Below are 109,105 nucleotides of genomic sequence, written 5' to 3' on the forward strand. Positions count from 1 at the left end.
GAGACCGAGTGAACCTTGCTTTCTAAAGGGCGATAACTTAAAATATCAATTCCTCCGAAGGGTGAGTTTAAATGCATTTCCCCGAAAACTGAACAAAAAGGTCTTTGATGTAATCTGCAGAGGGCTGATGATGCTGATGATGCTGCAGCAGGGATGTCACCACCACCGACCCTGTCTGAGGTGATGAACAGCTTTGCAGATGTGTGTTAAAAGAATTATGGCTTTTGTTATATTTTTTGTTTGTGTGTTATGATCAGAAGTAACTTGAGGCGCAGTCCTTTGGCATTTACAAAGAGCTGCTGTCGGCTGGTTGATGTGACAAATTGTGCTTTCTATTTAATTAGGCTATTGGCGAGTCTATCCCATGGAAATGTGTGTGCTGTGCCAGAGAAAGGGGCTGTATCATCCCGGAGAGTTCTATAATTCTGCAGACATGTATTGTGTTATTTATTTGTTTTTCTCTGCATGTTCTGCCAGGGAAACTATTAGTTAGCAGAAACAGAGATTTAAAAGCCTGTTGTTGTGATGCAGTGAATGCTAATGATGTGGAAGTGTGTGACAGGACGCATAAGCAATCAATTGGAACTGCTTCATTAAAAGTTCAGATTATTTATGCTAATGGTTTTGAACTGTTTCTGAGAAGTTGTTGTCTGTAGCTGATCACAATATTGCATTTTTTGGTTCACATTCAATTATTAGATTTTAACAATAGGAATGACTTAAATTCAGCCTGTGTAACGCCAAAGTCACTATGTGTGTCTTAGTTTAAGATACATTTCTCATTCAGCATTTTAGACAAATTTGTGTCTTTCAATGTCGAGGATGAGAAGTGAATCCAGCATCTGTGATGAATATTTTGATTCCGTCTAGAATGAAGACCACATGCAGTATGTTATGTCACTTTTTAGCCACTAGATGACAACAGAGTGCAAGCTAAAACAGCTGATCAAACTTGCATTAGTCTTTTTGTCAATGAGCAGATCTGCACCATGGTTTAATAATGAAATCATTACTGCTGTAGATTTCCCTTCTGTAGACAAAATAAATAGACCAAGGTGGCATTTGTAGAATTATTTTTCACTGGGAGTTACATTAGGTGCACACACACACACACACACACACACACACACACACACACACACACACACACACACACACACACACACACACACACACCATGTCTTACTTGGAGCAACTGAAGACCTATCCTGTTGTTTTGCTCTGTTGAGGCTGCATACACTGTAGCCGCTCGCTCTGCATGGGTTCCCCGCATTACAGCAATTTGTCATGAAGTCATTTATCATAAATGCACCTTGGCAATACAGCAATGCATGTTTGTTTTGACCCTGAGACTGACAGTTTGTGAATACAAGATATACATCTAAGACCATGATTTAAAAAAAATCTGCTTTGCTTTTTGTTTTTGGGTGTATAATGGCTTCTCATTTAGTCTTTTATTATTTCCCAATTTGAACAACCCTTCTTTTTTCCCTCCTTAAAAACAAATCTCACGCACAAATCAATAATTCACATGCATACAAACTCATGTTTAACTTACTGTCACTGTTTGCCTTTATATTACGGAATAAAACCGAAGCCATAAACAAAGCCAGTTGTGATTTTAGACCACTATTGGTCTTCAGAATAGCATCTAATATGGACTTACATCTATTATCACGTTTTTTTATTTTCTTTCATTAACAACTTCCATGTCGGTGTAATTTATGGTGTCAAACCGGTTGACTAAATCCACTAAGTCCTTTTTTAAATATTTCTTCGCTGTCCTATTACTCTGAATGAAATAGCCACCTGCTTTTCTGCTTTGTGACAATGCAATTGTCAACTAACCCAATTGTTTATTTAGCTTAAGAAGTACTGTACTTTTCTCGATCCATCAGTCACCAAATCTGGAGATAGTTTTCTTTTGAGGTCAATGGGTTCAATGGGTCATTTCATCCCCTTATTATGCACATTTACACAACTATTTTTATTTATTTATTAATTTACAGTAATGTGAAAAATTTAGAACAATAATTATTTCTCATCATTTAAAAAAAGAAATATTTGTACATGCAGAACATTTAAGTTGTCAAAAAGACTTTTAAATGTATTTGTTTTTCATCAGACCCACATACTATTGCTTCAGTCGGGATGACATGAACTTACTGAAGTTACCTCTCCCTCTAATAATGTGTTTATACATCAAAACTTGTGATTCTGTAGTTTGTTGTTGTAGACCATCTGGTGGTCCTCTCGGGTCGGTTCAAGCTGTGATTTCATTTCATACAACTTTTTCCTGGGATGAGAGGTCATGCTGCAAGAAAACAAATTGATACTCAGTTCAGCCTCAGCGGCTTCAGCTCTTGGTAGAGCCAAGGACGGCATTTGCCTCTGAGATGCCGTGAATTCTGACGTTACCTAATGAGAAGTGAACGGACACATTTTTGTCTGATTTTCTGAGCTCTTCCAAAGCGACGGAGCCTTCAAGGGCACATAAGTGGCTTGCACATTTGTTTTTCTTTAGTTTTTTTTGTGTGTGCACTTTACAGTCCAGTAAACCCTTTCAACTGAAAATCCTGATGTTTGGCTAAATCAATACGTTTAATTAGTCCTGATTAATAAAAGAAGTTGGCTCTGGAATGCAGACTCACTTCACAAGGACACGTTCTATTGGCAAACATGGAAGGAATGTGATTTTACACAGTAAAAGCCATTCACAATGTAGATTATACATAATGAAAGACTATATGAAAACAGTGTGTAAGTGAAGTTTATGTGTCTGTTGGATTTAGAGGACACACTAATTCATTCTTTAAATATTCAATGAATGCAAATTAACACTCGATCAGATGCTGGTTTGGACCCATGCACGCTCAATAATCACTTAATCACATTTGAATTAAAAGATTTGGAAACACTCATCAGCACATATGCTGAGAAATAGTTTCACAGGCCAGATATGTTATTGGCAGTATGAGTATATTGAGATATGCTGTATATTTGATGTGCTGTAAGAAAATGAGTGGGTCCAGTTCACAAGGGCAAATCATAATTGTCAGCTCAGCACTCCAAACTTGACACTGATTTTGAGAACTACTATTGAACACCTCAGTGTACTGTTGTATTTTAAGGCAGTGTTTCTCAAGAGTTTGTTGTTTTGAGCACTGTTCTCTGTCAAAGCCCCTCAAAAGTAACAGCTCCAATGACCTTTATTCTGCAAATTAAGCTGTTTTTTGCTTCGTGCTGACTGATGGATCTTATTTCCGCAAAAGCGCATTGAGCATTGAGCAAATACCCTGGAGCCATAGCAACTACATTAACAAAAGTTAATGAAATATATGGAGGCAGAACCTGGACTTTGCTTTATGTCTGAAAGCTATGGCATTTACATTTTGCACGTCTGTGGACAGGGAATAAAAACAATACAACACAGCCTACACCCACATCTCTTTATGTGTCCATGTGAACATATTTATGCTGCAGCCTACTGTATTATTTTTAATAATACAGCAGACATAGGCTTGTTTAAGTCCTCTTTGTCATCACATTTTACTTTTCATTGTCTGGACTGTAAAGAAAAATGTCATGGTCGTACATGATTTGCATCCAGTAAAGTTAAACAAGTGCAAAGTAATGCTAAATTTTTAAAACAGCAGAGCTAGCTGGCATTGAAAAATAAGAATAAATCTGCAATTTAGATTCAGCTTCAATTCTATGTTAGCTGTCCCAAAGGTCTGACCATGTCTGCATCTGATTACGCTTGCATGCATTTAATTAATAATTCGACAATGCACGGCATTGATGTCGGTCAGCCAACGCTCTGCAGGGGAATAGATTGCCTGAGCCTGATATCCAGCCACAGCCTCTTAGCGAGGAGCAGAAACGATGAGCTCAGGCAGATTTCAGATACAGGAGCTCCCGTGTGGAGCTGCGTTAATCCCCCCTCCCTCAGGTGCAGCTGCTCCTGGGGAGGAATGCCACGGACTACAGCTCACCATCGATGCTTGGCCGCGCTCTGATTAATGCACTCATCAGTTCTTTTCTTGTTTGTTTTAATGACAAGCATGTCCCTTGTGGGTTTCTGGTGACTTTCTGCAGATACTGCTGATGCATCTGCTCACACCTGCCACTTTTTCTCTCTCTTGTCTTGTGAAAGGGCCGTTACCATAAAACCTGAGTCTTTTGACATGACTAAGCTGTCAGGGGGAGTGCAGGGAACCACACGACACATTTTCCACCGGAGATACAGGAAATACATGAGCTGAGGAAATGAGCAGTGATAAGATCTCAGCGTGGTGGGATGTGTTGTGCTTTGTTGATAACGCTGTTATTCATCATTATGCTTTAGACAGCAAAAATCTACTTCGTCTTCTCAGGCACATGCATAGTTTACTCACGGCTTTGCATTTGCAGTTGAGTTGTACGGATTTTATGACAGATTACTGTAAAGTTAAAAAATGATTTCACCATATATTTAGACTGTAGATAAACCAAAGATATTCATTGGGGCATCTTAAATTTTGGCTTACCTTTTTATTTTAAGAACTGAAGTTGTTGAGCTGACAAATGGAAATACAGTCCTCTCAGAAACATGCTTGAATTGAATAAAATGTTAATTTGAAAAAAGTACTGAGAGGCGCTAAGAGGGTTCTAAAATGGTGAGAAAATCAGTTAATGTGGTTCATTTAATAAAAGTTCCCAAAAATGTTATGTAGAAGATGATTAATAACTCGGATCAAAGATTGAGGCCATTTTTAATACTTGTTAGATTAAAAAAATACATATTCCTTTTTATGCAGCATCCTGTGTGATGTGAACTTTTCATGGCCCTGAAATGTGTTGAAACTTTTCAGATTGTTTCCTTATTAATTGTCATGTGCTAACAAAAAGAAAGTGTGTGAGGTTTGAAAGGTAAAATGATTTTAAAACTGTTATGAAGAAGAAAATGTAATTAACAGGAAACGCAACCTGAACCTGAACTCTTGAGGCCAAGAGTCTGTCTATGTAACAAGATTGTTACGTCGACGTTTCACTAAGTACCCAAGTGATTCCTGTATGTCTGAGTAGGCTAACTGACATGCTAATTATTATTCATAATTCATATTATACAGTAATTCTGCAGCATGAGCGATGATGGATGATCATCATGCTGATAAATGCAGACAGGGAAGAGTTGTGGTCACGTCACATTTGACTGGCTATTTTTGATTGATGATTGATGATATAAGTGGACGAATGATTCAGTGTGCTCAACTATCCATTAGTAGTGTGATGTCTATTAGAGTGTGATACCGTGCCTCTGGCACCTTTCAGTGAGAGACCTCATCATAGTATTTTCTCTCCGCCTCTGTGTGAGTGTGTGTACTTCTTGCCATATTGATATAATCCCAGTGCAGCTGACTTGTGTGGAATCTGATTCAGAGACAGAGATGGTTACTTGCATACACTCAGCTCTATCGCTACATTGCATGGGTATCATGTTGCATCTCCTACCAGCCTGTCCGATCAGTTCTTGCCAGCGAACTCTGGCCCATCTCCAGTGTCTAGTGATGGATCTCTGTGCTATCAGTGAGGCACTTTGAGCCCTATAACATAAAGCCCCTGCGCTTATTCAGCAGCCGGGTACCTTGCTTGTGATCAATGGCCAGCAGGCAGGACTGTGAATGGGGCACAGATTGAACCACATCTGGGATTCGGATGCTGAATAACTGCCCACTCAACAGGGGCTACTCATGAATAATACACCAGGCTGCCGAGTGTCCCATCTCCTTTGGCCCCTCACAGGCGATGCTTTCCGTCCAGAGAGCAGGAGGTCAGGGCACAAATACTTGGCACCCCGAGCGCCAGCACCAGGCAGCCCTGCCTGCCCCAACTATAGGAGAATGGAGAGAATAATGGTGGCAAAAGTAACAAGTTACTTGTGAGGGTGTGAAGGAGACGATCAACATTTACAACAAGGTCCATTGTAGTTAGGTTTGTATAGATTTTTTCGAGTATTATTTTATATACAGCACAAGGCTGTATAGGTTGAGTTTGCAGAGTAAACTGCAATCAAAGACACTGAGAGCATCAGATTGCATAATTTGAATTTATTTTGTTTCATATGTCCACTTGCATGGTGATATTTCCACTATTGTGTCATGTATGACACAATTATATTCTTGTATTTTACACTATGGAGAAATGGACATACAGGTATAGTTTTATCTCCATAAAGCAGATGATTTATATAGAACATGTTTCAGTGCATTGTTTCTTCAGCCCAGTGGTTATATTCTGTACTCTAACGATTGTACAAGTAAATTCCTAATGCCTTTGACTTTGGAGTGTGTTTTTTCTCCATCCATTACATTTTGGCTTCATTTGAGTCTGCCGTGTCAGTGATGAATACAGGCATCTTCCTTGTGTATTCATCAGGCAGGCTGAACAGAGCCATAAGCGATCCTCTCTTTTGTTCATTTTTTAAAAATTCATTCAGTCAAAGTACTGTAGGCGTGTTTTGCTCAAGGGGATTCAAGGATATTTAAAAGGTCACAGTGGCAAAAAATTGGGCATACATCTTTAATGCAAATCCGGTTGATGGAGCTCTCGCTTCACCAAATAGAGATCACCTGGTTTGCTCGATGGCCGGGCTTAACGTGCTACAGAAGCATTTTTTCCGTTTTTTAATAATCATGATGGTAAATCATTCCTCTTTTTCAGTCATTAACCGTCATCCAGAAGGTTAATGTGCTACACGAGGGAGTAAACCATTGATCTAGAGAGAAATGTGGGAGCTTTTAGTCGAACATGAAGAGTTATATTTCTAATTGGTTATTTTTATAAAAAAAGTTCCACTTAAATATACACAGATTCGTCTTATGAGAGATCGCACAGCGTCTTGAATTTCTCTCAATTAGCAGTGGAGTTTATTGGCCTGCACTTGATTGATGCTTAACATACCAAAACTTCAGTTCATCAGTGGTGGAAAGTAATGAAGTACATCAACTCAATTATAGTAATAGTTGTAGTTAACTACTTTTTATTTCAGTTCCACTAGATTTCCGTTGAAATTCTTCTACTTTTGACCTTTTATGATAGCTGGTTTTCAGATAAATGTGATAAGTTTATAATGCACAACACAATCTTAAAGATAAAATTTTTATTCCGATCCCTTTTATTGGTGACCCCTTAAAAATACATTTTCAACTCTCTTCATGTTTCAGATGTCTGAGTTGTTGGCAGTTGACTTAATTTCAATACCTTTTCAAATCGTCCAGTATATGACATCTATCAGTCTAATAATGTCATATATAATAATATATCGGTCTCAGAGGATATTTTACTGTAAAACCCTTTACCTAAGTAAAAGTAAGTAAGATTTTAGGTGCAGGACGTTTACTTGTAATAGATTATTTTTAGATTAATCTATTTATACTACTTTATATATCTGCATTCTTTCTCCACCACTGCAGCGCATACAGTGATCAGTACACGATCATGTGTTATTTGTTTTCCTTACTGTGAGACTAATGTGAAGTGCAGTACTCTTAAAAAAAACCAACACAACCCTCCTGTGCGATTTCCGAGGTTTGTCTGCACAGAAAGCCAGGTGCATCCAGGCGCGGTGGCTTTTCTCTTTCTCGCTCCCCCTGTCTGCTTCACACACCGCTTACCCTGCGACATTTGGGACGAGTTTCTCACTGCTTGGCTTCTCACATCTTGGACACTGACACAAAATAAATGAAGACACCAAGAATACTCAAGGTTCAGAGTTGGAAGGGTTGGTGGCTGAGGTGTGAAACTATTGGTGTGTAAAATTGCCCTGGCAGCTGTGCTGTTGTTTCAGCATTTCATGGCGAGCTGCTCAGCCAGCGTCCCTATACTTTTTTTCCATTTGTTTTGCTGTCCACACCATTCCTCTGCTGAGTTTGGCCCTCTCTCTGTAGAGGATGTAACTTCATAGAATACACTTATAACCGTTTGGCTGCTTCGTGTGCATCATTTTGTGGTTGTGCTTCTCTGACCGAAGCTCCGAAGTAATAGTTCAGTTTTGTTCGCCTGGTGGGAGAGAGCAGACGGTTCAACAGGCTAATATTCACACTTTAATTTGTCCTAAGATGTCCAACTGTTCTCCAGCAGGTCTCATTATTCGCAGTCACTCACAGGGAGGCTAATTGTCTGTGCGAGGAAGGAGAGCCTTACTGGTGCGAGAAGGAGGAGTCGGACTGGTGCTTCCTCCTGGTGGCAGCAGGAAGCCTGAGCCAGGAGGTGGAGAGAGGACAGACGTTGCGCAGAGGGCATTGCAAGACATTTGGCTGTCACCGTGATGCCTGGGGTTTGTTATTAGAAGCATGGGGTGAAACATAGTGACTATTCAAAGCAGCATGCAGAGCAATCTGACATCAGGCACACTGTTCTTTTGATTCATCAAGTTTTGTTGTTTCACTAATTAGTTTTCTTACAGAACATGTAGGCCTATAGCTGGTAATTGATGACATGTTTAAGACTGTAGAGATTATGTGCCTGATTTGTGGAAAAGGACCCAAATTCAAATAATTACACTTACAATAGTGTTTGTCAGTAAAAAAAACTATAAGAAAAATGGGGGCAAAGTTGCTATACGCTCTATTCTATTATCTATATTTGATGATCATGTTTACTCACATTAGTTTAAAATTTTCTGCTCTTTCTTTGAACCGCTTCTGAACAGATGGCTCGACTGGCTCCGCGGCTCCCCTCCCTAGTGTGTCTGAATCTAAATTCATAAAGCTAACGTTAGACTAGATTAGTTCCTCTGATGTCCATGAGGCAATTTCTTATTATTGCCTGTGGTTGAGAGCGGGCAGACTGCTGCCTGGGAGCACACAGGACAGAGTTTGTCTGCTCTGACGGGCTGCAGAAAAGTCTTTGTGCCCAGAGTTAAGAAATAAAAGTATGAGGAGAGCCTCCCTCCAATGGGCCATGCCTGGTGTCGGCCTGCCCTGCGGTAAGGCAAGGTTATTCAGATGAAAGATGGTGTTGAGATTAGTGAGCCCTGCCCGAGCGCGTGGACGTCCAGCATGCCGCACTGCGTGATTTATGAGAGTCGTGATATCAGCGGTCGCCACATGAATAAACCATGTGGCCAGAATTAAGCTCCTGTTAAACGACGCACAGCGTTTTCCCAGGTGCCTCAACCTCTAAGTAGAAATCACAGTCATAAAAGTTGTGTTGTTGCTGTTATATTATAGTGGTTTCATGAGACTTGGCTTGTTGGAGGCTCAGCGCAGCAGCTGAAGAGCTGCCAGTTTGTAAACCTTCCCTGAGGATTCTCCTAATCGCTGATGAATCCCACGACTTTACCAGTGCTCTACCAGCTGATAGGTTGATGGTTATATGTTCATTAATGGTGAGAGAGGGACTTAAAAAACCCAACTTCAATCTAACCAAGTTGAGATGGTTTGACACAGGAGAACGCAACTCCACTAAATAATGTATTTCGATCCCATAATTTATTCAATACCATAATAGCTTGTTGAATTCAAATGTTTGCATTTATAAACTGTCCTCCATTTTAAAATATAATAGAGCTGCAACTAGTGACTTTCATTATTCTGCTGTTAATTGTGATTGTGTGAAAGTACAAACAATCAAAGTTAGAATTTGTAGCAGAGACCTGCAATACTCAAGATCAAGTCTTCAAATGAAATAACTACTCTTGTATAATGTTCTATTCTTTAATACAATATATAATCAGATTCACAATGCATAGTGAAGTACTGTGCTGGCTAAGGACATCAGTACTCCTGGGAAACTGAACACTGAATACGTATGAATGTCGTCCATGCTATTAATATGAATATGGCGCATTTGTCTTTGGTCCATCTTCACCCTCTGCTTAAATCATATGCAAAACCCCAGAGCTAAAGCATGTCCCTAACTGTAACTAAGCAGTATTATAGTCACACAGTGTCCAGTCTGAGATTGAGAGATTGTGAAGTTAATCCTTAGCTGGATCATGTCAAGCTGGCATTCCTAATCATTCAGGTGTAATAAAAAGTGAAGTGCCCAGGAGTGCATTTTTACTGAGATCAGGTATAAGACATTGCTGCCTTGGCTGCACTTCATGCTGTCAGCACTGAAATTCCCATAAATGCAGCAACAAACACCCTCTTGAGCTTTACGACTTCAATACGCTTTATGCCAATGAATGCGTTGTCTCTTTAAAGTGATGTGTGTAGAGAGGAATAAAACACGAAAACAAGAAAAATCACTAACTAGATTCCTCATTCCTATAAAGCACAGCTCAGAATAACTTTTAATGGACATTTTTGTCTGTGGTGGAAGAAGTGTTTTGATCCTTTTCCTTGCAAAATACCACAATGTACTCTGTTTCAAGTGAAAATCATTAATTCAAAAGTGTACTCAAGTAAAAGTACATAAGGATCATCAGCAAGACGTAATTAAAGTATTTAAAGTTAACATACTCCTTATGTAGAATGTTCCCATTCTAACATTGTATATTTTATTGTCTTTATTCTATTGAGTCTATTGAGTATAAGTATTAGTGCATGAATCAATACTTTAATATTGTAGAGGTTTTATTCATGAGATGCAATTTGTTTTTTTCCATCTTAATCTGCCAAAAAAATGAATAATTATAAGTGTGAAATAAATGCACTAGAGTGAACATATTTTATAACTTTCCTCTTAAATGCAGCTGAGTGTAAGTGTATGTGGCCTTGTATTTACGGAAGTAAGACTAAGGAGCTGGTTATTGTGAGTCACTACAATGCCTGTCATCATTTTACACATGTTTTAATTAATGATCAGGTTGTTGAAACAGTAGACAAGTTTTAAATATTTAGGAACCTTTTTTGATTGCTCTTAAAGTTTTACAAGAACACTTTAAAGACTGTTTTCAGAAGTCTTGTTGAAAGCGTTTTAAATTTGAATATGTGTACATGAGTTCGGCACCTGGGGACTAAGAACAAAAATCTGACAATTACAGATATGGCTAGTATAATTAATGGGAAAGGGCAACGCAACTGGGATGTATATATGAGACGCAGGTGAAACAAAAAGCCAGACAAGCTGTATCTGATTCTGTTCATCCCCTTTTTAAAGAATTCATGAAATGGCCCTCTGAAAGATGTTTTAAATCTGCTGCAAAAAAACAAGAACAACTTTTTAAACCAAATGCCATAACTTTGAAAAACAACATTCACATCGAGACCATGTCCGTTATTGTATTGTCTGTACTGTGCATGTTGTGCTATTTATTGTATGAATTGTGATTAACCATGATGTGTTTTCACCATTCTGTAAAGTCAAGGTCAAATTTTCACATTTGTCGACAATACAGATTATTTCTATTGTTATTATTATTAATAGTATTAGTTTTAGAATTATTATAATACATTTGGGAAAAATATAAATATAAATATAAAGTTAAGTACCAGTAACTCTAACTTATACTTAAGTTCAGAGCTTGTGTTAATGTACATCATTGCTTTTCCACCACCCAGCACAAAATACAATCCAAGGAGCTTTTCACTTCCTTTTTTTTTGCGGTCGATAGCAGCCGGTTTTAGTTTTGTGGGGATTTGTTGCTCCACTTGTCAGAAACCAGCATGTCCCCCGACATATCATTGTCCTCCTGGTCTCCAACATATCAGAAGCTGAGGTGTGTGGCTGAAGCCAGGGGAAGCAGTGTCTATGATGTGCCACACCACGGCCTCTCTAATGAGGCTTGACTGGTAATGACTCACAGCTCCCAGCAGCAGACAGCGATGGCCAGCAGTGGGGCTTATCTCATTGGCACTCTGTGCTGCGCGGTTACACCTGTAACCTTTAGATCACTCCAAATTAGGTTGCTCTGGGAATCCTTCAGAAGTGATTACAAAACAGAGTGGACTGGAGAAGTCTCATAAAAATTGTATATGAGCCCTCCGCTTGAATCGAGATGAGAGATAATAGGCTGATTGTGCAAAGACATGTCACACACACAGCTGATCAGGCATTCTCTATGTTGCTCCAGACAAGATTGCAATACCAAGCAATGTTTCCGTTGACTGATTTCCATTATGTAGATGTAAATTAACACAAGCAAGATGAAACTGAGCATTGTGATAAATGAGCACACGACTATAAGACGGGGCTGAGAAGCAGCTGGGATCTATAGATGGGAGGTGAGCTTCTGTCTTGTGTGAGTCAGTCATGCCTGCTGAGCATCATTCATGGAAGAGTGCAGGTGCTGGTCAGCCAGGGGACGGGATGTTAATTGCATTGCACTTTAATAAGTCACACGCTGAAGACACATGGCTTTAATCATGCAGATGTCTCTGCTGAGAAACAGTGCTGGGGATGTAGACTGTGACTCCGGCTCATCAATGTCAGTGTTTCAGCAGGCAGGTGTCTAATGTTAACCATGGGTGTCCGTGTCAGGATTCAGAAGTCCTTTCTCTCACATTACACTACATCCTACATACACCTTAACACTATACCCTTCCTCTTGTGCTTTGCACTTGTGTCTCCATCAGTAGCCTAAAAGATGTTGCTATTTCAGCAGTTTGTCAGCGGGTTTGAGACGGTTTCATAGTCTCAGTAATCAAAGTGGTGAGGAACAGGAGAGAAATTCATACTGGGGAAATGAGGTCTCTGGAGAACGTTTAGTTTGGTGTGAAGTGAACATGTTTGAAGTCAAAACAGAAACAAACTGTTTTTCGTGGATGTCGGCAGATACAGGGAGTAGAAAAACAGGAGAGCCCCAAGTGATAAGTGTCATATTGATCAGACTTGTCTGTCTTATGCAGTTATGCTTTGTTCACACTCTGCAGAATCCACAATGAACAGCAGCTCACTTCGACCCAGTGTGCCATTATTGAAAGTGTGTTACATTTCGTCCTTTCTTACACATTCAAATATTAAAAATCCATGTTAAAGGACTTGGCAGGGATCTGTTTGGGTATGACTTAAAATCAGGAAGTCCTTGTCCTTGACATTCAGCTTTTTAAAGTCCCCAACCTACTGATATATGCTGTGCTGCACACAAATAACTGTGACCAAATCCAACAGGGTAAGATTTAGAATAGCATCACAGTGTAATAACAATAACAATAGGGACAGTGTGGACAGAAGATTTTATTTCACATCAGAATTTGCAATTGCAATCTTTTGCTTTATGACATTGGACAACAAACATGTGCTGCCTGCATGGTGCTCACAGATTATGGGCTGGATTGAGAAATAAATGCAGCGTGCTACATCATTCCTGTTCACTACAAACAAAAAATACTTCATGTTACAGGCAAAGCCAAGGATATTTGGGGCCCTTGGCTTTGCAGAAATGTAGGAATTCTCTGAGATTAAAATCACAGATTTATGAGAAAAAAATAAATAAAATGTCAAGGTACCACTTTGCTTCACTTTGAAAGTTAAGGTCAACTTAACTTTGTGACTTAAATGTCAGAGAATTACTGATTTTTTTTTCTTGCAAATTTACAACTCAAATCCATAGACTGTAAGTGGACTAAGTGGATAAGAAGTGGAAGTAGTCATCGTAATGTCACTAATTGGTATGCGGACTGCAGTTTTAAAGCCTTGAGTTTGGCTATTTGGCCATCGCCGTCTTGGATTGGCTTTTTGCAACCAATGAATGGAAGCAACCAAATTTGGAATGTGGAGGAGTGACGTAGAGACGCTGTCAATCACAGTTAGCCTTCCCTAAAGAATACTCTGCTTTATGGTCTATTTTACTCTAAATGGGACCATTATTTACTAAATGAACATCGTGGTATATTGAATAAGACTTGAAACTAGCGATTAAGACCTTAAACTCATGTTATAATGTTTACTGAGGTAATAAATCAAGTGAGAAGTAGTGTTTCAGTCTTCCTTAAAATCGTACTTCTTTTTGCAAGTAGTCGCCCCCTGCTGGCCATTAGAGATAATGCAGGTTTTAAGGCACTTCCGAATCGACTTCTCTCGTCAGAACCGGAGGTTGCCGCATGCCTAAATCTTGTATATTCCTTTTTTTTTTTCTCAGAATATTGACCCCTCAACAACCTCTTCTCTTCCATAGAGTTAGATAACTGAAAAAAATGTAAATTGTATTATAAAAAAGTCATATTTTACCACATTTGAGCAGAAGCAAAATACCTAAAGTTTACTTTGGTTTCTGTTGAGTGAAGGTGAAAGGCTTTTTATTAAATCTGCTAAACTTGACCCAGTTATCCAAATGTTCGTGTTATTTGATATACATTTTTATGCTTGATATAGTAAAGGTTTAGTGTATTTGTTTGTCGCTTTATGATGGTGCCCTAAGTACTGATTCAGTCTGCTGTCTCAATGTGCACCATGCTGGCTCTTAGCAACAGCTTCAATGTGAAAGAAGATGAATTATTCATTTGGCCAAGAACAAAAACGGCCGTATTATATTGTGCTTATGTTTACAATCTAATTCAGAATACACAGCATATGAAGGGTAGAATAATCTCAAACCTGCCCTCTGACCTTTTGGAGGAATCATTAAGAGCCGTGTAGTGAGAGAGATGATAAACACATCAATGTTCTGTTCATGCCTGTATTATGATTGCATAACCCTTGTGTAGGATCCGTTAATAACCACACATAACGTCATCTTGTCACATTGTGGACAAGCCACTTGTGGTGTTGAAGTGTGAGCGTAGTTCATTGTGTTAGGCCCTCTTGAGTTAATGTAGGCTTTTATTCTCGTGGGCAACGTAGTGTGTCTGTGGCTACCAGGTAGGAGGGACACTGGAAAATGGAATGAAAACTGTGTGGTCGGAGGTGGAGGCTGCGCACAGTAAATTGGCCTTTCAAGAGCAGCTTTTGTGAACTATATCCCTGTTGAGATTCTTGATCCCATAAGAAATTCATGAGTTTGTGTGCACGCATGCGTGTGAGAGCAAGCAAGGATGGAAGCATGTGTCTTGTGTGTGTCATCATAAGCTCATTATTTTCCTTTTCTCCCACAGATCTGCAACCTGTCATCACCTCTCCCAGCGAGCGTCTGTCTGGGCACAGCGGCACTTCTATCACTTTGTGCTTCCAGAGCCCCATCAGCATCCACAGAAAACACCCGGGGACCACAGGCTGTAGGATTAGGTGATCTTAAGGCCACGTGCCTCCGGCTGCTTGTCCTGGCCACCTTGCCACATATTCAGGATAATCCTAATTTTCTCACCTCTCGGCCTCACGCAGACGGCTTGTGGCTGAGAGCTTTTGAGGTTTGCAAAATGTGACAGGTTGTGAGTTATTTCTACTTTTCCAGAGCCATTCAGAGAAAAGGAATAAAAGCTTTCTAGTCAATCAAGCAGGGCCCCTGTAGTATTTAACAGGATTGTTTCAGAGAAGGGTCTGAATATAAAATTAGCTGAACCCCCTTAAACATGTGTGCATGTTGATTAAGCATCCTGTTACGGAAATGAACATGATTTTAACCTCTGCCTGTTCAGATGAACTGTTACTTAGAGGAAGTGGAGGTCTGATTGATTTTCCTTCACATGTGAGTGAACTACATGCGGCTATCAATGCAGAAGGTTTGCTGAACATGTGAATGCCTGTTTTATTGGATACAGTCATTCAGAAATATTGAACAGGTCCCCTATAACACAACAAAGCACATGAAGGGCACACACAGCCTAATGTGAACACACCATCTTGTGTGATCACCATACATTGAGTAGTCAGGAGTCAGTTACCTTGTATTTATTCCTCCTGTTAGTTGATCATGATACAATGATGTGTGGGTTTTCTATTCCTAAGAGGCAAAGTCAAGTTCAGAGTCCCGAGACACATCGGCATATATAAGATACATTATTGTTACTGCTGTTGGCATCCAGGCATTGACCTAAAGTATGAGATGTGTTGTGTGTCAGTCATACATGTGTCACACATCCTTTATCTCTGGTAGCGATGAACTAAGGTAAGACCTGCTCGTGTAGTGAATCAATCACTGTCATGGATGCCCGGTGATCATATACACTCTCCCTCTGCCTATTGGTCTTATGAAATAACCTGCTGGTCTAAACAAATCAGCATCTCCGTCACTGTCAAACAGATGTTTCATCATTGCAGCCGCTCACAGAACAGAGCACCTGTAGTTTTTGAAGGTCTTACTGGATGAGGAAAGCACAGGAGCAAATGTTAAGCATAAGCATAGGCATGAATTGTAACAATCCAATCCAATCCAATTACTTTGAAGAATAAGTTTGGCATGTTTGGAAATACACTTATTAGCTTGGCTATGTAAAGATGTAAGAAAATCCACTTGCCATTACCTTTAACTGTGTGTTCACACAGAAAGCGAAACAAATATTTGCCTCGCATCATTTGCACAAATACATTTTTCCCTCCAATGTAACGATTCTACAGATGTTAGTGATAAGCCAGCTAGCAACGTGAGCGTAATCCGTCTGCATGTTTATCCACGCTTCAGCCTCTCACCGCTCTCGAACCTCATCAGGAACTATGTTCCCTCTTTCTCATCTTTTACTTCTCATATCTGTACGTTTATGAAGCCACAGGACAAGTTCAGCTGACATGGTCGCCAGCCTTTATGCTGACCTAAGCTAACCAGCTGCTGGCTTTAGCTTCATATTTACCGCACAGACACGAGAGTGGTTTCTATCTAAACGTATTTCAAATGTTTTTTATATATTTCTTTAAACAAGCATAGGCATGTGTTTTGATGATCTTAACTCAAAAACTACTTCAAATTGATGACTGGAGATGTACAACTTCCAAGTACAAAAAAGTTTCTTATTTGAATTCTAGAACTAGTCCAAGTTAAAGTACAACCATCTATCTTTCTTCCCTGTCCCCTTCTCAGAGTGAAGAATGGGATCGTCTGTTGCCCTGCCGGCCCTGCTGCTTGTTCTGGGCCTAACCACTAATGTATGGGGCCTGAACCCGGACGACCCTAATGTCTGCAGCCACTGGGAGAGGTGAGCATTATCCGCATGTGTTTACCACAGTACGTTGAATTTTAGATTTGAAAGAGAATCTGCTGTAGTTAAGCAGTGCATGCTTCCAGTACGTGACGTTGTGGATCTTGGAACTTTTTCAAGGTACCTGCTACAAGCGCTCTTAACTAAAGTTCCAGATCTATTTCCAAATCTTTACAGCAGTTTATCGATCTCACACAGCTCATGTCGCCAAGCTCTGAGAGATGGGAGGAGTTGCAGCTTCAAATGAAATACGCAGGCAAATTGATCAGTGTACTCTCATCCCAATCAATCACGACAGCCATGGAGCCTGAATAATTATTAGTTGTGCTGGGCAGTGTCATTTATGAGAAATAAGCAGGAATAATTTCTGTCCTCGATACAAAGGGGAGGAAAGAAAGCTGTGAAGATATATGATCTGAATTATTGCCAGACCAAGGTGAGTGTACTTAGGGATCGTGGTTCCACCTTGTTGGCATCGAAATGAATTCCCTAAGTGGGCTGTGTTCGTGGCTTTGAGGTCCCGCAATATCTGCCTCCGGCTGCATATATCACTAACATGAATCGCCTAAAAGCCCCTTTCAAGTCCTTTCTTTGCATATCAAAGTTATTGTATTACTTTCATTGGGACTGTGTCCATTGACAGGACCTGTGTGCTGTTATAATATGTTGTAATCTGACTTGAGATGCTCCATGAGGTGAAAGAAGAAATTCTGCCATACATATATATATTTTTCTTTTATTATCCTTTTTTTTTGTGAAATATTGGATACGCTTACTTCTTTGGGCCTCAAACCATTATACAGGAAGTGAAACCATCTGAGAAGTTTAGATGGTAAATGTCTCTGGCTGAACTGCTAACACCTAATAGACATCTGAAACTGCTGATTAAATGTATAACAATCAATTGCATTGTATAAGCCTATCATGTTGGGTTTTTTTTTATGTAAAACCCAAATCGGAAAAATTACAAAGCTAGTTTTTCTAGTCTTTCTACTGGTGTGTTTACATTTCTGTCTTTTAGCTACGCTGTGACTGTTCAGGAATCCTACGCTCACCCATTTGACCAGATCTACTACACCAGATGCACAGACATCCTCAACTGGTTTAAATGCACAAGGCACAGGTACGTTTGGAGGAGCCTCCTTATTTGTCCCCATATTTTTTTAATGAGGGACTCGCCCTCTACTGTCCCTCAAAATCAGAGCCAAGTCATTGAAGGCCACAACAAATGTCCTTGTTAATGTAGCTGACAGTGAAGTGCTCAGAGGCCAGATGCCTCTGACTCTAATCATCTCACAGTAAATGTTTGAATTACTCCATTAAGGTTTATAGTGGGCGTCCAACTAAATAAGTCCCCTCCCAAATACTGACTTTATGTAATTCCAAAGTCTTTTAATTCTTTTTTTCCTCCTTATACTTTTAAAACTTGCCAATAACAAAACAAAACCATGGTACTTTTACCTACTATATGTTTCCTGCCCTTCACAAACAGTCATATTTTACATCACGTAGCTGTCTCTGTGTGTTTTCTCCAGGATCAGCTATAAGACGGCTTACCGGCGGGGAGTGAGGACCATGTATAGGCGCCGCTCGCAGTGTTGCCCCGGTTACTTTGAGAGCGGAGACTTGTGTGTTCGTAAGTATCCTTTTAAAAAAAACAAAACTCCTTTGATGATGACATTTCAGGTTATGTCTGCCAGGCTTTTAGAGAACAGGAGTAAATATTAGGATTGATCGTTACTGTGGGTGGCCTGCAGATAAAGCCACAACTCCCCAGGCCACCATCGGCCCTCCGCCTCCGTCGCCCCCCCACTACAGTGTAATGCTCTTTAACATGAACAACCAAAAACGCGCCACCACTACCTCCTCTGTTAACATGCCACCATCCATGTGAATTTACTCAGTTTAAGGTGATTGAGCATGATTTAATACGAAGGCTCAGTAGACTGCACTCTGCTTTGCCCTTCCAGTAAGAGTAATTTAATTGAAGTTGTATAACAATGAGAAAAATGAACGAGCCAGCAGGGTCCTGGTTACAGACTCAGTAGGTAAAGCACCCTGGAATTCAATATATCAACATAAAAAGAGCAGAAGCCGTGAAAATTGGACTGTAGCAATGTGCTGATAACAACCCTTCCCTGTCGCTTTTATGGCTTCATTAATGGTCAGTGATTTCTATTTTTATTCACGCACATCAAACTGAATTTTTTGCATGCTGGCCAAATAAAGAAAGAACATATAGCTTCTGAGAGTTACGTTTTTGATATTCTCGCCTTAGCTAATGTTTTATTCCCTTTAAGTAAGATTAAAATCACACTTTAATATTTTCCTGTGTTATTTGCAACATGAGGGAGTTACTGACACAGTGACTGCAGCCGTGTGGCTATATGCTCTCTGACCAAAGCTAGGCTTGTCCTTGTCTCGACTTTACTGGCCTCAGGGCAGCAGAGCGCCGGGAAGCCAGCCAGCTCAGAATAAGAGCTGGTGTGATTAACTGGGGGTTTTGAGGAGGGAGGCGCAGATTGATCAATAATGTATTCATTAACCATTTGACTGACAATGGAGCTATTTGTTCATTTACAGTCTTTTCAGGGTGTTAACCAGGTGAATCTACAAACTGAGGGCGCAGCTCTTTCAAATCTGGCCTTTCCACTGTATTAACAAAAGGTTTTTATTTTGATATTATTATGTCAGAGAGTGAAAACAGCTGCCCTCCCTTTTAACACTCTTTCAGGTGAAGTGGGGGGACTGAGTTGATGGGGCCGAGAGGGCAGTTTTGCTTTCTGCTGCCTTTGCAAACTGTTCCACCCCTTTTAATCCTCGCACTCTCACTACAAGGATTAAGAGATTTGTACTCCCCAAGCTTTTTTGCATACAGTGACAAAAGAGGGCATTGGAGAGCAAATCGACCCCAAATTAACTCAAGTCGTCTATTTCAGGACACTTTGTTGTTTACTGGAAATAAAATCCCCCCCTTGGGTATTGTTAGTTTACTGTAGCTATCTTCATGAAGTCTATTTCATTTAAAGGCCAACATACTTCAAGAGTGTTTGCCTCTTAATCCTGCCTGTTTTTGTTTTTTTGTCATATGGCACCACATCAACACTCCAATGAGACACATCTAAATGAATCTGAGGATGTGAAGACCTTGAATGAACCGAAATTAGCACATACGGAGATAACTTCTGATGCTTAATCAGCAACATTATCTTTAAGGATGTTTTTTTTTCTTTAGTTTGATGTTTTGCTTCACTCTGTCTTCAAATTTTTCTAAGTTGAACTTTGATTAGTTTCTCGTTAATTAGTGCTTGAAGTTTTCAACAGGAGGTCTTTATTAATTCTGTGACCTTTGATCTGTCGCAAGTCATTACCTTAGTCTGTAACTAGCCTATGTAGAGGAAGTGAGGAACTAATTTCCCTCCTAATAAGCATGATTATTACAGTTGTGCATGAGGGGGACTCGCTAATGACAACAGCTCGTAATATCTTCAGAGGCTCTGCAGGGTTATGAGTCCCTCTTTCTGCAGTGCATTTAGGTCAGATGACTTCTGCATGACTCTAGCCTGTCCAGTGAAGCATTGTAATTCAGAAAATTATTTAGGCGGCAGAATTAGTCTGGTTCGGGAAGATGATTTTTTTTCTCCAGAAAGGGATTCTGTGCCTTTGATTTCATGTTCATTTTTGGCTTTGTTGCGTTTTTTTAATGCTTCAAAGACGTTTTTTAAAATGAATCATCTCTGTGCTAGATAGAGGCATGAGGAAAAAGCTTTGGAGGGAGTTGTTTGATATGTTCTGTAGGCATATCTCTGAGATTGATTTATCCATCAGCTACATCATAATGTTCCACATTTTGTTCACTTCATTTTCACCACTGGTGTACTACAAAACTCTACAACTACAAAAATCACAAACACACAGACTTTCACTGGTGGCTTTTTTTCCCCTGACTGCAGCAAAACTCTCCAAAAACAGGGATAAAAATGCACATAGAGAATAAAAATATCTGTTTTATCAGACATTTTAAAAGATTGTAGTTTGACTGGGCAAAAAATATTGAATGTATTAACACCGAATGACAATCACCAATTAGCTCCATTGTTCCCCGTTCTGATAACACCTCTGCATAATGAGTTAGATTAGCCTTTTATCTAGATGAAAGACTCAATTTTCCAACAGATTCCTTAGACATGAGTTAAGCAGAGTGAGTCATGAATTTCAATTAAAATGAAAGACCTACCTCCTCCTACTTTATTATGCTATCCCTTCAGAACACCGTTTCAGATCTCAGGAGAAGGGTGCGCTTCATCCTTTCTCCCATATTCAAAACTTAATTTCCATATTTCTTTTTTATATAAAAGATGTGACACATTTGCATTTCCCTGTTCCCGCTGATCAGAATTTGCTGATTGAAAGTAAACGAAATCAACTCATTGTGGTGACATTGAATTCGTCTCTTCCTTCTCTTTGAATACTCTGCATACTGTGGACTCATTGATTACAGGTAGTCGATCTCACACCTCGTCAGCACAAATGCTCAAACTCTTATCCCTTTTTCTTTTCGCTGGCTTACTGTAATTAGACGGTTTTCTACCAGAGTACTGATGCTCAGAAAATCTGCCCTAAATTATCTTTCAATTTCTGGTTTACCATTTCTGCCTTGGGAGCATTTCTGCGATTAACACGGGCTTGTGGGTGTTTGGGATTCACTTCTCTTTGTCCTCTCCCGCTGCATCTCTCCCGCTGGCGGTGGATCCTAATCGAAACCTGATTGAGTGATAATCTATAGTAGCACTGTTCAGGCCTGCAGCCAGCTCTCTACTGACCTCTTTGCCTGCAGGATGAGCGCCATAGTGCTGCACTCGTAACTGCAAAAGCGCCCCAGGGCGTATGTTGTTCTAACAACAATAAACTCAGATGCTTTCCTGTTGCACTTTTCTCACTTTTGATCATAAAACAAAAGTAGCAAGCTTCAATGAAGTGTTGGATGAGGTCTGATCAGTTAAGGCAATGGTCTGACTGTTCTTCTGCCCTTGAATTGTGTATCATCCCTCCACAGGCAGTGTTAGTGAACTGCTGATTCCCATCAGGCGGGGTTTCTCTTTCGTCGTTTTGGCCTGACTGTCTCATTCCTCAGATAAGAGCCTGTCTGTCTTAACCCTGCTGGCCAGATGACCTTGGCTGTCACAGATTTATTCAAGTGCCTATTTTTGTGATACTTTTCCTACTTGGCTTAACACAAAAAACTGGCACTGTGGCAAAAAAAAAACCCTCTCCATGTAGGTCACTTTATTATCCAGCTGAACCAAACCTCCAACTCTTGTGAACACGCTCCGAGGAATACTAATGCGGACCCAATCAATCGGGTGTCGTGTTGCTCAATATGAATGATCAAGAAAACTGCACACTTAGTAAACACTGAGGTGCCCGGGCCTGCTACATTAAAGTATCACTATATGACAAAGCACTGGCTGATCAAATTAGAGGGGATTTACAGCTTGTTCTTTCACGGCTCAGCCTTCTGATAACAGCTCATTGTGGAAAGTAAAGCTATGTGATAAACAGAGATGTTAACCAAGGACTCAATCTCCTAAGAAATCATTGGGCCCAGTGTCAAGTAGTGCAGATGGATGTTGAATATGAGTGCCATGGCTACGATTTAGTCCCCTGATGGTATTAGGGAGATATTGAGTGTTCAATTTTATGGCCCATTTTCTTTCAGCTGTTATCTTGGTGGTTTTCATTATGCTGTTTATTGGTGGTTTAATGATGTTTTACACTCTGCTTATGTGTGTGTGTTAACTCAATTATAAACTACACTGATGAGAAAAACGTCTCTGTGTGTCTCAGCTCTGTGTACAGAGGATTGTGTCCACGGTCGCTGTGTGTCTCCGGATACATGCCAGTGTGAACCTGGATGGGGCGGACTGGACTGCTCTAGTGGTGAGTGCACTTTACACCTAAACCCACAATTAGTTACTTAGACTCATCTATTCCTGAATGGCGTTCACAGCCAATTACTCCACAAGAATTTACTGTGAATTCTTCAACTGTTTTTTGGCCTCAATGTACGTCTATCTCAAAGCTGCTCAGCTTTGTGTCCTCTCTTCTTAGCAAACACAGCCAGTGGAACAGGTAAGTCACAATGAATTCATTTTCATTTGCTGGAAGTGGAAGTGATTTGCTTGATGAATATGGCGGATGGATGGATGGTTGCATCCCCCCTTGTGTCTACCGAGCTCTCTGTTATGGTCTTAATCATGATTAGACCGGTGCCTATGACTTGTTCAGTGGAATGATGGATCAATGCCAAGCTGAAACAAACCATTGTGCTGGCCTTTCTGTTTACTGGGGTTCCCTCCCAGCGCCCAGAGCTGTTCTCCAGGAGGGGTGGGAGGGCGGAGTTCGGGCATATCCATCCTGCAATCAGCTAAATGCAGGAAACGCGTCACTGAGGTCGGACAGGAGGAAATAATCTATTTACTCCTTTGTGATATTTATGTCCACAGTGACATAATGAATGTGCATACAGGAGGATGATATTCCCGGGGTCAGTGACCCAGTCAACATTTCTGACCCCAAATTCTTACCTTCAGCGGTCTGCCCCCAGTAGCATTTAAAGGTTATTGCCCATTGCATATTTAGGAATGAGTAATGGGAGCTAAAATCATATCAGTACTGTTATTGTATAGATCTATGAGTTTTCATTAGCAAGAGAGCCATTCCCTGATTAGCAACTGTGTGTAAATCAGCTGCTCTGGCTGCGGGGACGGCCCGTTGGAGGTGGATTCATGAGCATAGATGACGAGTCTGAGCTGTTTGCTGCTGCTGCTCACTCCTACAGACTGGTGATGGTCCAACCGGGAGGATGTGAGGTTCAGGGCCCCCAGGGACTCTTGTCCCACTCTTGGTTGGTTAGGAGTGCAGCCGTGTGTGCCTTTCAGCCTGCAGGTGCTCGGCTAATCTGCCTTATTAAAACAGACTTGATGATTGAGACAGAGGCATTATTCATAACTTTAGATTTCCATACCAGGCATGATTCCAGGCTTTTTCATTTACGAGCTTTCATCTGTAGAAATGAGGAATGCTTGCCAATTTTTAAATTAAATCTGCCCTCTTTTTCCTTCATGTAAATGGTTCAGCATGGGTTTTTTGTCTTTCACGGTAGATTTTACTTTCACCCAGCTCAGGTAGGTGATTTGAGCTTCAGTAGTCCTCCTGTTAGTGGTTGCAGCCGTCATATTATTGGTCAGGTGGGCTGAAAAGCACACATTCACATTTTCAGTTCAGTTCCAACACAATCAATGCCGTGGTTTATTTGCTGTTTATTTTACCGCTAATATTTTGAGTTGAGGTATTTATGGTCACATATGAGTCAATCCCCTGATTCGATAGCTTGGTGTGAAGGCAAAATGAGCCGGTCACATGATGTGTGATTGTGATGAAAATGAGTGTAGCCCAGGCTTGGAGATGAAGAGCAGCCGTGGGATGCTGAGCGGCCTAAAGCTGAAGTGACAGCCTTTCAGCCAGTGATCTGGAGCTGCATCAAAGGCTTGGACCTCGTTTCTGGAGCAGCACCCACCAGGAAGCAGTTTTGTATATGGGTCAGGTGGTGAAAATAAAGAGTCTGACTGTTTGTGGCCAGAAAAGAGAAGGCGAAAAAGGTGGGAGAGTAAGTTGTGCTGAAATGCAGTAGCAAAAGCTTGAGAGAGCCTTTGCACCTGCTGGTGTCCACCCGCTGTAGCCATAAAACATTTCATCCTCTTCCCTGCCTGAGGCAAAGGTCCCACTGAGACCAGGTCTGCCCTGTGACCTGTCCGGAGTCCTGCGGTGTCTTAGACTCATCTCAAGGACACACTTAGATGTGGACCACAGATAAAACAGCAAAACACAATGTTTGCAGCTGACTGTTGTTTGCAAATGTTGTCTCGTTCTACATCTATCACACGTGGATTTGGAGCATTCTGAGTTGAGGTTGTGTTCTCCCAACAGAGTGATGAATGATTAATTGTTGTTGTTGGTAAGTGTGATTCCTCTAATCCCTGTGTGTTGTGTTTGTGGAACGTGGTCTTGAAGATGTTTCTCTGATCACATGTCATTGGATTGATTTGTTTTTTACTGTTTCATTGAACAGCTCAGGGCATTAAAGCAGTGTGGTGACATCTACCTGTTAATGTTTGCTTCCTCTGTTGTGCTTGTGTGCTGTTGCTTTGCCTTCTTCTGTTTATTATATTGAAATGCACTGTTTGTCTTCTTTGTGCCACTGTGTGTACTTTGTTTTGTCAGTAGGGTTTGTCTTCAAAAACAAAATTGTTCTCAAAAGGATTTTCACCATGTAAATAAAATAAAAAGTCTCAATAAAGCAGGGACAGCAGCCATTTTTGCAACGGCAATTTGGATAGATGAAGCTCTGCTTATGGGACTGAACAGTATGTCTTTAGTCATTTTAGTCTTCTGAAGTATAGTGCTAGGCTTTGCAGACATAGTTATATTATTGGGTGTAGTCTGCAACAAATATAGTAAGTTGCTCTAAAAAGAACGGCGCAATATGAGATGAAATGGGAAATCAAATCTTTGTAGAATATTATGAGTTTATTGATGAAAACCATATCAAGTTATTTTTTTTTTCAGAATCTTATGAGTTTCTTGGGTTTAAATGTATACTTTGCTTTTCTGAAGTTGCAGAGAAATGACTCAGTCTCTTTGCCTCAATTGCTGTGTACTTTTCCAAACTTGTGATTAAATCTTTCTTGATGAGTGTCTCACACAGGGTCACTATATCCTACAGTAATAACAGCTTTCAAATAAAGAGAATGATAAAGATAGACGTTGAATGTGCGAGGTATATTTAGCTATGCCTGCCATCACTTGTAAAATATTAGGTGCAATGAAGCACTATCATTGATTTCATGTGCATCAATCGGATAATGATATGTTCCCAGTGCTGAGGGAGATGAAATATGCATATATATGGAGCTTTTAGTGTTTTCGTCTCTCTCTTCTTTGATTTTGCTTTTCCTTGTTGTTGTGGAAATGTTCACACACTCGTACGGAGATTGTAAAAATCAATGCTACCAAGATAAGTGTCTGATAAGTCCAAGGAGTAGTTTAGCTTTGTAAACCACAAAGCATCTTTTGTGTTTTAAGAAGAAATCTATCACACTTAATAGTCAAATCTAATGTGGTTGGTCAGCCGTGGTCCATGAGGTAACATATTCCTCCCTAATGTATTCAAATGGGAAGTCAGCCACTGCTGCGGGTGCTATACACATGGTTAATTGATGAATGTGGCCTATGAATACTTGTTTATGGGATATTGCACCAGACAGAGGGGGCTACTACTGCTTCTTCTTTTATGTTAATTGTCAACTAAAACAGAAGGATTATTCATTATTAAGGCTTTAAATCGGTGATTGGTTTTATAAGATACTGAGCTTATTGGGCTGGGTCAAGCAAAGATGGCAGATATTTCCTTTAGCTTCATTAACTTATTTATTTGCAGATGACATTTCCCAAACCAGCGGGGACGCGATATGAAAGAGAAACCAGACCAAAACTGTGCAAGTAAACTTCATTTTGGCTTGAAAAACACCCTTGTGAGGACTCCCTCTGGCACCCGTCTACAGAATTTACACGTTATTATCAGAAGTGAATGTGAGCCAGATGGTTCCTCTCGAATCCCACAGCAGCAGGACATTGACATGCATCGCTGTCAAAGACCAAGAGACTGTGAATTACACTCAACGGGACAGAGATGCTCACACAGATTTACTGCGGCTCCACTCATCCCTCCAAACGTCTTTATACTTTACTCTCAAAACTTCTCTCTTCAGTAATCTTACATATAGAAAATGCAATGTGTGTGTGTTTTTATGTGTGTGCCTTTGAATGTGTAGAAAAGCAACAAGTCCCTTCTCTTTGAGATGATGGCTCCATATCAACAAAAAACTGGAAAAGTGAGGTTTGATCTACACACCAACTTAAAAAAAGAAGAAGTCTAGATCAATTGAATTCCTCATTATACAACCATGTAAACGGAGAGATTTGGGGAGAACTATAAATATTCTAACTATCATTCTGAAAGAAGGTCCTTGTTGCATGTAACAGTCGATGCCGCCTGCCTCATTCATTTTCATAGATCAAAGCGCTCAGGCAACTGTATTTCTCTCGGGGACAGAAGACGGACCGATCTATAGTGCCTCGTGGAACACAGATACTACTGTGTGGAACACAGATACTGTGTGTGTGTGTGTGTGTGTGTGTGTGTGTGTGTGTGTGTGTGTGTGTGTGTGTGTGTGTGTGTTTATCCATGAAGCCCTCCTGCCTTGACATAGCTTTGTTTTTGTATTCACTGGGCTCCCGGGTGTTGCAGCCAGTTTATATGAGTTCATTCTCATTGAGATATCTCCTCATATCTGGCTCTTTATCGTACTGATGAACTAGAACTGGTTGTACCAGTGTTTTTTTTATATATATATTATCTATATGTATTTATATGTATATACCTTTACCAAGTTATCACATGTTTTAACTTGGAGGATTAATACTGTTACCTAGTATTAATCCTCCTGCATTAATACTAGGTAACAGGCTTCGTTGGTGGTGGTGTGTTGTTTAAGATACTGGTGAGACATTCAAATACAATCCAGGAAGTACAGGATGAGTAACCGAGTAACAAATCCATGAGCTCAAAGGCTTATCAGATGTCAAAAATCTGCACAGCGGTTTAAAGTCTGTGATTGTTACATAAAAAAGAGTTTCTGGACACTCTGTTTAATAAAGATAACTGGGAGGATTTAAGGTATTTTCTACCAAAACACACAATACCTTTCAAATTGACCAAAGAATTGTGGTTACAGAAGGTTAGCGTAATCAGATATCTTCCACTCATTCTAAACTGCATAAATACTGCTGTACTTACTCTGACCCACACTTATTTTTCCATGTTAGCACATATGAATATCATAAAGTCATACCTACATTTACAATCACAGGTGCCCTGTAGAGCGGGGGTTCTCTACCTTTTGTAACTCAATGCCCACTTGTGATTGAATTTTTCTGAGAAACCCCTTCCCAAATATATTAAGCATTGGAGGAAATGTTAGCTAGCTATTAGTCGCAAAACATGTTTGTCTCTACCGGTTAATGTATTTTGATTGGCATGGTGACATTCAAACGTAACTATTCATTAAAATTAGGCTTTGTTTTAATAACTATGTTGTTTTTATTTATGTGAATTCTTGATCACATTTAGATTTAGAAAATACTAATTTTGTAAATTACCCTAAAAAGCATATTTTCAAATTAAACCTAAGAATTTGGCAGTAAATGGTAGTAAATGGCCAACCAGTCGAGCATGAGTCAGTGGAGTAGTGACTGGGGAGTGCAGCCACAGGATCAATGTTTATACACCCAACTCAGTCGTGAGGAGCATGGCGTCCACAGCTTGTGAGCACGAGAGCCACGTAGCTGCTGTACCTAACTGACGTTGGCTGTTTGACTAGAAAGACTTAATAACAAACCATTTTGTATTACCTGTTTTGTGACCTTTGCTGCAGCCAGCCACCAGGGTGCAATTAAGATGTTTTGGCTTCACCTTTGGGCAGCTGTCATGTCGGCCATCTTTACATACAGTCTATGGTACATCCTGCGTGTGCTTTTTGATTGACAGGTGATGGCAGTAGAAATGTAGAAATGTAGCAAAAAGCCAACAAAGGTGAAGAAGAGTGCAAGCTGGATGCAAACAATGCATGATTTAGAAACATTTTAAACAGATTTGTGAAAGTTTAATAATGAAAGAAATACATTCATGACGTTTATTAGATCTCAAGGATACACACAATGTGTTTCGTGAGTAATACTGAGTGTGAACACCACTTTTGTTTGTTAGACTTTGGCCAGATATATTTTCTAGCAACCGATTTACCAATCACTAAAGTCTTGACTAAATAAGTGATTTTCTTTGACTAGTAGACCTCTGATAGTTAATAAGAACTCAGGAAGGGCTTGACATACAAACCTGCTTGGTTTGATTGGTTGTGTGCAGTTTAGAAACAGACACAGATGGTGGTTTAGTAGATAATATTAAACGGTGTGGATGTTACTGCCGAGGCTCTGACAGAGATGTTTCAAGATGTGGCTCTCATGTCAAGTTACTCACGTGACTTATGTGTGGTGTAAATCACCGTACCGAGACTTAAGCCGACTGACGGTGAGTCCATCGAATGAATTGTGGCACACGCTTTGTAGCTGACAGCCTTCTTTACTGCTGAACACACGCAGATACACACCCACACACAAATGTTGATCATGTGAAAAAATATTAAAATATTCTCAGTGAAAGCGACAACCACAATCTTTTGAAGAGGTTTCGCATTAGTATCATGCATCAACTGGTTTGACGCACACATGCATACATGTCTTTATAACATTTTCTGTTCATCTAAGCCTCATTGGCCCAGTATGCAGATTGACTTTGCCGGGCTCTGAAGAATTTTTGTACCATCCCATTAAGCAGGATTTATTGTTCCCCAAGAGCTCACTGCTCCATTACCTTTGGGAGGATGCCTAAAATCTGTATGTGTGTGTGTGTCTGTGTGTGTGTGAGTGTGCTTTCTATATAACCTGAGCACAAAAAGCCGATGGATATAACGGCACATTGCGGTGATGGTTAGGATGATACGATTATTTTGAACAGAGCAGAAACAGCATCCAGTCCCACTGGTCATTATCACCGGATTGCTTATTAGTCAGTAAGGGAGAAAGAGAAGACACTACCAAGCTCTGAGAGTCTGCATAGATGGCTTGATTTAATAAGGACATTAAAAAGCCTTATCTCCTGTCCTTAAGAGAAGGTCAGCGTGTCTAAAAAAACCCTGAAATGCTATGATAACAGTTTAAAGAGATAAGATATGTCCTGAATACTGATGAAGATAAAAGCCGTTTTAGGCTCATTTCACAGTGTATAAGTCACACTTGATTTTTTTGGTCTATTGCCATGTTTATGAAGTTTGTGAGCAAAGATTCAGCTTTTTTAAAAAAAAAGATTATTGATTCATTGCTTTTGATGAACTTTTCACAGTTCGGTGTGTGGTACACATAATTCCACACACCCGATTTAGACTGGCATGGTGTTCAACTGCAGGTGAAGTCTCTCCAGCAGTACCACATCTTCTATCAGTCCTTAATGTAATTTTATTTAGTTTGTGACCCTTAAAATGGAACAGCGTCTTATAAGTTTTTGAAGTTATGAAGAATTAAACTACTCTTAACTGTAAAATGAAAAGAAAGATTGGATATATATATATCTATTATATACTTGTGGCACCTCCATAATTGGTTGCATACATCTACAATTTGCGATATTTTTAAATGAGTAGATGCCTAAAACTACCTAATAATTAACAAAGAAAGAAAAGGGGCAAAGATGAGAGAAACACCTCAAAGACATGAATAGAAAATTGCATAGAAGAACATATATATTTTCTGATTTAATATCCTGTTAATCATTTCGTGACCCCTCAGATTAAATGTGCAACCTCTTGTGGAGGCGTCCCGACTCGCAGGTTGGGGAACCCCTGATCTTGACTACACTCATGCAAAGTCTCATACAGTATTTTATTTCCAAGATATTTGTTTTAGACACCCTTATCATCTCTCAGGACCTCGGGTTCATTATAATTTTGGTCAGAATAAAAGCTTGAGGTGTAACTCTGTTCCTAGGTATCATCACAGTCCTTTGGGAGCTGTGTTGCAGTGTCCTTGGTTTGCTTTGGGAGTGGGAGCATATTAGCAGTCTTTCTCAGATCCTCTGGTGCACCTGCAATCTCCTGATGTTTAACCCTGGACTTCATTGGAGTGTTGCAGTGATTACAGGCCGTCCTGAGGGACATCGATTGTCCTGCTCCTCCTAGGCAAGCCCCACACAATGCTGACGAATGAACTCGTGGCCCTGCCAAGTCCAATTAACTGTCAGTGCCGCATCGACGAGCTCCTCGGTTTGTTGAGAGTGAAGAAAAACAAACTTTTAATCAAATTTGCCTCCGGGCCCTAGGGTATTTGGGGTTGTACTTTGCATTCCACTGTGTTCTGCCTCGCCTGCAGTCGTGCCACCCTCTCAGAAGGTTATATTGCATGTTGTTTGTGTGAGATAGCAGAATGCCTGCACCTTACTTTAATGACAGCCCTATCTTTGCACTGTCTGTGACTGATGAATCATCCAGCACTAGTTTTTATTATTATACAGTCACAAAGCAGAAAAAGAATAGGAAGCTAGGTCAACTCATATAAAATGTATTTACCTAATCTGGCATTGTTTTATATAAAAGGCAGTGCTTTGGTCTGTGAAGTCACAGTAGAGTAGAATGTATCTTTGGTCTGAGTTTACAGAATTTTGTTACCAGAGCAGGTTTTCTCCCTGATGCCTGACTGTCAGCGTCCAAAATGCCTTTAAGCACTTATGACTAGTTAATCAATATAAACTCAGGTTACGATCGGGCAGATCTTTTTTTTCAAAGCATTAACATCTCCACAAATACCCTCTGCTAATTCTACCAAGGTCGAGATAAACAAATCCACTCTCCTTTTCTCTGATTAGCGTAATGGAGACATTAAAAGCAAAGAAATTCAATTAAATTGGTGGCTTTTTCCACAGAGAAAAGGGGAAAAGGATAAAACGCAAAGAGACTGTATCGCATAGCTAAGTGGAACAAAGAGATGTAGCTTGGGATCCAAACACACGACAAAAGGGCATCTGGATGATAAGGATCAAAGGAAATTCTAGAGGAAATGTAATCATTACCAGACACAAGAATGCATTCATGAGGATACAATCTGTGTTGTGCAGAAAGTGATCCAAAATAAGTTGAAAAGCTGAAAAATAAACCCCAACAAAAAACAAGGCCAGTGCCACTGAAGTTGTCTTTTTGCACAGAGCAGCCGAGCACGTGTCGTCGGCCGAGTCTGAGCAGAAAAGCAGACCTACAGAGTTCATCATGTCCTGTAGTGTGAACTTCATTAAGACCCATCAGTTGAATTAAGATGGATAAAAGACAGAAAATGCTGACTTACTGGTTCAGACACCTGCATTCACAAAGTGATGAGTCCCCCCTGAGAAATTAGATTTGCAAAAAAATTTGACACCATGTGATTCTCGGAGCCTCACACTTTAAACATTAGCTTGTATTACGATTCTGGTACTCACTTCCATTCCAGGCGAAGGCACACTGTAGTATGAAGGACAAAAGCGCCCTCAGCCACAGAACAAAAAGAGGGTTAAGGTCCTTGGATCAATATCACTGGTCCTTGCCTGACTCTGAAATAAGGTTTTGGATAGAAATGACTTCTCCTACATCTTGTGTCTGCCCTTAAACTCGACGACTTCACTTTAATCAAAAGTGACCAGTGATTAAATCTTTTGTTGCCTTGTTTTAAATATTTTAAACGCTCTACTGTCACTCATAGTAAACGTCATGTGGACTGAGATTCAGGATTTATGCCCCATGCTGACAGGTGCTGGAACCTCCTGCTCTTCCCAGATGGCTCGATTCATTTCTTAGCTGCCTCTTTAATGTTGGTATCTTTCTCCCTCCATCTCTCTCGCTCTCTCTCTTTTTGTCACACTCACACACACTTTCTCTCTCTCTCTTGCACACACACACACACACACACACACACACACACACACACACACACACACACACACACACACACACACACACACACACACACACACACACACACACACACACACACCGCCCTAAGTTGCTGTTGTATACTTTTCACTTCACTTTGACTTTGAGAATCGGGGAGAATAATTCATGGACCTCAGCGAGTTTCAGAGACTGGAAGAACAACACTGCTTTCAGAGCCAGCAGTTCATTTGAGATGAACTTTTTTTGGGGGGGAGTCTCCAAAGGGTGCGCATTATCCTGGAGAGATGATGGTATGAAGGAAAAACCCTTAATCTACAGTTTTTCTGTGTTAATCAAAGGCTGGAGATGTTTTCCTGTTTCTTTCTTTCCATAGCCATCTATCCATCCACTGCCGCTGCTCTTCGTACCTAATTGAGCATTACGCAGTGCTGTGGTTTTCAAACTTCTATTTTTCAGACATTTTAATATTTCACAGGACCCAGTGCTTATTTAGTGGGCTATTAAACACACTGCTATAACACATTTTTATATAAATATCAACCCAGCAGGACTTATGTGGAAGTGAAAATGATATATTTCTGGTATTTTAGGGCTTCTTTTTTGACATTTTCTTTTGGCTAATTTAAATGCACAGTATTAATATAAAAGTCTTTCCTTTTTAACTTTCCTCGTACAATATAACATGTCAGTCTATTGGCATCACTCGTGGTCAGGCTGGTAGAAACTCCTCCAAAGATTTATGGCCTCATGATGAGCATTTGCATAATGTGAGATCATTAAAAAGCAATTATCCTCGCATTTGTGTGTGCTTCTCTATTGTTGGGATTAATTTGGTTGGTGGATTGGCACAATGATTGTCCGTCTTTCAACTAAATCATGTTTGTGTTTAGAGAGAGGGACGAATCCATACACTGTGACATGTTAGACACATAAAATTGGTCATTTGAGTGAACAACTGACAAGCGATGTTTGCTTATACTCCACAGACAGAAATGGTCAAAGGCACACAAACATTTGCATTCACTGTCTTCTCTTTGTTGGTTGATTTTTTTATTTTTTTTATTTAGGTTTTTAAAGCTCTTTGACTCCAATTTTATAACTTACTCCAAAGGGACAACCGAAACTTATGAAATTGACAAATGGAAGACATTATTTATACTCTTACACTTTAACATGTTTATGACTGGTCTGCTTGTAGACCTCCACTGCAAAACATCTGGCATGGAGGCCTGTTAACCTAGGGATGAGGGATAAAAGTACACGTCCTCTCTGCCCAGGATAATACTAGTTCCATTTGTATTAAATTTACTGTTAGATTTTAATTTAAATTTGTTCTCTTTGTTCATTTGCAGTTTATTTTTTTCGGGAATTAACTAGTTTTAGTTTCATTAGATGCGTTTGAATGTCTAAGTTGTGATTTGGCTGAAAAGAAGTTCAGGGGTGTTTAGCCTACTTGATAACATTATTGTTAATTAGTTAAAGTAAAAACAACACAAAACAACAACAATTAGACAAAATCTTTAAAATCCAGGATGATTTGTATAAAGTTTTCACTTTCACAACATTTGGAGCAGTGTGGTGGTGTCTAAGCAAGGACTAACCAGATATTAAAGGCCCTGAGAGTGATACACTCTTTATTTCTCAAATGTAGACTGTGACTTTGATTGTTGCCCCTTTAGTCCTAAGTGTTGAAAGTTAAAGGGAAATACCTCAGATTTGAAACAAAGATTTCAGGCGCTTAAGAATAGCAGTTCAATTAGAAAAGGAAAAAGATAGATTTTTGGGTGATTTGAGTGTATCTTTTCTCTGTCCTAAACTTGTAAAGTTTTGAGGGGTAGCAGTGTAAAGTTTATGGTTTTGTCCCTCACAGAGAACTGTGGCTGTGCTATTAAGCTCGCATTCATTTCAATCTTCTGTAGCACAACCATCCTCTATTGACTGTTTTCTTAGTATAATCCAAAGATTTTTGCCAGAAAGGGCTAAAATATAGTCATATCCACTTTTTCTATTTGTAGTTATGAGAGCATACCATAGTCTGGATAAATTATAGACATAGTCTCTGTGACGCCACCCATAGGTTTCTGAAGAGCGGTTGTGAAGCTCAACATTTTGGCAAGGATTTATAAAGAGAGTTGGTTACGGCGGCGGGGTGGGGGCCCTGTTCATTTCTATGAAAGTAGCTCAGTGGTGCATGAAGCAATATAAAGTTAGACTTCCGGGTATAAAATTCAGATAAATTACCTGCATCTTCTTGGCCCATGAGCAAGGACACTGGCTTTTGTTTTATCTAACTTGCCTCCCAGCCCTCGGTCCAGCATCGCTCTCGGGCTCATTCACATGAACCGAGGAAGGAAATAACTCCAGATTGGTGCATTTAACAACTTTTAGGACTTAATAATTTACATAAAGACTATTCATGTGTTACCTGGGAAGTTGATTCAACTAAAAAAGGATTATCGGCTGAGTTACAGACATATCTTTCCTAATGTATGTCTATGGGGAAAAGTCAAAACAAGTGACGGACCCAGAAGTTGTAATTCTGTTGTTATGCAACAATTTCAAATTTGCCTCAATAGTGCTCCTCCTGGGGGCTTTGGCTCTGAATGTCGCCATCTTGGAATTGATGTCACAGCCCAATTTGTAGTAAAAGAGGTAGATAGTCTGTGTATCTGAGGCGACCAATGTTACTCAGCAGAGCAGACAGCTAATGATCTGGTACGACACCCACCTCACTCACCCAAAGCAGCCACATCCTCAATTAAGCCTAACTTTGAGCCTATATATAATTTAAACAGGAGAGCCTTAAATAAAATTCACCCTCTGTACAGTATGTTTAGCAGTTAAAATGTCACTTGCAGGAAAATTTGGGGACAAAAACATTATTTTTCATAAAGTTCTATGTTTATTTCCTGCTGTTTGGCATTTTAACATGGGGGTCTATAGAGATATACCTGCTCTTGGAGCCATGCCTTAAGTGGACATTTGAGGACCTGCAGTTTTTGGCATCTCCACGTTGGCTTCTTTTCTGCACTGCAGGTTGCCGCTTGGAGCAAACAGCAATCAATGTGAGTAACTCACCACGAAAGCAAAAAAAAAGGCACAAAAATGTGTTTGCGACATGCTGAGCATACTGATAGTCACTTGTGAATTGAATTATTCTGTAGGAGTAAATCAAGACATTTCTGTGGACATTTCTGTGGACTTATTCCTGAGAAACGTTATCAAACGTTACCATTTAAGTACAATATAACTGTCATGAATTTAAGCTAACCACTGTTCTCTATAAAAGATTAAGTGCCATGTTTCAAACCTTAAGAGGTTTTGAGCATTAAGTCCTAAAAATACTTAATAGTTAACAGTGATGTACATTTTCAGGCAGTGATGCAGTCCTACTCATATTGGAAGACAACAACATCTATTTTCTCTGTAGTTTTATTTGGTTTTAGGTTGCTTCCTATGTCTTATTTTCTGTGTTTGCGGAGTAAAATGTAACACGGCACGCTGGTGATTTTATCCATGTTGTGAGAGTGACCTACAATACAGAGGGAATCAATGAAATAAAAAATCATAAAGAAACAAAATGATCAAGTTATTGTTTCAAAATTATATTTACAATCCGGGCTGTACACAGACTTTATCTACATTTAACTCCATGCCTGTTAGTTATTTGTGCAAATGGTCCCTTGTGTCGGAAACATACTGACATGAATGTTTTCTTTCGGTGTGGTGTTGAATGTGCTGTGCAGTGTGCTACTCTGAGTGGCTAGGTGTCCGTATAGTATGACAAGCTGCACTGGTGCTAATGTTTGTGGTTTTGATTGGTGATGGACCAAACAAAACCTGCTCTTATTACCCGCTATTTTCAGTACAGCAGCCTTGCACATACATAGATAATTAATGTCGTGTTAATGTTAAAACAGACTGGTTTAAAAAATCTCTTTCAAGCTACTACCCCCTGATCGCAAGTCCTAGATTCACCTCTGACTGTCTCCGCCTCCTCTGTTTAAAGAGAGAAACAAACTAGTGTCACATTGAATTCTCCGTATTCAGTAATATTTCCATTAAATCCAGATCTATTAATGGGCTGAGTTGAATTTTCTGTATCTCTGCTGTTGGATAACTACAGAAGTCATACTAGAAGTCACAAAACACATATTTAACAGCCACAGCTTTCTCTAGTTTCGAGCCTCATTTATACCGACTACTTATGCAAAACAAGTCAGTCATAATTATTAGATTACTATTACCTGAGGCACAACAATATCCCCTCACACTGCAGTCTCGCAAACATAGTACCAGTAAAAGAGCTGTCGTGTTATTATTATAAACCACTAGAGGCTGTGAGATTGTAATGTCGCCAAGTTGTCTTCATCTCATCTAGATGTTTTCGTTAATTTTCTATTTTATCAAGAAATCTTGGTAATCTCTGATTTCATGCTCTCACAATACAAAGACGGGTGTTGGGACACACTTTTTGAGTTTTTGTACTTTTCTTTTAGTTTTTTACTACCCTATCTAACAAATGATACTCTGGCTCTGCCTTTCTGAGGGTAAGAGGAAGTGCCTTCTCTAAACGTAGTTTAGTAAAACTCACTATGCAGATATTAATGGTTCATAATTATTGCTGCTTTTATATGTAGCCTAAGCAGTAGGCTTCTTTAATGTTGCAATGGATCAAGGGTGGGCATACATGCTGCAGTATATACTGTTTGAAAGTTTTATCTATCACTATGAATCATTTGTATTGATTGATGATATGTTTTGTATGTTTAATCTCAATCTTAAAGGCAACTAACAACTATAGCTTTAAAGTAAATGTTATGGAGTTAAAGTACAATCTTTGCCTCTAAAATGTTGAAGTATTTAGTAGCAAAATATGCAAATGCTAAAGTAAAGAAGTAGCTCAAAACTGTACTTAAATGCAGTACTTGAGTAAATGCACTGAGCTTACTTCTAGTGAGAATCTGAATTGTTTACACACACAGCTGCATCGACGCCACAGAAAACCTTCATGACATACTGCCCTGATGATTCTTTGACTTTCTCATGATGCCGATGGCGGTGCCCCTATTGGCATTATGTGAACGTACATCCGTCTCCACTCAGTGACCGCACCCCTTCACATTGACTGCTGTTGCCCCATGGCACTTTCTACTTCACCCTAATTACAATTAATAATTGAAAATAGGAAATCAATGTGTGCAAATTAAGTATGGTAACAGTGGGTTTTATTGGGTTGACATTGTTTTTGAGCGGCTACGTCGTTGCTCGTGACCAAGCCACTGTTATGTGTTATGACTGTGACGCAGCACAATCGGGCCTTTATTCATACTCCAGTCACTGTGTACCTTATGTACTGTAGATAAACGTCCACCTCTGCTCTGATTGCTTTTCTGTTGTTGTCCTGTGGCAATAGAGCAGAGTTGGGTTTTTTCCTGCAGGACAGGGTGAAGGGTAAATTATTAATTGGAAGGAGCAGTGGGCCGTGTAACAATTTGCTGATCCAGAAGCTTTCATGAGCCTTGTCAGGTTCTGTTGAACAAGTGACTGGTTTACAGCACTGAGGCAAAAGCATCTCTCACAACATGCTTACATTACCGCCCAATGCAGCCAGTTTTACTAGAAAGAGAGGGCTGCTCTTTTAAGTTGCATCACTCTTAAGTGCTGGTTTTGAATAAAGCGTGAGATCAGCTGGCCTTGTCTGTCTTGGTCAACCACCGGCCCTGTTAACCCTGTTCGAGCTGTGCTTCAGAGGAGCCGGCTGGCACCTGCACGGCTCTTATTGATCCGGGTTCACATCCTGAATAGAACTTGGACAAATGATCAGATCCTCTTTGGGATAAACAACCAGGCTGGACCTTGTAATCAGTAATGTATAGTCTTAAAAATAATTAAGTTATTCACTCATTAGTTTGTGGTTCCAAATAGGCAACAATCAGATCTTGTTACTTCTTATCGAACTGCAAGGTAGTATCAGGAGGGAGCACATGGTGCATTATGGTCTTAACGGTCTGAGCTGCAAACTCTGTTAAAGAGAGCCTCTGTGTAGTGGGTTCGGTCCTGTACTGCTCTTTCCCCCCAGGGGAATAGGAACACACAGGGGCTCAGCTAAGATGAATTAGGGCAGGACAAACGACACGCCCAACAGCAGAAGCTGCAGCACGCTATTATTCCAATTCAGCACAACTGCCCCCATGACTATTGGCAGTTTCTTCTGTATATTTAGAAATTCATTCGTCAAGCGCACAGGGATGTATCTAAACTGTTTACTTGTCGTGTCTGGGTTTTCTGAGGACTAATAAATAACTGTGTAATAGGTGTGAGCAGAACACGGAGGGGACGGTGGGGCCTGTCTTGAAGCGTATTGGCAGATTTTACAGCCACAAGTTTAACAAAGCTGAGAGACATTTATCACTCGGTGCAAATCTACCACTTTACACAACAATCATCACTTTTCCCCCAAGACCCTGGTACCAGTCTTGTCGTCTTTTCACTCTATTAGTCTGCGTCATGGAGTCTGGGAGCTGTGATGAATAGCTGAATGTTGAATCGGGCTTTTATTGAATAACTCCTATTACAATTGGCTCATATTGACTGAAGAACAGAATATAAGACATTCTTGTGTCAGCTAAATTATAGGCAGGATTGTTTCATTGTTCCTTTAAGAATTATCATTTCAACATTTGAAAGTCTGTAAAGAAAGACCGTCTCTTCATGCCATTTTGAAATAGTGACTTGCCCATATTAATTCTGGTCACGGAGTGTGATTTGAAAATTCAGATCTGTCAAGAAAAAAAACCCGACAAGGAACAAAGCTTGGTGGTACAAAGCGTGAATCCGACAATATGAAACCCTAAGGTGCACGCTTCTCATGAGGCAGGATGCAGGAAATTAGTCAAGACAATGAGTCACACCACTTTGCTTTGCCACAAGCTCTGCTGATGAGTAAGCGAGGAGAAGCACTGCTCTCAGGAGCCAGAGCATTTTGCCTCCTAATGTCTTGAATGAGTTGAGTTATTCCCCAAGTGTCAACAGTGTGTGTTAATAATAGTTATGTGACAGTGAGTGACACAGGCAGTGAGGAGTGAAGTCGGGCTCTGTGCCAAATATTCCAATAGAAATAATGTAGTTTTCCTTGTTAAAAGTTGGCAACGCAGCAAGCGACTGTCTGCACCCGGCACCTTAAGTGGCCAACGTTTCTACCAGTCCAGCTCTGATTAACATTGAAGTTTGCTTTTGCATTGCGTCCAGCTGAATAAATTAACTCTTAAACTCTGGTGCCTTTTGAATGAGGACATATATTCTGTGTTTAAAGAGCTTGAATTTAACTCTGAGAGGCTTTCTGTGGCACAGACTTCCCCTCGTAGAGAACAGGGACAAACATTTTGCTGAAGAGGCCAAGTTCAGGAGAACTTCTGGATGCAGTCAGCTGCAGAAAGCGGTTTGGTTTTAATCCTGTTGCAGCCAGCCCCTGATCATGCAGTCTGTTGAGCACACTTCAAAGCGCAGCGCCACCACGATGGCTCTCTCAGCCCATTCTTTGGACATCACCTTCAGAAGTTTACTATCTGCCGGTACCCTTCAACGTGATCTGTTTTGTTCCAGCCAAGAGGATTATACCCAGCACCTTAGGATTGGACCTCTCCCTACACGTGAGGTTATCCACAATCCAACTGTTATGCATTTTGAGCTCTGAGAGTCGGGGCTGACTAGTGTATGTGTCCTCTGGTTAGGTTCACTGACCCAGGCTAGGCCAGTTAATGGGAAGCCTCTCTAGTTTCAGACTTGTGTGGGATTCACTGCCTACACACCACAACCCACAGGGGGGTCCTCATCACCTCACACAATTTAGCCGTACTCTAGAAGCTGAAGCCTTCATGCTACATGTTACTTTCTTCTGATGTTTCTCTCTGTTTCTGCCGGCAGCTCATCATGAACTCTGACTCCTTAATCACAGTTAAATGCTGTCAGAGCTAGGAAGTGAGAGACTACTGGGTAAAGTTTGAGAACCTCTGTGTAGGAGAAAGACAGCGAGATAATGGGCTTTGCTCTCAATGTGCTGAGGCCTCTAACTGCAAGCTAAAGAAGGTTTAAAACTTCAAATGGTAACATTTGTTGAGCTCCTAAGCGCCAGAAAAGTCTTCAAATTAAGTGCTGGATAGGTTTTGGTTTATTTCTGTTTTTCTCCGCTGCTCTGGGTGTTTTTTACTGACATCATATTTTGAGTTGTACATGTACGGGTATAAAATGCACTCTTTATTAATGTGGTCAAGATTTAGAGCTGAAACCAGATGTGATGATGCCCTCAGTTATTTAAGCACTGCCTGTTTTGTACTGTGCTGAGGGAGCACTGTTGAGCTGAGGAAGCTCTGATGAGTGCTTATGGATTGCTAAACCAAGTTGCAGCTAAACTGCTCATCCATTACTCGGGCCGCCCGCATACACCTCAGATTTAATGTGCCAGGGTCGTTTGCGTGGCAGCAGCTCAACCTTCAGGGAGCTCATTCATGCCAGACTGGAGGCCAGGAGCAGATTAGATCAAATCAATGTGAGCCCTGTAATGTGGCCCCTAGTCTGTCCGACTGCAGAAGTAATACTGCACTAGCCCAGAGTTTCAGGACCCCCTTCAGGGCAGACCTGTCTGTATCAGGGAAAAGCTGATCATCTTCCTGCTGTGTACCTGGAAAAACAACCCTCAGTGCCGACCATGAAACAGGGTTCATTAAGCTCTCACTCTGGCTGATCACAGCTCTGGCAAAGCAAGCATACAAGGAGGGGGAGCAGTGTCTTTACATTCTGCGATGATGTGAGAATCAATAGTGGAATATTCACCGTCCTGGCTGCTGCGCTGGCCCTGGATCTCAAGCTGGGCTTTTATGTGAGGCAATACAGCTGCTGCTGCTGCTGCTGGAGAGGCATAAGGCCATACCAATCACTTAAATCACAACTAGATCCTCGAAAGAACAATTACCCTGGTGAGAGTGAAGACTGCCTACTACCCCAGCTCGTTCATTTAACCCTTGAAGATTAGCTATTTGCTTGCAGTTTATGGGGCTTATTGAGTTTTTTTCTAGACAGAGACATTCCTTGATGAATGTGGGAATTGCTTGTCTTACACCATTCCCTTAGGTACCACTTAGTAATGTCACTTAGCTATTTACATTAGCCCATGTAAGGCATCTAGGTTATATAACTTAAACAATTTTCTCGAGTTCCAGTATTACATTACAGCTGGGAAGACTAATTATGCTCTTTATTGTAACTGAGGGATGACACCTCTAGGGACTTTGTATTTGCAAAGCCGACACAGAGTATGAACATTTTCTCATCCAGGTGTTTTCCCATCAAATAGAAGCTTTCTCCACTATTACTACAAGAAGTAATGCAGTTATTACAGTGTACATTAAATAATATTTAGCAAAGTCTGAAAAGTGAGCATTTGTCACCAGAGCAACAGCCTCCTGATCTTTAAGCTTTTTTATTCCACGGCCCGTTTTGACAGCTGATTGCTGGAGTTGCACCTGAAAAAGGTGTTAAAAGACATGCAAGTAACAAACTGTTACATTTAAAAATCCCTCGTTCCTCGTTCTTAATCTTTTGCAACCTCTTTTGCTCTTCCTCTAGTCAGACTGAGAGGTGTGAACAGCTTGCACATTTGCTTCCCTTTTTGCAGATTCATTTCAGGTTGTTGTTAATGCCTTTCACTATGATGCTTGTGGCACGTCAACATCACATATACTCAGTCTATAGCCGAGTCACACTATATGCCTTCACCAAATTCTGAGTGACAGAACTATATTTTGCACCTGTTTGATCATTTCACTTGTTGGTAATGCAGAGTTTTAAGGGAAGTACCCTTTGAGTTAAAAACATTATGCCTGTAATTAATATTTTTGATTTTAACAGCAAATCTAAAGGCTCAATGTATAATGTAAATAAAGCTTCCTGTTGTTCTGAAATCAATAAAAGTTCACTCAACTAGGCTATTTCAACGTATTGTTATGCCTGGAATTTACCATATGGTTGTGTACGAATAGAAATGATTAGTAGATAAATAAATTAATAAAATAATAATCATAATAAATTGTTTAAATACATTTTTAAGCATAAAGCCAAAATAAGCTGCTTACAGCCTTTCTGAGCCTCATGTAACATTAAACTAAATATCTTTGGGTTTGGAATTTTTCACTATTTGAGGACATTTTATTAACAAAATGATTTATCAATTAATCAAGAAAATAATGTGCAGCTTAACTGACATTGAATAGTTGCAGCCCTACTCTCAACAATAACAAGACAGCTTTTTTAAAGCAAACAACCTCAGCTAAAACTGTTAAATGCTAATTAGGTGCCATCAATTGATCTGTAGAGAAGGACTTTCCCATCTCAAAAGGAAAACTTTGGTCCTAAACATGAGAAATATCAAACAAAGGTTCAATATGTATCATAATTAAATAATTCGTACTGATGATGGAATATACAAGCCTTACCACAATGTAAAGTTGAAATAAATGGAAAGAAAATCAAATAAGGGATAACCTTAGTGTTATTAAGTGTTTATATTGTTTGTATAGACTTTTCCACTATTCCTTAACTGACCTAAAGGAAGACAAATTATCAACTTTATGGAGCAAGCTGTCTGTAAAGCAGCTATGTTTGTTCTCTATGCATTGTACTTTTCAGTCAGAAGCTTTCTTTAGTCACTTCAACAGGTTTGGTTACAGTTTGATTCTTTGGTTTTGGATAGGAATTTTGAGGAGTGTGTTTAGGTGTGAAACAGAAGCTCCGTGGTCACACACACAGTCTCATGTTGAATTCCGGCTCAGGAACTGTCTCTGAGGAGTTTCCATGTTCTTCATGTGTTTGTGTGCACATTTCTCTGAATGTGTATGTGAATTAGTCTTTGATGGATAGCAACCTGTTCCTCTGTTTTTTGCTCAGGGCATGCCTGGATACAGTCCTGCAGCCTATGAGCCTGAGCAGGAATGAAGACAGTGAATACATTCAAAAGATATGGCTAGTGATATTATATGGTCAAAAAATCCATTGCAAAGACAAAAAACTACAATTCGTATATCAATCTCTCAATACTTTTTTTGAATGATGTACTCTGTCTGTGTCTCTCAGCCCCAAGCCCATTTATTAAGACAGAGGATGTAAACAGGGTCATGAATATATGCTTCCTTTTTTTCAAGTTCTAAATGATTTCACATGGCTTAAACAGCTGGTCACTGAAGCTATTTGCAATAACTCAAACACGAGAATTTAGTGTTTGTTTGTCTGCTTGTAAGTATTTAGCTACAGTGGCACGATGGTGTATGTGGAAGTGACTCAAAATAAACACCACCCATGTTCTTGGTAATGAAAAAACATGTTTCTCATTGATGTGTTTTTAATGTTTTTTTGATGACAATTGAGCTCTATGGAACAGCGGAATAAGCTATTGAGCTTTGGCTGCAAAGCCAATATGAATAGGATCAGTTAATTGTTGGTTTGATCTTTTTTGTGTGATTTGTTGACAGTAAGAAGAAAATAATTTCACAGAACTGGTTCTTTAGGCAGAAGAAAAAAAATTACTTAAAAAACGAATAATATAGGCATAAGCTGAATATGAATGTCATGAATATCAAGCTTATGGAGCACTGTCGGAAAGTTGTCACACTGTTAAATGATTCATTGAAACATCCACAATGAACGATTACATGTAATGTATTAGTAATTTTTATGAAATTCTTGAATGTATTTGATAAAGTATGATTTCAGATGTTCTCAAAGCTAAATGCTGGTGCATATTCCTCTTTTACTTTGTTACGCTGCTCTGTCTGATGCCACCTCTCTATGTGCTTGCAGGCTGTGAGAGTGACTACTGGGGACCTCATTGCAGTAATCGGTGCCAGTGCCAAAATGGGGCTAAGTGTAACCCCATCACAGGTGCCTGTGTCTGCACGGATGGCTACCAGGGATGGCGATGTGAGGAGCTCTGTGAGCACGGTTACTATGGCAAGTCATGCCAACTACCCTGCCAGTGTCTCAATGGTGCCACCTGCAACCACGAGACAGGAGAATGCATCTGTGCGCCGGGATACTCGGGGGCTTTGTGAGTACCAGCAACATATTTATTCCTTTGCAACTTTCTCTTCTGTGTCCACGAAAACATGTTGATGTGCCGTTTGTTGTTTGCCTGCAGTTCTTTGTTGATACAAAGAACTGCAGGCAAACACAAGTAATGTGTCTAAGACATTTGACTATTGAATTGTGTGGTAACAGCTGTGGAGAGCGTTGTCCCTCTGGTAGTCACGGGCCTCAGTGTGAGCAGCGCTGCCCCTGTCAGAATGGAGGAATGTGCCACCACATCACCGGAGATTGTTCCTGCCCGATCGGGTGGACGGTAGGTCAGACGAGCAGAGGTGTGGAGGCAATTTAAAAGAAAGGCCTGAGAGGATAACAGGGTTGGATATCGCTTGTGTTTAAAAAACGTTTTTATCTCTAATGTAGTTTTTACACCAGAGACTGACATGCTGAGAACATGGACCTTAAGATCAATATGCTGTGTTCAATTATAAATGAGAACAAGGTATTCTCTACTCCCTGCAAGAGACAAAGAAGTGGAGTGCCTGGTGGGGAGGTTGTGCATGCTTTCTCAAACCTCAGTTAGTTCACAAAGAAATGTCAAGTGAACATGGTTACCCACAGTCAACAAAATAAAGTATTTCTTCAGGGACGTCCCAGGGGCCTAGTGTTTTAAGGCAAAGTTCCCGGTTGGTTCCAGCTGTGGATTTTTGTTGCATGACATCTCGCCTGACCTCTCCCCACATGTCTGTCTTTAATGTTTAACTATTGAATAAAGGCAAGAGCACAAAAAAATGTTTTTAAAGAAAAGATAGTATGCTTAAAAGCTAAATAAAATGTTGTCTTATTTAGATTTTTTTATTGCAGTATTATAATATATATATATAGTGATTTATTTTTCTGAAAAAATGCAATTAATGGATTGTATATGAAACTATAAAGGTGTGCTCAGTAGATTGCAGACCTCTGGCAGGTCCGTCTGCAACGACCACTGCTATATTATGTGATTGAATAACACAGCCCACAACTGCTTAAATCCATGTCTAGGACGCAAGTGTATTAGACTTGTAGGTCACTCTCACTTTAATCACTGCAGATATCTGCACAGGCTCTGTGCATCTCAGCTGTGTTTATTTAAGCCTCAAGTCTATTTCTCCACCGATATGTGTTTAAATGTGAGGTTGATGCCAAATAAAAGGGACAAAAAAAATGTCTCCGGCCGCTTAGCAGCGGAGATGCAGTCAGTGTGTTTGGTTCCATTAGCTGTTAACTGATAACCAAGCACAACATCCAAATCAATAAAAGTGGGTACTTCTTTTCCCAATGGATAGCCGTGATTAGCCGGGGACAGACACAAATGTACTCACTCACTCACTCACTCACTCACTCACTCACTCACTCACTCACTCACTCACTCACTCACTCACTCACTCACTCACTCACTCACTCACCACTCACTCACTCACTCACTCACTCACTCACTCACTCACTCACTCACTCACTCACTCACTCACTCACTCACTCACTCACTCACTCACTCACTCACTCACTCACTCACTCACTCACTCACGGACGCTAGCACATACGGGGGCGGCTGTGGCACATGAGGTAGAGCGCTTGTCCCGTAACCACAAGGTTGGTGGTTCAAACCCCTCTACCGGCAACATGCCGAGGTGTCCTTGAGCAAGACACCTAACCCCAAGTTGCTCCCCGGGCGCTTCATTGCAGCCCACTGCTCCTCCGGGATGGTTAAATGCAGAGAAATAATTTCCCCATTGTGGGACTAATAAAGGCTTAATTATTATTATTATTATTATTATTATTATTATTATTATACGACTGCTTGCATTATTGTCCTTGCGGAGATAATGACCAGATGTGGATGTCTGTTTTTTTGGCAAATCTAGTGAATTAAATACCAGGTTTTTCCTCACATTTTTTTTTTTGATCAACTTTTTATTGCGTTTGTCACGTAAACATTATTGTACCCAAGGGTACTAGAGACAAAGGTTTATGCACATACAAACAGCATTTAACACAAACTATATACACACCACCATTGCTTTGCAAAGAATAATACAAAACAGAGATAAATAAATATAATAAATAATAGAATCCACAAGCAAACTGATTAAACAAATAAAAATTATATATATATATATATATATATATAATAAAATAAAAAAAAATATATATATATAATAAAATAAAAAACCTATAGACAAAAGATAAAGTGTATGTGTAGATCTTCTTACATTTTATCAGAGTGACACATTATATCTGTGGAAGAAAATGTGTGTTGGAAAGAAAGCCAATGAGGATATCCCAAGCCTCCAAAGTGGATGTCCGCGCTTTATGAATTACAGTTAATGATCTTTCTATGAGAGCAATATCCCTAAAATGATTCAGCCATTTCCTTATTGATGGGGGGTCTGGAGATCACATTTATTATTATATATATTTTTTTATTATATTAAGCTGTAAAGCCATCCTGTTTATTGATATGAAACACAGCCCAAAATGACCTAAATCAACCAGAGATTAGAAAGTGAAGAATAACATGATAAACTGTATGAAGAAAATCTCTGTGTCATCAAATTTCTATTGTCTCATGCAGAATATCGTAATATTGGCCAACCCTGCTTTTAAATCAATTACTTGCCAATACAGCAACAATTGTCTAAACCAGTACAATAAAAATGTTCTAGTGCTGGTATAAATGTATTTTCCTACCATGGTATGGAGGTCACTTTGGACTTGACAGGTGAAAATGAACTCTGCATTAATTTAAACTGTCTGAAAATAGTGTGTGAAAATAGTCTCAGATAAAACAAACTGTTGTTTTTAGATATGAATTACATACCAGAAAAAGAAATGAAAACAAAAAAAATATGCCTAAATGTCCAAACATCAGTAAAACAAAAGTGTAAGAGTTTTGTCCTACAATAGGTATTTCAGTCATGTCGAATTAATGTTTCTCACATGGTTCTTTTCTGGCTGATATTTTTTTAAAGGGTTCAGTTTGTGCCCAGCCGTGCCCTCTTGGCAAGTACGGCATCAACTGCAGCAAGGACTGTTCCTGTCGTAATGGCGGACTGTGCGACCACGTCACGGGGCAGTGCCAGTGCGCTGCTGGCTTCAGTGGACGCAGGTACAGCGCTGACACTTTTGGCAAACAGACTGCTGAATTATTATGCACGAAAGCCTTTTGTGAAGTACTCTCTGCAAACTTTTGTCCTCCTACTTTGAAAATAGGTCAGACAATGGCATGATTTATTGATATTAGTATTTAATGCAAAGGATGGTTTCATGCTGACAGCTTTACACATTAAATAGTAACTCATTATCCTATTCTCTTTGTTGACGTCCAAATGAGGCACAAACCTGGCTGTTCTTAAAAAGGGAAAGGAAATGCCAGAGTAATCTCAAGCTCAAGAGAAATAAGCATTTCTAAATGCCCATTAGTCCATTTGAAGGTGGATTGGAAGCTTTTAATATGGGTGTTTATGTTTAATTAATCTTAAACTTCATGCTGGCCAGCAAGGTTTCATGTCTTCAGCCTTCATCCTCCTCCACTCCCAGCCTGCCCATTGATCTCACCATGGGTTACATGCTGTTTGGATTCTGCTCATTAATTATAAGTAATGGGCTTATATTAAGGTCTCATTGAATCCACAGATCTTTTTTGTTCCCTATGCCTGCCAGAGCAGCCCAGAGCAGCCTGGGTTTATTAGTTCAGCTAAAGCAATTGTCTGTTGGATGGAAACACTTCCTCGACAAGACCTTTCCTTTCCTTTATTATTTTGCAAAATTGCCCTCATTCATTTTGTCAGTGGCAGGTGAATTAACCTGCCAGGAATAATCTGAGATTGTGTTAGCCCCCACCTTCTCCTGTCTAGTTTAATAATGCCAGTGTCCCCTGATAAAACTAAAGACAGAGTAATTTAAACATGAAACATAACTTGCCCATTTTGCAATGTAATTGAGCTATTTGTAATAGCTTTGTTAGACTCTTGAGATTGATACTCAAGATTGTATAGTAAAATCAGTATATTTAAGTGAAGATAAAATCCATTTTCTGATCTACTTTAGTTCTTCACCAGGAGAATCTCATCAACTCTGTTTGATGACTATTAGTAAGTCTATTCCAGCTCCTGCAGAACAGTCCTGACTACTGCTGACCACAGGAGGCGGCTTTTAAGGCTTCCATGTACTCATTGAACTTGATGTCAGTCTTTGATTCATGAAAAAGTTTTCAAATTAAATATTCCTTTTTTAGATTATGAAATATAAAAGAATAATAATATCATTATATGTTTTATTATGTTACAGTAGCAGCTGAAATTCTCAAATACTCACGCAAACAAAGCATTGTACAAAACTATTGCATGAAAGTGCTCACAGTTGCAATTTTTGTTATTGGTCCTAAGAACTTTCTTTTCAAAATAGACACATTTTGTAGACGTAATAGAACAATAACAATGAAACACTAACTGAAATTTTCAGCTGGCACAATATATCCATTTATACTTTTCAGTCATAAGAGTTAATAATATGCAAGAAGTCGATTGTGCAGCAGTAACAGCAGTGGTTGTATAATGAAGGGGAAAAAATAACACTAGAACAAATATTGAATATTTTTACTTTTTTAGCCCAGCAACTATCACTTATTCTCACTGATGAATAATCTGTCATTTATTTTATTGATCTAGTGTAAAGATTGTCCGAAAATAGTGAAAAATGCCAGTCACAGTTTCACAGAGTCCGAGGTGATGTCAGAAAAAACTAATTACTTATTATGCCAAACCAACAGTTATAAATCTAAAGATCTCCAAAGCATGATGATGTTATACAGAGAAAATGAGCAAAACTTTGCATGAACATTATGTGTAAATGTATAAACAAGATTATGTTCGATTCATTTTCGGTAGAACCAATTATGATTGACTACTTGTATCAGCTCTAATGTTTTCAATGTGCCACGTGTACAGAGGTGCTTTAATCTTTTTAACATTTGACTTTCATGTTACCACTCTAATAAAAAAAAGTATGTACTCCTTTAAAGCACCAATTTAAAGAGTATTTTTCACCTCCAGGTGCCAGGATGACTGTCCTGTCGGCACCTTTGGTCCGCAGTGTAACCAGAGGTGCGAATGTCAGAATGGAGCCAAGTGCCACCATATCAATGGAGCCTGTCTGTGTGAAACAGGATTTAAAGGCCCTAATTGCCAAGAGAGATTCTGTCCTCCAGGCCTCTACGGCCTCATCTGTGACAAGTACTGCCCCTGTAATACCACCAACACGGTGAGGTAAGTGAGACATCAGTGCGATGCCGCACACATCTTTACTCTATCCAAGCCCTGAAGCGAAGCCCCTTGTAGCTCCTTATGAATAAAGACTTCTCAAACTCAATTTTGCTCCATCTTAGCTTTAAGCCAGCCCTCATTCTGGAGTCTGGACACCTCTTAGCCATGTCATCCAGTTATCTTTTAATCGCGACCTTTGCTTCATTTATAATTTCTCAGCAGCATTCATAGTTAATGCAATGTTAATGCTCTGATTCCGGCTGGAGTTGGGCACCGACCGTAGAAGTCATTACAGAAAGAAGGAAAAAAAGGGACGCCCCATCTATCTGATACAAGCACGTAGACTCATAGATGGATGAATTTTCTGTTGGCGCAGACTTCACACTTTGACCCTGCTCATGAAGGAAGTGTTGATACTCTCTGGGCTGAAACTTTTCCCTTATTCTTCCTGTTGTTTTCCCATCTTTCTTTCTCATTATGTTGTAGCTGCCACCCGCTTTCTGGTGAATGCACCTGCTCTGTGGGATGGACAGGGCTCTACTGTAATGAGACCTGCCCTCCTGGATCCTATGGAGAGGGATGCATGCTGCCTTGTAGCTGCACCAACGGAGCTGACTGCCATCCTGTCACAGGCTCTTGTATATGTGCCCCTGGGTACATGGTGAGTATCATATATCCTCTCTGCTGTTTCATTGTACTTAGGCAAGTGGCCACTATTATGGTTATCTTTTATTGTTATTTAAGAGGTAACATATTATATTGTTATTTATTTTATGTTAATTTGTCCTTTATGACCTTTCATGAACTCTAAATCTCCTCTTAGAACAATTATTTTACACAAACTAACACAGAGCCAATATTCACTGAAGGAATAAGAGCTAAGAAAGGAGAAAATAGAAAACCTAGAATGTATTTTAACACATTGAAAATAAAAGAGGAGGAACAAACGACACACAAAACCTATTGCAACCCTTAATATGACATATTAAAATGACTTTGTGTTTAAAGAGATTTAACATGTTGCCACTTTGCTCTCTGTTTATAATTTAATCAGTGCTGTAATTACGGAGTGACAACTTGTAATTATGGTGTTGCTTACATTCATGTTTTTCATAAAATTGACATAGGTTAATCGTCATTGTAACCTTGCTCCTTACAATATTTCTTATACTTGTTATACTTATACTTGAAAATCTGTTGTTTCATTATATAATGATGAGAAAAGGAGTTCCTTGTAAGGGTAGAAGTATTGTGACTATAGCTCTTTATTAATGAAGGTTATTGCTTTGATTTATATTTTATTTTATTTGTGTGGCCGTAGTAAAATGTTTGCGTCATTGTGGTCGTAATGTTCTGGAAGTGGTCCTGGTATTACTTTAGAGGCTTTTTGTACGGAGGCAGGCAGTAGCAAGGTGAGACACTTTATTATTCCCTTAGTATAGATGTCCACAAGAAATTCTTTCCAAATGATTCATTCTCTGGTCCGGCCGTTTGCAGACATTAATAATAAGTCGTGTGTATTTTACAAATACGGTTGATACGCCTTAACTCGTGGCAGCATAGGGACAAGTAAAGAGCAAACTAAGATCTTTATTCCTAGACCCAGTGGGAGAAAATGGAAACTTTGACCTACATAGGTTTCCATTTTAGCAGTTTTTTTGCAGCCATATTGTCCCTTTTTACAACTGTCAAATTAGTTGGGTAACTTCAATCAGTTTCCCCATTGTATTTCTTGTCTTGTAATCTGAAGTTACAGAGCAACAGAGACCGAGAGGGTACATTTCTGCCAACATTACATTTCAGTGGAAATTGCCTGTGTCTTGCAGCGGGCCACTGTGGTGAATTGAGCTACCGAGTGGGGCCGCAGACTGTGTCTTAATTTGCTCCACCTGTTCTCTTTGGCGGCTGCTGGGAAGGGCTGCCAGATCCATTAAACAGACCTAGAGGGCAGGAGCTGGATAGAAAAGGAGGCAGTCAGATGGGAACAGACACACCTCATATGGAGGATTCTTGTGTTTGTGTTTGTGTGTGTGTGTGTGTGTGTGTGTGTGTGTGTGTGTGTAGAGGGAGGGAGGGGGAGGGGGTGAATACACGTGGTAGATTTTTTTGTTCAAAAGCTGCTGCCGCTTTGTTGGAAAGTAAGAGCTTTGATTTTGGCTCCACCTAAGTGTGTAACCATATAAATAAAACAGACATTGAACTTTGTTTGTTGTCATTTGAATAGTATAAAAGAAAGTGCCGATTTTTGTCAGTTGCTATGACGACAAGACATGTCAGTGTTGTCGAAGGTTGTTGAGATAGCTTCTCCTTTTTAACAGAGGGCAGATAGTTGGACGGGGTGCTGGCCAATTTTGTTGACTTATCGATTAATTGATTTAATTTACAGATCTGTAAAACTGAGTTTCTCTATAAAGAATAACACAAAATCACCAATTTAAATCTTGTCATTTACCAAAGATGATCACAAGTGTCTTGAAAGTAAGTCATTCAGCATGAAAGCATTAAAAATGACTAATCAACTAAAGAAATCTTCGTGGACTAAGTAGGGGCAGCCCCTGTCCATTCTTCTCCTATTTAATTTCTATGTGTGTAACTTTTTGTCACATGCATGGCACTTGATCATTATCACAGAGTGGGGCTTTTTAAGATGTGGTTGATGATGGTGTTGAGGCTGTGATTGCTGGTGAAGTCGCTTCCTCAGGGGACAGCTGATAGGACTAAGCCTCCCTGCTACATCTTTGTTCTGGAGTCCCATCAGGGGGCAAACCAAGCAAAGTATTGGAGCAGACTGAGCTTCTGCACGCTTGATTTAGCTCTAGTAATTGGACATGCTCTTTTTGACTGGGACAAAGTGATTACATGTTACCTATTCAGGCATTGTCCCTTGCAATCTGCAGCATGTACTCACAGTAACATTTCTTCCCTATGTACAATTTCTACAGATTCTGTAGATACTGTTGAATCTGAAATATGAATGCATTAGAAATGGATTGCAGTCTTCCTTTGTAGGTGGTGAAAACAAATCATTTTTCTATCTCCCAGGGCTTTTCCGCCTCATCAAAAGGTTCAAAGGTTCATCTTCTGTCTTGCTGCATGAATTTTAAACTGCAGTCACTCATCCAGCAGATAGATGGACTGTTAAGGAGTGAGACTGATTGGTAATTAGTGATGCCATTTGCATCTAGTCTCAATGGGTACCAGGCTGATCAATGTTGTGTCAGCGAGAGGCTTTCTGGAAAAAGTGCTCTCCAATTACATTAAGATACTAATAGGTATGAATTTAGTGCCTTGGCTAAGGACGACCTGGCTGCCTCTCAGCATCTCAGGTCTGGTTGCAGCCTTCATTGGCTGTGTAGTTATGTAAGGTCCTGCTGCTCTCGTGCAATGGACTGACAGCCCGTGTATTAATAATGATTCTCCACATACAGACTTCTATCCTTCGCGGCTCAGAAGGAATATGAATCAGTCGACTAATGAGAGAGCTGCCTTTCCCCTCTTGAGAGCAGACCAACCACTGGTCTCGGCGCCACGAGGGTGAAACCAAGTGGAATCGGACGCAGCCAAGGATGCAACAAAATCCATGTGGTCATTTGTGGCTGCATGACGTTTTATCCATGAGTCCAGCCACCAGTAAATTGCCTGTGCTCTGAAGATGGGCTGAACCCTCCCCAACCCCTCCAGCCCCCACTGGCTGGTCGAACTTCTCACCGCACTTAACAACTGTAACTGAACTGCTATTGTTAGCAGTCTTGAAGCTGTCATTTTCAGCAGAACAAAGGTTATTGCAACCGATTGATAAAAATTTCATCCACAGACGGGCACTTTTCTGTGGTGCACGGGGAGGAGAGATGTTTTAAGATGTGTGTTCTGCCCCTGGCGTCCACTGGCACATCTCCTCCTGCCTCCTGTTTAAACTGAGTTCAAAATGATAATGAGAGCAGTGAGCAGCCAGTAGTCCCCCAGTGCTCTGGTGAGCGAAGCAAGAGCCACTCAGGACTCCTCTGGGCCACTAATTGGAACTCTAAATCATTGTGTCACCTGTCACTCAAGGCAGCGTGTGCAAAGGAGGGTGTGGGAATCCATAGACTGGCTGTGATCTCCAGCTTAGGGAGGGACAAGACTAGTGGAGGTGGGCTGTGCTCAGCCTTCAAAGCAGAGAAATTCTAATGACAGCAGGCTACAGAGGACAGAGAAGAAGTACACCATGTCCTTTGCCAGATAGTTCAGTCTAATGCAATGGTGAAGGACCTAAAGGCTGCGCCAGCATGGCTGCGCCAGCATGGCTGCCGATCTCCTATTGATGTGATTATTGTAAGTAGATTGAGAGTTGGTTGCAATCGCTGGGATCCTGCCGTAACCCTGTCCACCCAGTTATTTGTTTTGTTTTTGTTTCTCCCCAGTTTGGTTTAATCATATTGTCATTCTTAGTACTGCTAACTCCCACTGTTGGCCCGAGGCAGGTGTTGACAACCATGTGCTTCCTCTGATACACATGGTGTGGCCAGCTGCTTCAGCACAGGAGGCTTTACAACATTCTTCTCTAATCTTAACTCTTTTTGTCAAGACGCCTTAACCAACCAGTAGGGCGGCTGTGGCACATGAGGTAGAGCGCCTGTAACCACAAGGTTGGTGGTTCAAACCCCTCTACCGGCAACATGCCGAGGTGTCCTTGAGCAAGACACCTAACCCCAAGTTGCTCCCCGGGCGCTTCATTGCAGCCCACTGCTCCTCCGGGATGGGTTAAATGCAGAGAAAAAATTTCCCCATTGTGGGACTAATAAAGGATTGATTATTATTATTATTATTATTATTATTAGGAGTCAGTCATCAGGGGACAAGGACGAGATCCTCAAACAGTTAGTTGTGTACATCTAGTTGTGTTTATGTAGGGACAAAATGGAGGATTAAACTCTGGCCTTTAGCCCTGCATCACTTTTCCACTGGAATTAAATCCGTCTTGATGGGCCCCCTCACTTGTGTCTTCAAAATCCCTACTGCAGTGTACAGTTTGATGGATGAAGCCTCCAACAGGCATTTCACCAAGCAAGAACCTTGTGTTAAGTTTATTTAGAACAGTAATAAGTGTATTAATGAACTAAATCTAGTTCGACAGAGGTGCAGATTTTAGTAGTACATTGGTTGGAGACGGGACGAGTCTGGATTCTCTAGATTTGGAGTCCTGCCAGTCTCTCCTCTGATGAAAGTGGAGAACCCCCCATGATACCAACCTAAAGGGGGAGAGAGAGGAGGAGAGTGAAGTGTAGAGCTGTGGTGGAGTGTGGTTGAAGAAAAGCGAAGCGTGGCTCTGTGTAGGTGCTGTCAGAATATATAGAGTGCATAATTGGAAGCTGGGAGGCGATAGCTTTGGGGGGTCCTTCCTCTTGAACTTCAGTTCCGATCATAAATCCATTCAGTTCTACAGTTGCCTTGCTCCTCATACTGTACACAGACAGCTCAGTAAGCATTGGAGAAGTGCAGTGAACCCTCAATGCCTTTCTGCCTTTCTTTTCAGACTATATTATTCCTATTTTTGGTCTGCCAGAGTCAGCATTTATTGCAATGCTGATTCTTTGTCTCATGACTTTATTTCTTATTATTATTTCTACATCAGGGTGAGGACTGTGCTACAGTGTGTCCTCCTGGACTCTACGGACCAAGCTGCATGTCTACCTGCTCCTGCCATAATCATGCATCCTGCTCTCCAGTTGACGGCTCCTGCATATGCAGGGAAGGTACAGTACAGTTGACTCATGGTTAAAGGTTCAGAGCAACTCCTGAGGTTTATAAGATATGCTACACTGACTGCAATGTGTACACGGAAACATCTTACAAGGATGCACACATACAGACTTTACTTTACAAAGTAGGTTGTTTTTGTAGACATGAAGTATTTCACACAACCGCCAGATGACTGCTGGCTTTCATTTAATCTCTGCTTGCTATGTTCAGTTTTCTTTTTATTGAATAAAACATCATACAAGCAATTCTTAATAAATGAATTGTTTAGGAAACATTTGGTGCCAATCCATCTTATTTCATTGGATAAGTGAAAACATTGACCTGCTCAGGATCATCCTCTGTCTGTTATTGTCTTCAAAAAATGTAATTTAAATCCATCTTGTTGTTGTTGAGATATTTCAGTGTTGACCCAAGTGTTGGACTGACCAAGAGTCATTGTCATCCCTAGAGGCATGCATTGGAACAAATACATTTTTTCATAACACAGTTATTTTTTTCTGTTTTATATCCCTTAAATTAAATCTTACATCTCTGTTCTCTCTAACGCCAGGCTGGCAAGGTGTGGACTGCTCCATCCTCTGCTCCAGCGGTACGTGGGGTCTGGGCTGTAATCTGACATGCTTATGTGCCAATGGAGCTGCATGTGACCCCATGGATGGCATCTGTACATGTTCACCTGGCTGGAGGGCACAGCACTGTGGCGAGTCCTGTTCTGTAAGTCTGTCTTATAACTGACTGGCAAAGAATAATGGGGGTCTTGAACTCAGATTTTTTCTCATTGTGCCCATGTGCAGAGTTTTTAAAGATATAATAGCAAGTGTTTGTTGTTGTCAGGACGGCACCTATGGGCTGGAGTGTCGTGAGCGCTGTGACTGTAGCCATGCTGATGGTTGTGATCCAGTGAGTGGCTACTGCCGCTGCTACCCCGGCTGGACAGGTCAGTATTGCTGTTAAAAAAACCCTTCTCAGAGCAGGCTCACATTTGTATCAGACATAACCTCTGAGATCCAAACTGTATTTATACATCCTCCTCATCAAATCAAAGACATGAGATGCTAGTCAGACATACCTATTTACCAAAACAGGAAAATATGCAGCGGCATTCGTGATTTATGTTTAACAGTATGTTTACAGAATGTCTCAGCAGTGTTTGGTTAATTAAATGTTCAATTTGTTTTGCCACTGAGCCGGTGGGGTATGAGAATGAGAATTGTTGAGAATTGAGCTCTAAATTAATTATCTTCTCTCACACTGGATGCTGATATGCAATCATGCTTATGTTGCATCCCTTATTGGTTATAAACAACGTCTGAAGTGACTCACTAGATAAATATTTGTATAGCGAATCAAATCATTGTCCCAGAATGCTGTCAGGAGTTTTAAACATTGCCTCTCATATTTTTATTTCTGGCTCTGTTAATTATTTAAAGTTCCAGGTTGTTGTGAAGTCTGACTGAACAAACTGCCATATGGAAGATTTCTTAGTAGTCGTAGGCTCGTTTGATTTCTTGCCTTTTAAAACATTTGTTTTCAAGGAAAGAGGTAGAGGTATGAATGTCACAGCAAGGGTGAGGATCATTATGCTTAAAAATGAAGCCTCGCATCTGAATGTCAAATACAGGGGGGCTGGCTGAGGACCTGGTCTCTGAGCCTGGGTGGAGCGGTGCAGTCAGGGAGGGAATAGATTCAGAGGGAAAGGTCAAGCCTGTGAGCTCTCAGCAGCCCACTCCATTCAGTCTCCTGAGCTTAGGGCATTTTTTCTAGGAAACAATGTGGGTTTTTTATTATCTGCAAGAACGGAGCTGGCAAAACAGACCTCTCATGCTCTGAATCCTGCACAAGTTGGGACCATCTGTCAGCCTTAATTGAGTCACCGGGGTGCAGGGCTGGGGGCAGCGTGCAGCCCATTGGGCCGGACAAACACACATACATACGCACTTGAATCGTAGAGGCTTGACAATGGGCTCTCTGAAGGAACTAGCACCTAAAGAGAGGAAGTCGTCTGTTTCGTCACAGAACTAAGTCAGGAATGGAATAAAATGGCTATTTACAGAAACGCTGGATCTATCTTTTTTTCTGTAAACACTGACATATCACAGAGTTGTTATGGCATACTTCTTTGCTGTCAACTTGCTGTTTGTTTTAGTGTGTTTTTTTTTTAAACTGTCAAGAAGTTTGACTCTAAGAGTGTGTCCAGTAAGTCGTCTGTGACCCACATAGTTGTTGCTGAACTGTCGTAAGCCTGACATCAGCCTATACAAAGATGCAAGAGAGCGCTGTGACCGGACGCTTGATGCACAGGCTTCATGATGGTCCATGTTAAATAGGACTTCACCTTTTATTTCTGAAGAGATTCCATGTCATAGAACAGGTACTGTGAGTGTGTGTTTACATGCACTGAGAGAGAGAGACTTAAAGAGGGAGAGAGAGGTTTGCTTTTCTCTGCTCACTCTCTACAAATTGGATAGTGGGACCTCTGGCACTTCTCAGCGCAAAGCCTCCTTTGAAGACGCTTCAGTTCTGGCTTCATCTCGCTCTTTCTTCTTCTCCCTCGCTAGGCATCCAAAGCCCCTCTGTTTGTCACCATTAGACTGAAAAGTGTGATGCTCTGTCCGCATTCATTTTCTGACAGTAAAGGCAGTCAGGTTTTTTTCTGCCTGGCCTAGCAGAACCTCAAACACACTTGCACAAGCCTTGCCCTCCTTTTGATGTCCATGGCGGGGCCTCAGACAAAATCACGCCTACCATGCCCCCTCCTCATCAGCACTAACATTTCCTCTCCTTTACTCCTCCGTTCCAGCCCTAAGGCGCCCTGGTTACTGTATAACATCAGTCCCACGAGTTTAGCCTAGGTTTAATTCAAAGGTACTGCACTAATGCTGCTTTAATGGCCACACCATTCTCAGATATTCTCACTCAAAGAAAATTTCAAATGAGGCTTCGAACTAAGGGCTGGCGCTTGAAAGGTTGCAGAGTTTGTGCGTGTGTGTGAAAATCTGACTCTAAGTGTGCATATGTGTTTGCAGCGATATATTTTATTTTATGAGACTGTGTGCGTGTACATGTGATTTACCCCTTTCTTGGGGTTATTACTGAGCCAAAACGGGCTGCTACGACAGATGTGCTAATGCATTCATCCGCACATGACGAGCACTGTATGGATGCAGTGTTTCGCGTTTGTTGGTTGGAGCTGCGCCAAACACACAGCGACACTTCCAGACTGTGCTCTTGTAGCCAGAGTACTTCCCCTTCGGCTCTGTACACTTCCTCGGCTCTGCTGAAAGAGAATGGGAGACAAGCTGGGCCTCTCTGGAGACCCAACCCTGTTAATCAACACAGTGCACTGGCAGGGAGCCCCAGTCAGATCAAAAATAAAATACATTTGGAAAGGAGAAACAGAGTCTGAAAGGATGGGCTGAACTGGAAAAAAACCAGACTCCAAACAGCAGCTTCTTTATTCAGGAACGAAATCAAGCGAGGATCCATGCTGGGTGAATAGCCCTCCACGGATCCACTGTGATCAGGCTTTGTGAATGCTGTCCTTTGATGGTGTGTCTTTACAGACGGCAGGCTCTTTAGAATATTTCAGCCCACCACTCTTAGCCTTCTTGGTGTGCATTCGCTGAATATTCTTGTAATGTTCCCGCAGGAATCCACTGTGATAACGTGTGCCCACAAGGCTTCTGGGGACCCAACTGTTCAGTCAGCTGTTCCTGTCAGAACGGAGGATCCTGCTCTCCAGAGGACGGTACATGTGTGTGTGCACCCGGCTACAGGGGGACGTCCTGCAAAAGAAGTGAGCCTCTTCCTTTTTCTTTCCCCAGGCAACCTCTCTTTATCTAAACCTTTTAAGTAATAATGACCGGAGCTTTAGGGCGCCACCATAACAAACTCCATCACAGTGTTGACCTTGCGTTGATCTTTGTAGAGTTGTTGAAGGGTGAGCCTGCTGAGGAGGAGCACTTAGTTGTCGGTCATAACTGCTTGAGTGTAAACCCTTCATCACGGCTATCACTTAATCACAGTGTCTTTACCTCTACAGCAACACACACACACACACACACACACACACACACACACACACACCACACACACACACACACACACACACACACACACACACTCCTCACCCCGCTGCCCTGTCCTCAACAACCAACGCACAGTGGGAGACTCACAGTCCTCGTCCGAGGCTCATCAGAGGGCGTGCTCACTGGGAGTGCGAGCTCTGGTTTCTGAATGGGGTCTGTCTGGGGCCACTCTCAAGTGATGAGCTCACTGATTGGGAGTGGAATTCACAGTCACAAACCTGTAAACATCAATTTGAGTTCAATGTAAAACAGAGACTTAAACAATCTCTATTTCTCTCTCTCCATCTCATTTTCTCTCTCTCTCTCTCTCTCTCTCTCTCTCTCTGTATGTGTGAAAGACGGAGAGGAAGTTATTAGTCCTGCAAATTCAATGTTTACACAGATAATGTTCTCATCAGGTGAAAACCTCACAACTGCAGTTTTGCTGTTTTTCCCTGTTGAAACTTTAATTGGAGGATTATATGCTCCTCCAGATGATAAAGGCGTATCACACCTGGTGCTTTAAATCAAATCAAAACCCCTGGGGTAAAGTTTACATTGCATGGTTGTAAAACATCAAACCAAGGCTGTGTTTATCAATTACTAAAAGGTTTCTTTTTGTAGAAATACCTGACTGTTCTCTGAAAATGGTGATTATTGGAGTAGGAAACCAAGCAAATCACCGGCTATGAAAAAAGGAAAATAACATGAATTTTTAAGGTTCTTACTGAACTGAAATGAATTTTTTTTTTTTATATAAATTGCAGTCTCTTATCATGGTGTCTAAGTTAGTGCTCTGTTAGTATAATTACCTTTATACCCCATCTTGAATATATCTTAATCATCCACATTCTTTTAAAATCAAATCTTAACACACAGCTGTGTATTTTATAGATGATCAAAACTTAACATAAAAAAGACTTTCCCCATTCTATTAACTACTTTACTACTCCATCTCTGGCAGCAGATGAAATGGGAGTGATTACAATAAAGACTGACTTCTCTGCTTTCCCCCCCACACCCTTTGCTGTCTCTTCTAGTCTCTTCTGCTTTAATTCTTCCTGCCTTGATTTTTCTGTTCTCCCTTGATCACTCTTGCCATGCCCTGTTTCATTATTATATTCCCCTTGTTCCATCCGATGTTGTCGACTGATTCCTTCCGCTCTCCTGCCACGCTCTGCCGGCTGCAGTCTGCTCTCCGGGGTTCTACGGGCATCGCTGCAGCCAGTCGTGTCCGCAGTGTGTGCACAGCACCGGGCCGTGTCATCATGTCACGGGCCACTGTGAGTGCCTGTCTGGCTTCTCCGGTTCTCTATGCAACCAAGGCAAGTAGCCTTCTGTGTCCTTTAGACCTTTTCCTGCTGTTTCACTTACTCTCAAATCCATTCACGGTGAAGCTTTTAGTAGTTGCTACTGGGAAAGTAATTTTTTTTATATGAAAATGCCTGGCATTTGGTCTTGACAGGAAATACAAAAAAATGGTCAGGGAATAATATTGATTATAACAAAAAGTAAGACCATCATTTATAATAGTAATAATGGTACGTCAAAGGTTATTATGTGCTGATGCCTACAATATCTAATGTTATGTAAGCTTAATTTATATGTCTAAAAAGGTCTTTCTGTATTTTATGAGGACACCTGTACGTTTCCTTCAGCCCATTCTGTGCTCAGTGGCTCTAATAAGATCAAATGGATGACCCGCTGTCTCTCCCACTGGCATCTTAGCCTTGCAACTTTGAATAATGGTTGTTATCAGTGCACTCCAGACCAGATAGAAAAAAAAAACAACCTTCAACAGGATCCTGAATATTGCTGAGGCCGACTTTTTTTTAGACAAAGAACATGTCAAGAAAATGCTGCTGTCCCTCTTCCTAATTCTGCAGAGAGCGCTGCATGTAAATTGCTTTTCATGCACACACAAAGCCAAAGAAACAACACGTGCAGGCGAGACGTCTTCTTGTTAAAGTTAATTGCAAGGCAACCAGGCAAACTTTTTCGTTGTGTATAGCCTCTGCAATGTTGTTTGAATTACATTTCTTGTTAACAGAACACATCCTTACAGTCCATTATTTTAGCCTCTGATGTGATTGATGTGAAAAAAGAAGTTTCTTATTTGTGATGATTTAGCCATTATCCTTGTTGTATGTGTTAAGGCCACAGACATTTTAGAGGAAACTTATAAAGAGATTGAAGTAAAATATTTGGTTGACATGTCAAATGTTTAATTTAAATTAAAAGTACCATCTATTCAAAAGCAAATATGTTAACCGTTTGTCCAATATCGACTTGCTATTCTTTTTGTGACCAAAGGTATTAGTCTCGTCAATGCCGCCTTAAAGTGTAGAGGAAATCTGCACTCCATCACGTATTGAGAAATTGCACCTACATATAAGCGTACTGTAGATTTTATTTTAATAATTCACTTTTTTTTTTTTTTATAAATTACGGAAAGGCAATAGGGAACCTTTGAATTCTCTGCCATGGCTTTAAGCAATGTCTTACAAATAAATGTTTAATAGGTTAGCTGAAGGAAGTGAAAAGAAGAAGAAAAAAAAGAGTCCTAATTTGGACTATAATTACTGGTGAGAAGGCATCAAGCCACGAGGGACGAAGGTGGCCAACATCACGCACATCCCGTTTGCGTCCTCACTCATCCTCTGTCCGGCACACAAAGTCCCAGCCTAATGAAGCTCTCCCAGTGTGTTGAGGCTTGAATCCCAGAAGCAGCAGTATGGGGGAGCCAACCTCATGGCCTAATGACAACCTGCTTGAAAGAGCTTGAAAGTGCTCTCAAGAAGAGGGGAAAGCCAGTTGAAATGTAATCATTAAAATCACCCCACATTAAAATGAGTCAGACCCATTTCTTTCACAGCCAGCCACCTTATCTGATATTTCTAACGCTGGGCTATTCTCTTTATATGATACCTTTGATGTATCTGCTGGTGCTGCAGCTTCCTGATCCTGATGGTTAGATACACCTTGGTTCAATTTGTCTCACAGGCCAACAAGAAAACACAATGGAGGCTTCATTGGAAATGAGATCTTTTATTGAAGAGTGCCAGAGAGCAGTGAAATATTAATTTCATAAAAAATGTATACGGTGGTCTGTGTACATGGTCTATTTTAATTCTGTGGCACATCACTCATCCCACTCTAGTGAGATGAAATGGAGGCAGCGATTGACTCCTCCTTTTGTTTAAACAGATCACTTCACTTCATGTCCACTCAAATAGAACAATATTATCCATTAGAGGAATATGTTTACACAACCTTTCACAGAATGAGTTTGATGTCATAATGTTAATCGAATTTACTGGTCTTTGCTTGTAAGTGATAATATGCAAATATGGGTTGTTTTGTGAAGTTTTTTTTGTGTTTGTGTGTTTTGCAGTGTGCCCAAGTGGCAGGTATGGGAGGGTATGCACTGAGATCTGCCTCTGTACAAACAACGGCACCTGCAACCCCATCGACGGCTCCTGCCAATGCTTTCCTGGATGGATCGGAGCGGATTGCTCTCATGGTGTGATTTCTCTCCCTCATGCTGTGTTTGATTGCCTTTTTTTTCTCAGATTTTCCCTTCTCATTGTCTGTCTCCACTGCTAATTTCTGCCTCACATTTAACTTTATACACATTAATCATTTTCATGAACTTACATATTCCAAAACTACCCTCATCCCCAGTTGATTTAAAACTGATTGCTTGCTTAAGTGATTGTTACAATACATTGTGCTTTATGATTTACGGCGCTGGGGGCCAAAGAGCATTAGCAGAGCTTTGAGAAATGCCATGGAAAATTGATGTGTGTTTTTTTTTTATTGCAATAACTACTTAAAGCACTTATAATGCAAATACTTTTACGTTATTTAGCCTGACACATTTGCTCGTCTTTTGCTTGTCTGGTCTTGATGCAGCAATTTCCTAACGTCCAAATTACAAATTACTCCCATGTGAGACAGAATCATAGCCTTGAACTTAGGTTTAACTAATGGGCTTGTGACAACATTATATGTGTGGAAAATATTAAGGCATTTCCTCAAAATTCAGTGTTGTGTGCTTCATGTATGCATAGGGCATAGAGTTTGTGTGGGAGTATCTGTGACCATGAGCTTGACTGTCTCTCTGGCGTCTGCAGCCTGCCCCTCTGGCCACTGGGGCCCTGATTGTCTCAACTCGTGTAACTGTCACAACGGAGCCCAGTGCAGCGCCTATGATGGAGAGTGCAGGTGCAGCCCCGGCTGGACCGGACTCTACTGCACACAGCGTGAGTCTCTCCCATCCAGTTAATAGACACACAGTGGCATCTACTGGCAGTCAAACAGAACTGCGTTAGATGACAAGTGGGAATCATTTCTTTAGAGACAACCGGGCAACTAGATGATTTTCATTTTTCTTTTTTTTTTTTAGAAGGAGCCACATCAAAACAACACTAATGGTCACTTCATTCATTTGCTAATTAAACATTCCAGTCATTCACCAACGGATAGTGCATATCATTTACATCAGTCAACTAATTTGAATTACATTATCTATCACCCCAAGGGTCTTTTTCTTGTGATGCCATGCTCCTGCTGTTGTGCATGGAAATGTCTGTTCTCCTTGTTCTCTCATATAGATTTTTACCATTTCCAGTTGGCATGTTCTTTATTTCCGCCTATATGTTACGTTAACATGTTAACCAGATTTTCTGCTGAAGCAGGAAATGTTTCACTTCATTCACATTGTCCTTTATTGAGTATGCTGCAGACACATTGACTAGTATTGATTTCCGTGTGTCCCTGCAATATGACCTTGACTCTTTACATTGTCTTCCCTTCCCTTTGTTTTCTCCACCCCTCCCATCCCAACGTTTTATACATCTCTGTCCCAGGCTGTCCTTCAGGGTTCTACGGCAGGGACTGCTCGGAAGTCTGTCGCTGCCAAAACGGCGCAGACTGTGACCACATCACTGGCCAGTGTGCTTGCCGAACAGGCTTCATTGGGACGAGCTGTGAGCTGAGTTGAGTAGACCCAACACATTTTAGCACTGAGCAAAATTAGCCTGTGGTTGTGTGTGTGTGTGTCTGTGTGTGTGTGTGTGTGTGTGTGTGTGTGTGTGTGTGTGTGTGTGTGTGTGTGTGTGTGTGTGTGTGTGTGTGTGTGTGTGTGTGTGTGTGTGTGTGTGTGTGTGTGTATTTGTGTGTTCTATAAACACTTTGGCTCCCCCTCTAAGTGCTTTAATTTTGATGGATGTAGTAATGCACCTCTCTCCCATGCAGAGTGTCCTGCTGGTACATTTGGATATGGTTGCCAGCAGCTGTGTGAGTGCCTGAACAATGCTACCTGTGACTATGTGACTGGAACGTGCTACTGCAGCCCCGGATATAAAGGCATCCGTTGTGATCAAGGTGAGAGGTGATCGAGATGATCGAGGCTCTCCACTGTATTACCACTCAAACACAGATGTGTATGTGGTGTTTAAACAACCCACGTTCTGTGTTTTCTCTGTAGCAGCTCTGATGATGGAGGAGCTGAACCCGTACACCAAGATTAGCCCAGCGCGAGGCTCAGAGCGCCAGTCTGCAGGGGCCGTCATGGGCATCATCTTTCTGCTCCTCATCATCATGGCCATGCTCAGCCTGTTTGTGTGGTACAGACAGAGGCAGAGGGACAAAGGCCATGAGATCCAACCCAGTGTGTCGTACACACAGGCGATGCACATCACCAACACAGACTATTCCCTGTCTGGTAAGATGTTTTATTTCTCCCCAGAGAAAGTTGATGCATACTACGATGGACAAATGTGGAGCTGCAATGATTAGTAAATTAATCGATTAGGGGAGAAATTTGATTTCTAAAGCAAAAATACCAAAAATGTTATAGTTCCAGCTTCTTAAATAAAAGGATTTGCTGCATTTTTCTTTGCCGTATATGATGGTATTCTGAATGTACTTGGGTTTTGGTGTTTTGGTTGGTCAAAATATGCTTCACTTTGGGGTCTGGAAAATGATTATGATAATCTAGAATCAAGAAAAGAATCAGCACATTAATCAATTGTAAAAATGATTGATATTAATAGCCCCAATTCTAGATGTCCTGCATTAGTCCATCAATTAGACATTACTTATGTTTAATTGTGATTAATTGGGGGCAAAAACAGGCATACATGTTAAAATCTTTGTATATAAACAAATGAACTGGCATGCTTAATTCAATCGTCTCTAGAGTATGATTGGTGCCGACCCAAAAATTAAAAAAAATGGCAAATTAAGTCATCAGCACTTACAACTGATGCACAGCAGCAAAACAGGAAACAGGCACATTTCAGGCTCAGTGCTGATTACTTTATTTGCGGATATTGATAACTTCATGCATGTCAGTATTTTGAAGATGGTTTACACATAAATATTGACACACAAATACTTATTTAGTTTTCAAACCTCTCACCTGTTGTTTTAAACCCTCAGAGTGTGGCAGTACTGTAGCCATGAGGACCAGCGCTGCCGAGGTCAATCAGAGCCAGGGCAGCAGTGGCCAGTGCTTCTCCAACCCCAGTTACCACACCGTGGCCCAGTGCAATGTTGTCTCAACCATCTCCAGCAACCTGGATGGCAGTCTGACCCTCAAAGTATGGCCACTATCCACATCTATTGAAAAGCATAAAAGTATTAAAGTATTGAAGTATAAAATCAACACCAAACTGTGCTCTTTCTTTCAGTCAAGCACTCTGAAAAGCCGAAATGGCTCAGAATGGAGAGCCTACTGCAACCTCAATGACCTCGGTCAGTTTACCTCTCTTCCTTACTATGATAGTTCACATACAGCCTGAATGTATGGACTTCGTAGAATCCTTACTTCAAGGGCAAAGCTCAAACCTCATATAGGCGCCAGCGTTGGACACAGCCACCCTGCTGTGAATGAAGATGAACCAGGGGTTTCTTGTTAGACATAACCTTTGCTCTGATTTTGATAAGATATGCGGGTGGGACAGAGAAAGCTGTGGTGAGGAAGTGAATAGGTTTCACAGTGGGCTCATTAGTCCTCTTTCGCTTCCCCCACAGGCATATTTCTCATTGATGGCTTACACTGGGTCAGATCCTACACTCCTGGGTTGTGAGTTATAGAAAATTAAGCGTGACAAAAAATACCTCTGGTTCAAATACCCATATTTTAGCCTTATAAACAGTACATTAACATTACATAAATGGGTTATAACACTCTGCAATGTAGTTGTGAGCAAATGTAAATATTGATTCATGTATTTATCAAACCCTACAGCTCATCCTTCTGTGGGCATTAGGACTGGTGTGTTAATAGATAATGAATGACAATATAGTTAAAGACAGTTATACTAATATTTAATAAACTCTTTATGTCCATCTGTATTACTATTGTATACATTTGTTAAATGTTTATATTCGGTGCTAAAATACAGTGTTACAGAGATTATGTATTCAATATAAACATTTCAGTAGTCTTATGGTTTGTGGTGGTGCATACTGATAGAGAATGTAGATACTGTATTGCCGATATGAAAACTAGGCTTGTGTACTGATTTCAGACTTGTTACTGCTTAGCGACATGCAAAAACCTTAATATCTATGATTCATTTTTTAAAGGGCAATATCTCAAACTGCACATTTTCATTTTGTGTTAAAGCAGACAGCAGATCAATCATAATGACATGTCCCTTTTAAAAAAAGTCGTGGATGTTCAGCCTGCTGTACTTAAGTAATGGACTGATGTAGCCTTAACAGGCTTGTCCTCTCTTCGTGATGTGTTGTTGTTTGGCACGTATCCCATTATGTCCACAGTTGATTATATAAGCTTGTAAGCCTCCTTGGGGAAATGTGACAGCAAGTAGGTGAAACATTCAGTATCTCCTCACATTCACGTTCCTCGCATTCTTCTAAATAAAGACATACTACGTTGAACATTTTAATGATGTACTCCCTTTCAACCCTCTCACATTAGGGTAGGGGAATGAATTCATATGTTGTGCTTGACTTTCATGTTTTGACATTTGTTGCAGATGTTCAACAGGGGGAGACACAGACACAGAGAGGCTCCAAAAAAGGTATGTCATTAATTTAAGTAACGGTGTATGTGTGTGTGTATGTGTGTTCGTATGTGTGTGTGGGTGGGCAAACATACTGCGTGTGGAACTCTGTTCAGCTTCACCAGCACCAATATTATAAAATCCTTTAATGCTCAACATCCCATGTATCAATTTCCCCATTTGGTTTCTATTCCCCTCAGAGACTCTCTGACCCCAAACCCCATATCCTTATATTCTCCATGATTTATGTGAAATCTCTCTGCACTTTGGACAAGATCATGGTGGGCTGAGGTTTTGTTCCAATGGTTATTGCTCTCCATGGCTCAGTGCCCAATACGTGATTTTGTCTCCCACACTGCAGTCGGTGGTGAATGTGGGGGACCCAGGGGTGTGGAGAGTGGTTTGAAGGAGCTTTGCTGCGGTCTCTAATGAGGCCTCTTATCAGACTGATGAGACTGTTATGGATGAGATGAGCCTTCAACTCTCTCCCCTCTGTACTCTGATTACTATATACCACCATTAGTCACCTGTCGGAGACAAAAGAAGTACAACTTCTTCAGAATGGCAACGATATTCATTGCCATTCTCCAGGCCGCAGACTCTGATGTCTGTTTAAAACTTTAGTGGTCCAGTATTAATACCACTGCAATAAGTCAGTGACAATCCATTCGTCTTTGTTGATGCTAAATATGTCCTTGTCTCGCGGCTACTACAGATTACATCAAGGGCTCCATGTGCAGCAACAGCTCCTGCTCCCTGAATAGTGAGAATCCATACGCCACCATTAGAGACCCACCAGGGCTGGCTTGCAAGCACACAGAGAGCAGCTATGTGGAGATGAAGTCCCCCTCCCACCGTGAAGTGCCCTTTGGAGGCACTGCCACCCTCCTGGGCAGTGCGAGCAGGAATGTCTATGATGTTGGTGAGTGTGTTGTTGCTCTGGTGTGTGGAGCTCAGCAGGGTCCTGCAGCTTATAGCCTCTCTGGTCATGTCCCCTACTGTGAGCCTGTACAGACTTTGTAAGAATTGATAAGAGGAAATGTGAGCTGCCTCTTGATTGCATGCACCTCTCCTTACTCCTTTGTTCCTCAGCCTGTGCCTGCCTGTTAAGCCTCAGTTTTTCTCACCTACCTCTCCTGCTTGTTTCCTTCCGTTCTTTCCTGAACTACCACAGAGCCAACAGTGAGCGTCCTGCAGGGACCCAATGGAATGGCCACTGGTTTCTCCCAAAGCCCCTATGACCTCCCTCGCAGCAGCCACCTCCCCAGCCACTATGACATACTGCCCATGCGTCACAGCCCCACGCACACCCCCGCCACCCCCAGAAAGCCCCAGCTCCCTGCTCTAGAGGGGCAAACCCTCCGCCCGGCTCCGACAGGGTGCCGGCATCCAGGCAAGGTTCAGCCAACTTTCAACCAACGGCCCTCCCTCTGTCTCCGTGTGTGTTCAATTAGATACTGAGATGTTGAGATGGAGGGACAGCCACAGCTCTTCTGGACCCTGCTCTCTTTGGCTCCCTCACTTACAGTCTTTTTGTGGCCCTGAAGGAGGGAGGGGAGGAAAGAGGGTCATACACACCAGCGACCATTCAACCATTTTATTTTCTTATAGAACTGATCACTCAAACTGCTGTCCGGCCTCTTTATAGACCTCCTGAAGTGGAACATAATGGTTCCAAACAGTGCTAAGGGCAGCACACATGGATCGGGTGGACGGATTATTTACAAGGAGAGAGCAATGCTCACGATCATTTAAAGCCCATGATATAGGTTTACTATTCAGGAGCAGCCAAGTGTTTATAATGCCCCATAAACAGAAGTGATTTTCTCAACAGGAAGAAAGGTATAGCAACCTTGACCATTTCAAATCAGGTGAAGATTTACTACATGGAGACATCAGAGTTTATGAATTGTTACTGTGTGCAGCAGCAGCAGATCACAACACAGCTGACATTAAGAGGTTAATGATAATTTGCTCTGAAGTGAAGAAATGTTTAGTCAAATAGCAGAGAACTCTCTGTTCTAAATGTTAAACACGGAAACGCGGCTGAGAGTGATCCAAGTCTGATAAAGCATGGATAAATCGTAAAATATTGTAATGGTCCTTTTATTCACTGTTATCCAGTAATGATCACACAGTTAAAACTAAGGCGTAACATTTTGTGTGTAACTCAAGAGCTTCTTTTAAATTGCATTGTAAATGACGCCTGGTGTATCAGGTGATGCATTCAGGTCACCATTGTTTAAGCATTATGCCGTAAATAAGAGATACACACATACAGTAGATCTCAAGTTTGGATTTTTCTCCCCACACTGATGAGGTGATCAGATATTGTGTTGTTTTCTATGTGAAAGGATTATTCTTGCAAATGTCTTAGTTTACATATTTTAATTATTGGGTGTTGAAAAGGGATTACTTTGACCTTTTATGTTTTGTATTTATACAGCTAATTGCTTTATTTATTGATTTATATTAGTGATGGTGACTTTTTATCAATGTGACACTAGAATAAAAAATAAAAAAAGATGAGCATGATCAGATAATGGATACCCTCCGATGTAGATAACACACAATTTATCTTCTTGTGAGATGATCAGTGTCATTTTGTGAGTGTTTTTGAAGTTACTTAAAATGTTCTTTATCTCTCTGTCGGATTGTAAATTGAAAATAAGGTTTCATCTGACTAAGTCAAGACCCACAAAGTATTACAAAGGGAAACACACTGTATGTAAAATGTCAATTTCTAAAATATTTTATGTTTGTATCAGGCAGATTAAATTATTTATTAATTAAACTGAATTTATTCATTCACTATGTGAATTCCATTTCACTCTCTGTAGAAGCAATAACATGTTGACAATCGATGCCCAGACAGCGATTCATTAGTGCTGGACATTATGACATCTTTGACCAGTGTGGTGACAGTGGATCATATTTTACGTGAAAGATTTTTCCAGTTGCTGTCATATCAATGCTGCTTGTTGTGTTGGGAAAATGAGTTTCGAATTCAAAGTCTATTCTGCCATCAGAAACCTGTTTTGGTCAGGTTAATACCTGGATAGATATATAGAAGATTCATTTATGTCTCGTGTCAAGTGTTGGACAGGATATGTCTCTCTTCATCTGTTGCTCTGAATAGTAAACATTATGCTAATGAATGTTGACAAGCCTGATGAATGAAGGATTCCATTCTAACAAATGGGAAATGTTAATAATATCTGTTGCTGGGTGCCAAAATGGCCACACATTTTCTCTTGCTTCTTGATTCATGAATAGGGACATTTTGTCAAATAGCTATTATGTTAAATAAGCTTTTCAGAGAGGTTATCACAGGATTAATGCATTGTAGGTTTCACAGTTCTGTATAACTTGTAATTAAAAGTGCATTTTACTATTTTGAACGTCTGTGAAGATGATTTCAAGATGTCTTTTCAAAATGAATCCAATTATAATAATACATAAAAATAGCAAACATCTATTTGCTATGTAAAGATATAGTGGAGCAATCATCCTGAGCAGAGAATTAAGACTTTTTTCTGTCTGTGTGGCTGTTATCCGCCTCTTCGTTCTGAAACGTAGCACCAACCCTCGGGTTCCTCCTCAGTTAAACACTGTTAGCTCTTGCAGCACTTTTGTTGTTTGCACTTTTAGCTGAGAGCCGCAGACTCAGCTGTCGTCATGTTGAGAGCAGTTGAGAGGCAGTAGATTATCTCCCAATTTCACTTTTAGAACCTTTAAGTAACATTTTGAATGCTTTAAGGTTTCAAGCCTGTTTCAACTCTGACCCGTAGCCTACATCACTGCAGCAAGGTGAGTAGTTAAACAGCAGTATATTTCATTTGTTACAGGACTGCAGTCTTTTCTGTGCATGCACTGAACTTCTAGCCCAGTTATTTAGTGACTTTAGCCATAGCATGGACACTGTAATCATGAAAACATGCATCTTATACAGTTAAAACGATGCGTAGTGTTACATTAACCACAGCAACCCAGCTGACAGCTAACAAGCCATGAGTGATGCCCCACTGCAAGGAAATGGAACCAATAAGTCAAGAAGCTTATGGACCAAATACAACCGAGTACTTCAGAGAGAGAGCTAGAAAGAGAGAGAAGCATGAGAAGACGAGGTCACACTGCAGCAGGAGAGAGAGATTTCGATTTTGCATCTTGTTGAATATCCTGCCAACAATTAATGGGATTTCTCACAGCTCAGAGGGGACAGAGAGGTAAGGAGAGCAACATAACTGAGGTTTTATTCAATTTATTAGACGTCAGATTGGGAGCAGGGCAGAGACTGAAAGGTGAAAAGTTCCAACTGTGTGCAAATCAAATGTCTCTCAGCACGACTTCCTGCTAAAAAGGTGCTGTAACTACTACTTGTGTTTAAATGCTGCTGAAGAGCACTGCAGTCACTGTGACAGAAAGGGAATATATTTTACATTTTCTGAGCCTTTCCTCATTGTTCAGCCACTCTGGATCAATCTGGATTAAGTTCTATTGCAAAGTACATTAACCAATTAAGGTATTTAACTCCTCTGCTCCAAGGATTACTAGAGTCTCACTGACACATTAACATCTGTACACAACCATACCCCATAATTTCTATTTTCCTATAGCAGCGTCAACTATTTCAGAGGAAGGATTTATTTTATTTTATCGGGCATTTACATTTTCGGTATGAAATCAATCCTGGCAGGAGAATAAGGAAAAACGCATTCCTGTGTGATAGATTGAATAATAAAGTTACAGACTTAGTTGCATATTATCACACAATTATCTCACTTTTTATATATTGCATTGCATGTTATCTGGTAACAAGGCAAGTCAATTTCATTTATATATAAGAATAGAATATAATGAGTAAATTTAACAATGACAAAGAAGAAAACATACAAGAAAAAAAAACCAGTGAACCCCTCACCAACCTCACAAAAACTAGCACAGGCAAAAGAGTGAATGTACAAGTTAAATGTCAATAAACCCTCATTCTCTGTGTCATAGAAGCAGAAAGAACGTGCACAGTAACTTTAATATGTTTAAGACCATAAGTGGTTTATTCCCAAACAAATATATGTATGAATGTGAATAAAGGATCACATACTTTTACATAATTTTTTCCCCAAAATCTAATTATGTCATAATAACCAACATTAGCAAAAATAATGCACGTTTCTTTTCAGACCAAAGAGGCCGAAGAGTTTCATGTAAAAATATCCCTCATAGGGTTCACACAGTGAAGGTGCAACACATTAAATAAAACAACCCGGACAATGTATCAATTCGAGGTAGGACTGTCTTCAGGCTGATTATTAAAATGTAAAATATTGCAGAGCCAAAGAAGAACTGCGGGGACGTTCGCTTACTAATGCAGGCCTAGGGCATAATCCTTTCTGCTGCAGTCAGCCTGTCAGCTACATCTTTCTGCCGAAGCTGTTTTTCACAGAGGCTGCCACTGAAAAGAGGCTATACCTCTAAATGCTCTGACAGAGTCGCTACTTTATTTTATTCTCAAGAGGCTGTACCTGGATGCTGACCACACAGCTGCTGGATAACCTGTCACCTTCACTTCAGTCTGACTTCAGCCGTTAAGAGTCAGAGTGGTAGATTTATGTGGGGTTGGGAAAAATGAACATAAAACATTTTTTGAAGGGACTGACACATGACTAGCTCTGTTAAAGTTTGTATTTTCCAGAAGAAATCAGGAGTTTAATCAGTTCTCAGTTTAATAGTGTGTGTACCATTTGACTGAACTCTGTTGTGGATGAGTCCGTAGCAGAGCTCAGCTGCAGATCTTTATTGCAGTCACGTCTTGCTACAGGAACTGTGAGGATCCATCACACCAAAGCTGGATCTTTACTTAGCCACTCTTTAATGCATAATCAGTATTCATCCCAGTGAGGGTGATCTTTTTCACTTCTTCTGTGTCTATAACTGATCCTGAACTCAGGTTAAAATGTACTTTGACACACAAATCTCCAAACCAATAATCCCTTTAACAAAGTTGTTATATGGACAAAAGATTAGTCTAAATTATGATAAATAGAGAGGTCAGGAGGACTCTGTGAGAAAACTTTGGATGTTTACATATAAAATTAAGCTGACACATTTCAGACATTTATCTGATAAGAATCTGATTTCTACTCTTCTCACTAGGTGTGGAGGAATTTACCAATGATCATATTTTATAATTGAATCAGTTGCCTCAAAACTTCATAACATAGACGAGCAAAAGGGTTATTTATTATCAAACTCATTTGATCTTGAATTGTGAATACTTTCAAGATTTATTCAGGCAGAAGCTAGAATATCACTATTAGGTGAAGCTGGGTGTTCAGGCTGTAGCCCTTAATGTCAGTTTAAAGGGCTTCACAGTGCCCACATTATTAAATATCTAATTAGTTAATTAGTCATTTGCATAGTTTCACCCTGAGAACAATAAAAACTACTACAAGAAAGTATAGGAAATAAGCGAACTGAAACAAAAGAAAAAGGATAATGTGTTTAGATGAAAACTGCTGTTCTGCCTATTGGCCACCAGGGGGAAGACATGGTGACCAAACGTGTGAGAGAGGATGAAGAGATGATGAAGGGATGAAACCAGTGAGGAGTGAGTAAAGAGCTTTCTTTCTTTATGGGTGCCCCCTGATTATTGCCTCCCATTTAAAATACCAGAAAATACAAATACAAAACATGACAAACCATGAAATGTTCAACTAGGTCCAGGAGTGATTTGACTGACATTTAGTCAGAAATGGTTCCATGGGGACCTGAAATCTCGCAAATAACTAATATTAATACTAATACTAACCCTAAAAATACGTTCAAACTTGTTTAAGTGACTAATATTTCAGAACTAGGTCTAACAAAAGTAAGTAATGCTAGAACAGTTTAAGTGCAAAACCAAGTTCATTATATATATACACTCTTTTCAATCTATTTATTTTAGGAGAGTGTACATTAATCAGCAATAAGAAATGTTTTACTAAAGTTTGATAAAAATGTTAAAATGAATTCTATGACTGTTTGCTATGGTAAAGTCAGAGGCTTGTAGGACATTGCAAATTAGTCTTAAGGGACACTTCTTAAAGAAAGAATGACTGACTGATGTCCTTTTTTTACAAGGTGAAACTTGAAGGCAGCAGGGACATTATTTTATGGATGATACCAGTTGATTTTGTATTAAATCCTTGGTGAACCATCCCTATATGACCCTCGGTAGGGACCTTGATCTTGGATAACAATGTACTCTTGATAAACATTTAACCCATTATTATGTTTGACCAGCTTTATGATGGTGTCATGGAAATTAAAAGCACTTAAGCACACACAAAATAATGCACAAAAGACTAATGGGTCGAAGATTTTAAATATATTAGAGACCATACCTTCACAGAGAGATCCAAAAGAGGTGTCTCCTCAAAGGGGGATACAGTTTACTTTTCTAGTACTACAGGACAAAGAAACAACACATGATTAGCCCCTGTGCTTCTTATACAAGACGGCCAATAGGTCATAACTGCCCTTGCTGCAACCATACCTTATTTGCAAATTAGCTTTACTTTGTATTTCCTAGTTTGTATGGATGATACTTAAGCACGCTCCTTGACTTTAACGTTTACATGCTGCTCCAGGTTGACAATTTTATGTGACCCAGACACAGACACAGACACACAGACAGGAGAAATGAATAACACAAGAACCATATGCTACTGTAATCACCTGTTGTAACCACAAGAACTCTTCCCAAAGGATGTGTATAACAAATACAAAATACATGAACAAATGGTCAAAGTTAATGCGTCATGTCAGTTTACCGCCACAAAGGTGATGCGGCTTGTATGACTTATTATCAGCATTGTTGTTGAGCTGTTTCAGTTTTCTGATATACAGTATTTTCTGTTAGTTAAATCAGGCTGGCTGATTTCTTCCAGCCTTCTTGAAGCTCATTTCAATAGTTAAAAAAACATGTATTATTCCTCTTGACCATGTAAATTACCTCCAACAATAGGCTCACACCATCAACAAGCAGACCCAATTATAAGGTAATTCCATCTGTATTTTCAGCAGGGATATTGACTAATTCTGTGTCTATGATTCATAGTGTCCTTACTAGTCACAATTTATGACAGGCTGTCTAACAACTCAAAGATGACAGATTGTATTTACATAAGACAGGCCAAAGCAAAGCTGTCACAGTATTGGTCTGATTTAAATTCTCAGAATAAGCCTCTACACGGCTGTAGCTCCTTGTGAATGTCCTGAGTTAAAACAGAAGATGCTGTTCCTGTGAAAACTCCTTCTCTCTGTCTGTCACATGTTTGTAAAAGAGGCACAGACTGTTCAAAACACCCTGTTTGGCTTCTTCTTTTTGCAATTGGAAGTTAGCTTTTTCAAAAAAGGCTGTTGCCATGGATGCTCTGTTCCTCCCCTTTGACAGCAGACATATTTGAGGTATTGACAAGCCTTCATCTTTACAATCTCCTTGTTATTTGATGGAGTGGAACGCCCACAGAAGATGACTGTTTTTTGATCCATTGCTCTTAAGCTCGGTCATTTGATGTGATTCTGCAGAGGCTATACTTCACTGTCTCATGTTTCAGTCAGTAACCAATTCAGGACGTTAGAGATCATACCTTTATGTGTCTCTCTGTCTGTCTGCCTGTCTGTCTGTCTGTCTGTCTGTCTGTCTGTCTGTCTGTCTGTCTGTCTGTCTGTCTGTCTGTCTGTCTGTCTGTCTGTCTGTCTGTCTGTCTGTTAATATGAGGCTTCAACTGTCTGAGAAGATTTTTTAGAACAAAACTCCCTCTTTGTGTTATGATCCCTACAGTGAAGCTCAGCAAAGAAAAACTGTCCTGGGAAACAAAAAAAGGGAAAAGGACTTACTTAGACTGCTGGAGCCTCATATTACCTTCAGATAAACTGTTAAATGTATATTTGCACAGAATGAGGATACTGTCCCCCATCACCCACATCACATTGGAAGTGCTGTAAAAACAAAATTGTAGTGTGGATATTGTTTAAGACAGACTGGCAAAAATGTGAACCAATCCTTCAAGGGAATACAAAAAGACTTACTCAGGTAGCCCTTCACATTTTCAATGTCTCCTCATTCGTCATTCAAATTATTCATCCAGTATATCAGTATCTATCGGTAATATTTTTTATGCAAATTATTTGTTCTGTTAGGTCACAAAATCAATTAATGTTGTTCCATAATGAAGAAAACTACATTTCAACATGACTGCTGTCAGCTTGTATATATACATTTCAAATAAACAATCTTTCTTGAGCCTTTTTTAAGTTTCTTTTTTTGTTAATCCGGACAACACTATCTCCATAGATTTGGAGACCTTTGTTGAAACTGTCCATAACATTGGATGTCAGATAAAATGTGATATTGGGACATTTCAGTAAAGTGTACATCGAAGGCATTTTTATGAATTTTGACTTCAGAGATTGGACTTGCCCAGCACGTTATCTCACTTCCTGTGAACATCTTGACATCTGAAATACCAGCCAATATCTCTGTGTGATGAGGAAGCCTTAGAGGAAAGCAGATGATTCATCCTTTTCAACACAGATATCCTTGACTGGAGTCAGGGGCTCTCAGTCTGTGTATGATTCAATTTCACACAGACAATTTAAAACCCCTAGACTCTGTCAGTTGCTGCTGAGTATTTGAGTTGTCATGAAGACTCTCCTTTTTAAATTATTTATGCAACTATAGCTTCTCTGCTCAAATGGGAAAAAGGTCAAATGTGATTGAGCGTTCATAGATTCAGGCAACTTTACATCTAGTACTACTATTTCATCTATTGTAATCCCTCACTTTCCAACTTTTTACTCATTGTTAAGGTCATAACATGTCAAACATTTTTTGTTTAGTGACTGTCATGACCACAAACCTGCAATGTGGATGTCATTGTCATAAAGATATAGTTACAACATCAAAGAAGACAAAATCTGCAATCTTCCAGTATACAAATATGGTCATTGGTAAATTTCAACAGAACTGTATGTCTTGATGATCACCACACAAGGGCAGTAGAGGGCAAGATAATGGACCATGATCTATCAGGCTTCAAGCAACTGCTGCTTTTCTGCACCAATTCAGCTGACTGTCTGTTGACTGCAGCTTCTAACATCGTCACACGTCCAAGTCTAAATGAAACAGTTGTATTCCTTAATGCTCTGCTCTTCTAACATTTTAGGAGATTAGTGTACATCGTATACTGTGTAATTTCAGTAATGTTGTACTGTTATTTATCAAACTAGACTGTGCATTTAATTTATATGATGTAGATATCAATCACAAATCTTTCTTTATTGTCTCTGATGGGAGATTTGGTTTTGCAACAGGTGGCCAACTACATTCCACGATATCTCAAGATATTGAAGAAGCATTAAAGGTGGCATTATATTTAACTGATCATAAACCTGTCACATCTGTACGTTTTGTAGGAATGTAGGGGATTAAGCAATCATTTCAAATGTAACTACTTTTACTTTTTTCATGGCAAAAGGATGTAAAATAGAGCTAAAAAACTCCATTATTTTGTCAATTGAAATATTTTTTTTACTATTTTGTTAACCAAATAATCTTTTTTTAACGTAGCCAGAAAATTGCTGTATCCACCTTCTCAGGTGTGAGGTTCTGATGCTTGTTTTTTTTGTCATAGGTAATGAAGTACTTCAATTAATAAAAGTATTTCAACAGGTAGCTGCATAAATTAAATTAAAAATCAGATTGTATTATTCTGAGATGGTATGAGCTTAATAATCATAATCATGACGATAACAGGCTATGATCAAGCTCTGTGTGAGTGTTTTTCCTAAGTAGTGTTTATTAAAAACAACAGACTGTTTCCTCACAGACACACCTCTCTGTCATCAGTGACGTCAGTGACGTCGGTGAGGTTTGTAATCACGTCACGTCAGGTCTGCATAAAGCGGACTACACAGGCTGTCATAGGATCCATCCACTCCACTGTGAATCCCTTTTTCTTTATGATAACAAATTTAAAAAAAATACAGTGAGGAATCATATTACTTATCAACAGAAATCTTGGTTCATATTCGACAGATTCATTTCAACCGAGATGTGAGTAGATTCTTCTTTTATTGAGAATAAAAACAAACGACGCCCACACACACAGTCTTTATAATTAAGGTGCTTTATGTGTTTATTTTTGAGCATTCTGTGATGTATTTTCTTATGATGTCTGTTAGCGTTACAATTGAGTTCCTTTGATTGATTATTTTGTAGTTGGATGGTTCATTAAGACAATTGACCGACGTGGTAAATGTGTTATATTATTGTGGTAAAGCTATATGCATTGCAAGAATAATTCAATGCTTTACATTGAGCATCCCAGCCTGTGTTTGATTGACTATATTTACAATGCGTCCATTTGTAACAAAGGCTTATTTTATTACATTCCGTGTTTGCTCCATAAGATGGCTTCTTGTGATGTGTGATATGAGAAACCCCCTCTGTGGTCAGCTGTGTTTTCAAAGGACCAAATGCTGCAATGGCTTTGCACGAAATACAAGTGTTGCAAGCTCATCATTCAAGGTTCTTTACTATTTTTCCAGCACCACCATAACATATTTTCACCTTCATCTTTCTGCTCTGTTTATCTTGGGCGTGTGTGGTTTCCCCCCTGTCAAACATAAGGAATGCAAATGGCTGATGAGGTTGAGGTTGAGGGTTCTCTTCATGGCCAAAAAGGGAACAGATGCTGAGTGAAATGTTGTGGTGGTTCCCTCCAGCATCAGACTGCCCATCCTCCCTGCCTCCTGCTGTTAAAACAGCCCTTTAATCCCTACAGCCAGAGACTGACTGTCCAGCAGCCACTGCCTTGGTCTCTTGGGACATAATTACAACACTGTGATGCTCAAAGCAAAAGTCAAAAGGCCTTTATTTCTGAGCTAAAAAAAAAAAATCACATGCAGTGTCTAGAGAGGTTCAACAATTTCTAAGGGTTCAGTGTCAAAATCATGCATGACTGTTTGGGGGCAATGTAGAAAAATAGATGTCCCTTGCATGATAAATCAAAAGGTATTGGGGAAAAAAATGAAAAACGCTCCAATTATAACATCCATTTTGGATTTGATCTCATTCAATTTTTGAAATATTGATAAAATCTAAACAAGAGAAGAATGAAATATGTTTTCATTATTTGTATTTTTGATTGATTTACCTGACAAACCATTTGGCAGTTCCATATTTACAAACAAGTTCAGTGTGAACAAGCAATGTCCATAGGTCAGGGTCAACTACAAGGGAAACGAGTTTTTTACATTTAACCAATGGTACAACCACAAAAGGCATATTCCAATATTTTAAATGAAAAGCTAGCAGATACAGAATACTACACGTGATGTTCCCAAACAGTGTGGAAAGTTTATGTCTGCTTCAGGGTAAAATTAAAATGATGGGAATATTATGGGTCAAGAGGTAAAGAAATCGCTGTCAATCTGTCATCTCTGCATCTAACTGTTGGAAGTGACTCATACAAACAATAGTGGATGTGAATAGAGAAGTTGGCTTGTTGGCTAACAAGAAGAGGAAATCCGTTGTGTCCTTATTTGTGCTGCTTTTATGAAGAAAACTGTGGTGAATGAGAAGATTGCAGTTACTGGGGAGACTGTGAGTGACTCACTTCCAGTCTTGAGTCAACATAGTATTGCCTGCAAAAGCGGCGATAGGAATAGAGTTGAAAAATTTGTAAAAAATGAAATATCAAGTCTGATTTGTTTTGTCCCTAAAGCAGGTCACAAAGGTTTTGAGAGTTGTTTCCGGATTGATGGATTGATCCATTAAAGGGATGCAACACTGTGTATACAGAACAAAACAAAGTACACAACACATGAAAGCAAAATATATATTTATAATCTAGTGCAGCCAAACACAGCATTATCTACCTTAGACACTAATGGAAAACAAAGTGAAACCCTCAAAAAACCTTGCTGGGAAAAAAAGGTAAAAACTTTCCACAGGCAAGTTCACTGAGAGGTGAGATGAGTGTGTAATAGCTTCCAGTTAAATACAACAAAAGGGCAATGAACAGAGATAAACAGACAGAAACTTTTGTTATAGGGTATTTTATGCAGGGTATATATATATTAATATATGCATTTAAAACATTTAATTCTCAGGCTGTCTCAGAGACTTCTTTCTGAACAGAATACATCCGTGCTAATGCCCCCTAGTCGACTTATATTTAACCAGAACCATGTTCCCAACTTGTTTCAGCATCAAAGCGACAAATGATTACACTTTCAGTTCAGTGTTCAGTTTTAATGTTGTTGCTATGGCGAGGATAAGATATAATTTTAGGCCTCGGCGTCCTGCTGACAAGGGAGGAATAGTGGCAGTGGAGGATGTAGTCGTTGTTGGAGCTGGAGATTACATCTATATTTAATCCTGAACCTCTCAAGTATTATACGACACATCTGCCATGCCATCGGCTGTATTTTTAGCAGCATTCACGGGATGCCTACTGACAGCAGGTATTTTCAGACTGGCATAAGTGTTGTGTCGCACTAACAAAGAAGTAAAGTTAGAGAACAGACACATGTTGGCCTTTAATATTCCTAAAATTAAATGAAATGGACGTAAACACAGATAACAATGAAAATATGCATCTTGATTTTCATCCTTTATCATAATCACTGAGACTTTGTATATTTGCAGAAATGATCTGCTGTTTGAAAAGTTCGTTAATAATATAATTAATCTAATAATTTTAAGTCTTTTTCTATTATTTTGCTCAGTAAAAATGCTTTGGTGCCACTTGTCAAGGTGCTGGCAAACTGGAACCAGTGGAGCAACATGGACAAGGGCCTAGTTAAGCAACAACTTTAAATGTGAATATATTGTGAGAATACAATAACATCTTGAAAGCGTGTCATTCCTGGAACGTCTGATTTTCATAAATCGATAGAGAGAGAGCCAGAGTGAACAAAAGATGCATAAGATAAACAAATATTGTCATCCATCAGTGCAACTGTAATGTGTATGTATACATACTTGGCCCTTTAATAAAATCCAGTATTGAAGGACATCAGAAAGAGCTGAAAACCTTTTAGTTTGGCATGCTGAGTCATCGGGTATACCCTCAAGGCTAAACAGTGCAGCGCACAAATAACTGGCATCAAAACAGAGTCAGCTAATCAGGGAAAACACTCAAAAACACATGTAGGCCAAAACGCTGCAAGAGCCTAAACATCTTGTGATGATGATTCATCATTTTTAACGACAGCTCTCACTGATGTACAAAGCAAAGCGTCTTGTCAGTCAGGAGATATATTTGACTGAATATGAAATAGCTTTGGATGCTCTTCTGGTTTCTGGTAGGCTCAGAGATGCGATTGCTACCATAGATTATCTTCTGTTTTCCATGTTCTCATGTTAGCGGTGTGTTTCACGCTGTAAGCCTGTAAGCAGTGCTTAGCTTTCTGTCCCATCACTGTGCCACATGGGTAAAGGCACATAGATCCATTAGCTTTAAAGCTAATGCAAGCCAAAGTCCTAAGTGGGTGAGATATGGTCACGGGCTCTTGTGTGCCATGGTTCCTAGCAGTGACACATCCAGTGTGGAGGAGGGGAATAACGCTAAAATGCTAACTACATCACATCCCAGTGGGGAAAATAATAGGCGGCTGTTTATCGGTTTGCTAGTGAGTGTGGAGGAACTGCTGAAAGAGATAAAACAGGCTCTTCAGCTGAAGCACAATAAGCTGGCCCAGTGCTGAGAGGGCTTCAAGGGCTCCATGCTTTGTGATAAAGCTGTAACAAGCTGACTCACAGGCTCCCGCTCTGTTCTTTTTCTTTTTGATGACATTGTTTAGCACAGAATGTATGTTGTCTGAATATTCCTTCACTGAGAGCTCAGAAAAGGCTTTTTGCTGCACTTCAGTGCACCCTCTCTTCATTTCCCAATTCTTTCCAAGTTCTGGTACTTTTCCTTTCTACACATTTTTCTTCCTTTTTTTTCTACAAAGGCATGTGTTTTATTTTACATAATGGTCATGGCATATAGCAAGGTCATTGGTCTTAAGCCCTCCCATATTTCTTGTTGAAATATGGTGTTTTTGCAGACAGGAATGCAAGCTAAATGGTTCCAGATGCTCTCATTATATTCTGTTGTTTCTTCAGCATAGTATGCATTTGTAATGTACTTAATGTCTATTTTACATGCTGCATTGAATCTCTATTTGTGTGTTTAATGCAACAGCCAGCCTAGTCTGCTCAGCCAGGTCGTTTCCTGATGGAAAAAGCCCATTTTCTCTTGTTTTAAGACCAAACTACAGCGGGCAATATGATTAAAATGCATAATGGAATTTCTCCCTCTCTCTCCCTTCTATATTTTTCAGCCCACAGTGTGGGAATGGGAAATGATGGAAGATAAAGGGCCTCGTGTAGCCGATTACTTTGTGGTTGCCGGCCTCACAGACTTGTCCAAACCTCTGGAGGAAGAGCTTCACTTTGACGATGCCGGCCCCAAGTCTGTGACACCAAAAGCCCCTATCACCGACGTAGCTGTGGTGATCCGCTCCCTGGGTGAAGAGGTACCCCCGGGTTTCACCTGTGTTGAAAGCACCCCCTCAGGCCTCTCTGCAGAGCTCAATGGAGGTAGCCTCAGGGGCCCGCAGATATACTTGTGCTTCAAGCGAGGCAGAGATAAGCCTCCACTGACAGATCTTGGGTAAGCAGTAATCCTCTCAGTCACTGACCCATTACTCATCCAGCACCACTAATCACTTCTCTGTCCTAGGTCACTATAATCTTCTCTTAAACACATCCTCTAGTCTAATTTCAATGAATACACTATCAAAGCCACCAGTAATATTTTTTAAAGAATGTATTGTTTGTAAAGGATCATACAAAAAAGTCAGTGTGACAATCCCTTGTATTTCAGGATTCTGTACGAGTGTAAAGAGAAACTGAAACCTGGATGTCAAATCGTCCAGACCACGCCCTCAGGTCGCCCTGCCAACATCAGCAGCTCGTCGTCCCAACGCATCTACATCACCTACCGCCGCGCCCCGAAGAGCCAACCCCACACCTCACTGGCTGTCACTGATGTCTGCATCATCATCCCCGGCAAGGGGGAGACGCCTCCTCACACCTTCTGCAAGGTCGACAAGAACCTCAACAGCAGCATGGTGGGATAGATCTCTGAGATCACAGTTATAGCTCTAGTGTGTCTGCACGAATAATGCAGGTTGTGATTGATCTGTGATGTATTTTCTCATATTTCAGTGGGGATCCTCAATCTACCTTTGTTACAAGAAGTCTCTGGCTAAAGCAAACACAATTGCATACAAAGCAGGTAAAGGGGCGTGCGGAATTTGTATTATGCGCTTAATCTAATTCAGAAGTAATTAGATTGAGGAATTCAGTTTTATTCAGGCACTCTGACTGTAATTGAACATAGAACAGACTCTGTTTAACTGTGTGGTGGGAATTTGTGTCCAGGTCTGCTGTGTAGGTACCCTGAAGAGGACTACGAGTCCTTCCCACTGCCTGAGTCGGTGCCTATGTTCTGCCTGCCGATGGGGGCGACGGTCGAGTGCTGGCCAGCACACACCAAACACTCTCTGCCTGTTTTTTCCACATTTGTACTGACGGGTGCCTCTGGAGAGAAGGTAAAACCACTTCTTTACATTAGCAGTACCAATAACTATGCTCCTTAGTCATATTTTCATGATCACTCATCTTTTTGTGCCTTTGCAAAACACACACAAACTTACAAACATGCATACTTATCTCGCCGAAGATACCACCACTCCCTTCAGAGTCCTGTTAGGTTTCAGTTACATCATCATTAATTAAGCAGTTCTCCCAAAGTTGGCATCAGTTTTCTACCCTTAAACACATAAATCCTCCCTTAATTGCTTCATTTCAGGCAGCCTCTCCATCTTTCTATCCCCCTGTCTCTCTCTGTGCATCAGTATCCCTTGTGGATTAGTTGTTGATGAACTGCAGTAGTTTTCCTAAGAATACCAGACAATCTTAATCAACTTCTAAACTCTGACTGGAATAAAAAATGGTCTAAAGGCTGTGTTTGGAATACTAAAAGGCTGTAAGTCTTTGAAAGCAATGCAGCATAAATTTTTTTGTAGCTCATCTTTTGAATAATGGATAGCTCATGCACTAGTTGGGCTGGTGCTTACGTTTTAAATGCTGAATGCCTCGGTGCTCACTCCTTCTTCCCTGCAACCTCTAGTCTTCTGCAGACTAGTCTCCTGGTACTTCAGGCCTGGAATGATTTGTTTATTGATTTGGGAAGAACTACTTTAAAGGACTGAGTGTCTTTAATCTGATTTATTATGATAATAATTCTCTAGTGGAGCTGACACAACAGCTCACCTAAATAACTTCTCTGACTTCTGTGGTCTGTGTCTTTGTAAAATGTGCATCCGGATGTTAACAAGTCTTTTTGTGTGTGCACTTGTGCATGTATTGGATATTCTTTTTTCGTAACACTGTGATAATTTTGCTTGCAGGTGTACGGAGCAGCCATACAGTTTTATGAGCCTTACTCAGAGGAGAACTTGTCTGAGCGTCAGCGCTCACAGCTCAGCCTGCCAAGTGCTGATCTTGGACCTGACGGGACCAGGAGTGTTTACAGCAACAAGAGCATCTGTCTGCTCTCTCACTGGCCCTTTTTCCAGTCCTTCAGGAGCTTCCTCACTTTCCTCTACCGATACTCCATCTCTGGACCACATGCCCTGCCTATTGAAAAGTGAGTCGTGTTTTTTACAGACTCATTCTCTTTGTTGAAGTTTATCACTCAATCAGGTTCAAAGTTTCTAGTCTATTCTTAGTCTTGCCCTAACTGCTTTATTAAGTATTTTTATATTTTACTCACAGGCACATCTCTCACTTCATGCAAAATGTGCCATTCCCCTCCATTCAAAGACCACGCATCCTAGTGCAGGTGAGCTTAAAATGTGAAAGTGGATGAATGAAGTAATGACTTAAGCTCTGCATGCTTGCTTCGTTTGATTTGACAAGAATGTCTTTAAACACAAGCAAAATCCTCCTCCCACTGATGCTTTAATGCTCAAACACTCCTGTGCGTCTTCCACAGCTGTCTCCACATGACAGCCTGATACTCAGCCAACCTGTGTCCTCTCCGCTGCCTCTAAGGTAGAGAAACATCAGTGAAATGCAAATTTATTACATGAAGACATACTATATTTGCCTAAGTCTTGATGTGGGACCTTTGTTTTATTTGTGCGTCTAGTGGTGGTAGCCTCTCCACGTTACTGCTGAATCTGGGCCCGAAGAACGCAGCCACTCTGCTGGTGCTGGCTGTCACAGAGCACAAGATCCTGGTTCATTCCCTGCGTCCAGCTGTGCTCACAAGTGTTACAGAGGCCCTTGTGTCCGTAAGTCTTTTGTTCTTTTCATGCTTTTACTATTCCTGACAATACCACTAAAGAGGGTGGTCTTTAATGTGATTATAGCTACAATGGAGGATGATGTAAGAGGCAGAGCTGTAGAGTCAATGAGCTACCCATAATCACACCAAAGAAGACCCTCTGGATTATGGATGTTCAACAACAATTACCTCTGAAAAACACCCTTCAAAGAAATGTGCATATGAAGTTCTCAAAAGAGAGTAGGAAATAAGAAATATGTCTGATTAGCTCCCTGTATAAACTTCTTCTATCGTCCCTGCAGTGTATGTATTGATCATATTGTAATGTATTGATCCTCCCTTTCAGATGATTTTCCCCTTCCATTGGCCGTGCCCGTACATCCCTCTGTGCCCGCTGGCACTGGCCGGTGTCCTCAGTGCCCCGTGCCCTTTCATCGTGGGTGTGGACTCCCGATACTTCGACCTTTATGTTCCCCCAGCTGACATCAGCTGTGTGGACCTGGACACCAACACAATCTCCCAGTAAGTGACCTCTAATCGCTCTGTGAAAGATGACTACCTTCCACTTTAAGACTCTCCTGCCAAAATCATCTGCTCAAGGTTTAGGTTTCAACAAGTTCTTCCCAAGGTTATAGTTATCTGTCAGTGAGAGCCTCTTATGTAATGATACGAGCTGGTATGTGAAATATTCTAACTGTACACATTTAAGTAAGCATTGGTCTCCAACTTCAATCCAAGACATATTTTACAGAGTGATTAAATTGTCAGTGCTGATGTCAGTTAATCCGTCTCCCTCCTTATACATTTTTGCAATATTCCTTGACTGTCCTCCCTTGTAATGTAAACCATATGGTGTGCTTTCAGAAAAGATGACAAGAAGGCTTTAACGTGGAAAATCTTGCCCAGGAGAGCCTGCAAACATCTTCTGAATACTCTGAATAAGCTCTATCAGCAGCTCACTGAGGGTGAGTCCAGTCTGAGTCTGTGTCATTTTAAATGTGGTTTCATGAATAATTTATGTTGGCTACTTGAGACTGTTGAGTCAGGCTGTACTGTCAATTTTACAGAAAAACTAATTTAGTGCGTACACTGTTATATGAAACCCACAATGTTAAGTGCATCCCAGGAGATTTAAAGTGTAAGTTAGTCTTTATTCTCTCCTGCTCAACCTGCCTCATATACTTTAGATTAGTCATTTACTGAGATTCCCAAAATTGTTTTTGTCCATTTTCTCAAATTTCAGCATATCAGGTGGCTGAATGTATTTGGGTCTTTGTGATGATTAAACAGGGATGCAAACAGAATCCCGGCCTACAAAGGAGCTCTTTGATTGCAACAGATTTACATGAACCTTTGATGTTTTTTCTGCTTTCACTCCATTTTGGCCGGATTTAAAATAAAATGATGTACTGCAGGTTGACCAGTGATACCGATTCATACAACAAAAATAACAGAAATGAATTGCGTTCTAATAGTTGTTTAAAACCGTGGTTGAGGGTGCAATTGAGGGTCACGCTAGCTGTATTTGTTCTACATTATGTACTGTTGTGTGCTTTCAGGTGGTCAGCTGAACCGTGAAGATGTGCAGATGGATCACACAGTAACTGACATTGAGCTCAATGGTGGGAAGAGCCTCCATACTCTGGAGCTGGAGATCCAGGAGGCCTTCCTGAGCTTCATGGCAGCCATCCTACGAGGCTACCGTTCCTACCTGCTGCCCATCACTCAAGCCCCCTCTGAGAAGACCACCGATGCCAGCTCCCTCTTCGACATCCAAGGTACTATTTAGTCTTCAATGTTGTAGCCTAGACGTGATTAAGTGCTGTAGTAGTTAAGTATGGTATGGTCTGAGTGCTGCTGCTTTAAAGTTAGGCCTAAATCACTGCTGTAATGACTCTGTTGATTTAGCATAGGCCTCAGTGGAAATTAGGTTTAGATGACAATTCAGACAAACCGCCATCATTTACAGCCAAATGTTCTCACACATCTGTACACTCTTATGCAAGTAGAGCAGTAGAGAACAAATTGTTTCATTCCACAGTATTCATTTCCTGTAAATGTTGGTTGAGTCTGCATGTTGCCCCCGCATAAATTCTGAAACAGCTTGATAAGGGAATGTCTAGTTTAATAATCTGATATTAATGATGTGTCGAATGTTTGTTTATACATAATGTGTTTTGTTTCAAAGGCTTCGTAAAGAGCAGAGACCGCTCCCACCAGAGGTTTTACTCCCTCATGACCAAGACTCAAATGTTCAGCCGTTTCATAGAGGAGTGCTCCTTTGTCAGTGATAAAGACACCAGCCTGGCTTTCTTTGATGAGTGTGTTGATAAGGTGAGCTTTGCAGATGATCTATGGATTCTTCAGATGTACTGCATCAATCTGCTTTGTAGAAACAAGTGCTCCGATGACAATATTTAGTCTGGCCTCCAACTGTTTGGAGAAAAAACAAAGCTGAGGCTTAAGGGAAGATTAATAACATGCTGTGCTTTCAATTAAGATATCTCATTAAGGTCTTGGTTAGTTTTTGTAAATAAACAAAGAGTAATTAACACTCCACCATATCACTTGAGCCGCTTATTAACATCAGTGCTATGCTTTTCTCATCCTTAATGAGTTCAGTCTTTAAAAAAGTGCTTTTTGTCAGTCTTCTTTTTTGGTATTTCTCTTGCTGTCCTCCTCTTCTTCCTCACTGATTTTCTGCCTTTTGTTGTCTCTGCTGCTCTGTTTGTCATCATGCTCGCTGCCTGGTAGCTCTTCACCACTGGAGGCAAGGTAAGCTACCGGAGCCTAAACACAGTTATTTATTTTTCACACTCCCTTTTTAACTGTTGATGAATCGGGTATGAACCCAAGTAGAGTGTATGCTGTTCCGTTGCGTGACTCAGCTCAGAGTGTCTGAATAAATCCAAGTGAGGGGAAAAGGGAGTGCAGCTAAAAGTGCAGGAGAAGTCTTTATTGTGAGGATGTGCATTACCTGTCAAAGTGTGTCAGCAGTCTGCATTATTGAACCGGTGCCATTAGAGTGAACCACACAAAGAAGTTATGCAGAATTGTTAGAGACTCTGAGGTGAAGCTGAGAGTCAAATTTGTGCTTGCTTTTCTCTGAGATGACTGCGCACTATCCTGACTATTAGTCTCTCTGTTATATAATATCGAGGACGCGATACACCCTGTTGTTAAAATCTCTGGGGATGTGGACTAGTCCTGCTCATTGTCAGTAAGAGGGTTTGTCATTTTGGAATTAGACAGCTGCCTACACATGTTTTATAACACGCAAAAAAAGACAAAACATCACCCTCTCCTCCAAAGAAAACTCAATGCTTGCAAACTTGTGCAATCAGGAAGTCACATTTACATCCTGCACGAACAGTGGGTGATCCTGTACGAGCGGTCATTGCGGTTATTATTGAGAAGTGGAAGCATTGATTCATTCAGCGTCAATGCTGCTGAGGTTGACAAAGAGTGTGTGATTGAGAAAGACCCCTTGGGTGTAAGAGGAAGGGCAACGAATGGAGAAACACTGAGCAGAATGGAAGCAAGGGCAAATAGATCAGAGAGATTTAGTTGACTGAATCATCCACTCGACTGAGTGGAAAAAACCCTGTAACACAGTAGCACTGGGGAGCTATTTAGCCACTGCCTTTATATTAAGGTTTTTTTTAAAGCTCATGTCCAAGATAAGCTGGTAATCGATTCAGATAAGCCAAGTGAATTCATATCAGCATAGCAGGCTTTTTTTATCATCTCCCAGACAGCTATTCAGTAGTGATTTTCTGTTAAAAGACAACATGGCTTTACTTTGCGATGAACACAAAGGAGTGCTACTGCTGTTGTTCTCAGACATGACAGTAAGGCAGTGGAGCTTTTCTCACATTTCTAAATACAGCAGATCAGGCAGTCAGTTCTGAGCTGACAGAAATGCAGCAGTTGAGTATCAAGCACTGCTGCCAAAGCAGAACAGTTTAATTGTTTCATGTCCCTGGAGCAACATGGCATTCATTTTGTCCAGGTCACTGCAGCCTGGATTCATTTAGTCTTGGGGGAGTTGTGGGATCAAGCACCTGCCTTGGCAGTGCCCTTTAGATAAATGAAGTGGGAACGTGGGCCATATTTCTGATGTAGACGGTCTTACTGACATCTGTTTGTCCTCACTGACCCTCATATTTGATCTGATCTGATCTGAGGGCTGATACAATATCAGTTGCCCATGAGCCCAGGGGCAGCATTCGTATCAATAGATGTGTGTTTGCAGCAAAAGTAAGAGAAGAGAACAGAGTGAAGAATAATGACAAATGTGTTTTTCTCTTTAAAACCAGATGGACAGTGAGCGGCCAGAAGAAACCAGACTGATCGAACTGGATGAATCCCACCTCAGTGAGCACACGGTCTATATCAACCCTCCAGAGCTGCCTCCTCTACCACAGGGAGAAGAGCATCCTCTGTGCTATAGGTACCACACTGCAGATCAATCTCTCAAGAGTAGATACAAGAAAATAATTTTTCTTACTCTGTCTTATACAGAAATACACTTCAAGAGCATTTCTCACCAACACTGGGTGCACACAGTGCAGCTCCTGAAGAGGAGACATAGCGTTAAATTGCCTCTGTTGTTGAAGAATTTGTCACTGCTTTAGGGCTTTGTGATTATTTTGAGCCGGAACACATCGCTTTAGGATCCTTATGTCAGCACTCACGCTTCCAGGGTGTGCGAGCCAAACCGTCACTTGGCTTGCCAGTGTTTATGTCGGAATGATGTCTATTTTAGTTTGTGTGTGTTTATGAGTGAATATATGTCTTCATGCAGCTACTCTGGGTTCCCTGTACTGAATGCTGACCTTCTGGAACCGCTGGAGGGACCAAATCCTCCATCAGCAGGCATGGCCTCACGCCACAGCAGCCCAGCCAGCCCTACGGCCATCTTTAGGCGCTCTAAACAGGTCAGCCATATGAGTAGTGAGATTTTCTTGAAAATAGAGGTGAATGTTGAATATTATAATACTATATGTAAACCCTTCATTTTCTGCTGTGTTTTGTCTTTTACTACTTTTTTCTATTGTAAAACCATACAATTATAGATAAACATGAGTATGTCACATTGACTGTCAGATCTCATCCTTGTTTGTTTATTTTCATGTTTGCAATTTAGGGAGTTAAACACATTTTACTGCTGCATAATGATGGACAATGGTATAAATATGATTGCAAAATGCAAATCTGGTTGCTAAAGGATGATGAATTAAATCTCCATGTGATCTTTTTTATCTCAGGAGATCAAATCAGCTCAAAGGATGGCCAAAACGCATTCATCTATGCCTCAGATGTGGTCCAAGTGTCTGCTGCGTCACTGCTATGGGCTTTGGTTCATCTGCCTACCAGGGTTTGTTGGCACCTGCCACTCAAAGGTGCGGGCTCTGCGTACAGCTTACGATGTGCTCAGAAAGATGCAGGACAAGAAGTTGCAGGCTCCAGATGAGGTGGGAAACTGCAGAGTATAAGACAGCCATATACCTTATAGACAACTATATACATTACTAGTGTAGATACATTCTTTAAATCCTGGCGTTTTCTTTCCAAGGTGTGTTACCGTGTGTTGCTGCAGCTGTGTGGGCAGTACAGCCAGCCTGTCCTCGCTGTCAGGGTTTTGTTTGAGATGAAGAAAGCTGGAGTTCAACCCAACGCCATCACCTACGGTTACTACAACAAGGTGTGTGCTCTTTGAATGCACTGTACATACTAACATACAAGGACACAATAAACAAGCTAATCAGACTCTAAATTGAACACTTTAAAGCTTAAAATGTATAACCACATTTACTGTATATGTTCATCACTTCAGGCGGTGTTGGAGAGCACCTGGCCCTCTACCACCAGAGGAGGATACTTTTTGTGGGGAAAGCTGAGGAACGTGGTTTTAGGTGTGCTTCAGTTCAAGCAAGCAGGGAGAAAGCAACAGACGCCGCACAGAGATCCTCAGCTTTCAGGTAAGAATATTAATGTCCTGCCGACATAGGGTTGCATTATATAATAACGAGTAACCCTCATTTTTCATGTAGATTTCGGCTGATATTCACAGATTTTTTTTATTTTACTAGTAATACTTATACAAACATCTAGTGACATATGCTCCCCACAGTCATCATTTGAGTTTTTAGAAATACACAGAAAGTTGGATATGAACTGAGATTTATTAATTTCAAGATTAATTCCAAGATAACAGCGGGAATGAAAGAACAGTCTTAAACACCAATGATTCATCCACATATTAAATCACTACAATTTGTCAGCCATACATTATTTGTTTAGCATATTGCCCAATGCCGATATGACTCGTGACACGGTTTATCATGAACTCCCACACTGACTGCCTGCAAATACTTAAACATGCACCAGTATTCATTGCTTTATGGACAGAATAATCACGTCTTTAGTTGTTTAATTAAAATTGCAATAAATTCAGTTGTAATTACTTTTCAAATGCACACAAACTCAGTAAATGAGTGACAGAAAGTATATGATTTTTCTTACTTCCTGTAGTTCTTAATCAACAGACATGTAAATGAGTGTGATCCTGTGGGAGCTGTTGCTTCTTGAAGGCCTCTTCCCTGGTCTCATAACAAGGTTTATCCCAACTCAGCCTCCTCAAGCACATATCGTTCCCATCCCGCATGTCTTTAATGACACTAATTAAACAGTCTAGAGGTTTTCCTCCCCAGCAGTCAAAGCACACAGGTTGCTCATTCCCACAACGGCCCAGTTAAAATCTCATTACCGTAATGACATGTTGTGTTCGGGGCTCTAATGAAACCATCATGCTTTACATTTACTGTATCCTTGTTTTTGTGTTTGTGGCCATGAGTTTGTTTTGATTTCCTTGACTTTACAAAGGGTGATTATATTCCCCAAATGGTAATGTGTTCAGTAGTCTGATTCTTTCGTTATTTCAGTGAATAGTTTTTCTGTGAATTTAAAATTGACTGAAAATGTGCAATTTGTTGTGATTCAATCAGCCCTCATCTTGCTCTCCTTTGAGTTGAAAATAAGACAGAAAAGTGAAAGCTTAATTCTCTTATGGGACTCTGGCAGCCATGTGGCATTGAAAGCATGCAGCACAATTTAGTTATTGTTCATATAGAGCTCTTATACCAGCTGAGCTCGGTTTTTTTAATCCTGTTGGTACTCTGTCATTTGTTTTAATCACCCTCTCCCTTTTCTGTTATCTCCCTCCAGACGGCAGTGATCTTGACACAGTCAGTCATGGCAGTTTGGACAGTGCTAATGACTCTGCTGAGCGTGCTTCCATCGACACCGACTTCACTAAAATGGACTCCAGTGATGATGGATGTAGTACAGGTAGAAAGTCGCACTTCTGGTTCTCTCTTCTTCCAAATACTTCTTTCTCATCCTTTAATTGTGTCACTACTGCTCCTTGTTGATTTGATTTAATTTCTGTAAAAGTAATGAAACCAAATTATTCATAAACCTTAATTTAGCATTTCTCTACTTAAATGTCACGGTACTCAAATATTGTTTTGATGTCATGAACATTCTGCTTCCTGTCCATCACCTGACACCCACAGAAAGAAACAAAAGTCTCTAGTCCCAAGATATGCTTCAAAACCGTGACAGTTTTAATTACCCAGTCCAAATGTTACAACAGCCCATCTGAAAGGTCAAAAGTACACATTAATACATAAATAAGAACATCAAGTTAATTTCTTGAAATTATAAAGAATGCAAAAAAGGCTAACATTTCAATGCCATTAAAAGTAATTGGGGAAAATGTAAATTAGGCAATTATCAGTGGGCACATTCCAAAAGTCTCAAAAGTCTTTGCTGGTGCTGGATGACAATAATCTGTACAAAAAGATGGAAAAACAGCAAAGACAAAACATTTTTGGACAAAACATAGTAATATCCATGGAGAATAAAAGAAAAGATAAAAGATGGCATGATGCATATTTTTGTCTTTTTGCAAAAAAAATGTAGATTAGACTTTGACAACAAATGGATTAGTTGCCTTGGCGACACTGTTAGGCTCTTCTTCTGCGTCATATTATGACTAATGTACTGTAGATAAGTTGGCAGTAGAGACAGCAGGGCTTATAGAGGTCTATCAGCAGGATAAGCTCTTACACTCTAACCATATCATGGACTTGATTCTGGCTCACAACGTGTCTCATGTTTCTTATCCCTCAACAGAAAACAAATGAATAAAGCAGAAATGTATGAGACTAAAATAAAGTAGAGATTTGTGCTTTGTCCTGCAGTTTGACCTTCCGAATATGATGCAAGTTTTCAGAGACTGTATTCCTCTCTTGCTGCTCTTGCTTTTCTATTCTGGGAGTGTTGTGTGCTGAATGCTGAAGGGAATGTCACTGCACTCTGTTGATGAAAAACTCAGATCAGTTGTCACTTGTAAAGTAATCCACAGAGACAAAATAGCTGTTTTTGATTCACTCAGCTCTTTCTGAAAGAGGAAACTAAGCAAGGTAAAACATTTCAACAAAAAGTAAAGCCTCTTATCTTTTTCAGGTGGACAGTCAGACCAAGGGTACGATTCACTATCCAAAGAAGAGGAGAGGATTTGCAGCAGTGAGAGCAACAACTCACCGGCGGTGGAAGACAAAGGAGCGAGGCAGTCCAGTGAGTTATGGATTAGCTTCTATCTCTAATCTTTGACACTTAGCTACCATTTCTGCAGGAGTGAATCATCGCTTACTGACAGCAAAATGAGCTTAGGTATCATATGGCAGTGTGGGTGTATTTGGTGCATTTGCTGATATATTTAAATGTTTTGGAGAAACAGATTCTGTTGATGGATGAACGTTTTATATAAGCAGGTGACTGTTTGCATGACAGGATTTATCTTGATTGCTGTTGCAAATAACAACATGCCGTGTCTGATGCAATCTCTGTTCCAGCTTTCGTGATCAATAGTCCTCACTAATTGGTGTAGGCGTTTCATCAGTGGCTTGATTACTGACTTAATGTTTTGTGATAGAAGACAGGACAGACATGTTTAAGATTAACAGCTGTCCCTTAAGGAACCATGTCTTCACCCCACTATAATAGCTTTATGCTTGCATAAATCAAAGCACTCCAGCAATTGATTATTTTCTATATTAAATAAGATTTTGCATGAATGCAAATGTTGTTGATTTTTATTTTAGAGATGCCAAATGCACAAAAATAATTTGGTATAATTTAAATCTCCAGCACTTGAGAACGAGGTTCCAATCAGCAGCATCTCTCCTTCTACAAGAAACTGCAAATCAACAGATATCAGTGCTGGTAAGTTTTATTTATAAAGAAGAATATCAATAAGCTATTATGATTGTGTATAAAAGCCACAGATCTCAGTCTTGCCAATTATGTTTTTGTCACAGGCAATGGCAACAGGCTGGTTTCCAGTCCATCAAGTGACACCATTCTGTGTCGACCTCTGCCAAAAGCACAGAGGCCAAAATCTCTGGACTTGTCTGGTGGACAAGAAAGTCTTAGACTCACCGTCCCTCACCTTTGCTCAACAAAGCAGCATCACCTAGCTGCTGACAGACTGCACGGGGTAGAAGAAGAGGAGACAGAGACTGATAAAGAGAAACCTCTGGTGGAGAGAAGTGTCAGCTGCAGCAGTGCAGTGGAGAGGCCAGGTGGGTCCAGGGTGAGGAGTGTCAGCTGCAGTGCTGGGAGTGTGATGAGAACAGGTATTGAGAGGGGGTTTGATCCCCTGTCACTGATGGCGACAGATGCGGTACAAGAGTGTGATCAGGAGAGCAGCGGCACGCCAACAGCCCGCCGCGACCTCGCTGAAGAAATTGAGATGTACATGCATAATGGCAACAGCCCTCTGAGTAGCCGCACATCCAGTATGAACCTGCAGAACCCCTCAAGCCCTCTGTTTCGATCTGCCTCGTCTCCTCACACCTCCCCACAACCCTCCACCCTGCTTCGCTCCAACACACACCTCCCGCTGCCTGTGAAATCCAAGGAGAGGCTGAGGTCGTCACCGTCTCTTCCTCTGGGTGTCTGCGCCAAAGACAGGGAGAGACCTTCCTCTTTGGTGTCACCCTCCTCACCTACTCCATCGTCCTCATCGTTCTCCATGGAGTCACTGTTCACCCCATCTCTGGACATCTTTAAGAGCAGCTTCATATCAGCAGGGAAGGGCGTGGCTGAAAAGGCCAGCCGCTTCTACTCCCGTCTGTCCTCCCAGACTTCATTAACACAGGTTGGTAGTGCAGCACTTCCCCTTACTGATTTTCCCAATATAACTGCTGATAAAACTACCTCCACAATGATTTTTCTCTTCCTCTTCTCCTGCAGGAGACAAACTATGACCGCATAAGTGTATCCTCACTGACATCAGGAGAAGCAGACTGCTCCTCGCTGCTTGATAATGACTCCTGTCTGGACCCAGATGGCTTTACTTCTCCCCAGCACGGCAGTGTATCCCGACTCAGGAGGAGCCCGGTTGTGGGTAATACCAACCTGGGAAGCCCCAGCAACCCCAACAGAGTGTTCAGACACAACTCCTTCTCTGGTTTGTTGCACATCCTTTTAATCGGTCTTCATAACAAATGCTTCTGGTTTTGGTTTCATGTTGATATACAGAATCTTGAAATATTTGCTATAGAAGAACAACACAATCCACAGTAGTTAACAGCTTTAATGAAATCGTCTCAGATTTGAAAAAGGCAAGGCTTACAGCCATGCTCGTTAAATTGCTGTTTTAACTGCAGCGTTGTGTTTGTTCCCAGTAAAGAACACATCTTGACGATCTAAATTTAGAGTAAGAGTAGGGCTCAGTAATGGAGAGCGTCGGTGTTCTGTGCGAAACTAGGCCAGCAGGCATGAGGGCGGATTCACTGTGTAGGCTGCTCCGCACCCAGCCAAAGGCCCTATGCTATATCTAAAATGTGAACACACACATGTGCATGCACGCTCCCAGACAAACCAGTGTGAAACACAGATTAGATAAGCATGCATAACAACAAGAAAAAGTCCACTGACTGTTCATTTCATTTTTCCACGTGTGCTGTATTTAATCCATTTGGCTTTCTTTTGTGTGTCTAATTGTATAATCCTCTTGCGCACCCAGGTGGTTTGGCACTTCCTTCTAAAACCCCTCGCACTCCAGATTCCTCCCCCGACAGCAGCCGCTTCCAACCCACTCCCAACTACACCATAGAGGTAAGTTACTCTCTTATAAAAGTTCCTTATCAGTTACTCCTCTGTAGACTGACTCAGACTATCATTATTGAGTGTTACACCATGTCTGTTGCTTTTTGTTGTAGGTGCTGATGTCCAGCTCTTCACTTTGCAAGACGTGTGACTGTCTGGTGTATGACGAGGAGATCATGGCTGGCTGGACGGCAAACGACTCCAATCTCAACAGCACTTGTCCCTTTTGCGGCACAGCCTTCCTTCCTTTCCTCAATGTGGAAATCAAAGACCTGAGACCACAGAGCAGGTAAATGAGTGTGACCACAGTGTGAACACAGTATTCATTCACATAAAGTATACAACGCATTATTCACGCTGAATTCACTGATAATGAGATTAAATGGCTTTGATCTCTTTTGCTAGATTGTCTATTTGTTATGGTGGCTAGCTTTTTGGCACTTTTTCAAAAATCACTGACACACATGCACACCCACACACACAACATCTTTTATTCCTGTGTCTTACTTAAACAGATCCACTCTGTGTCTCCCCTCAGGTCTTTTAAGGAAAGTAATCCTGTTACAGAGGAGATCACGTTGGCTACTCTCAAACCCGAGGCCAAAGTTTCTGAGGCAGACTGTGAAGCTGAGTCATCTGCTGCTCCTCTGGAGAAGCAGGAGAGCAGTGGGAGATCTGGTCCGACTCAGGTGACGGTGCCCTACTTGAGCCCCCTGGTTCTGTGGAAGGAGCTGGAGAGCCTGCTGGTAAATGAGGGCGACGAGGCCATCTCTTCCCCCACTGTTGTCGACCAACACCCCATCGTCTTCTGGAACCTCGTGTGGTACTTCAGAAGGCTGGAGCTGCCGAGTAACCTGCCGGCTCTTATCCTGGCCTCTCAGCACTGTAGCCATGGAGACCAGGTAAACATGCAGGTGTCTTTCAAGCTCACCCACATATCGTTGTGTGTAGAATGACCCTTTAACCATGAAGCCATCATTTTATCAACTCTTGTTGTAATGGAATAGTTTTACATTTTAGGAATAACACTTTTTAACCTTGTTGTCATAAGATGACACAGATGTGAACTTATGGTAACACTCTCATATCCGTTTGAAGCCGGGGCAAGAGTGGTATTGATCTACTCATCTAATTCTCGGCAAGAAAGCGAAGTGTGTTTTCCCAAAATGTAAAACTCTTCTTTCAAACAACTTATTTGTATAGTTAACTTTAGTGACTCCTAGTGGTAGTTTCAAAAAGGCAAAACAGAGCAATGCATAAAAAACCTCATGGATAATACTCATTTTCACTGGGAATTATTTTAGTAAGTGAAAACTAAATGCCTTTTTAAACACTACACCATATATTGCTACCCTCAAGGGCTGTAACATACAGAGTAACACGTTTTTTCCCATTGCAGACTCCTCAGAGCATTTCTTCCGAGGACAGTAAGCAGGTGCTCGTCAGGATTATGTGGGACAACCTGAAGTTGCACAAAGACAAAGTCCAACCCTGCTATGTCTTGTGGAACACACATTGTAAGTCACTTAAGGGTTTAATTTAACAGACTAATTTATAATATATTTTAAAGGTGAAATTATTTTCAGAAAATGATTCTGCTTGCAAGTTTGATCAAGGTCAGACATAATTTACATGTAAATTAAATAATGCATATGAAGTAACTAGATAATCATGCATAATACATTTCAGGGCCCCTATTGGTCATGCTGCCCTTATCTGTGCTTTGCTTTCATAAATGATTTTGATTGATGGAGATGAATGAGCCTTTGATCAGGGTGACTTTTATCTCTTCTTCTTTGCAGGTGCAAACTCCCTGGTGCGCTCTGGGCTGTGTGAAGAAGGCCAGCTCTTCACTGTGGAGCTACTGCAGGGTTTTGTGAGGAGCATAAAGAAGAGTGATGTCTATCAGCCCATGAGCCAGATCATCCAGCTACTGGGGCCAGAGCTGGGTTTCAAAAGACAGAGGTAGGGGGAATAAAGAGTTCAGTGTTAAGCTGTGTGTGATATATCATATGAATGGAAAGTCTAATTGTTTTCTTCTGACTTTTTTTCTCTCTCACACAAAAAGGAGCCTCTACAGAGATTTATTGTTCCTCGCTCTGGGGTCTTTGGGAAAGAACAACATTAATATCAGTAAGTCCAAAAACATACTATCCTGTTTTTAGCCTTCCTAGTTAACCGTTTGTCTGTTGCTCAGTCCACCACTTTAATCCTGACTGAAATAACTCAACCACTGTTATGTGGATTGCCATGACATTTGGTACTGTTATCCACTGTGCCCATGACGTTTCATCTAGCGTATCAGCTCCAAATATTTAATATTTTATGTTCCAGTACTTGCTTTTTAGACCAATTACCCAAAAAACAGATGACATTTCTATCAGCCCCAAGTTTACTTTGTATTTAGTGCTTAATTAGCAAATGTTAGCCTGTGAACATCCCAAACTAAGTTGGTTAACATGGTAAACATTACACCTGCTAATAATGTCCAATGGCTAATGGATTAAATACATTTCAATAACACATTGCGTCCACATTTTCATCCCTCTTTACAGATGCTTTTGACCGGGAGTACAAGTTGGCATATGATCGCCTCACCCCCAGCCAAGTAAAACTAACACACAACTGTGACCGGCCCCCCGGAGCAGGGGTCATGGAGTGCAGGAGGACTTTTGGGCAGCCCAGTCTGTAAAGTACTTCTCTTCTTCTGTCACATTATGTTTTTTAGCTATGGTCACTGCTGCTGTTATTTTTTTCTGGGACTGCTCGTCAGACTCAGGACCAGCTCACCTGACTGGAGCACAGAGCTCTCAAGCACAACGGGAACATGACACTTAATGTAAAGTAACTGCCATGAGTTTACTTGTATACTGTTAGAGCTGAGAGGCGTGGACTGATTACCTAGTGTGTGTAAATATTTAGAAATTCCCCTGTATTTTCAGTATAACTATAGTCAAATGTTTGTACAGTTATTATAAAGTCTATTTTATGACTTTGTTTCTGTTGAAGCTGTGAGTAAGTATGTAAAAGTTAGTGTATGATCACGTTGTCCAAATTCATAAGTGGTCCTGGTGACCTTGACTGTTGTTGGGTGTGTGTATAATAACTACTTGCTTTTAGACATTTGTTGTTTTTACAAAGCACTTTGACAAGATGAGCTCTTGCCATTCATTCTCAATTACGTAACGCTGTGGCCCTGCAGCCTACGCTTAAGTGGCTTTTTATTTGGCAGCTGCAGGACTTACTGCACTGTTTAAAATGTCCATTACATGCAAATAATGAAAGCAAAGACATTCCTCCTCATCTAAACCCTGTACATATAGCAGGGCAATGCTCATAAACCTGAATACACTAAACTAGATGGTAACATAAAACATTATTAAACAAAATAATATTTCTGAATCAAGAAGGGGTCACTCCATTAATATATATGCACAATGTTTATTTGTCAATCTTTTTTGTAAAATGAACCAAAATAACCCAAAAGGGAATAGTACTTATATGATCAATTTACATTTTTTTAAGCAATATCTTTTTTCTTATGAGGATGTATGTGTTATATGGGACCACTGAGGATACATTTCCTTAAGAACAGTACAATCAAACTAATAGATTAATTCGAATAAAAATGTTTTCTGTTAGTTAATCAACACATTTTTTGATAATGAAATGAATTTATTGACACAGTAATGGATCTATAAAAATATAAGTATTTCATTCTACTATTTTGCATATTTCATTTTTGGTCCTCACTGTATGGTGTAGGTTTCAGTTTTACACAATTTGACAACAATACACTCTTTAATGTGACATCAAGAGCAAAACATTTTAAATCTCTTTGAAAAAATGTTGGTGAACATTTCTTTGCACTGAACATATTAAAATATATACTTAATGTCAAAGGTGTTAAGTTAGAACAACAGCTCTGACCTGCCCTAATACAGAATCACTTCCAAAAATGTCCCAATGTTTCACTGTGTTAATATTGTCTTTCACTTTTAACTGACTTTAAACCTGCCTAGATTCTGTTAGTCGTTTCATCACTATAACTCTTGATGATAAGATGCTGGATACGACTAGGCTGTGTGCTTGGAATAAACACCAATATCACAGCGTGTAAATTTGCATTTTAATCATCTTGTAACTTGTGATAAAAAAAAACAATCACTAAAGACTTTACCCATAATTTGATGAGTACATGTTGTTTACACAATTTATCAATTTTAACAATGTTTATGGAGAAGTATTATTTATCATTTGTAACACAGATACTCATTTGTATGATTTTTATATAAAAAAGAAATAAAATTTCTTCCCTGGCTGGATCTATAGTTTGCTTTCATTTATGAATAAACACATTTATTGTACGGATGTCAAGTTTTTTCTTTCAAACTGGGTGCTATTACTATGCCTGAACTATTTGTATAAAAACTGATATGCATGAAAGAACAGTGAATTCAAGCAAGCTCAGGTTCTTTATGATGATTGTTATAAAACAGTCATAGACCAAAGTGTGTACTTACATATCATACAAAATTCCCATTTAGAAACATACATTTACCAAAATGTGCACGCATTCTAAATTTTAAAAACATTCTATAGATGCTGTTTTGTACAGTGAAAACATGTTAATATCCCTGTTAGTGTTCATTCATTTAAACTTACCTAAACTTTTTGAGAATGTCTGCATCTTCTTATGAATTAAAAAAAAAAATTGTGAAAGCTGCCATTGTTAATATAAATGATTATGTAACAACGTCTAGTATGTTTTTTTGTTGCTGACATACTGGACACAGTATTGCTGGCAGAAATGCAGAGCAACTACAGTAACTCACTGCACAGTTTCTACAGATATCCAGACCCGTGGTCATGATATTTATACATTGCATTCAACCGGGTTAACAGTTGTGCTTCGATCACAAGTAAAGAGAATGCCTTTTGTAGAGACGACTGCTGTTCAAGTTCAGATGGAAACAGGGCAGATAATGATGCGATCCTCCAGCATCACGCTAAGCACCACAAATATAAAGTAGAGCAGGAACATGGTGAAACCCAGCAGCTTATTCATCTTCCACTTACAGGATGCAATGGAGATAATGACGAAGAGGAGCATGATAAAGAGCAGCACGATGGCACAGAAGAGCCCATTGCTGCTGACAGCCACTGGAGCAAAATTGTGGAAGGATGAGTACAGGAGCCACGGCACTGGGAGGCTTTTGAAACAAAGTGACAGGGAGAAAAATTTGCCAAGAAATGTATCAACTAAGTATTCATCAGCATTTCTTTTTCAAGCGTGACACATCAGAATATCAGAGCTCACCCCACTGTGATGTCGAAGATGTTACTCCCCACAGAGCTGGACACAGCCATGTCCCCCAGGCCTTTACGCGCCACTATCACACTGGTAATGAGGTCAGGGATGGATGTCCCTGCAGCCAGGATAGTCAGGCCCATAATCTCCTCTGAGATGCCAATGGTCTCACCCACCTACAAGGGGTAATGAAAGATCAGAGACGATACAAGCTACAAAAATAGAAAATGACTTACACATTTTTGTTGACAATGTTATTATCACTTTCAAAACTTATTCAAACTTATTTAAACCGAATAAAAATAAGTATCCATAATGCCTTGTGCCTGTTTGCAATGCATTTCAAATTCAATGTCTAAATGTTACTACGGTAACAGACCTGATGGGCCCACCACACCATGAGGTAGGAGAAAATAGCAATCCACAGAATGGAGCCCAGGAAGGTGCCCGCAAAGAATTTTCTGGATTTCTGTTGGACAAAGTCAGTGATGTAAAAGCAAAAACACTGTGTTGAGACATTAAAAATAACACAGCATGGATGCGTGTGGTTCTTTACCTGGTTGCGAACATCTGGAACTGTGAGCCACAGAGGGATGATTATGGGCAGCAGGAAGAGGTAGGTGGCTTGTTTACGTGGCGTGTCAGGCCACTCTAAAGACAGAGGTTCATCCTCTTGCTCCTCTTCTTTCTCCCCCTCATCTTCATCTTCCTCCTCATCATCTTCTTCTTCTTCACTGGACTCATCGCTGTCTTCATCGCTGTCATCTTCATCACTGTCGGAGCCTTCTGACCCATCATCTCCTGCTGGCAAATCCTCCTGAAGTGTTGGGGAAAGAAAGAGAAATAAAAGCAGAGATCAAAGAAGTGCCTTTGCTTGAAGCTGTGACTTCATACATTGACTCTTACATAGACAGCTATCAAAGACTGACTTCTGGGCTTTTTGATAACCACCAGGACATGGTTGGAGACTACCTTCTTATTCTCTGGTTGCTCCGTCTTCTCTGTTTCTGGGGCTGGGGCAGCCTCTGGCTCTTTGACTGGCTCAGTTTTACCTCGTCCATCTGCAAAAAGAATCGCAAAAATCTTGTGCATTTCCCTGATGCCTCTTACTCAATCAGCTATCTAAAAGAACTCCCATGTCATTGTATAAGCATCTAGGAACTGTCATGTGGAGTAATGCATGGACTGTGTTGTTAGGACTTACGTGATATGTGAGGTCATCCTCATGGCGACTGGACTGAATGAACTCACTATCTGTATTTGGATTTTGCTTCTGTAGGCACTTTGACTAAAGTATAATTTGCATGTTGTCTCCCGTATGCAATTTGATATCTTGTTATTTATAACACTATCCCGTAGCTTAATATTTTACAACTGGTCACCATCCTACAGTGTGCAGCAAATCAGCATAAAATTACGCTAAAGACAAAATTTCTAATTGGCTGCAATAAACCACATATTATTATAATAGAGGGACATGTATTATACACAATTTATCTTGTTGCCGTCAGAACACCTGTTTGACTCGTTCAGTTCACATGCTAAAGTATTTGTCTGTGGGCTTTTTGGAGCCCAGATGATGAGCAGACTCTGAAAGCTTAATGAAAAGCGCCCGATCAGTCTGAGCAGTGGATGACCATCACATCCTTCCATCTTACCTTCACTTTTGTCTTGAGTTTTGCTCTCTGCCGTCCCTTTTGCCACAGTATTCAGAATCTCAGCCTTTTCCTTAAATTTCCCTACAAACAATCAAACAACCAAAAAATAACTTAGAAGAATTCTGCGATGGGTTACTCAGTCATGTGATAATATCTACAATAATTTTACAATGTCACAGTTATATGGAAGAAAAATAAGCAGTCACATCATCCAGGGGTAAGGCATAGAGCAAAGTACTGGCAGTGTTACATCAAAAAACAACAAGCATCATAGTCCTGACTTCAGAACAGAGCAATGTCATGAGAGGACAAGTGAGTTTATCAAACACACTTTGATAAGCTGTTATCAAAGTTTGCTGTTCCTTTTGACCCAATGTCAGATTGAAAACACACACTTCAAGCATAACTAATAGCAGAAGTCGAAATAGGTAACCATGATATAACATTCAAAGCATTTCTTACTTACTTTCCCCTCTTTCAACTGGGTGATTAACAAAATCATTTTCCTGTCATTTACTTTGGAAGCATTATCTAGAAAAGCCACAGATATTTGCAATGTTGCTTTTGAGTGGGTTGATACAGGTGCTGATAGCAGATTTTAAAGGCTCATTCAAAACCTGATTATTGTGAATGTCCTGGAGTAGTGGAGTGTTTGCTGCCTGAAGGCCTGAGAGACGAGCTAACCAGGTACACAAAGTGAGACACACAGTACCGTGGTCTCCATAGCAGGATGCAATAGAAAGCTACTGTAACCTTACTGTCTAGGATCGGTCTTTTACCACATGTTTAATAGGCCAGCAACAAACCAAAGTTAACAGATTAGATTACTATTTTATCATGATTTAAAAGTGCTCTTGTAATGACTGTCTGGGGACTACATCCTTCTCATTGTAAAATGGATTAGCAAAGCGTCCCCAATGAAGACAGCACTAAGTCCAGATTGATACTAAGCAGATAAATACCTACCTCAGTCTATTGAGGGATATTTGTAGTCCCACAGTGAATAAAAAAGATTCTTAGGACACCCAAAGCTATGATGTTAGTCAACAGAGAGATTTTAACATAATGTGTACGTAATTAATTATGATTTTAAGACAACTTTCTGTAATGCAAGAGACGTCCCCAAAAAGGGTTAATATTTCTGTTAAGAGGAGACAATGATCAATTATTAATCAGTCAGTGTGGAGATCTGGTACTCACCCTCACCTAGAGGGTCTAATGTGTGGATCATAAGTTGGAAGATGGTGTTTCTCATGGTGCTGTTGTGTAAAGAAGCTGAGCTTCCTCCTCGCTGAAGGGATGGCTTCAACTGTGGAAAGAGGTCACAAATTTAGCAACTCACAATAACAGAGTGACACATCAATGTTAGACAAGCATGTAGTAATGGAGGTAAGGTCTTTTTTCTTGAGGAATGCATTTACATGTGCCAGCACCTGAAGGGAGACTTGTTTTCTCGATGTTATATTGAATGGGCAAAGGTCAATAAGATGCAGAATAACATGTAGATAAATGAACATTGTGAGTTGTTGCATTGTTTGTCTTTCTTTCTTCAGTGTATTTGTTGGGTGTTTTATTTTGTACCTTTAACCGATTATTGTCCTCTGGAGCAGGTCGGGCAATATCTTCAGCGTCCCCATTTTTCTGTTTGCAACACAGTTTTTTCAGTCATTCAGTGGTAGAGATAGACGAAAGTTATTTCATTTTGGTAGAGCTTAAATATTATTATACAATGTATACTATGGTTTTATACATTGCTATTTCACATATTGCACAATCTGGGGGTCTTGGTTGTGTTGCATGTCAGTAAAAGAGACGGAGCTGTGTGTTGTGTATGGGATTATCATTTTGTGAAATCATCCCCCACTCTGTTAAAACAAAGAAATCCCACTATTGTACGATTATGTATGATGTGAAATAGCATTTTCAACACAATACATAATTACATTTGCTCTTTAGAAACACTGCTCCATCAGTATATCCAGCTCAACAAATACCCTGAGTGTGCACAAATACTGTGGCTTTACCTTTTGTAAATTAAGCCTTAATCACACTTACCAGGGTTAAACACAGTGTATGTTGATGCTACAGCTAGTACAGAGCTGTAGCTCCAAAAAGGATTAATTTGCCATTGCTTTTGTTGAACCAACGCCTTTGCTAGTAACATTTCACTCTTTAGACAATATTTTCACAATACCCTGCAAGTGGCACTAGAGATATTATGAGTGATGAGTAATGTGACTTTCTGTTTCAGTTATAAATGACATGCAGTAGGGAAAGGGCTACATTCACATTAAAGAATATTCCTCTGTTTTATGGACTAAAAGTATCACAAAATCTGCAAATTTCTAACTCATATAGAGATATCCATTTGTGTTCAATTGCATATTGTTCTGTAATTGTTTTTATTGTTCGCTAATATGCTTGGAAGCATTTTTGACAACTTTGGGCCAATGCCTTGACACTGTTAGTTAGTAACTCTTAGAGTTCTTCCACACTTGAGAAAATATTTTGTGATACAAATACCTGATAACAGACTAGATATTGTGTCAACTGAGGACATGACAAATCTGATTTGTTAGACCAGTCATGTTCTGTCACAGGAGTTCTTACCTTTTCAGGTTCTTCCACAGCAATAATTCTGATAATGTTCTTGTTTTTGATGAGTAGGGCCTTGAAGGTCCGCTCTATTTGCACATTGAACTTCATGAAAATCACATAGACAGTGTAACAGGCCACCAGCATCATGCTCTCCCACCACATTATGACATTATCCAAGAAGAAGATGATGAGTAAGATGAGGCCAATTATGTAGAAGGATACATCTCTAAAAAGTGGCCACCAGGTTAGATGAAGTACCTCCCGTGAAAACAAAGCACACATTCCAATCACAAACAAAATGTTGAAAACTGCTGAGCCAACGATTGTTCCTATACCCACATTGCTGTGGGCGATGAATACTCCTATTAAGGATGTGAAAAGCTCAGGAGCAGAGCCTCCGGCAGCCATGAAGGTGGCTCCTGCTACATCTTCAGAGATGGCTAACTTTTCCGTGATTACTCCCAGTGCAGGAACAAAGAACTCATCACACACAATTGCAAGTGAAATGAACATGTACATCATCCCAAAAATATGGAGGATCACCCAGCCTCGTCTACGGTCATCAACAGAGAAAATATCTTCAGGGTATTCACCCTTTATATGTGGAGCTTCACCAGGAGAAGCTGGAGTGATGGTGGTCAAAGGAGGAGCTGGAGCTGGTGTGGGTATCTCCTGTGGAGGCTCGGGGGCCACATAGATGCAACGCACAATAGTCCGGTTTGTAGTTGGTGGTAGAGGAGATTCAGTGGGGCTCAATGCTTTAAAATCTGAAGTTGTATCCGAGTGATGTTTCACATGCATCTCTGGAGTTGTTTGATCCGTGGGCTCTAATTCATGTGTTGCAGTGAGAGGTTCCTCCACACCCTGAGTCTCTTCTGTAGCCTCCTCAACCCCCTCTGTTGAACCTTCTCCAAAATCCCCTCCAATCTGAGGCATTGGCAAAGGCTCATGCAGTCTGGCACTGATGGTCAGCTGGTAGAGTATACAGAGAAAAACCCCGGAAAGGAGAAACAAAACCCGGCTCAGCTGCAGTCGCTTCCTTCTTGTACAATACATGTTCCTCCAAAGCAGTGATGATACTGGCTGTGGAGAATTAAAGCTGCATAAATGGGCTTTGGTAGAGGACAAGTCCAGCTCCCTCCCCAGCAGACCATGTGGTGACAGAATCTAAAACTTCAGCGGCATGATGCATGTCATCCTCATCTCCTTGGAGAACCCTGCCTAGATAAAATGACATTTATATAACTGTAGCACAATAATAGTTTTCTTTTGTAAACAAGTGTACTATTCAGACAACAACCTTAATCATTAAATAAATAGTGTTTGTGAAAGCATTAGTGATAAAGCCATTTTTATTCTACATAGAGAATTAATTAAGACAAACACAATAAATAAATAAATAAATAAATCCCCTACAAAGTGGATAACAACTTAAGTAAATTTCACAACACACATAAATCACAAAAAGAAGAAACAGCCCCATGCATTTTGATTAAAGATGAAGACTTACCACAGAAACAATGTCTTGCAAAATCAGGGGTGCAAATATCTGCAAAAGCAGATTTCTATTGTTGATTAGTGCGACACAAGAAGTCCAAACTGTTTCCAAGGCCACAGGGTTATGTAGGACACAGGACAAGTATTCACAATGGATCAGCATAATACCTAACACCTGAGGTCTTCTAAGAGGATTATATTCATTGTCTCACTCTCACTTCATCATGAGCCTACAATATTTAATTTATTGCAAAATAAAAATTATGCTTTAGTTTAATGTTATTATGCTGCACAACTCTAGCATGAAAATCATGATATGAATCCTGAGACTAACACTTGGGATTAATACTGTTTATATAACAAAATTTGAACTGTAATGACTAACTTCAAACTCCAGCCTTAAATGTATAACCTTTGATTATCCAAGCATAGTATGTCATACAAATGTCATAAAAAAAGTCATACTATAGTATCATAACAATTCAAAAAATATATTTGTGTAGTATATAACAATATCTGGTCATAAAAAGTCATCCAAAATATCATATTCTTCTATACAAGTCCTTATAGCAGTAGAAGGCACAAATGTATGTCAATGTGATGCAAATTATTATATTTTCGTTCTCTTTTTTTCTCCACAGATCAGTGCAGAGTT

At 40.4% G+C, this 109,105-nt stretch overlaps 3 protein-coding genes across 3 annotated transcripts; 2 read left to right on the plus strand and 1 right to left on the minus strand.

Annotated features, from left to right (window-relative positions):
• The first annotated feature begins 18,494 nt into the window (after nucleotides 1–18,494).
• On the plus strand, nucleotides 18,495–69,152 carry megf11 (multiple EGF-like-domains 11). The gene is given in 23 exon segments (XM_054619468.1): nucleotides 18,495–18,570; nucleotides 22,782–22,874; nucleotides 44,435–44,681; nucleotides 44,852–44,972; nucleotides 47,668–47,804; nucleotides 49,750–49,962; nucleotides 50,446–50,620; nucleotides 55,571–55,691; nucleotides 56,249–56,412; nucleotides 56,533–56,635; nucleotides 59,348–59,494; nucleotides 60,956–61,090; nucleotides 63,160–63,288; nucleotides 63,902–64,030; nucleotides 64,637–64,765; nucleotides 65,025–65,153; nucleotides 65,257–65,488; nucleotides 66,244–66,373; nucleotides 66,464–66,527; nucleotides 67,778–67,822; nucleotides 68,520–68,726; nucleotides 68,979–69,115; nucleotides 69,117–69,152. Coding segments are annotated over 23 exon segments (3,084 nt in total). The 5' UTR covers nucleotides 18,495–18,509.
• A 14,054-nt stretch (nucleotides 69,153–83,206) lies between these two features.
• On the plus strand, nucleotides 83,207–101,701 carry dennd4a (DENN/MADD domain containing 4A). The gene is made up of 30 exons (XM_054619278.1): nucleotides 83,207–83,517; nucleotides 83,731–83,977; nucleotides 84,075–84,144; nucleotides 84,291–84,460; nucleotides 85,322–85,560; nucleotides 85,689–85,755; nucleotides 85,909–85,967; nucleotides 86,065–86,209; nucleotides 86,549–86,724; nucleotides 87,067–87,167; nucleotides 87,762–87,980; nucleotides 88,391–88,536; nucleotides 88,957–88,977; nucleotides 90,522–90,655; nucleotides 91,010–91,142; nucleotides 91,473–91,679; nucleotides 91,781–91,909; nucleotides 92,042–92,186; nucleotides 93,433–93,555; nucleotides 94,738–94,848; nucleotides 95,422–95,496; nucleotides 95,592–96,433; nucleotides 96,529–96,745; nucleotides 97,304–97,395; nucleotides 97,500–97,675; nucleotides 97,925–98,288; nucleotides 98,786–98,903; nucleotides 99,189–99,351; nucleotides 99,455–99,519; nucleotides 99,942–101,701. Exons 1-30 carry the CDS (start codon nucleotides 83,207–83,209, stop codon nucleotides 100,076–100,078), a joined length of 5,202 nt encoding a protein of 1,733 aa, XP_054475253.1. The 3' UTR covers nucleotides 100,079–101,701.
• Nucleotides 101,702–102,349: 648 nt separating this feature from the next.
• Nucleotides 102,350–108,009, minus strand: slc24a1 (solute carrier family 24 member 1). The gene is made up of 9 exons (XM_054619469.1): nucleotides 106,966–108,009; nucleotides 105,937–105,996; nucleotides 105,556–105,664; nucleotides 104,356–104,436; nucleotides 103,604–103,758; nucleotides 103,254–103,514; nucleotides 103,077–103,166; nucleotides 102,707–102,873; nucleotides 102,350–102,599 (listed from the first exon to the last, which is right to left on the minus strand). The coding sequence occupies exons 1-9, from the start codon at nucleotides 108,007–108,009 to the stop codon at nucleotides 102,350–102,352; spliced, it is 2,217 nt and encodes a 738-aa protein (XP_054475444.1).
• Nucleotides 108,010–109,105: the final 1,096 nt, after the last annotated feature.

This window comes from Anoplopoma fimbria, chromosome 19 (genome assembly GCF_027596085.1).
Source record: "Anoplopoma fimbria isolate UVic2021 breed Golden Eagle Sablefish chromosome 19, Afim_UVic_2022, whole genome shotgun sequence".
Taxonomy (NCBI): domain Eukaryota; kingdom Metazoa; phylum Chordata; class Actinopteri; order Perciformes; family Anoplopomatidae; genus Anoplopoma; species Anoplopoma fimbria.

Bases quoted from the DNA above. Each gene is read 5' to 3' on its own strand.
- dennd4a (XM_054619278.1), top strand. From the start codon at position 83,207: ATGATGGAAGATAAAGGGCCTCGTGTAGCCGATTACTTTGTGGTTGCC. The intron at 91,143-91,472 runs GTCAGCCATATG...TTTTTATCTCAG, and splicing joins TCTTTAGGCGCTCTAAACAG to GAGATCAAATCAGCTCAAAG. The intron at 97,396-97,499 runs GTAAGTTACTCT...TTTTTGTTGTAG, and splicing joins CTCCCAACTACACCATAGAG to GTGCTGATGTCCAGCTCTTC.
- slc24a1 (XM_054619469.1), bottom strand. From the start codon at position 108,009: ATGTATTGTACAAGAAGGAAGCGACTGCAGCTGAGCCGGGTTTTGTTT. The intron at 103,759-104,355 runs GTAAGATGGAAG...TTCTTTTTGCAG, and splicing joins AACTCAAGACAAAAGTGAAG to ATGGACGAGGTAAAACTGAG. The intron at 103,167-103,253 runs GTAAAGAACCAC...TTTGTCCAACAG, and splicing joins TTCCAGATGTTCGCAACCAG to AAATCCAGAAAATTCTTTGC.